At 43.2% G+C, this 108,969-nt stretch overlaps 4 protein-coding genes and 1 long non-coding RNA gene across 16 annotated transcripts; 2 read left to right on the forward strand and 3 right to left on the reverse strand.

Annotated features, from left to right (window-relative positions):
• The first annotated feature begins 5,362 nt into the window (after window positions 1-5,362).
• pth1r (parathyroid hormone 1 receptor) lies at window positions 5,363-58,047 on the forward strand. Of its 2 annotated transcripts, XM_035519674.2 has the most exons (13): window positions 5,363-6,485; window positions 35,197-35,299; window positions 41,834-41,944; window positions 42,765-42,886; window positions 43,928-44,022; window positions 47,456-47,642; window positions 48,664-48,817; window positions 50,608-50,668; window positions 51,175-51,241; window positions 51,431-51,525; window positions 51,983-52,124; window positions 52,243-52,284; window positions 54,731-58,047. In XM_035519674.2, the coding sequence occupies exons 1-13, from the start codon at window positions 6,411-6,413 to the stop codon at window positions 55,064-55,066; spliced, it is 1,590 nt and encodes a 529-aa protein (XP_035375567.1). In that variant the 5' UTR covers window positions 5,363-6,410; the 3' UTR covers window positions 55,067-58,047. The 2 variants fall into 2 exon arrangements, with proteins under 2 accessions (XP_035375567.1, XP_081550574.1); XM_081694448.1 differs by lacking the exons at window positions 5,363-6,485; window positions 35,197-35,299; window positions 41,834-41,944; window positions 42,765-42,886 and adding an exon at window positions 43,399-43,821.
• On the forward strand, window positions 16,787-23,266 carry LOC145660409 (uncharacterized). Of its 4 annotated transcripts, none has more exons than XR_014126766.1 (4): window positions 16,787-20,667; window positions 20,765-20,858; window positions 20,991-21,630; window positions 21,951-23,266. It is a non-coding gene; the product is annotated as an uncharacterized LOC145660409 (long non-coding RNA). The 4 variants fall into 4 exon arrangements; XR_014126767.1 differs by having other exon boundaries at window positions 16,787-20,386; window positions 20,518-20,667; window positions 20,991-23,266; XR_014126765.1 differs by having other exon boundaries at window positions 16,787-18,141; window positions 18,345-20,667; window positions 20,991-23,266.
• Window positions 58,022-80,346, reverse strand: tmie (transmembrane inner ear). Of its 4 annotated transcripts, XM_027019008.3 has the most exons (6): window positions 78,963-80,346; window positions 78,231-78,424; window positions 73,811-74,137; window positions 68,106-68,223; window positions 67,421-67,570; window positions 58,739-60,065 (listed from the first exon to the last, which is right to left on the reverse strand). In XM_027019008.3, the coding sequence occupies exons 2-6, from the start codon at window positions 78,249-78,251 to the stop codon at window positions 59,764-59,766; spliced, it is 918 nt and encodes a 305-aa protein (XP_026874809.2). In that variant the 5' UTR covers window positions 78,252-78,424; window positions 78,963-80,346; the 3' UTR covers window positions 58,739-59,763. The 4 variants fall into 4 exon arrangements, with proteins under 4 accessions (XP_026874810.3, XP_026874809.2, XP_081550575.1 ...); XM_027019009.3 differs by lacking the exons at window positions 58,739-60,065; window positions 78,963-80,346 and adding an exon at window positions 58,022-58,732 and having other exon boundaries at window positions 78,231-78,944; XM_081694449.1 differs by lacking the exon at window positions 78,963-80,346 and having other exon boundaries at window positions 78,231-78,944.
• A 1,900-nt stretch (window positions 80,347-82,246) lies between these two features.
• Window positions 82,247-92,977, reverse strand: ccdc13 (coiled-coil domain containing 13). Of its 4 annotated transcripts, XM_081694446.1 has the most exons (16): window positions 92,805-92,977; window positions 92,290-92,497; window positions 91,954-92,102; window positions 90,274-90,416; window positions 90,075-90,146; window positions 89,760-89,873; window positions 88,671-88,823; window positions 87,970-88,134; window positions 87,454-87,630; window positions 86,911-87,117; window positions 86,388-86,476; window positions 86,219-86,287; window positions 85,948-86,094; window positions 84,796-84,944; window positions 83,443-83,548; window positions 82,247-83,080 (listed from the first exon to the last, which is right to left on the reverse strand). In XM_081694446.1, the coding sequence occupies exons 2-16, from the start codon at window positions 92,493-92,495 to the stop codon at window positions 82,900-82,902; spliced, it is 2,127 nt and encodes a 708-aa protein (XP_081550572.1). In that variant the 5' UTR covers window positions 92,496-92,497; window positions 92,805-92,977; the 3' UTR covers window positions 82,247-82,899. The 4 variants fall into 4 exon arrangements, with proteins under 4 accessions (XP_081550572.1, XP_081550571.1, XP_026874786.2 ...); XM_081694445.1 differs by having other exon boundaries at window positions 92,290-92,977; XM_027018985.3 differs by having other exon boundaries at window positions 88,671-88,775; window positions 92,290-92,976.
• Window positions 92,978-93,143: 166 nt separating this feature from the next.
• higd1a (HIG1 hypoxia inducible domain family, member 1A) lies at window positions 93,144-96,856 on the reverse strand. 2 transcript variants are annotated; one of them, XM_027018998.3, is made up of 4 exons: window positions 96,729-96,856; window positions 95,413-95,498; window positions 95,136-95,270; window positions 93,144-94,762 (listed from the first exon to the last, which is right to left on the reverse strand). In XM_027018998.3, the coding sequence occupies exons 2-4, from the start codon at window positions 95,489-95,491 to the stop codon at window positions 94,674-94,676; spliced, it is 303 nt and encodes a 100-aa protein (XP_026874799.1). In that variant the 5' UTR covers window positions 95,492-95,498; window positions 96,729-96,856; the 3' UTR covers window positions 93,144-94,673. The 2 variants fall into 2 exon arrangements, with proteins under 2 accessions (XP_026874799.1, XP_081551315.1); XM_081695189.1 differs by having other exon boundaries at window positions 96,698-96,741.
• Window positions 96,857-108,969: the final 12,113 nt, after the last annotated feature.

A 108,969-nucleotide genomic window follows, 5' to 3' on the forward strand; every position in this document is an offset into this window, starting at 1 on the left:
TCGTTTAATATCACCATCATTATAGTGACTTATAGTGCACCATTTGTGCATTAAATTTGACACACCTGAACCTCTAGCCAGCTGTGTCTCCAGGGGTCCAACGAAATTGGGTCCAGGAATCATGATCAATCAGAGGAAAAACCTTTGGTTCAATATACAAAACTGGACATCTGGAGGGGGGGAATGTTGGTGACAGCATCTTTCATTCGCAGCCAGTCACCAGCTGCTCATTCCAGGAATGACATTTGAAGTGTCCGAGCAGAATCCCCAGGGACGCAACCCTGTGGACAGAAGTGTGACAGCTCTGCGGTAGTATTCCGGCAGAGCCGGGGCACTTGGAAAGGTGTAGTGTTCCCAGGTTAACCTACGGATCATCCCTCAGCAGTTAGGTAGGTGCACCTGCAGGCCAGCTAGGGCAATATGCTCAAGACCCTGGTCTCCATTTTGTAGTCTGCTAGTCACAGTCTCGGAGTCTCGGCACTGTGGACTTTGCAAAATTACTTTAGGAAGTTGAGAATGTGATTTTTTTCTTGGTAATTTGTAATCCAGTTATGAATGATTACCTTAATTTCAGCTGTGAGGTGCAAATTGATTTAAAGAGCAGCACTGACCAAATGAGCATGCATTCTCTGAATTAGAAGCAAGACAATTGCATCTGTTATCCAACTAGAAATGTTGAGAAAGGCAAGAATTGTATTCACAGGATGGAAATGGCTTTTAGTGAAGAGAGACTATTCCAACACACGGATCGGGAAGTGAAGAGGAACTATTCCCACACACGGATCGAGAGGCATTGAATTGGTACTCAACCTCTCCTTCCTCCCAGTCACCCCCTACTTTTCAAAGTGGGAATGTTGAGAACATTACCTCGTCACCTTGATGATCAGTTCTGATTTTTCTCTCAAATTGAATGCACTGACTTCCATTTGTATTTATAATGAAAAACTACTGCTCCCAACACAAAATAAGTACAATACACACCTACACATATTCATACATGTACATACACACATACAGTACGGTATACAAACATTCATATACATGTACCCCCTCACATACATATACATCAACTCTGTAACATATACATTAAATCTAAAACATATCCACTGATTCTCTGCCTAAACACATGTATTTAGTTCACTAAATCTTTAAGCAACAAGATTACCGCTTTAAGAAAAAAGGCTCTGCAATTCATCTCCATGGTTGGTCACTCTTATAAAAAGCACTATGTCCACTTTTCAGCTATCATTGTAAAAACACTTACTGAAGTCATATCACTTAAACTGATCAAATGGATGTCCTGATTCTTCACTCAGGTTATAAGCCAGAAAAGGAATCTTAACTCCTCAGCTTCTTAGCAAAATGAACAAGAACGTAGTTTCAATTCAGCTGAAATCATGTTAAAGAAATTTCAAATCTGGACGTTGAATTGCACTAAGGCAGCACTTTGCAGTTTCACAGGATTTGAGACTTAATACAGATTTGGGCAGTATGTCTTAGCTCACTTTGGCCTTTTACTTTATGTGCTGTAGAACAGTGGCACAGTGACACAGTGGTAGAGTGCACACATCCTGCTTAAGGCTGTGATTACCATGTCACACTGATGAGCTCTGCAGTACCCTGTGGTGTTCCATAAGGGTTGACTCTGGGCTCTTCATTATTCATTCTATATGTTTATATAATCAATGGATGTGGGTCCTATTTGTTCCTATCTGATCTAAAAATATTTGGGTTTTGTTATTTTTGATAGTGACTAGTTTTAAGAATCATATTAGTGAGGTTTGTACAATGTCACCTCCAAATATCTCTAAAGTCAGTGACAGTCTGCTTCATCCAGAAAACTGGATGATTATTGGACATGCTGCCTTTAGTTACTGTAGCTCCACACTCTAGAATTCTCTACTTGAAACTCTGTGGTCAATTATCAGCCTTAATATTTTCGATCTCAATGACATCATACGTTTTCATTATAATGTTAGAATATTTGTTCTATCATTAAAAAAAATGATTTTACTGCAAAGCATTTTCATGCACTTAGATTCATTTTTCATGTTTGTACTATTCTTTGTAATCGTGTTTTATCATGTAAAATAGTTTGTAATTGTGTTTTGCTTTACTTAATGTGATAAAATCCATCAATGTGATGGTCAAGATTACCTTGAATTCAAAATGCAATGAAAATATGACCCGTGGCCCACAAACAAAGCCTTCAGATTACCTCAGATCTTTTCACTGCTGCAATCTGGTTAATATGAACTTAAACGTCTTAACACAGGCACCGTTTAAAGTGCCCTGTATCACTGTGCCCTGGGTGACCTTAACACTGTCACATGGAATCGGAGACTCTAGCAGAATAAACCTTAATGGAGAAAAGCAAAGTGCTGTGGCGAGTTTACTTTGCGAGAGTCGGTGGGTAAGGAGTGGTTTTATTTTCATTTGGTTGTATTTATTGGTGTTTAACATGGTTCAGAAATGGAGCCTGACTCAGTTTAGGTCATGTTATTGTTGGTATGTCAGTCAGGTGTTTTGCTCTGTTACAGTGTTGGGTCTCCTCAGGAGCAAGGCAGGAGTGAAAGGCGAATGGTTTTTAAAATGCTTGGGAGGGCAAGAGAACAAAGCATGTCCTCAGCATGGCTTACTAAAGCATGGTGAGGCTAATACCAAGCACAGGGACTCACACCTGTGGGGTGAAATATTGAAGGTAATTACTGGAAACAGGTGTGGGCAATGATCAATATTCCGGTGATTAGGAACAGGGAAGCTGTTGGGAGACGTGATTGGAATCTTGGCTGGGTGCTGACCGGGGCATGACAAGTGTCTTCTCACGGGACTGTGTGCAACAGTTAATGACGTTTAGAACCCCAGCGTAATCGCAGATCAAATTAAAGTGTGTGGGGTAGAATTCATAAATAATCTCTGTCACATGCATTATTAGTGCCCTCTGAGAACACGGCTGAGCAGTTGGAGTCATGCGCTTAGGCCAGACTCCTAATGCAGTGGCTTTCACAATCTGGAAGTCAATATAAACGCTTAAAGCAGCAAAGCAGCAGTCTGCCGTGATCTCTGGAAGCTCAGGGCTAGATAAACCAGTAGCCATGACCCTCTTCCCAATTTAAGAAAGCAGTTTTGAGTAAACACAACACCAACCAGTCAAAATAATTCATATTCCATGAAGCCTTAGAGAGCTTTGATGTCAGGGAGCCCTGTGTGTCCTCCAGTGAGCAGGAACTAATGCATGGCTCAGGGATTTGTTAAGAGCTGGATGCATTGAACAGAGGAGTGTCTTCCACGAGTCAATCCCTCCTGCTGGTTCAGAATTTCTATAGAAAGGAAAAAGAAAACAACAGAGAAGAAGACTGTGAGGTATTAAAGAGAGGCTTTCCTCTGTGGCCCAGGATGGAGTATGCTTTATTTCTCAGAGATGTACACTGCAGCACTGCTCACAAACACTCAATTCACCACTAAAGCAAAAGTGACAGCTGATTCATGAGCCCTGCTCAGTGCTAGCAGATCTATCTGAGCTGTAGTGAGCCCTGCTCAGTGCTAGCAGAGCTATCTGAGCTGTAGTGAGCCCTGCTCAGTGCTAGCGGAGCTATCTGAGCTGTAGTGAGCCCTGCTCAGTGCTGACAGAGCTATCTGAGCTGTAGTGAGCCCTGCTCAGTGCTAGCGGATCTATCTGAGCTGTAGTGAGCCCTGCTCAGTTCTGACAGAGCTATCTGAGCTGTAGTGAGCCCTGCTCAGTGCTAGCGGATCTATCTGAGCTGTAGTGAGCCCTGCTCAGTGCTAGCGGAGCTATCTGAGCTGTAGTGAGCCCTGCTCAGTGCTAGCGGATCTATCTGAGCTGTAGTGAGCCCTGCTCAATGCTGACGGAGCTATCTGAGCTGTAGTGACTCCACACCACTCACACGGTCAGTGGTGAAGGACTTTAAAAAAAATGTTTACACCTATTTTGTAAAATGCCAGCTACAATATTTGACTCTGTAGACCTAACTACACTCAAAAATGAATATGTGTACAACCTACCCGTTTCAGACAGGTCAAAGTAAACGTTTCTTTCATTTCGCTTTTTTAAAAATATGTAAAAAGCTGTATTTAAAAAACAGGAATGCTGGAGACTGTGGGTAATAACGAGGAGTGGCAAATGACTTTGATTTAAACAGAAACCTCAGATGCCCACACTGCATGCAGCGGCATCCTTATCTCAAGCTCCTGCCTCTCCAAATGTCAGTCTTGTGCCAGGCTTCAGGTGTCTGTGCGCCTGGAGGAATGACATTTGGAGAGGCAACACTTGATAACCATTATACACGCCAACCGTTCTAACATTTGATAAAGCCAGAATTGCATCAACATTATGCACATGGGTGTGGTTGGTTACACACGCAAGATTATCTTCTGTTGAGAGAGGACAAGGTCCAGCATCTAACAATGCCAGACACATGAAACATTTAGACAGTCTTAGCACATACTACTAGGATATGGATGGAAATCAGATAGTATAGTCTTTTTTTTTAATGAAAGCATCTTTATCGCTGTATCCTAACATATTAAAAATATTAGAATTTCATATAGTATGTCTTTTTAAGGTTTTAAAACACTGTGGTCAGGGGAAGTTTCCATAAGCAGAATTGCAAATTGTTTCTCGTAACCCATAACCGGTATTCTGTCATCACATTTAAGAAGCGAACAAATCCTGCACAGTCTGACTCCGGCGAGTCTCGGTGCACGAGTTATGGCTATTGGTCGCGTGCCAGGATGTTTGGTTGTATTATGATGTAACAGAATGTTGTTTACGTAGAAAAGAAAATCACATCAGATCCAGTTAACACTAAACTGAATCAACACTCCACTCTGCACCCTGAATTTCAATTAGTCCGTGTTGAAACTGGCAGAACATTAAGTGCATATGAACTTATTAGACTCCATGCACATTTATACAAAATTATCAAAAAATTTTCCCTCGACCCTGAAACAAGGAATATTGAGATCTTGAGATGAATTAAAATAAATATCTTCTAAATATTGTGCATGGAAAGTAAGTGAACCTGAGAGCTTTCTACAGTAGTGAAGATGTATAACCGAACATGAAAAGACGCATTTCATAAACTAATGAACATTTGAATGTAAATGTTCCTCAGTATTGTATTTACATAATTTTATTGGTTGCATTGCATGGTGTCGTCGCGGACCGCTAAGAACTACACTTTTTGCCAACATAAAGCGAGCTGTGAATACGCGGCTTGTGCGAAAGGGGTGGACAGACGTGCCGTTTTGGGTCGTGGTTTAATCAAACGCAAGACACTCCAGGCCAATGAAAACCCCTCACGCTTCTCTGGAGTACTCGCCTCTTTCCATCCGCTGTGTGTAGATGTACCCAGAGGTGCTGCTGTGGCCGCACGCAAGGATTCCTTCAAACTTTCACAACTACTTTGAAACGACACTTTCCATTGACGTTTTCTTGTAGCGACAGCGGCTTTCCACGGTTTAGTTTTGAACATGCCCTTAAGCATAGCCAGGTTTGTGTGAAATTGGCGTCGGTTTTCTACGTCTGCGCCCGCAGCAATTCGCAGGGTTTGGGTAGCTGTAGGCTGCGCCATGTGGATACATCATCCGCAGGGCCACCACGAGGTGACGCTTCCGATTCATTTGGCAAGTTCCCACTGTGAAATTCATTCACGCTAAACTTGTGATATTTGTTCATCTTAATCGGTTTGTGTGTTAGAAAGTGACGTTTTCTGAGACGCGACAGCCAGTTTAAACATTACTGGAGACTAGTTGGCGTGGCGGTATTTAAATGAATTTACGACGCTTGAGATTGCAGTGCGCCCTAATGCTATTTCGATCCTGATTTGACAAGGCTTGACAGTGAGAGTAGTAACTGGAAGCTTTGCCTGATGGAACTGTGCGCATATTGTTGCATATGCGGCGTGTTCGCTGTCACTGCGCTTCAGCTGCCTTGAAGGGGAACTTGTGGGCTAAAGCTTACGGGACGTCGCTTTATGATGTCGAGCTTTTTACGTTGGTCTGAGGGGAAATTTCAAAGACCTAAAAATAAAGCCCTGCTTTCTCCACCACAACGAATCATTTGAACTTCCTACCGCAGAAGGACGTAAATAGTTCTGACATGTGGATGTAATTTCAGGGGAAAAAAAGCGGACAGGGGCGAAGAAATAAAGCGCGAGCGAGAGCGGGTCCACACTTTGAATGGAGCACGCAGATTTGTGGCAGCCAGGAGACTGTAGTTCTGATTCCACAAGTCACCCCGACGATGTGATGGGAGGGCAGACGGAGGCGCAATGACGGGCTCTTGGGCGCTGCAGATCTGAACCTCGGCGAAGCCCAGCTCCAGCACCCGGCGGCTCGTGTGAAGTTTCTCCCGCGAACGAGCACAGTAGCGGAGGGTCTGCGCCAGGATGGGAGCGGAGGCCGTGTTCCACAGCACGGGCTTTCTCCTCCTCGGCTCCGTGTTAACTTTATTATACGGTCTGGTAAGTTTGTTCTGTTTTCTAACTTTGGCCGACTTATTTTTTTGTCGGTTGAGCATCCACGCGTCGAGCTGGCTCTGTTTTCTAACTCCCGTCGATTCTATAAGGCACTCTGTACTGTAATTACAGTGCGCATATATATATATATATATATATATATATATATATATATATATATATATATATATATATATATATATATAAAATCTGATGATGTATTTTCAGTACCGAGGCAGTCTGGGGGATTTAAGATGCTCTCGCAGTGTGTTACTTCTATTCCAGGCATCTTCAGTAGCACAGTCTGCAAAGCAAACAAAAACTGCTAAGGGTGTAATCTTATTAACCAGAATTCTTCTCAGTCTGGGAAACGGCATCTTTGCCAGATGCCCCGTTACATCGTGGGAGAACTGGGCCGGAACATTTGGAGTGAACCCAGAACCGGGGCAGCTTCGCTCCCTCCGAGGTCACGCAGAGTGACCGGACCCACGGGGGGGAAGCCTCGGGTTAAATGATGGCCGTTTAACGTAGGCGTCGATAGGGTCATCCTGTCACGTCTTTGTCATTCGTTTGTGTTTGCGCTAGCTGCACTCTGGCTGAACTTTGGCTGAAAGGTCCTACGGGCATGCTCTTGTGCGTAGCTGTCTCACACGCAAAAGTCGACTCCTGTCGCTTTCATTTAAAACGAGGCACGGGCACTTTTCATCACTATAATTCTGTGTATATTTTGATAGTGTGCACGCTGGGTATTATGGGATGCAACAGATTACTCTGAAGTCGAGAGAGACAATCAAAAGGGAAAGAGATGCACCACTCTGAGGATCTGAGGAGTGCTTACATGTCCGCGTGATGGAGTGCGGCCTGGGGATCCGTTTTACTGCAAAAGTCTGTGGAATGAGCAGATATGAACAATATATGAAACAGGGGTGAAGTTCAAGCCGTGACTTAGTTGTCCATCTGCTACTTCTGATATTTCAGTAGCAGACTTGTAGGTAAAGATCATCAAGTCTCACCAAACAACTAAAAGGTGTGAATATTACTGTACGCAGATCAGCCCTTACGGGAGTGAGCATTGTGCGGTTAATTCTAAACTTAGTGTGACCCCAGAATTTGATTGTGGGTTAACTGGTAGAAAAGAAGAAATTCCACTGTAATATCATGAGTTTAACTGTTATGTGACATTCTGTTGACAAATGTGAACAAGATTTGTTTTAAATAAGGTGAACAGGACACAGTATAACTAATGCTGTTGACTTAAACCTTGCTGAACTTGTCCACAAAATATGCAGATGAAAATGAAACACATAACTGTAATGTTTCTTATTTGATTCAAAAATACACCTGGTTGATTTGCTCACACTACCTGTATTTATTAGGTATAGATCTGACTTTGAGTGACACTGAACAAACAATTGTTGAGTCAGTGTTGGTGCTGAATACCTGAGTCCTCTGGTCTTGCCTCAGTGGTAGTCACCACAGAGCTGTCAGTATGAGGTGACCCAAGTGCTATGACATAAGTTGTGGACGTGCAAACTGTGCCATTCTGTGCTGACAGATACCGCAGCTGAGTGCGCACAACCTCTGGAATATAGATTCAGGGGCTCCCACCCCCAGTCTCTGACACAGACTGGCCCCGCCCCCAGATCTCTGACAGTTGGAGCAGTGGTGTGCTTGCTGATGTCTGCAGTTGACGCTGGTCCACAGGCACCTGTCCGTCTGCAGCATGCAATGTTATGGCATCTCCTTGGTGTTGGGTTCAAAGCAGAGCTGCTGCAGTGAGTGACCTCGTAATCACATAATCTGGGGGTGCACTGTGCAGACCCAGTGACTCGTGTTTGCAGTGTTCCTGCATTTATTCAGTGGAAGCAGCTTTTCATGAGCCTCGGCGTGCAAGTAATTTTAACCACATGACTCAGTTGTTGCTTCTGTAATGAACTGCAAAATAGAGGGGTGTGTGTGTGTGTGTGTGTGTGTGTGTGAGACAGGAGACAACACTAAGAAACAGCAGTTCCTCTGCATCTCAGTCAGCTAGAGCTGCTGTGGGAATAAGCACGCAGTGGCTCCTCGGACGTCCACCTTCATGGAGTGATCTGATTGGCTGCTGAGCTAATGTTGTAGTGCAGGATCTGTAGCTGAGATTGTTCAGCCAATCAAAGTACTGTCAGTTTCTGCTCGTCAGCCGGTACCTGAGGTCAGACTGTGTTTGTGCTGTCTTTTGTGTGGTTCTATTAGTCTAACTGAATTTCAGGAACATTAGTACAGTCTGACAGTGTGACCTGTACAACAGATCACATCTTGGCACCATTTCTCGCTGGATTTCTGGTGCTTTGTCATTTAGAAAGTGCTCAGGTCTGCTGGGAGGGGTCTGTGTTCCCTTTGTCCACACACACCTCAGAATTCAGACACACACACACACACACACACACACACACACACACACACACACACACACACCTGGAAAACAATACTTCAAACCTCTGTGTAGTTCTTTACATTATCCGGGCCAAGATCTTTCTCTCTGCTGGACTGGCATAGATAGAGGTTGATGAAGATGGTTACCCGGTACCCGTGTCACCGTGCCAACAGGGAGGAGGAGTGGAGACAGCAGACGATGGCCAGGCAGGCTAGCTTGGCTGGCTTGGGCCCGCGTGTCCGCGGAACAGGTGTGTGGATGACTGGGTGTGGCTGGGCTTCCCACATTAGCAGATGTGATCTCCTGAATTCACCAGTCGCTGATGAGGCTCCAACATTCACAGACGCATGATAGGAAATTAATAGCCATATGCACTTGAGTGCTAAATTGCAAATGTGAACAGGAGTGTAAATTAAACCAAACTTAACATTTTTAGTTGGGAAATGGATCAGCCTTTGAATAAATGTTTGCTTGTTTCTTTTTTGTTTTTTGTTTTTTTCAAAAAACAAAACAACCTCTTTACATGCACATATAAAATTAAACGTGCAGAGATGAGCCCAAAGCAGAGTGGGGCAGTGCGGATCTCGTCTGGACTGGTGTGTGTTTCTCATCTGGTCTCGGTGTCCTTCTGTCTGTCTTTTTCTCTCATACTGATGAGGTGTGAAGAGAAAACAAAACACGCTAACACCTCCACTCCACTCACAGATACGAGTTTGGCGGTTATAAAGAGTGGCTGCCCATGACTTGTTTTCGTACAAGCATGTGCGCGCGTGTGTGTATGCACACATATTCAGCTCGGGCATAGAGGCCTATAGTGTTTTTGACTGGAAGGCATGTAGGTAAATACCCTTCGTTGCCTGTTTCAGATAACATGCAGTTTACCATAAAGAAGGCCAGGTTGTTTTCTCAGATAAATGTATTCCAAGCCCCTCCCCCAGACTGTCCCTAGCTCTGCCCACCTCGCCACGATGTCCCCTTAGCTCCGCCCACCCAACTTCCCCAAACTAAAGTTCCAAAGTTGTTCACTGAGGGCGATTGTTTGAGGTGCAGACGCAGCATGCGGTGTGTCTGAAGCGTCAGGGTCCGCCTCTCTCCTCTCACCTGTACTCTTCCTCGTTACCATGACAGCTCTGACCCTCAGCAAGTGTGTCTCCTGATTGGCCCCTCCATTTGAATGTCTATTTCTAGGACCGAATTGTTATAATTGCAATCAGTCTTTTTTTTTTGGTAAATCAAGCTTTGTGCCATAACCTTGCAGAAACTTGAGGAAGCGAACAAGGCAGCTCCAGTGTGAGGCGGCTGATGGCTAATGCTGTTTACTGCACCACGTGGTTCCAATTGCAACGATTCTCCAGCATCCAGCAGGAAACTGCCAGGCACACACTGGCAGTACAGAGCCAAGTGAGTGGGGAGGCCTGCAGCTGTGTGGCAGAATGAACTTTGAGCGACGATGCACACAACATCGGCATGAATGACACTGGGTCTAAACAATACAGTTCTCGTGAAGCTCTGAGAATGGGGGCTTGTCTCTCCATTTCAACTATGGAAGCACATGTGTATATACACACACACACACACACACACTCTCTGCGTTACAGTGAAGTGAGCACCTCGGCCTGGTCCCGTGTTTCAGTGGGATTCACTGACATCCACATCAGGAATGAAGCATTCAGAGGCAAATTAAGGTGACGGTCAACACATTTTCACACATCGTAACACATTTTAACTTTTTTTTTCTCTGGATTTGTTTGTCAGTATTAATGCTGAACTTCACAGGAAAACAGCAAACATGACTGGACTGGTTTCCTGGTTGTAGGATGGGTTTAGGCTTTATATTAAATGATGTTGGTGAGAGTTTTAAATTGTTCTGAGGGCTGGACTTAGCCTAAAGCCAGTCGATATAGAGGAGAACAGTGCTCCGAAAAAGGAGAATCAAGTTTAGTGCTTACCAGCTTACTGTTTCCCAGTTTAGTGCTGTGTGTAAGTGTTGAGTATGATTGTGTATCGGTTGACTGTATCAGTTGAGTGTATATTTTGTGTGTATATTTGCTGAAGCTTTCAAGGGATCCTGTCACTTCTGATATATTTTATCTTCATTGACAAATCTTGACAAATGCACTGTTGTAAATTTGCAGTGTTTGTAGGTTAAAAAAACAAACAAAAAAAAAAACTTTGTGTAATGTAATACAATGTAGCAGTGTGCATATGCTTCCTCAGAGATTTATTTCTCCAGGCATGTTAGATGGGTCATAAGGATGAGGGTGGGACTCTTCTTCTGGGTGGAGCTTCAGTGGGGTGCTCCATCTGACCTCCTTATGACACCTCATTGCAGCCCCACCCACTCAGGATGTTGGTAAAACCACACCCACAATGGCAAGTGTACAGTCCTTGTGTGAGCCTCACTGGGTCAGTGTCGCCGCCCTGTTGTTCCCTGTAGGACTTGTCCTGGCGTGGCTGCTCCCCTCCCGGCCCGGTGGGCCTGTGCTTGAGCTCTCTGGATCTCGTGGTGTTTCTCTTTGTGCTTGTTGCCGTATGCTGCTTTGACTGCTGATCAGGACTCTTCTCCAGCAGGCGGGTAACTTGGAGTTTCTGATGCAGGGCTAGACTTTCTGTTAAATAGTATCAGATTCCCAGGTTTGGACCTTGGACTGTTTGATGTTCTGGCTTTAAATAAACTGAACCTACACGTGTATCCAACCTCTAGTCATGACACTGAGGGTATGACTTATTTGCAGTAACTAAAGTTCATAGTTAAAACACAGAACTGAACCTGAAGTACAAAGTGAAACTTAAAGTGCATGCATCCAACAAATGAAACTAGTGTCAGTGGGTGTTTCTACCATCGGCTCTCTGAAGTAGGGAGCATCGTTCCCACAGCTGCGTTTTCAGACTCGAGGCCTGGAGGGGGACGGGGGATCTCCTCCACCACGACAACCGCCAGAGGCGGATTATCTATGTCTGGACGACAGGCCCTGACCCTGCTGCTCTGTTTGGCTTCCAGCGCTCGTAACCGTGCAGCACGCACGGTTTGCCTGGCATGGCGAGGCATGGCAGTAGCAGCGTTTGACTCAGGAAAAATCTGTTTACTTGACTTTGCTTGACCTCTGGAAGATTTGTTTTTTCTCGCTGACTTTTTTCCACTGGAAGAATGTTGGCGTGTGGGTAACTCAATGCTACTTTTACATCTAAGTTAAACAGACGACACAGCAAACAGCAGTAGTTCAGCGAAGAACGCTTTTCCTGTCAGGACCTTGGATGGTTGCCAACAGCATGAGAAGACATTTGTAAAACTGCTCGAGCATTTCTTTGATGCTTTATTTCTTCTAAATTTCATTTGTTTATTTACTGATTGAGTTATTTCTAAAGGTGGCACAACTTCCTACTACAAATTTGTGTTTAGTGTCAAATGTGAGCTGAACCTTTCTCAATTAGCTCAACTATGATTATTATTAAACTTTCAATTCTTCTTTAGTCTTTCAGACTTTTTTCCTTTGTAAGGTAATAGATTTACAGAGTAATAGATTTCAGCTCGGTGACAATTGACTTGCTGGCTTATTTTTCTCTCTCCTTCCCTCCCACACAGACACACAGACACAGACACAGCCAAACAACTGGAAAACCTTTAGGAATCAAAGACCGACAGTATTGTGCAGTGGGCCTCAGGGTGCTGTTGGGATGGTGTGTTGAGATATTGCTATAAAAAAACTTTCAAAGCTGACACATTTCAAAAGGACAGTACAGGAAGTGTGTAAGACAATGGCATTTACAGAAAGTGGCACATCATGTCACTGTCTTAAGATGAAAAATCAGAAAATTCCCTCCCACATGTTTTCAGGCTGGTCCTCAAATACATCAGATAACATTTAAATAAGCTTCATGTTTCCTTATAGTCTGATTTATGGGTCATGTTAATTTGTGTGTGTGTGTCTTCATTGAATTGTCTCAGATCTATTAGTCTGTTCCAGTACTCTTCATTAAAATCACAGAGAGGAATTTCACTGACAGTGACCACGTCTTTAGAAGTCCTAACCAAGGGCGTTAAAATTTACACGATAATAAGTAATGCATTCACATGACAAACACCCTTCATTTAAGCATTCATTTATATGATAATGTGGCCTTAACAAGATATTTGGCCATATGTTTCTAGGGGCCTGTGTGTTTCTGGACAACTGCGTTTTGTGGGTAGCTGCGTGTATTTGGACATTGGTGTGTTTTGTGGGGACCTGAGCTGGGTCAGGGCTGATCTCCCCACACGTCTCACTCTCTTCGCAGCCCCAGAGTTCCACAGGCTCCTCTGATGCATTCGCGCTGACATGAGAGAATTCTCAGCACAGTCTGGACCTTCTGCTGACGTTCCCTTGGCAGCTCCTGAGCAGTTCCTCCTGAATCCCCTCTCATGGGCCGTGCCGCTCAGCTCTCCCACACCCCCCGTAGCTAGATTACTTTAAGTCAAAATGAAAAAGTACTTCCTGTGTAGTAAGATAGTTAAATGATTCTTATTACTTCTTACCCAAAGTCAGAAATTTGGGTTGGTTTTTTTTTTTTTTTTTTCTTTTTTTTTTTTTTTTGCTTCTCTGATATTGAAAGATGGCGTCCTGTGGGCTTAGTGTAGGCTGCAGTGATGAATGTAGAAGGCACCAGTCCTGCTGGCCAGCTTCTGTACAAAGGGAGAGTAATCTAATCTAACAGGATATTCTCATCAGTGTTCAGTCTTTCACAGGGATAATGCAGATGTTGCATCAGGAAATCACTCAACTTAGCAGTTCAGTAGCATTCAGATACTCATCTCAGTCTACTTCCTCTTAGACACCTTCAGTACAGTCTGCTTCCTCTTAGACACCGAATGCTGTTTTCCCTGTGATCTGTACCTGGGGGGCTTCACACAGGCAGCACAAATAGAAAGTGTAAAAAGTTCAAGCCAACAATATTTGAGTTGTGAAAAGGCTCTTAAAGTGATCTGTGTGCCAGGACGACGCTCGCCCGCCTTTGGAGAACAATATGATGGACAAACCGAACAACCGCACATAGCTGTTCATGCGTCTTCCAGCTGTCCAAGAAATGAGTGTGAATTTTTGCATCATCTGCAGTAGCCCTGTCCTAGAGATGCCCCTGTTATAGCGCCATCTGCAGTACTGGAGTACTCAGACATGATGAGCAAAACCAAACCATGTGCAGTGTGCAAGTTTGTAATGTTTTGTCTTTGTGAAAACCTTGAAAACTTCATTTTGCTGTAAGTATGAGGAGAATTTACAACTATGGCTGTCATTCTTTGAGAAGCAGAGGACATGAAAAAATGCACTTTATTTTCACTCATTCAGTGGCTGTAAAAATCATCAATTCTCGAAATGTCAAACATTCCTCAACACAATGGCAGAGCGTTTCAAATGTGTGAAAAGCTGCATCTGTCAGTGTTTCTTAGCACTAGGCATGTGCATGTGTGCGTGTGTTGTGATCTGCCATTATGTACCTTTCATGTGGGAAGTTGATCATGTACTTTAAAGAGACTAATGAGGATTCCTGATTTGACAGCCTCTCTGTAAACATTTGTCACTGCTTAAAAGAGCACTAAGGGCGTTTTTAGCACACGTGTGTGTGTGTGTGTGTGTGTGTGTGTGTGTGTGTGTGTGTGTGTGTGTGTGTGTGTGTGAGATTTGAGCACGAGTCCCCACACTCATTCGCCCCCCACGCTCACCGTTGACAGTGCTATCCCTCGTCCTGTCCCAGGCCTCGAGACACAGAACCTGCACGGCTGCCCTCTGCCAGTCTATGAACAGTTTATGCTCCCAGAATGCAACTTGCTGCAGGATATGAAAACAGTTGTGGCGCATATTTTCCTCAGCTCTCACCATCATGCTTATGTGCTCAAAACAACATTTCTTGTGTTTGTGGAAACTAGGATGTTGTTCAAATATGTGAGATGCTGAGTTCTTGATATCTGATTGTTAGCTGTCAGGGTAGCGATGACCTGGCCATCGACGTTTCCTGATTGTGTAATTTGCCTGCATTGTTTTTGGTTGTTTTGAGTTTAATGTCAAATGAGTGTGGTGAGGATCACTTCAGACTCCCACAGTCTGGCTTTGTCTGAATGTACTTTTAATTGGACTAATTAGGTTTAGTAGGGCTGTTCAGTAAACAGGAAGGGCTGCTGGATTTGAAAAGACAACTCTTACTGGAAGCATTGAAGCCTTTCAGTTCAACACCACTACCAGTGACTGACACCCAGAACTCGGTGCAGTGCAAACCCGGCCAACCGATGTGGGACATCACTGAAGTGTGCAGGTAAGGAAGGAGAAATGCACAGTTTCTGTGTTCTGAGTTTCAGCTCTTTCCCCATCTAAACCAAACAGCTTGTCATCATCTCTGGGGGAACCAAGGAGAGAAACAACTGTGGACCCAGCTACTGAAAAACATGTTTTCCCCTGAAGTCAGACCACAGACTCTGATTCACAGTCTAATTTTGCAGGGGCCTGAAGTTACGGTATAGGCAGAAACATCACATGCAAATCCCACGCTACGTAAAGGTGCTAGAGGCAAAGATGGGAGCGAAACCAGTGACCATCTGCAGAGCTTCAGTAGCACCGCAACATGTGTCTTCCTCTCATTACACGCCACCTGCCAATCAACAGACTCTCACCTTTCCTTTCATTGGTTAGTCATCACGGGAACAAAGGCACTCACCCCGGACAACGGCTGTGCAGAGATCAGATTTAAGGTTGCATTTGGGCAGGCAACTGCCTACCTCTGTTTAAAAGACCTTGACCTCGGAAAAGGCTTGCTGGTATGAGCCAGTATTCTCCATCATCATCATCATCATCATCTGCTCTGCCAGCAGAGTGTCTGAAAAGCACTTAAGAATCTGTTTGACCTTCTCATCAGTGTTCATTTACAATAGACCCTTTAACAAGCTCATCAGAATATTCTGGAACAGCCCAGAGAGACACCTCCTAGTAATTAAGCAGCTTCTGATTATCTGCCCTTCTAATGCCCCCTGTGCTGCTGCTCTCATGTTGCCTCGTCCTGTCCCAGTGACCCCTCCTGGGTAGCCCTGTCCAGGAGATGCCCCGTGGCTAACTCTTGGCAGTCGTGGCTTGTAGAAACGGACACCACCACACTCACTAAGGGACACCAGTGTCATTAGTATTTCTGCGAAAGGGTAGTCAGTGTAATTTCAGTTCAGGGTCATTGTTACATACAGTCATACGTTGTCGTTTAATTACACAGTGGCTAAACAGAGCATCTACTACCTCTCTTGAGACATCACATAATGTAGGTTCCACCTTAATGAAACAGGAAACCTCAGCAGCTTGGTTTTTATCAAAGTTGCTCCTCCCATTTGTCTTTCTGACATCTCCATCTGAAACATCTTACACATGAAGAAATGAAATTCTTACTGACCAGAAATGTAAAAAATGTGGGTTTTTTTTAAAATTCTGTTCAGAAAGAATTTAATTTTTACTGACCAGAAAATAAATCTGCACCTTCCAGGTTAAAGTTATGTATGGCGTCTCACTAGCTATGGTGGTTTCTATGAGGAAGAAAAATTGTTTATTTTTTTTTCTAAATTTGTCAGATCTGGCCACAAATTCACAAAAAAAATGTAGAATTCAATCCTTAATCATGACTATTTACCTGCCAGGATGGCCTTGTAGCCTACAGGAGTGCCCAGATCTTCTCTGTTTGTTGTTGCTGTCAAAAAAGCTTTTAATTTCTGAATATTTCAATATTCATTTTGATAACCTACAAGTTCCATAGGGAACAACATGCTTATTCATATTAGACTGGTGTCAGTGATATCATCCCCCAGGTTTAATATCGACCTTTGCGCTATTACTCACATGGCACTTGACTCCATGTCAGTACCATGTGAGCTAACTGTCAGGTTTGACTGTTCAAGTCTTTATGCCTTTACTGAATACCTACTTGTACAGGCTTTCTCAATCAAGCATCCAAAGTGATGTAATAAAGTGCTGAAAAAATGATATAATAAAGTGGTATAAGATAAAACTGCAGAATTTATACACAAAGAGGAAAAAGGATAGAAGAAGATAGAGAAGGATGTTTTACTTTATTAAAATAAAACTAAATAAAGATTTATAGATAAAGAAAAAATAAAATTCTAGAATAAAAGTAACCTTTTTTTCTAGCTGAGTCCTTCTAGTGTAAAGTCCACTTAAACTCATCCTGCTAGGATAACCTCCCTTCTCTGAGCCTCAAAATGTTTTTTAATCAAGAACCCCCTACTACCACCCCAGGTTTCTTCCTCAAGATTAGTTGTTGCTAGTTCCTGTCATGTAGGTCTCTCTGACATGAGCATGGACAGTCTAACATTTGCTACCTCCTTTATGCGTGTGTCCAGCCTGCACATTCATTGCACAAACTGGGACTCGCACACTACAGGACCAGACACATGCCAGTGGTTGTGAAACTGACCAGTATGTTCAGGACCAGACACATGCCAGTGGTTGTGAAACTGTCCTGTTTCCATTTTGGTAGTAGGATGCACCCTCTTAACCATCCATCTTGACTCACTTTTTTGTTCATTTATATTTTAAATTTTAAAGCTTTTTTTTCCCACAAACACACACACACAAAAGGGGCACAAAACTAATAAGCTGTAAATAATGGTATTTTAAATCATACACATACACAACATAGTATATCTATATACAAGCACAAATATCTGCACAAATATCCTCAAGGCCCCAACGCCAGTCGCGGCGCTAACTGTACTAACTCTTTCTGTTAGAGCTGCTAACAGTCGCGGCGTTAACTGTACTAACTCTTCCTGTTAGAGCTGCTAACAGTCTCTATCTGGGTGGAGCTTCCATGTTCTCTGTGTCTGTGTGGGTTTCCTGTGGGGTTTCCTCCCACGGTCCAAAAACATGCAGGTTAGGTAAAAACTGGCTACACTGAAACTTGTCGGTATGTATGTGAGTGTGAAATGGCTGTATGACTGCATGGTCAGTGATGGATGGCGCTCTGCCCTGGATGTTGTCCTCTCTCCCCTCCCTGGGCCTGATACAGTCCCCCAGGGGGCTGTGGTTTCCGGTTGAGAGTACGCAGTAGGCAGTTGGCTGCCACTTCTCACCGGTGTGCTGACTGGTGGTAAAAGCTGTGTCGATTGTAAAGTGTCCTTGGGTTCTAAGAAAGCTGCTATATAAGTGTAACTTCATTCAAAACGTTTAAAACTGCGATGAATTGACTTTATCTGGAACGGTGTGTATGCTTCTACCATGGCAAGGTCAGGTGAGTGTGAATGCAGTATTCATTTATAAAATCTACAGAACCCAGTGACTACTGTAGGTGTGTAGTCATGTACAAAGCAATCCAATTACCTCCCAGTATAATATCTGAGAAGTCCTCTGTTACTTTTTGAAAGACAGAGCATGTATAGTTTTGCAGGAATACTGAATTCCTTTTTGTTTGTACTGTAATGTCTCACCATTCAGGGGTCTGCGGACTACGGCCATGTGGTCTATGACAATGTGGTCTACACCTGTACAGTGTGGTCTAAGGTAAAGTAGGATGACCTGGTCTGGCATGAGGATAATCTAGTCTGGGATTTTAATGATAAAAATGCAAATAATTAGTATAACAACATCTCCACAGCACAAGCCAAACACGCACTACTAGAAGCACAAAACGAAGAGTAAAACAGTCACAACACAATAAACTGGACTACACTCGACTATTGCACTAGGATCTTTGCCAGCGAGTCCAAGATCTGCACAATGAATGATGAGTCGTCCTTCCGTGAGAGAAGCTCTTGGTCGCAGCTTTGTGTTTCTGTTGCATGGCAATGGTGAGAAGTATATGGGTACGGAGCTAAAAATGCCCAATATCACGTTTTGGAATCGGTCCGATACCGGTAAAGAAATCTTTAAGGGAACTGATCCAAAACCATCACAAATTCAACCTGAAAACAGCACAGCAGCGCATGTGATAACAGCTGGACTAATTTGAGCAAACACTGCTGTATAATTTAACTGTAACATTCTCCTCACAATAACGATTCAAACTATTATGTTTAAATATCCATGCACTCAAACACTTGTGATTTCCATTGCCATCATTCTAGTGAGAGCATTTAAATGAGGCACAATAGCGTTTTAGCTCTGTTCACTGCTATATCCTCCTGAGACCCAGTGAAAAAAATGTCTTTCAATTTAGGTTTTTTTTTATTTTATTTTCTGTATTTTAAGAGTAAGACAAAGATCTTACAACTCAGTTTTTCAAAATTAATTTTATTCTTAATTTAACAGCATGTCCACTGTAGAGGATGTGAGGATAATTTTAATGGGGAAAAAAGCTTTTCTGTATTTTTGACATTCCAGCTATACAGGTGATATTAAACAAGGTGCATAGTGAACTTTTTCACATTCTGTATTGACATATTTCAGTTAAACAAAAATCATATTTCATTCTGTTTCTTTAAAATGTAAAATTCTTGGTTCTGCTTGACATTTTGTAAAAGCTCAGCATTCAGTCACACAAGTCCACCACTCCCATGTTTTCATTGTATTGTCTGATGACTGCTGGTCTTCTCACTTGGATGTGTGACTTCCCTTTGTTGGACTATCTTGTGCAGATATCCTCAGGATCTTTTCCATGTATGGTAGAGGCCATTAATACTGGTTTATTGTCATACAATTTTGTAATTGCCAGCTGAGGACTATTTCTGGCCACCATAACTGATGCTCCTCTGGCTTCTTTTTGCAATTGTTTGTCACCAGTTAGCTGACATGGCTTTGGGACCCTGTGTTTCATTAAGGTTCCAGTTGCAGCAAGACCCTTTTCCAGCAATACATCCATCAGGTTCACTGAAGTGAAATATCGGTCAAAGAACAGCTGACTCCTTGGGCAGATTCAACCATACGTAGGTCTGCTACTGCCCCAATGCCTGATGTATGTTTTTTTTGTTTTGTTTTTTTACACTTCAAAGTCTACCATCTGGAGAAACAAAGACAAATAGCTTCAAACCAGTAGGGTACGGCTTGCCTGGAACAAACTGCCTGATTGGACAACGGCCTGTAAAAGGAATGATTTGCTCATCAATGCAGAGCTTTCTTGGTTTGGAAGGCTGAGGCATCCCTGCCTCACTCTGTCAAGGAAAGGTCTTACTTTCCAAAGAATGTCTGTTTTCCTTGTTTCCTCTCTCACATCCAGGTCATCGACTAGTGACCTTCTTGGGTTGAGAGGCACTTTCGTTTTTTGGGACCAAAACATCTTGATTCTTGGGTAACCAAGGCAGGCCATGTGAACTGATATTCCAAAGAACACCTTCATTTCCTGTGGTGTGGTATTCAGAGACACTCCTCTAACTTGCAGTTCCCTTTTGATTTGTGAACGTTGTCATGTTTTTAAAGATGTTGCTATCAATGTACTCAACCAGACTCCAGTTTGCATGGGTTGTAGGATCGTCTTGGTAACCAGATGGCATAGGTAGGACAGGACTGAATCTATAGGGATGAAACAATTCCTACATATGTTGGTAAATAACCCGAGTCATTCTTTTATCTCTAACCACTTTGATCACCACAAAATGTAGTTGTTATTTACCATAAATACATTGCAGCAATTAATAACAACAATGTAGTATATGATTTATTTTACTATGGATAGCATCATGTATGGTTACCCTGGAGACAACGAGAACATACGTGCTAGTCCTTGACCCCAGAGGACGGCGGGTGTCGTGTTCACCTGTGCCTGTTAGCTCGTCTGATGAGCCTCCTGTCTCTTCTTCAGCGCTCTCTACGTCTTCATCAGCAGGTCCAAACTCATCTTCAGCATTTTCCTCATCTGATAAATCTGAATCTGCCTCTATTATTCTGTACAGAATCATCTGCTTCTGTTCTGTCTCCTACAGCAATGTGGAGAAACATTGTGATAAGGAAAGACATCAAGATTATTCCGGCATCCACTATAGAGGACGCTCATAAACTGGCTATTATTTCAACACAGTAATAAGAAAACTACTCATTCCTGACATGTTAATAAACAATACAGTATAACATTATAGCCAAACATCAGTAACTAATCAGTATTTGACTTACTTTTTCTCTTTCCATAACACTTACTTGTTCCTATGGAAGCCAATTTGTGCTGACAGAAAAAAAAAAGTTGGGAACCTCCCACCCAGACAGATGTGGTATCGCTGGAACTCAAACGAGAAGCAAAAACGCAACGTCCACTACAGAGGACACAGCTGAACAGACGGAGTCTCAGGAGGATATCGCTGCCCAGTTTATTCATCCGCTACTAAAAAACCAAACGATGACATTTCCCATTTGACCATGAAGTAAAGAAAATTCAGGGTTGAGGAAAGGAGAAAGTACAGCAGACACCTGACAGAAACGGAAATAATAACCAAAGTAATAAAATTATTGCCTTCTCTAAATTCACAAACTCAGTTCCTCCATTTCTTTAGTATACTCAAACCGTGGCTTTGCATTAACCTGCTGAGTTTTAAGGTAGATTTGCTGTTTTGAACAATAAGAATTTGACTGAAATTTACAAGAACAGTTATAAGGTTATTCTTAAGTTGATGTGGAATTATAGTTGCATTCAGTAATAAGAAAATATGCTACAACAGACAAACTATATTTTCAATTTCAGAAGTGAGGCAGCCATACTGAGCACAGAGAGGGCACACGTGAGTGCAGATGAGCAAGGCAGTAAATATCATCTCTCTAAGAGATGTAAGAAAAAAATGCTTTAGTCTTTTAAACAAAGGTTGGTTTGTTTGTTTTTTAGAATTGAATTTATTTTTTTGACTGTCATATCCATCCATGACATCTGTAAATTAGTATATGTTTTATGACGTCTGTAAAATAGTATAATATGTTTTGACATCTGTAAATTAGTATAATATGTTTTATGACGTCTGTAAAATAGTATAATATATTATGTTTTATGACGTCTGTAAAATAGTATAATATATTATGTTTTATGACGTCTGTAAAATAGTATAATATATTATGTTTTATGACGTCTGTAAAATAGTATAATATATTATATGTTTTATGACGTCTGTAAAATATGTCATTTAAAAGCTTGGAGGGGGTGAGGCTGGGAGATGTCCTGGAGGTGCCAGCCTGATGAAGAGCTCGACATGTTGTGGTTGAAGCTCTGGTGGTGATCTAATGGTATCAGGCTGTTCAACATCTTATCCCATGTACAGCACATCTCACATGGAACAATTCCCCCACGCAACTAACATCCAACTCCACAGTGGTTTTTAATGACCAATACAATGATTTTAATGAACATGCAACACAGTGACATACAAATGCAGGATATCGGTAATAGGGGTCGGTACCAGAAACACAAGAAAAGTGTGTAATGGTGTCACTTTTATAGAGAAGAACAGAAATTCAAATACATCTACTGTAGCTTTCCACTGTAGTACATTTACACTTGCATTATAATGAAAGTAAATAATGTTAGGACACAGTTTTGTTCTGCTTGAGATATAATGCTATATATATTTATCCACCATAATAAAGTGAAAATAAAAGTTGGCATCGTGGATGTTTGCTTTGCTGAGGAATATTGGTGTAATTAAAGTCTTGCGGTGTTACCCAGAAACGCTGGCGCTAGTCATGGAAAGCTTAGTAGAGCCATTGGTTCAGAGCACCGTGCACGCTGTATGGGCCACTCGAGCTCGAGTGCTCCTCTTGCCATCGTTCATTCATGGCCCTCATGCGAGGACATCTTTGTTTGGAGAGCTCCAAGGTTTCCATAAGCCTCTCCATTTCTCCCTCAAGGCAGCCCTTCTGCCTAAAAGCATTCGAAAATGCAGCCAAGTTGTCTCATAAGTAGTTTAAATGTTATGTTCGCCTGTGTGACTTCAACCATCATACTGATGTCATTATGTTGTCCGGGGTCAACCGGAGGAGGACGGGAGCCCCTTACGAGTCTTGGTTTCATCCTCTCAGTCGTGGGGGGGTTTCACGAGGATGTGTAAAGCTCCTTTGTGACAGTGTCTGTTGTAAAAAGTGCTACATAAGCAAAGTTTGAGTGAGATTCTTGAGCATCCACCTCATGCTTTTACCACTTCCTGTTCTTTACACTGAGAACTGAGCTAATGCTGTAACTCAGCACACACTACCCTCTGGTGGGGTTTATATCTAATTCAGTATATAGTTAATAGTACATACTACCCACTGATGTGATTTATATCTAATTATAGATATATATGAGTCTTTTTAAATGTTTTTCTTTTTTTGCTATAGACAGTACTGTTTCCCTTGCATGCAATCCCACGGGTATGATCATACTGCCACAGACCAAAAGTACTAAAGAATATTCTAGACATGTTTGCAGATGTCTTTGATACAGAACACAATCCCCGTGGTAGTAGAGTGTAAAAGTAGCTTGAAGAGACCAGTGTAGTGAAGCCCTTTGGTGGTAAATCTCCTGTTCTGGGGGATCTCATGTGCTGCTCACAAAGAACATGATAATTAGTGAAGCGATTAGTGATAATTAGTGAAAGAGGTGTGTTACAGTAGGGAAACCATAAGGAAAGTGCTCTACCTTTTAAACATGGGTCTTCCAGGTGCCAAATGAGACCAAAGTGAGACAATCTCCTGGTCTGGCCGCTCCAGCTGGCCTCTGACCACCTGAGTGACCGCGGCACACCTCCCTCTCTTTTGGGATGTGTTCATAGTACTCTAGTCCAACCCATACCTTTACCTGGGATTTCATACTCGGAAAGCCTGCAATACAAGTTTTACTCTGGATGTATCCTTGGTGTTTTCTGTCAATGAAGTGGCAGGGTGTATATATTTAAGATTATATACTAAACACTCGCATTCTTCTCCAAATAGACATTTGAGCAACACTTTCAGAGCTACTTAAATATATTTATTAGCAGGAATATAGCACTTTGGAATCTTACTATTAAGCTTGAGGGGAAAACAGTTCAAATGATGGTCCTTTATCACACACCTGGACATTCTGTGATGAATTTGGTGATCTATTAACAAAAATAACGCCCGATTTTGACACATTTCTCTCACTTGTGATTTTAACATCTGCAGATCCTGCTACTTGAGATTTCATCATGCTTTCAAATTCCTGTGACCGCACATAACATGTAATCAGCCAAACATTTAAACGTGACCATACTTTAGACTTAGTTATATCGCTTGGAGTAGAGACCAAGGTTTTAAACATGCTTGATGTAGGACTTGCAAGCAATTACTGGGTTTTCTTCACTTTCTCAGTACTCCCTACAAAAATGGGGACGGAGTAAAACTTGCTGTCCAAAAATCTGCAAACCGAACTCCACACACAGACCAAACCGAACTCAACACGCAGACTAGCACTGTGAGGGTAGTCTGAATTTCTAGCCTGATTTGACAGACACCAAAACAGTCCTACATGTCTCTTTCACTAAAGTTGACAGGCTGGTTAACTCGTCTCAGATCTCATAAGAACGTTCTAATGAGAAGTGTGAGGAATTTGCTGAAATCTTGAAATCTTTAAATAGTTATGTTGGGCTTAAATACTACTTGCTGCCCATCAGTTACTTAAGCAAAGAACATGTCTACAGTGTCTCAAAACAGCTGTTATCTGGCCTCTTCTAAAGAAGTAAATAAATAAATTAGACCCTGCTAACCTCAATAATTATAGACCAATCTTTAATATTTCTTTTTAGGCAAGATTATTCTGAAGGTGGTTTCTCTTCAACTTCAAGAGTATTTAAATGGTAATGAAATTAATGGCTGCCTTTAGATCTCATCAAAGGTCAGAAACCACACCAACCAAAGCTCTTAATGATCCTGGACAAAACTGTAACACCAGCAACCTGTTTATACTGGTTTATACTGGTACTCATTCCAGTCATATCTGAGCAGTCACGAGTAATGTGGCCCACTTGATGAGGGCAGCTTTAAACAACATGCGCTTTCTTGCGGTGTCCCCAAGGCTCAACTTTGAGACAGGCACTCTTTAATCTATATATGCTTCTGTTGACCACAACTGTCAGTAAATGTATTATCTTGTTCCACCAGTATGTAGACGACACAATTACATATGTCCCTAGTCACTGAGCCCGGCATTCCATTGACCTGCTTTTTAATTGTGTAGAAGACCAAACAGAATTCATCGTGGGGAATGGTCGTGAGGACCCTGATGCTGTACCCTGTCCCTGTCTGTTAAGACCCAACACTATATCAAAAACATATGCATTGCAATTGACTAGGACGTTGGCTTTAAACACGACATTAGAAATTTCTCCAGAACAGCATTCTGTCACCTTCATAACAGAAGTATCCTCACAGCAACTGACAGCGAAAAGCTTCCACATGCATGTATTATCACGTCTGAACAAGGGCTGTTCTGTTTTCTGTAAAGCACTTTGTAAACTGTAAGAAGGTGGTATATGAAAAACGTATTACTGTTGTTGTTGTTGTTGTTAATGTTAAAATAGCAATCCAAGTACCAAGAAGTTAAGAAAAAAATGCACAATCTTCTGTATGGGCTGTAAAATGTGTGTGTGTGTGTGTGTGTATATATATAATTATATATTCTTTGGACATGCAGTTTTACAAGTTAAATCAAACAATTGAGTTAATCACTGTAAGTGCTAGGCAGACATGGACAGACATGAACCGCATTCAAAATCACTCTCTCTCACACACACACACACACACACACACAAATAATTTACAGATGTTCGTAGGATAGACACACCCATACTGAGGCATTTATCGTGGCTGGTAAATATATTATGTAGATTTTAACCTATTTTCTAAACATTACGATGTACATGAAAGCACTCTGTACCTTTCTGTCTCAGGAAACCCCATGACTTCATAATGTAGCATGCAGGGAAAATCCAGTGAACACCGCATCCATAGAGTCTGAAAATAGAACCTAAAACAATAGGCTCTGTAATCTAGATGATGTCATGGATCCCACCGTGATACGCTCTTTATGTGGTGAGCTGTGTAATCCTGAAGGCAAAATGTTCGTAGTCATCTAACGCAGTAACCAGAGTTCCTCTTTTCCATAACAGACAAGCAGTATCCCCCGGGGACTGAGGTGTTGATTTGCTTAAATAGCCTTTTTAATTACAAAACGGTATCATGTCGGTAGTTTACATCACATTACACAAGCCATTAGTAGTTACTGAGAGTTTTTTGAAAATTGGAATAATTTAGCTCAGGCAAATTTCTGACATAAAGAGAAAATGGGGGGAAAAAAGCCTATACTGTAAATTAAAAGGTCTTATATAACAGATCAGAGATCTTGTTTTTTAATTAGAGGGAAAAGATGCGTGGAGGGCTCAACCCTGGTTTTGTGGCATGTGCTCGCACAGCCAATGCAAGATGTTTCCATAAGAGGCTGAACTGCTGCTCTTCAGACTGATCTGGCCAATGCAAGGGTGTAATTAGGGACCTGAATGGCTCTCTAAGTCAGAGTGCGGTTTTGCGAGCGATTCCAAGGGACGGCCAGTCTTGTGGTTTGTGGTTTTTGTCGTCAGATACAAATTGCACAGTTGACGAGCAGAGTATGGAGCTGTATGGGGCTCCAGGCTGCGGTTCGGTTCTAAATCTCGGTTCTGCCCTGTGATGGTCCAAACAGGACCTCACTGGAGGTGCATTGTACAGGTTTCCAGGATCACCCACTCCTCCCTTTTGGTGGACAGGAGGGGATGTGGGGGCAACAGGTTGAAAACTAGCCAACAACAAGGAAGGAAATGTTGGGGTTGTGGTGTAACGAGGGGCAAATGACCAAAACAAGTACCAAACTCAAACATGGGCCCCAACTTCCACAATATGTTCTTTCTATGGCAAGATGTATAAATATTAAATCTGCGTTATTTATCGTCCATCTGATGAAGTACGCTGTGCGTCGGAAAGGTTTGCTTCTTTTGCGGTAGTGCAAGCTAATACTAATCTTGTTTTTGCTTTCCATGGCTCTCTGATGCCGCACATCTCCTGAAGGATCATCAGGACAGTCCCTGCGTACAGGAACAGGCCTGCCCTCCTGCTTTGCTGACCACTAATGCAGGGCGAAGCGAAACACACTCTTTACTCAGACAAATCAACCCTGTCCACCTTTTTCCTGCTCTCGGAAAAGAAGTTTTAGAAAAGTGAGCAACACTGCAATTATTTAAGTGTCCTTATAGAGTATTGATCTCCTCCTTAGTTTTTAATTAATGAATATGCTAATTACAGGGTCAGGACTAAAGTTTAAATAATTTCAAGTTTGGTTTATTTGTCACATACATAGTCATACAGTATAACTCGCAGTGAAATGGTTGTACACTCTGCATACATGTGCTTAACTTTTGAATGTAATATTTATTGAAAGATGTTTATGTAACCATGATGATCATATTATTGTTTCCCAAGTTCCTTAGCAAATTATAGCACACTTTGCTTTTTTTTCTCTACATTGTAAACACTACATTTAAACCCCAAATTTACATCACAGAACACTGTTAGGATTTGGTTTCTTCTACCACTGTTTCCACTTCAGAGTAACAAAGCCGCATCTTGCTGCAGACGTCTAAATCTAGATTAGCCAAGACGAATCTGCTCTTCTAAAAAGGCTGACAAACAGACATGTGGCAGTGATGATACAAGCAGCTACGTCCTGTGGAGCACTCAGTCAGGCTTTGCTTTAACGCTAACGCTTAACTAGCCCATAACGCTAGCATCCCTGCGCCATTGCTAACGCTTAGCTAGCCCATAACACTATGTGGAACAGTTTATCCGTGCTCTTGATGTGCCTGGTAAATTATAGTCACCACGGCACTGAAATGTGCCACTGCTCACCTTAGCCAGACAGGCAATGCTGTTGCTGTTCAGTTTAATTATATATTCTTTGGACATGGAGGTTTATGAGTCAAATCAAACATTAATCACGGTAAGTGCTAGGCAGACATGGGGCAGGCATGTACCTCTCTCTCCTCTCTCTCTCTCTCTCTCTCTCACACACACACACACACCATGGGTCGTGTGGTCCTTGCTTATATTTTCTTTCTCTAACTTTAGTGCAGTTTATTGAGGGTTTGTTGTCTGTGTAAATTATTATTTTACCCCATGTCACTGCCCTAATAGTCTATGAAACATGCTCACAAGCAAACTGTGCATAACGATGTGCATTGTGCTAATTAGTAGATGTTCACTCTTATGTATTTCTAACAGCACTAGCTGTTTAATCGAACTGTCCCTTTAACTGAACTGTCCCTTTAGGAAGTGGTTGATGTGTGGTCTGAACATAGGGACACGATATAAAGTGGAGATGCGCATTGGTCTTATACATGTCAGTGGTTCGATTAAAGGGATAGATTGTTAAATGGGTTTATTACTATTGGTGGAGATTAGATTATGGGAAGTGTGACGAGGGCCTTGTTACCCAGGGACGTGTCCTGAATGGGGCAGGGGTCTGCAGGTGACTGGTTTGTCCAGCCATTTCATCTGCACCCCCAAGGCATTTCTAGAAAAGAATCACTTGGAGATCAGGGGCGACATGCAGACCGGCCGGAGCAGAGTCCTGGGACGAGGCAGGATGATTCAGGCCCTTCCTGTTCGTGAAGGAACTCAGTGTGGCGGTGACACGACAGCTTGGCCTCAGAAACCTCTGTCACTTAAACCTAAATGGAGCAAGCTCAATATTGTTGGAGATATTTAGGGATTTACTTTTAAAAAGACTTTCACTTTTGTTTTCTTTTTCTCTCCTTTTTTTGGAAAACAAACAAAGCTGTGCTACATCGTTCGGATAGAGCGTGCTTGGCCCAAAAACTTTGTGGTGTAGAGCAGGGATATTTATGTACTGTGTGTAATTTTCTCATTTACCCCCTGGCTCACTGCCAGCAGAGATTAACAAAAACAAGACTGTGCTTTGAATGAAAAAGTGCAAGTGAGAATAGAACACACTCTCATTCTCCTGGGGGGGGTTTCAAAAATAATTGTGAGGTGAGGAATAATTACCCATGATTCTCCTTTGGGGAAGACTTCATCCAAGGTCACGCTTTGTATCTGTACAGAGCCTGGCTGAGGTTGCCAGGTGTGGCACTTTGGTGTTGGGGGAGTCATTCCCACAGAAGGAGGTCTGTTGGCCAGACGTGTGGTAGGTTTGCAGCTGTCAGTCCACAGAGCCCCGGTTGCGCTCTGCTTCAGGTTAACCGTCCCTCAGTAACAAAGCCAAGCTTGGGAGCGTGCCATCGCGATGCTCGACCGGGGCAGCTGGGATCAGCCCCGTCAGACGCTCTCGGAACATGCTGGAAACGGCTTTCTGCAAACTGAGTTTTCTGTGAGTTTTAACAAGACTTCCTAATTAAATTTAGCCCTTGATGTAAATCATGTGACACTGTAACTAATGCCATCTGTCATACACAAGCTCTTTAACTGTGTCTTTCCTGGTAAGCATGACAGTGTGTCAGAAACTCAACAGAGGTGAGGAATGTCATAGTGACCTTCTCTCTTCTTTTGTTTTGACAAACCCGGCTGTAGTGTGCTGCCTGCCATTTTGGATCTCACTGCATCCTTGTGACCCCAAGTAAAAAAAAAAAGATATGTTTATTACCATGAAGTGGTCAGAGGTCAACAAGCCCCACCCCACAGGTCAGCAGCTGAAGCAATGTTTTCTCCACACACATCTCCAAAAGCCGTCTTAAGCATGTTTATGTTAAACAAGCATTAGGTCTTTCGGCAGCAGGTCCAGGATCAGGCTCTGCACATTGCTCCAGCTCAGTGCCTGTCGGCAACAGGTCCAGGGTCAGTCTCTGCATGCCGCTCCGTGCCTCGCTCCAGCTCGGCACCTGTTGGCAGCAGGTCCAGGGTCAATCTCTGCGCGCCATGCCATGCCTCACTCCAACGCAGCCCCTGTCGGCAGCAGGTCCAGGGTCAGTCTCTGCACGCGGCTCCGTGCCTCTGTCCAGCGCCTGGGCTCAAATAACTTTTTTTCTTCTTTTTTTTAAAATTCTGTCCAAATTCGGCTGTGGTTTCCCGGTTGTCGCTGAACCAGCACCTGCGCAGCGTCACATTGGTTCAGAGCTAATTTTGATGTCATTTATCTTTGCCTCTTTGGCGAGTTTTCTGGAACATTCTATATTGGCCCAAGCAGCACCGTCAAACAAGTTTGTTTCTGTGGCATGTTTGCTCATAGTGAAATGTTGTTCCATTTGTGGTTGTTTGCTGTGAGTAGCCATAAATGTCTTGCCTCTGTGCTCACTTTCCTGGGCCTCGTTTTCAAACTGGGGAGAAAAGAAGCTCCTGACAGGTTGAATGTTCTGATGGCAGATGATGTAGTCTCAGGAAGGCTGGATATTTGAGCTTCAGTTATACGTTTGGAAAAACCGCTTTGGGCACAGAGCCGTAATCCCCGACCCCGCGGTGGTGGGGTGGGGGGGCCAGCGTGGTCCTATGATACTCTGTTTCGTGGCCAGTAATGGAGAGGTTATTTGAAGCAGGCTGTAATTGCCACTAAAGCTGCAGAGGTTTTGGAGACAGCTCTCAGAATAATTATGATCCTTATGAGATTTGATCAGTCTCCTCTGTAGCAGCTGACAAAGTGTGTGGGAATGGCAGAAAAGCTGTTTCAGATGGCTGTCCAAAACACCACAAGTGAAGTGTATAGTGTAGTGTATAATACAGTGTAGTGTATAGGGTAGTGTATAATGTAGTGTATAATACAGTGTAGTGTATAGTGCATTGTGTAGTGTATAATACAGTGTAGTGTATAATGTAGTGTATAATACAGTGTAGTGTATAATAGTGTAGTGTATAGTGCATTGTGTAGTGTATAATATAGTGTAGTGTATAATACAGTGTAGTGTATAGTGCATTGTGTAGTGTATAGCGTAGTGTATAATACAGTGTATAATGTAGTGTATAATGTAGTGTAGTGTATAGGGTAGTGTATAATTTAGTTAGTGTATAGTGCATAGTGTACTGTAAAATATAGTGTAGTGTATAGGGTAGTGTATAATGTAGTGTATAGTGCATTGTGTAGTGTATAATATAGTGTAGTGTATAGTGCATTGTGTAGTGTATAATATAGGGTAGTGTATAGTGCATTGTGTAGTGTATAATATAGGGTAGTGTATAGTGCATTGTGTAGTGTATAATATAGGGTAGTGTATAGTGCATTGTGTAGTGTATAATATAGGGTAGTGTATAGTGCATTGTGTAGCGTATAATATAGGGTAGTGTATAGTGCATTGTGTAGTGTATAATATAGGGTAGTGTATAGTGCATTGTGTAGTGTATAATATAGGGTAGTGTATAGTGCATTGTGTAGTGTATAATATAGGGTAGTGTATAGTGCATTGTGTAGTGTATAATATAGGGTAGTGTATAGTGCATTGTGTAGTGTATAATACAGTGTAGTGTATAGTGCATTGTGTAGTGTATAATGTAGTGTATAATACAGTGTATAATGTAGTGTAGTGTATAGGGTAGGGTATAATTTAGTGCATAGTGTACTGTAAAATATAGTGTAGTGTATAGTGCATTGTGTAGTGTATAATACAATGTAGTGTATAGGGTAGTGTATAATTTAGTGTAGTGTATAGTGTGTATAATATAGTGTAGTGTATAGTGCATTGTGTAGTGTATAATATAGTGTAGTGTATAGTGAGCTAAAATCCATCACAGAATTCCTTGCCTCTTCAAGTCTGAATAAACATACAAACAGAAAGATAGACATATAAACAAGGTTAAAAAAAAGAACAAAAACGCATCCTGGGCAGTTAGTTTTAATCATGGCATTTTTGCCAAAAAAATAATTTTTCTTAATTGGTGTTTTACCAGTTGTGTAAAAAGACTTGAGTTGAGTGAAAATCAGGTTTTCTATCTTTGCCCTGATGTTGTTAGTAGTGGCAGGAGAGGGATCCTGTCACAGGTCCTGCTCTGGTTTACACTGGAGCACAGTTTAGCGTCCGTGTCAGGAGGTGTGTGAGTTTGGCTGTTCGTGAGGGTCGGTGTGTTTTTAGCACTGAGGCTGTGATTCCTCAGGCCAAATGTCCAGCCTGTGTGTTCTCTCGTGTGTTTAGGGAATTTTCAACACACACTTGACTGTTTCCATACACACACAGTAGGATCAGTGCGAGACAGCGCAGGCTTTTCAGTGGAGAATACGTAGCCTCACACCTGCGAACCACAGCTATCAAGGGTGTTAAACTGAATCTAAAGAGTTTTGTGATGACAGATGTGATGATGTGAAGTCATCATTGCGAAACCACAGATCCAGTCTCAGCCAGTCACACTCACTTTACATCAGAAGGGCTTTGTTTATGTTCATGGTGATTTTTTTATTTTATTTTATTTTTTAATTTAATAACGCTTTCATTTTGGACCAGCACATTAACAGCAGGGGGTGTCTTCAGCTCAGACCCCTGATCTTTTCCCACTTGGGATGTTCTCCTGCTAACCAGAGCTGCAGCTCCCAAAAGATTTTAAAAGGCTTTCATCACCCTTTAATCGAAACCCAAAACTCAGGACTATACAGAAATTCCTTCCATAATCTTTTTAATATCATTTTTCCCCACTACAGTGCAGATATTAATAAGGTTTTTGATGTAGTTGGGTTCTGATATAACTATGAGCTTTGAGGTGCTGGATTCTGTAGTTCTGTGCTAACTATGAGCTTTGAGATACTGGGTTCTGTATTATTTCAGCAGTTTAGCACTTCACCAGTCCTTCGTGTCTAGAAACTATATTACGAATTGCAAAAATTCTGCTGTGAAATGCTATTTTAATTTTCATATCCAAACATGGGACGGCAGGAAGTCTCTCAGCCTTTCAGATGTAAAATAAAGGGGGGCTATTCATTATGTTCATTCTGGCTGAGCAAGCCGAGGAAAAGACTGTGTTTTGGATTTCATGAAATGCAGCCTGGCCACCACATGGACCAGAGTGCATTGCACTGACCGACTTGTAAAAAAAACACAAATGGTTTGCAGCTCTCATGCAGTCAATCAATCAACACATCAGTTAAAAAATCACTTAAATACTGATTTTCTGGATTGATTTTTATTTTTTTGTTGTTGTTGATGGCACCTTGCCTGTTGAAGGCATGTTCACACTTCTGAATATGGGAGCGGTTTCCCACTGACAATGATCTGAATAGTTTCTCATTATAAATGTCACTATATAATTAAATTGATACATTTGTTTTTCTTAAAACTACACCATTTACATTACAATTGTCATAAGAATTATACATAATTTCTCTTGCAATGTACAACCTACTTAATAAACTTGTCACATTTTAATCATATTGTGTTCAGTTACTCCTAATTGGGGTATTTATTTAATTGCAATAAAACATATTGCGCAACTGACCTAGCATCAAGCAAAACGTTTCTTGGACTACAAACATTCAGGACTAAGGAGTAGGTCATTTAGACTTAATTTACTGCATTCATAAAACACTGTTAGTTAGGGATCAAAACCTCTGATGGTGCACCATGTTTATGACGACACTCTGTACTCTGCTGTGTGCACTCACTGACACAGACAGGCAGGGGATCACCGAGCATGAATGTGTAATTTCAAGAATTATTTACACATTTATGCATAAACATGCATTTAAATGTATATTTGAGCATAAACGTGTGTTTGTATTTATTGAGTTTTTTTGAGGTGTGTGTGTGTGTGAGGAATGGGTCTCGTAACATAATCGAAGATGAGCGCCCTGTGAATCATCCAGCGTGTTAGTATGTGTTTGTATTTTCCTGACTAGTCTGACAACTCGTACATGTGCCTTGACATTTGACCAATAGGATGACTGAGTGCACATATGTAACCATGGTGATGAGAAGGATGGATGCTGCTGCTGTTGGTGATTTTCTCTTATAGTGATTGTGAAACCACCTGATATTACAAAATATCTTGTATCTTCATTTACCAAAGAGCACAATTCCCCAAAGCCAAACAAAAGCTGTCTGCACACAAAGAACCAGCTAGCTAGCTACATTTATGTAATGCTTTTGATATGTTGTTTGTTATCTCTAGTTCTAAGCACTTGTGTGGCCACAATCACTTATGAACTCTCACAAGGACATGAACCGTGATTGGTCGGCGTCAGACATGTAGTGTTGCCAGTCTCCCAACCAAGACATGGCAGGAAGTTATGTCACTATGGTTGCTCTGACACAGTGATCATCGTGAAAGACAAATTATATCATTCTGTCTGAACCTGGCAGAAGGTTTGTCCTTTATCCAAATCATGTTTGTGTTGATTAGAGCTTAAAGTCCTTTTTCCTGTGTGTCAGTACCAGACCTCTAGTTGGAACCAGACCTCAGTCTGAAATCAATACTGTTTTTACTAAGGAACTCCTTGTGGTCTGTCAGCTTGACTGGCCACAGCTGACAGGACTATAGATGTGAAGAGACAGGAGACTGGGGAGGCACTGGAGTCTTTCTCCTCAACTGTATTAACAGGAGACTCTGCGGGTGCTGATGGAGATAACTATTGGATTCTCTGAATAATTGAGCAGGTGGTGGTCTGCAGATAGCGGAGAAAACCTGCGTCGTTACCAGGGCGATGCGATCACTGCTCGGCACTGGTTTGGTTACTGGGCAGGAGTGTAATAACTACATGGCACTGGTTTGGTTACTGGGTACATCTCAGTCCGGTTGCAGGTGCTCAGGTCCCGGCACAGGTGGTCTGGCTCTGGAAAAAATCCAGAGGGAGCTATGCTCATCTGTGGCAGGACTTTAGGGAATAGATATGGAATTTATGTTCCTGGTGTTATACTGAGCTATTCCTTAACCGTCAGACCTGCTGGTTATGACCTTGATACCCTGTGAGACCGAGATGGACTTGATTAAGTGCAGTTCATATTAAGTCAATATAGTTTTTGGAGGCTTATGAAATGTCACGACTGACAGAGATGAACTGGAGAAATCCTGCAGGGTTGGACGGCAGCGTACACTCAACATCTCTGCTCGTCACTGTATCAGCGTACCAAACCACGAGACATTTCAGACAAACGTGGATTAGTGGTTGGGGTCTAATAATGTCATTGCGAACAACAGTGCTGGTTTATTAGTTCTAATTGACCTTTAGTCATGCCGTCTGGTACAAGTTCCAGTCAGCAGTAGTGTGAAGGCAACACAGTGATGGGGTTAAAGTTATCACATCATGGCCTTAGCCTGAATTGCTGTAGACAAAGGAGTGCAATTATACAGATGTGCTGCCAACATGGTTAAGGCACGGCCATGTGAATGAAGAACAGATGTGTGTTCTGTGATCTGTGTATCTTCCAGGAGGATATTATCTCTGTCAGTGTTATTTTGTTTGTGTTTGATTATCCCCCCCTCTGTCCTTCAGGTTGTGTCTGACGACGTCCTGACCAAAGAGGAGCAGATCTACCTGTTGGTCAATGCCAAGAGGAAATGTGAGAGGACAATCAAGTCCCGACACAAAACATCCGGTGAGTTTTCAGCCTGGAAACACCTCTGGCGTGGCGTCTCATGCACGAATGTTTCATGCACGCACGTCTCGCGCGGCTGGAATGCCGGTGCATTCCTCCGTGACCAGACCATTTGGGATTCTCTGTTGGGACGCGTTAGCTGTGTTCGAGGCGGGCTGCACTGGGCTCAGTCCTCTTACAGCTTCTGGTTCTGAACTTCTGATTCTGAGCCTGTGCAGCGGGTCACGTCTGATCTGTCCGCCGGTGAGAAGAAGCGAGCGTAATGGAGCGTGCACTGCGTGTTCCGCTACCCCTTCAGAGAGCGCCAAAGACAGCAAGATCCATTAGCATCTCGTTTAAGAGAGGGAGTGCGTTATTATACGTGGAAGGCGAGGAAACATCTGCCTGTGGGAGGAAGGGATCAAGGTGCTTTCAGCTCCAGGCCTTTCAGTACAGCCCAGCCTTCGTTCCGTCTCATCACAGAAACTTCCAGAACCTTTCCGGCATCGCTGCTTTCTTTTTGAAGAAAACAGCAGGTTCTAGCATGGCATAATGTCTGGTGCGACCTCAACACTGTTTCTTGTCATTTATTGCATACACATGTCTGAGCTGAGGAGTGTGAGAATGCATGGAAGAATGTGTATTTATTTATTCATTTTAGTTACACAGTTAAAGCAACAAAGTCCCTTTTTTATGTACAGTTTGGGAATCGGTGTGGGCGTTTTTATTTCTTCATACTGCAGACATAAACAATGATGTAGCCAGACGGTGCAGGTCACAAGAAAGTGAGCACCACATCCGTGTGTCTTACTGGGCGTGTGTCAGGCAGGAGTTCACGTTCCGGTAGCCACAGCAAGCTTTCCACCCAGTATATTGGCCATCTTCACAAGGAGACTGGCACTGGGAGACTGGCGCAGCCATGCTGCTGCTGTTTCTACCCCAGCGCTAACCACTTGTTTTCAGTTGTTAAGTGGGCATCTTGGGCAGGATGGAGGGCGCTGTGACCACAGCAGTGAGGCTGGTGGGCTCCTACTCAGGCTTCCTACTCAGGCTCCTGTGGAGACAGGACTGGATCTGCCTGCTTGAGTCACGCTGGGGGTTTCCAGTTGGACGAAGCTCATCTCATCACAGGAAGAAGACTGGGGGCCAGAGGCTGGGCCAAAGGTTGCCAGAGATTTCTAAAATGTGACAATGCAGAGTACTTTAACCATAAAGGTGACACGTCACCGAGACACTTTTGGCACAGTGTTTCTGAACATGGGTATGAACTTAAAGCAGATATGTGCCATATCCATGTCCATCCAGCTATGACACTTCTTCAGGAGTGCCAAACACGTCATACCTAATACACGTCGTCATACCTAATATATATTTACGTTTACATTTATGGCATTTAGCGCACGCTCTTATCCGTTTATTGCCGTTTCATAGAATACATCGTAGTACAGTACAGTAGGTTAGAATCCAACATACCAATGAATTAGAATACTGTAGAAATTCAGGGATCAATGCTGATACCTGGAAGTAAAAATACATAAGGTCTATCTTAGTAGATAAGTGCAATAAACAATAAGTACTAGAGTTTGTTAAACAACATAAACAGAACCCTAGAATAAGTACTAATTTAGTCAGTCAATATGAGAGCAGGGTCAGTTGTCCTTTAAATATTTAAATAACCACATCTGTGAATGCTTATACGTCGTCATGCCTAATGCACTGATTTGCTCAGTCCTTCTCCAATTTGGCAGCAGTAGATCGGAACGCTGCCATCCGTTCAGAGGGCATGGACCGGAATCTGACTGGGAACTCCAGCGCTCTGCAGATATGCTCACATTCTGAAAACACCAGTGCACACGTCTTTTCTCCTGAACTCTGTCAGCTCTAATGCCTTGCGACATCTTTCTGGCAGAGGAGAAACACAGCCCCTCATACCTCTCTCTCTCTCTCTCTCTCTCTCTGTGTGTGCTATCCTTTCCATCATTTATTTCCTTCAGCATTTGGGATTATTATTATTATATATTAGCTAATAAGATTATTTTGAAGTATATCTAATTATAGAATTATATGGGCTATGCAAAATTGTTGATCTGCAAAGACTTTTGTAGGACAATTTGCACTGTGATCCCACAGATTTGGATCTTTATTCACAAAAGCCTACTGTGTTAAACATCTGAAATAACTTTTCAACAGAGGAAATGGATTTTCTGTTATCCTTCTGAAGTGTATGGCAGTGTTTCTAAAACTTTACGAGTCTGTGAATGCCGTAATGCAAGGCTGTGCCATCATCCACTGTGTGGTTGCCACAGAAAGTATTCTTAGATATTCTTCCTCAAGTTATTTTATAGCCTGACCACAACGGGAAACCAAAGCAGTATGGAAAAAGGGGAAAATCTTTTTGTTTTTTATTTATTTTTTATTTTTTGTAAACCAGCCATCAGAAGAAGAAGAACATGGTATATTAAATGCATTTTAAAAAGTGCAAGGGAGTCTCAGTTACTGGAGAACACAGTGTTACAGTGCTGTTTTTATGTAGATTACGTAGGGTGCTGTTTTGAGGATGTATAGGGTTTGGGTGGCAGTGCCGATTTGTGGGATGTGCAGGATAACGGTGCTGATTGGTGGGATGTGCAGGATAACGGTGCTGATTGGTGGGATGTGCAGGGTAACAGTGCTGATTGGTGGGATGTGCAGGGTTTGTGTAACAGTGCTGATTGGTGGGATGTGCAGGGTAACAGTGCTGATTGGTGGGATGTGCAGGGTTTGTGTAACAGTGCTGATTGGTGGGATGTGCAGGGTTTGTGTAACAGTGCTGATTGGTGGGATGTGCAGGGTTTGTGTAACAGTGCTGATTGGTGGGATGTGCAGGATAACGGTGCTGATTGGTGGGATGTGCAGGGTAACAGTGCTGATTGGTGGGATGTGCAGGGTAACAGTGCTGATTGGTGGGATGTGCATGTCAGAGAAGAAAGACCTGTACGGCTGGGTATGATATGTATCACGATACGGTCATTACGATACGGTCATCACAATACGGTAGTACATCAGTCTGTTAGACAAACAATTTTTATTAAGGTAATACTATTATTATTTAATAAGAATAATACATTACTCAAATACTACTACTACTACTACTACTACTATTGTAATTCTTTACCAATAACAATAATAAATAATAACAAGTAAAGACCAATAACGCAACCAATGTGGAGAGCATATATGAAGAGTAATAAAAGTATTCCTGAACACAGCCAATAGCTTCTAACCTCCCACTAGAAGGAACGGATTTAACTCTAAATCTTATTAAAGCTCACAGACGTTGAAACACTTGCAGTTATGATTTCAATTAAATGAACATTTCTCCACCCACTTTACTCCTCTTCAGATTGTAACTGAGCTAGCTACAGCTGCTTTGTCGTGGGAGGAGCCACCTGCTGGACGTGTTAAGTACTGCACTTAAACATGACCATCAGGTTTCACACTGGGTAAAGAATACAAACGTTCTTAAACATCGATATAACCATGACTGTATCGATTTACTCGGTAAGAGTATGTATATCATAATATATCAATATTGAAACTAATTTCTAGTGAACTATATACGCCATACACACTGCACACACACACTGCACAAAGTGCTGTTTGCGTGTCTCTGATAGCCAAAGAGCAAAGCAACTGAGGTCACTCCACTCCAGAAGGAGTCTGTCTTGATGTCACATTTGTGTGATCTGACCATATTCTTGAAAAGGTGTGCATTTTTTTCTGGGACATTGTACTGTAAGCCCCGTGCTGTCTCTTCATGAGTCTGAGGTCACAGGTCACATCCTAGCCAGAGTCCTGAGCAGGCTGAGGAGGGGGACGTGGGTGGGAGGAACATTTGGGTGGGTGGGTGACGCCCCTCTGCTGTGCCTCCATCCCTTGGACACCAATCATGCTTGTCCAATAATGCCCTGCAGCTGACTGAGTGGGTGTGGCTATACTTATCTGGTTAGGGAGGAGGCAGGGCGGGGCGGGGCGGGGCGGGGCGGCCCCTCTTACTCCTCCGTTTGCCTCCAGCATGCGCGCGTGTGTGTTCCTCGTCTCCGTGGCAGAACAGGAACAAGGTCCTCATTGAGAGGGCTCTGGAGGATGCCCGCGTCTGCGGCGAGCCCTCTGCCTCCAGGGCCGAGTGTGAAAATAGCTCCGCGCTCAAATGCTGCGGTCGGCCGGGAAAACAGCACGGTGAGGCGCAAGGAAAAGCTTTCATATAGCAAAAAAAAAAAAAGGGGCCGAAAAACCTGGCCTGTGTGCACACCCTGCTGAAGCCACTGCAGAATTTCCTTTTTTGGGGGGAGAGCAAGAAAAATATTATTTAAAAAACCCAAAATGACTTCATCAATAACCTCAAACTCACCAGATACGATTGTGGAAATATCAGAGCTCTGGAATTCACTGGGGAGGATTGAGTTGAATATGAGATGTGTGGACTGTGCTAGGTGGTTCCATAGTTAACATATTTCCTCAGAGACCCGTCTGGAGACTCACAGTCATTGTTTAAAGGCTGAACACAGAGACGGCACGCGGAGAAACAAACCCGTCTATCCTGCCCACGGGGTCGCCCCGCCCGAGGCAAATTTGGGCCCAGGCTTTGATTTCACCCTTTGAAAATCTTTGATTACAGGAATCAGGAACGTAATGGATCTACAGCAGGGCAAAATGAGTAGTTCTAACCTTAACTAGTTATTTGCGGTGAGTTGGGGGCAGCTGGTTTTAATAACAGTGGCTGGAGGCAAACTGAGAAACATCCCCTGTAGCCAAGAAGCTGTGGGTGAAGGGCAATTGTCTCTCATTATCAAAACCAAGAGAACTACACACAACAGGCATCCAAGAGCGTATAAAAAGTGCAAATGCATCAAAATGAGTTTGCCTCAGTCACTTGGACTGCTGGGATGGACGGCAACAATCAACCCTTTGTCCCTGATGTGTGGTTGGATAATTGTATAGTGTTTTGTCATAAATGTGCAGGCATAGCAGATTCAGTGCACTGTGTATAAGAAGTGTGTGTGTGTGTGTGTGTGGGGAGTAAGGCTGTGTATAATGTATTGGTACAGCATTATATTGTGAATACATTGTGAATACACTGGGGATTCTTTACCCAGTGTGAACGTGATGTTCATGTTTAAGTGCAGTAGTTAACATGTCCAGCAGGTGGCTCCTCCAAAAACACACTCATCTAGAGAACCCACGACAAAGCAGCTGTAGTCAGCCCAGTCGCAATGTAAAGAGGACGTTGGAGTAAAGTGGGTGGAGAAATGTTCATTTAATTGAAATCATAACTGCAAGTGTTTCAACGTCTGTGAGCTTTAATAACATTCAGAGTTAAATCCGTCCCTTCTGGTGGGAGGTTAGAAGCTATTGGCTGTGTTCAGGAATACTTTTATTACTCTTCATGTATGCTCTCCACATTGGTTGTGTTATTGGTCTTTACTTGTTATTATTTTGGTAACATTTCCATTAATAAAAATTGGTTGTGTAACAGCGTATCATATCGTATCATGATGCCAGTATTGTGATGTTATTGGCAATAAGCAGAGGCCTAATGGGGCAGGTGAGAAAGTCCTGCTCACTTCAACATGCTATTCATGGCTGGGGAAGTGGGAGACTAGTGGATTCACTAAAATGAATATCTGTCCCATGTTTAGTAAAGCTGTGTCCTGTGTTGAGGAGTAAATCTCTGCCCTGTGTTCAGTAAAGCCAGGCACTAAAACTGGAATGATGGCTCTATCCATTAACATCAGATTCGCTCATATTTTCAAAGATGGTTGATGATGATAAAACTAGAGCATAATTATATTTACATCTTATCCTAATACTCTGTAATAGGCTACTATGTATTCATTAATGAAGTAGGATTTTTAAAATAATATCTTCGAATAGCGTATGGCTGACCAGTAGAGCAAGACAAAGTAACACAGGTCACAAAGGGAGAGACCAGGCAACACAGCTAATGTAAGAAGAAACCAGACAACAGAGGTTATGAAGGGAGAGACCAGACAACAGAGGTTATGAAGGGAGAGACCAGACAACAGCGGTTATGAAGGGAGAGAGCAGACAACAGAGGTTATGAAGGGAGAGAGCAGACAACAGAGGTTATGAAGGGAGAGACCAGACAACAGCGGTTATGAAGGGAGAGACCAGACAACAGCGGTTATGAAGGGAGAGACCAGACAACAGCGGTTATGAAGGGAGAGACCAGACAACAGCGGTTATGAAGGGAGAGAGCAGACAGCACAGGTTATGAAGGGAGAGAGCAGACAGCACAGGTTATGAAGGGAGAGACCAGACAGCACAGGTTATGAAGGGAGCCGGTGGTGTGTGCTTTGTCATGCTCCCTCTACCTTGCTGTCTGCCTCTCTGATCTTCTCACACTTCTCTGTGCTCTTTGGGTCTTTATGTCGTTGTCTATTTGTCTTTAATTCTCTTTGTTAACTGTTTAGTAAATGTGTGTATGTGCACGCATGCGCGGGGGTGTGAGTGCGTTGGCTGGCTCTAAATGCTACCCTCTCTTTTGTGTCTCAGAGGGATTCTGCCTTCCTGAGTGGGATGGCATCGTGTGCTGGCCTGAGGGAGCTCCTGGAAGAACCATCACTACTACCTGTCCAGAGTACATCTACGACTTTAACCACAAAGGTGTGTGTGCAGAGAGAATCAGTCATACATGCGCGCGCACGCACACACCCAAATACAGGCCTGACCCTTGGGAGTCTTAGCGCAAACTTCATGGGGTTTGAATTTACAAAAGGGCCTCAGTGGGTGTCGTAGTGACTTTATTTCCATACGCGAAGAGGATTCCAGCCAACTGCCGTGTACTGTAATCAAAGTTGTAAACAAAGTAGGCAGAAGGTTTCCAGAGAAACAGGACATTTTGGACCGAGGTCCTCCATCAGCCGTGCAGGAGAACACACCATGCTGCACATCACTTCTCTATCTCACTGACTTTGACACAACTCTTCCCTCTACACTGCCCCCTTGTGTCCGTCCAGCTCAGCGCAGTCTTGACATTCCACGAATGCTTCTCATTCCTCTCCCACTTTGGAGACTGAGAGAAAGGAAACGGTGTGTGAATGCACATGCTTTCACAGTTGCCCTGCACCTCTGTGCCGTCAAGGAGAATAACTGCTGGAATGTGCGTCTGTGCGCGCTGCGCTGCAGAAACGACCCGCACTTTGGCAGGTCAGCGCCGATCCTCAGCACACACGCCAGGCTGATTCATTTACTGCAGGTCAAAGTTTCCATCCGCACGGATGACGAGGAGCCCCGTGGGCCATGTCCGTTACCAGCCCATTAGAGTTAAAGGGTCACTGATAGTTGTGTGACCTAAATCTGGTCAGAATGTGAATCATACTGGGTACTAAACTGTATATTATTACAACAGGGTATTATACATTATAATGTATAATATTATAATTGTGTGTGTGTGGGGGTGTGTGTGGGTGTGTGGTGACTCTAGGGAATGCCTACCGGAGATGTGATGTGAATGGAAGCTGGGAACTAGCAGTGAGCAACAAGACCTGGGCAAACTACAGCGAGTGCGCCACATACCTCAGTCATTACAACCAGAACCAGGAGAGAGTAAGAGCATCACACGCACATTTATTCAGCATGTACACATCCTGTTATGGATTGCAGTCTCTGTTCAGTTATAAATATTGCATGACAAAAATAATTTGCCCACAGAGCATGTTTCTTTCATTGTGGTAGATATGATCAGTAGTCAAAAGACATTTTCCTTAAATTTAAAACACATTTTGTGTGTGTGTGTGTGTGTAAATGTTCAATTCATCACGTCAGTTCAGTTCAGTCCTGTGCAGTGCGGTTCCCATCCATTCTGCTGGGTTCAGTTCATGGTTATAGCAGCCCCTCTGTCTAAGAGGGATACGCCAGTGCGTACACACACACACACACTATGTTCACAGGCAGTTAACAGTTTTGAAGATGGGTGTCTCCATACCTTCCAAACCCCTTTGTTTGTTTAACATATTTTACTTTCAGTTGTTTACTTTGTGTGAAATTCATCTCAGTAAAAATTGCAAGAGCCCCAAAAGGACTCGTTAACATTTAAAAAGAAAAACACTGAAGAACGGGAAGAGCGACAACTAAAAAAGTATTGCTCAAGAAAAGATTCCTGCATTGATTGGGTATCGGCGAACAGTGTGAGAGTATGTGTACAGGGAGTGGTCTGCCGGCCATCAGGAACCTGCCTTGATTTCTGTCTCTGTGTTTTGACCCTCAAACACCAAATTTATGAACCCTACATATGAGACCTTGTGCTGGTGTTACTTCTTTGTCATGCTTTCTTGTACAGGAGAGGAGTGTGTTGTATCATCATAACTCAGTGGCACATGGTCTGTGTGTGCAAGTTTGAATGTGAGAATATGTATGCAAGTGTGCATGTGTTTAAGTGTGTGTGTATGTTTAAATATGTGTGTGTATATGCGATTGTGTGTGCCACACAGGTGAGCCATGCAGGAAAACGGCAAAAGTCATATGAGCATCAAAACCTGCAGGTGTTTTGTTTTGTTTTGTTTTTTGGGGTTTTTTTTGTTTTTTTTGTGTGTGTGTGTAGGGTGGGGGTGTTACAGGTAACCTTGTCTGTGCTGTGGTTACTAACAGGAGGTGTTCGACAGACTGTACCTCATCTATACCATTGGCTACTCCATCTCACTGGGCTCCCTCATGGTGGCTGTGGTCATCTTAGGATACTTTCGGTAAGTTAGGTTTATTCATGGATAGCATCCAAACGCAAATGTATTACATAAAAGTGAAATCTGGAACATCCATTTAAAAATAAAGCTTTCAGAAAGTGTATTTTAACAGATATGGTACCTGTTCATGGTAGGTACAATCGTGTCATTTATCTTGTTTAAGGCTTTCACACTTTGAAAAGAAACCGTGGGCTTGCCAATGATTTTACGTTTGGCGCAGCCGTTAAAAGCCTCCCCAATGGGCCTTGTGTTCTCTCAGATCTGTATAGGCGCTCACGACCTACTTTACTGATTATTTCTGCAGCTTACAAACTTTAGTTAAAACAATCACAGAGTGCTGTTGGTATTTGATTAAGTTACAAATGATGCAAATGAATCTTTTCTCTCTTCACATATTTTTGGGTTATGCTCCACTGAGATATTAATATACTAGATAGAGTATTGATTTAGTTGTAATGGGAGAGTCAGAAGAAAATGACTGTCATTGCTGTGTCAGATGACACCTAACCTTAGCACACTGCCACATACTGACTGGAGCTCAGTGCTTTTTTCATGACATCGGAGAGCATTGGGTGCGTGCTTGGAGCTTGCTAGACCTGAGCCAGCAGAGCTTCTGCACACTGCTACAGGCAATGCACTGGCGTTTCTGTGACGAGGCAACTCGGACTGGCGTATGCATCCAGTTGTGGAGGAAGCAGGTGATGTTAGATGCGTCTCTGGCTACTTGGTTTGCATGGTTGACAGGGCATCCATGTCAGGTGGGCGTGTCAGGTGAGCTGTACATGTATTCCTTAAGAGGCAGCGTGGCTGGTTCTGCCAGGTGTTCCTGTAATCAGATTTTGACAGCAACTACTTTTGGAACATTGACTCAGAGACAAGTTGGGTACAGTTAGCTGAACTGAAGCTGGTCCTTCTTCCTTACCGTACTTGAGCAGAGTCAAGTGGACACAGTGTTGCATGTCACCTTCACTATCAGCATGACAGGTGATGATGTGGGGTGATATTGGGTGACATGCTCAATAGCTCATTTCCATCTCTAACTAATGCCACCTTCATTATTTATCCAATCTGTTGTATTTCAGTGAAAGGTCAGCGTGTCCTCATGTGCACGCCTTCCTGGCCCAGGGTCTGGCGGGGAGCTCTGTGGGGCAGGATGTGGCTGGAGGTCAGCCCACCGCCGGCAGTGCTCCCTCCCGGCACGGTATGCTCCGAGGATCCCTGCCATTACTTGGTGGGGGGGGAAAAAAAACCCACCTTAACGATGAGCCAAAACATCAGGTCAATAGGCTGCAGGGTGGAATGAAAAGCTAAACTGTGTGTTTTGCGATTTTGCCATGTTAAAATGGGCACTCGGCAGCGAGGCTGCCCGTGCTTCGGCGTGAGCCCTCCTAGTTCGGGAGCACAGGGATCAGAGCCTGGGCGCTGCACTCGTACCGGTAACAGAGCGGCTGCGATACTCACCATATGTGCCAGTGTTGACGATCCACACTCACACATGATTGTGTGCTGGTCGTGGTGATTTGGGTGAGGACTCCTTCTGTCCCATCAGGTTGATTATTTCTGTGGCTGCAACATGTGCACACGACTCCTGCTTGCCTCGGCCGGCTGCAGAAAGATTCAGCTCGGAGAGGAAACCACTTTGGATCTGCCCAGCAAGCCAGATCACTGAGCAGGCCCTCCAGTTCCCAGCTCTCGCATTACGAAGCTTCGCTGTAGCCCTTCGTTTTTGCAGCTAGGTTCGTTCAAAAAGTGCTTGCATACAGGGACCAAGTTTCAGCCTGTCACTCAGACTCACTGAGACAACAAAAAATAATATTTTCACTAAAAAAGATAAAAAGAAGAAATTTAGTAAATAATACAAGTACATCAATAAGTCAATACAATTATAAAAACATCCACAGTTCTCTTAGCACTGATCTAAAGCACTGAGCTAAATTGCTCTAAACTGGCTAACAAGTGTAAAAGTCCTGTAATTAGCTGTCATATGAAAAGCACTCGTCCCGAGCGGCGTTGTAATGTGCAGTGTTTTTAGAGTGAAGTCAGACGAAACAGCCTGAGTGTGGAGGCGTGTGACCTACAGAATGCCACGTGTTAGTATTTCTTCATTATCACACAGAATAGAGGCTGGCTGAAAGATTTCTACAGACCTTTAAAGTGAGGAGACACAGGGAAGAATACCTGCCATCCACATAAAAGTGTAAACAAATCAGGACTGTGAATTGAAACTTGCGGAACCCCATTACGCTTTGTCATAGGCAGTCACACGCCGAGCTCTTGCACCGAGTATAACTTTTAAATCAAGCAAAGACTACAAAGTCTACAAAAGAGGCCTTTGTAAAAGTAGTTTATGGTCATGTTTTTGTTACTAGTGGATAAAAAGAGGAAGACAGTATTGATGTCTAATATTGACTGTTTATCTTTTTACAGAATGCAGTATAACTTAATACAGATGAAGTGCTCAGATCCAAAACTAGGCGTTTTAAAAATGAAGAACAGAGCCAAAGATGCCATTTTATCAAGCGGGTCGTGAGACTGAAAACAGGGGGCTTAGCAATCAGCTTCTGATTACATGATCTTGTTCACAACTGCCTTTCATGCTTTAGACATAAAAACTGAGGGAATATTTAGAACAAAAACATGCATAATGGGTTCAACAACTACATGTGCAACAATCCATAATTCAAAACTGGTTCCAAATTCTCTACACCTCTACGGTTCTGTTTGAACACTAATACTACACAAGTCATCCAGACGCAACATCAAAGAACTCAGAACTGAAAAGACATGACTCAGAGGGATTATACAGAACAACTGATGGTATTCCAACAACAGCACCCTTATGAGAGCAATCAGGGCCTGTGGCCTCATATACACTCCCATCTGCTCATACCACACATTTGTTAAAAAAGTGAGAAGAAACTGACAGTTTAAAGGATCCCACGTCATCTCGCAGTCAACTGAGGGGCTAATGTCTGAATGTGAGAGCAAGAAGCTGTGGAGAGTTTTTGCTGTTTAGCTGATGAATGTGTTAAAGTGAGGGCCCAACTGATCAGGTTCTGGTCACCAGACGCACGGCGGTCCTGATTGGTTCTGAATCGGTTTTTTGGACGTCGTGGAGGGAGGTCACTGCACCAGGCAAGCCCGGATTCTGCACCCCTCCAAACTGAATGCGTTGAGATCTCATTAAGCATCGAGGGATGTGGTCATTACACATGACTGAACATGATTTGAATGTTTCGAGAAGATGTCACCATTATGCTGTTCTGTGTAACAAATATTTTTGGACAAATAACTTTAAGTGGAATAATAATACATTTTGTTGCCATTTTATGTTTTTAAAAACACCTGTTTTTAAACATGTCTTTCTCTTTGCTCCTTTCTCTCTCTCTCTCTCTCTCTCTCTCTCTCTCTCTCTCTCTCCACCCCCCCACCTCAGGCGACTCCACTGCACCAGGAACTACATACACATGCATCTGTTCGTGTCCTTCATGTTGAGGGCCATCAGCATCTTTGTGAAGGACGTAGTGTTGTACTCAGGAGCCGCCCTGGAGGAGGCGGAGCGTATCACCGTGGAGGACCTGAAGTCCATCACAGAGGCTCCGCCCACCAACAAGACCCAGTTTGTACGTCTGTATCTTCATACTAAAAACCTTTAAGCCCTGGTTCACACAGTGGATATGAAGACACACACACACACACACACACACACACACACACAATGCTGAGGAGAACTTACTGGTTATTATAAGTCCTCGGTATAAATAATTATTTTTCTATTGAAAGATAATTTTGTAATGATTCTCCACTGTGACGTACCACAAAGCATCTGAATGATGAAGGACACCTGAGAAGGTCAAGTCCCAGTTCTGCACAACTGTTCTTGTGCAGATCCAGAACGAGTTTCTCAAACATCTTCTCTCCATGTCCAACCCAGCTTCACAAACAAGGGGCATGTGACCTTCAGTTAGCTACATTATGGGGATGTGAAGCCTCTGAAGCTCATTTCTGACAGGGCGGGGCACCTCGTTAACTCAGCCTGCCACCAACAACTGTGCTTAATTAGCATATTATGTGGTGATGAATGCTCGCTTTGCTTTGAGTGTGTATGGAGACATCTCGTGATAGACAAATGAACACAATTACAGGATAAAACGCTTCAGAGGGGGAAATGCGGTTAGACTGCATGAGAGTTCATCTAATCCTTCACCACTTAGGGAGTTTAGCGTGAGAATCCATGCTGGATTGTGGGGGAGTCTGTGTTCATCCAAAACCTTTGGAGAGTACACCACATGTTCACCTCGAAATGTATTAATGAAAAATTTAAACCATTACTCAATAAAATAACCTTAGCATCAGACTCGAGTTGGATTTCAACTGATGAGAGAATATCACTTTTCTTTGTTAGTGACGGCATGCTAATTGCAGGCTAAAATCTAAAATCTAATTTCGTAGAACATTAGCTGGCAGGTCAACTGTCTTTCTTGGGCCTTGTTCTTATCACAGAGACAAAGTTTCTGATTTGGTTCCTGACCAGTAACCCTAACCCCGGAGAAGAATTAATGGTTTAAAAGGACAAGCCAAGTTGTATATGGAGTCTGTAATGTTTACCTGCTTTGTACTGAGTTGATTTGTTCTCTTGTAAAGGTGGGCTGTAAGGTTGTGGTCACACTCTTCTTGTATTTCCTGGCCACCAACTACTACTGGATCCTAGTGGAGGGTCTGTACCTCCACAGTCTCATCTTCATGACCTTCTTCTCTGACAGGAAGTACCTTTGGGGCTTCACTATGATTGGATGGGGTAAGTCAGGGCAGATGCTCATTGGAGAAAACCGTGCAGTCTGTGACCTTTGCTAAATTAACCATCATTGGGTAATTTAACATTTTATGGTAATGTCAGAATCAGAGAAAACAGGAGTTTGTAAACAGGAGCCCCGATTTATTAGAGGTTAGGCGACAGAACACTTTCTTCTGACTTCAAAGCAAAAGAGTACTCTTGTCATTTTGTCAGAGTGACTAGAAAATTGTGAACGTATGATGATCCACTCTCACCCAGCACTGCTCCTGACAAGGAGGTCTGGGACTACAGTACAGCACACAATACAGAATTATCACCCAAGACATGGGAAAATGCACTCGGCCTCCTTCCATAAGAAAGAGAGTATCTGGTAATTACTGCGGTTCTCTCTACGAGGGACGGCTTGTGCTTTCACCAATCATGGTGATGTAAGGCAAGTGTGAGGTGTGCCATGGAGCTTCAGAACCTCTCAGGCCCCCACCACACCTGCATTGTACACACTGTGCGAGGAGTGTGTGCACAGCGCATACAATGTGGATGCGGTGGGGGCCGCTCACCTCGGGCCCCACCACTAACAGACACTCCCACACGCAGTCCTGTAGCTGTGCATCTGCGTGTAACGTCAGGAGGCTGGGCAGGATGCGGAGATGAGCCGTGTAGAACACAGTGAGGAAACAAAAGAACCGACAACATCCACGACTAAACGAGAGACTTGTGTGCACTCACAATAACGACACATAACGAGGAGCAGGTGTGATTCACACACACACCCACACACAGATGTCTGGGAGGAGGGGCCGTACTGTGACACTGTGATTGTTTGTGGGGGTTATATATGCCATGTATGTGCTCGTGAGAGAGTGGGACACTAAAAGCAGAGATATACTAAACAAAGCAGTCTACTCATCAAAGTAGAATATGCAATGAAACCGTATATTAATTGAAGCTGAATACTAAAGAAGAGGTGTACTAAACTGTTGGTGCTGTGTTTGGTGCTGTGAGAGTTTGTGCTGTGTTCGGTGCTGTGAGTGTTCTGTGCTGTGTTTGGTGCTATGAGAGTTTGTGCTGTGTTCGGTACTGTGAGTGTTCTGTGCTGTGTTTGGTGCTGTGAGAGTTTGTGCTGTGTTTGGTGCTTTGAGAGTTTGTGCTGTGTTTGGTGCTGTGAGAGTTTGTGCTGTGTTTGGTGCTGTGAGAGTTTGTGCTGTGTTTGGTGCTGTGAGAGTTTGTGCTGTGTTTGGTGCTGTGAGAGTTTGTGCTGTGTTTGGTGCTGTGAGAGTTTGTGCTGTGTTTGGTGCTGTGTTTGGTGCTGTGAGAGTTTGTGCTGTGTTTGGTGCTGTGAGAGTTTGTGCTGTGAGAGTTTGTGCTGTGAGAGTTTGTGCTGTGTTTGGTGCTGTGAGAGTTTGTGCTGTGTTTGGTGCTGTGAGAGTTTGTGCTGTGTTTGGTGCTGTGAGAGTTTGTGCTGTGTTTGGTGCTGTGAGAGTTTGTGCTGTGTTTGGTGCTGTGAGAGTTTGTGCTGTGTTTGGTGCTGTGAGAGTTTGTGCTGTGTTTGGTGCTGTGAGAGTTTGTGCTGTGTTTGGTGCTGTGAGAGTTTGTGCTGTGTTTGGTGCTGTGAGAGTTTGTGCTGTGTTCGGTGCTGTGAGAGTTTGTGCTGTGTTCGGTTCTGTAAGTGTTCTGTGCTGTGTTCGGTGCTGTAAATGTTCTGTGCTGTGTTCGGTGCTGTAAATGTTCTGTGCTGTGTTCGGTGCTGTAAGTGTTCTGTGCTGTGAGTGCTTTTGCTGTGTTCTGAACCACAGGTGTGCCAGCCATGTTCGTGACTGTGTGGGCCTGCGTCCGTGCCACTCTCGCCGACACAGAGTGAGTAACAGCAGGTTGTCATGGCAATACCACACAGACACCAAGCCAGCCCTGCCCATCACATACACACCATCCCCGCCCCGCCCCACCCCCATCATGCAGACAACAACCCAGCCCCACCCATCACATACACACCAGCCCCGCCCCCATCATGCAGGCAACAACCCAGCCCCGCCCATCACATACACACCAGCCCCGCCCCCATCATGCAGGCAACAACCCAGCCCCGCCCATCACATCATCAAACAGGTGTCCCTCAGAAAATGCCCACAGTTTCTTGCGATAACAAAAAGAACCTGTCAAGTCTCCCCAGTACTAATGTGACGTATTGTTTGCATAGTCATGGAACGCAGCTGACTCTGATGGGGAACTCTTGACAAACCTCTAGACTTTTGCTGTGTTTGCAGAGAGCTGAGGCCCGCATGGCAGGTGATTAGTGTGTAAATGTGTGTGTGTGTGTGTGTGTGTGTGTGTGTGTGTGTGTGTGTGTGTGTGTGTGTGTGTAGGTGTTGGGACTTGAGTGCTGGCAGTCTGAAGTGGATCGTCCAGGTCCCCATTCTCACGGCTATTGTGGTGAGTTTATACATCATTCAGTTCAATTGTGGTCTGACGCTGAAATAAACACAATTTCTAAACTTTATTCATTTAAATGGTTAAATTAGATTTTGTACACTTTATGTTTACTGGCAGTATTTTTATTTTACTTGAATTATCTCACAAACTTTGTGTGTGTATGCGCATGTGTGTGTCTTGACTGTGCAGGTCAATTTCTTGTTGTTCTTGAACATAATACGAGTTCTGGCGACTAAGCTAAGGGAGAGTAACGCAGGCCGATGTGATAGCCGACAGCAGTACAGGTAAGCCTCTGTCTCTCTCTGTCTCTGATGGGCACCTGAGAGAGAGAACTGACTGCTCTCAGGGGGCGGGAGGGGTGTCTGTCATTAGTGACCGTGAATGTTTGTGTGTGGATAGGGCTATCCTCTGAGTGTTATATACCCAGTGTAACATGAAAACATGTGGTGATTGGCTGCATGTGACAGCCCTTGCCAACCCTGATTGGCAGCTATTATGTAACGGGAGTGAATTACAGGTGGGAACTGGGTATAACTAAAATAGGGGTATTTGGGGAGGTGAAGCTCTTCTCCACACTACAAACATGATTCCTGCAGGTAGATTCCTGGTTTGTTGCTGTATTCATGCTAAGCTTTCATCTGAAATATCATAAAGACTGAACCGAAAATCATGGCTTAACTGTGGTGCTACAGAGAATGTAATTTATTAAGAAACCGTTTTGTTTCTTGTTTTTGTGTGTAGAAAGCTGTTGAAGTCCACACTGGTGCTAATGCCCTTGTTTGGGGTTCATTACATCGTTTTCATGGCCATGCCATACACTGAGGTGTCGGGGGTGCCGTGGCAAATCCAGATGCACTATGAGATGCTCTTCAACTCTTTCCAGGTGTCACAGCTCACTCCTCAACTACAGTCGTGATGGAGATGAACCTCCCACGGGTGCTTATGGAAGATACTGTGTGTTCCTGTGTCTGCTTGCTGAAGTCTCCTTTTTCCTTTTGCAGGGTTTCTTTGTTGCTATTATATACTGCTTTTGCAATGGAGAGGTAAGATAAGCAAGAGCTTGATATTAAGATGAGCTACAGAGACACACTACTGCCTGTAACTCTGTTACTACAGAGACACACTACTACCTGTAACTGTTACTACAGAGACACACTACTGCCTGTAACTCTGTTACTACAGAGACACACTACTACCTGTAACTCTTACTACAGAGACACACTACTACCTGTAACTCTGTTACTACAGAGACACACTACTGCCTGTAACTCTGTTACTACAGAGACACACTACTGCCTGTAACTCTGTTACTACAGAGACACACTACTGCCTGTAACTCTGTTACTACAGAGACACACTACTACCTGTAACTCTTACTACAGACACACTACTACCTGTAACTCTGTTACTACAGAGACACACTACTGCCTGTAACTCTGTTACTACAGAGACACACTACTGCCTGTAACTGTTACTACAGAGACACACTACTGCCTGTAACTCTGTTACTACAGAGACACACTACTGCCTGTAACTCTGTTACTACAGAGACACACTACTGCCTGTAACTCTGTTACTACAGAGACACACTACTGCCTGTAACTCTGTTACTACAGACACACTACTGCCTGTAACTCTGTTACTACAGAGACACACTACTACCTGTAACTCTATTACTACAGAGACACACTACTGCCTGTAACTCTTACTACAGAGACACACTACTGCCTGTAACTCTGTTACTACAGAGACACACTACTGCCTGTAACTCTGTTACTACAGAGACACACTACTGCCTGTAACTCTGTTACTACAGAGACACACTACTGCCTGTAACTCTGTTACTACAGAGACACACTACTGCCTGTAACTCTGTTACTACAGAGACACACTACTGCCTGTAACTCTGTTACTACAGAGACACACTACTGCCTGTAACTCTGTTACTACAGAGACACACTACTGCCTGTAACTCTGTTACTACAGAGACACACTACTGCCTGTAACTCTGTTACTACAGAGACACACTACTGCCTGTAACTCTGTTACTACAGTGACACACTACTACCTGTAACTCTATTACTACAGAGACACACTACTACCTGTAACTCTATTACTACAGAGACACACTAATACCTGTAACTCTGTTACTACAGTGACACACTACTACCTGTAACTCTGTTACTACAGAGACACACTACTGCCTGTAACTCTTACTACAGAGACACACTACTACCTGTAACTCTTACTACAGAGACACACTACTACCTGTAACTCTGTTACTACAGAGACACACTACTGCCTGTAACTCTGTTACTACAGTGACACACTACTACCTGTAACTCTGTTACTACAGTGACACACTACTACCTGTAACTCTATTACTACAGAGACACACTACTACCTGTAACTCTGTTACTACAGAGACACACTACTGCCTGTAACTCTGTTACTACAGAGACACACTACTGCCTGTAACTCTGTTACTACAGAGACACACTAATACCTGTAACTCTGTTACTACAGTGACACACTACTACCTGTAACTCTGTTACTACAGAGACACACTACTGCCTGTAACTCTGTTACTACAGAGACACACTACTACCTGTAACTCTGTTACTACAGAGACACACTACTGCCTGTAACTCTGTTACTACAGAGACACACTACTACCTGTAACTCTTACTACAGAGACACACTACTGCCTGTAACTCTGTTACTACAGAGACACACTACTGCCTGTAACTCTATTACTACAGTGACACACTACTGCCTGTAACTCTATTACTACAGAGACACACTACTACCTGTAACTCTGTTACTACAGAGACACACTACTACCTGTATACCTGTACCTCTTATTAGCTTAATAACTCTTATCATCTTAATTCTTAGGAATGAGGTTGATAAATGTGACAAACGCACCTACAATCACTGGCCACTGTAGTAGTCACACCTATAGCAGGCACACCTGTAATACACACCTGTAATAAAGAGGTAATTTTATACATACACACGTTTTATTAGGTGTGTATATTTTATAGGTGTACAGGTACAAACGTTAAGCCATCCACCTTCTCCTGTGCTCCTCACCACTCAGTTGCTGGTAGTATGGTGGCAGACCATTCTCAGCACAGTGTTAGCACTGACGTGCTTGTTATTGCATGGAGGTTGGCACGAGTGGACCAGTTGCAGCACTGTTGCTGGACGTCTGCCTCCTAACATTGTAATTGTGAGGTAGAGAGTTCAGAAGTGCTGCTCAGAAGTGTCCAGTAGCAAATCTGTGATCAGAGACTGAATCTTGCTGATTCAGGAGCTGTGTGGATCAGGGAATGGCCCAGTAACATGTGCACCTGCGAGGTGTTGGTAATTCTCTAACAGTCCCATAAATCATTAAAGGTTTTCAAGTATGTTGTTTAAGGAATGTTGATGGAAGTGAGTCAGATAATTACTGTCAACTTTAATGTTTTGTTCATTGCTCTGTAGGTACAAGCAGAGATTAAGAAGTCGTGGAGTAGGCGGAGCCTAGCTCTGGATTTTAAGAGGAAGGCTCGTAGCGGCAGTAACACGTACAGTTATGGACCAATGGTGTCTCACACTAGCGTGACCAATGTGACGGCTCGTGGACACCTCACCACGCGGCTCGGGCCTGTCATTGTTAACGGCCATCGGAACCTTCCGGGCTACGTGAAGAACGGCTCAGTCTCAGAGCAGTCCATGCCATCGTCAGGGCAGGAGCTGCACGGCCAGGAGGAGGATCCATCGAAGAACGAGGACAAAGCCACTCCATTGGTGGAGGAGGAGAGGGAAACGGTCATGTGACCCTGGAAGCCTCAGCCGTGTGATATTGTACAGTGTCTGCTTTGGTGCAACATGAGATTTGCGAGCACGTGAAGAACCGTCATGCCTCAGGTGGTCCTCCCAGAGCTGTAGGGTTGGCTGTCATGGCCATGGAGTGTCCCAACCTGTAGCTGAACTAAATGCTAATGGCTAAAAGTAAAGTTGTGGTTGGTGAGTCCCTGTGTCCTCAGTGGACAGGAAGAGACTCTGGACTCCAGGTCTACGTTAGTAGCAAGAGTGGGAGAATAAACAGACTTTTTGTTTTTCCAAAAATAAAATTTGCTGCAGATGCTTGTAATATAATACATACAATATACTGTGCATTTTTTTAAATATGTGGTGCATTTTGAAGAAAAACCCAGCAGGTACTTGTCTTTTATCTCACATTCGTTGGACATTCTTAGATGCTTCTTAGATGCTTAGTCCAAGTGAGCATGTGTGTATTTGTCATGAACAGTGAGTGAGTTGTGAATGTCGAAGCCACACACAGCGCTCGCCTTGCTGATGCGGGTTTCAGAGTCAAACATTACTCAACCGGCAGCTTGCTCATCCCACCTGAACACAGCCAGATGTTATACTGGCCCATACTGGAGAAGTTATACTACTTCATGCTCCAGGCCACTTTCACAGGGAAGGTGGCCACACATGGGACCGTCTGGATTTTCCAGGTTCACTCCGCTGTGCTGTTCCTTGAGGATTTGGGACAGGGATGAGCGGAGAGACATGCAGGCACTGAGCTCAGCAGCTGCGGAAGCTCCACTCTGTTCCAATCATGCACAGCGGCCCATGTGGGCTCGGTGATTTGCTCCTGTTTGATTGGCTGTCCCATCGCAGTGCCAGAACACTGCCCTCCCACATTCAGAAGTAAAAAGGCTCTGATTGGCTCTGCTCTGATGTCTTTGTTCACAAAGTCTCGCAAAGCTGTCGGCTGCTTCACATGCATGCTGAGAAGTCCGTGTAGGGGAGAGTGTGTTTACCATATAAGAATCTCTATGTCCTTAAGATACCCCACCATCTCCATGGTTTTCCTTTCTCTGTGCAATTTGAAATGTTTATAGATTTTAGGAAAATCATGTCATAAAAAAATACTATCCTCCAAGAAATTTGGGAAATTACCAGAAGAATTATTGGAGTTATATGACTAAATTTGAATTCCATTATAAGATTTCTTTCCAAAGCCTGACCTATGATGTGCTGGTCTAATCATTTCTGTATTTATGCTGTTGGTGTTTTGCTTTAGTCATTTTAAGATATGCATTTCTGCACATTTATTAAACTGATCAAGATGCAGCATCTTGTAATCTGTTCTAATCTATCATGTTTGGCATGTAGTGTCGTAATCTGTTCTAATCTATCATGTTTGGCATGTAGTGTCGTAGTCTGTTCTAATCTATCATGTTTGGCATGTAGTGTCGTAATCTGTTCTAGTCTGTCATGTTTGGCATGTGGTGTTCTTTCTCAAAGGCTTCACTTTGCCTCAATAATGGTTTTAAATTCTCAGTCGCTTTGTCCAATGGATGTCTGCGCTCTGTATCTGAAGGGTTTTCATATGAACTCCACAAATGTATTGTACACACCGGCATATGTATATATGTAAAAGGCTTTCTGTACTGAAAGAGGCATGCAGTTCGCTGGCAATCACTCAGTGCTGCTGCTTCTGGTGTGTCCTTGTAAAGTGTTGTTGTTTTTGTGGAGAGGTATATATGTATAGGTCATAATGTTTACAAAGCAAAAATGCCATTTGAATTACAAGCTAAAGAAACAGCTGTTGTATTGACGTGCTATAATGTGACACCTATAATGAAGGGAACCTGTTTTGAATGCTTGTCAGAGCCGTGGTGCTGTGTGCTTTTAAAAGTAACAGCTTTTAACAGAGTTCAAGTGATTTCAGATATGAGCAGGTCACTGTGCAGTAGTGCCCCTACTCACTCTTCAGGGCCATACACACTGAGTCTACAGTCTTTTGTTTTGATTGGTTTTTGTTTTATTATTATTGTTATTATTCATTTTTTCTGAATCATGTCCTTGGTCTTCATTATAACAAATACGTTACAGATGACGTAAAGGAAGACAGAAGTGTTATAGTTTAAGAATCGTACAAGTGTTTAGTGCTGTTGTCTCTGATGTGTTATTTTTAAGCAGGTATTTTCAAAGGAAAAACAACACTTTTTTCGGGTCTGTCTAAATGGACTTTTCTGTAAATCTTGTGTTTATATTTTTTAATATTTACTGAAGTGTTAGTTTTTTATCTATTCCCGTGCCCCAATTTTTGTGGTTGTGTTGTTTTATATTTAATTAAAATATTTGTAATTATGTTAAATATTTCTAAGTATTAGCACCTTATGTGTCACTGGTACTTTCCAAAATTTGATGTTTATATTTTGTTTGTTGTTGATTTCTCTTCCGTATCAAAGTCCACCTCACTGTGGCAGTGTAAAGGCGCTAAAATGCTCACACTGCTGTGTGCTGATGGCTAAGAACGTGGACAGATCAGGACTTTAAACACGTTACGTTCTGCACAGCAGAAGGAGAAACAGGAGCCACGTTGCTTCAGGACTCAAAGCGAACCGTTTACTGGCGAGATGACAAACAGGCGAATCACGTAGCAGTGAAAAGGTGTCTCAGTTATAACTACCACTATTGTACCCCCGGAGAGTTCTGGTCCAGTTCAGGTTCATGTAACCTCTTTATTCAGATACATCACACAGTTGTTGCTTCTAACCATTTTCTTTTAATAAATTCATGTCTCAGTAAAAAGGCAAAACAGAATTAGGTGTCATTCTCTCACCAGGTAATTGAAGTGTGGAAATCTGTTAAGACCCAATTAGAGGAGTATGGTTTAGCTATGCTATCACCTGTTGTCTGTATGTTACATAATTTGTAGACTTGTTTTTATAAGGAAGTCCATATTGTGTTATTTAGTGCTGACCAATGTATTGTGAATAAAAAAATGTAAATGTAAATTTATATAGTGAGCCATCTGAATTGTTGAATGAACCTGACAGTGTATGTGAGAGATTCTTTGCACAGCTTTTTACGTTTCCATTAAGTTAGACACCTCAAGGGTTTGGTTACTGTAATAGTGGTGGTTTAAAAAAATATATATATATATCAAATTAAATTTGACGATTAAGCCTAGTATCAATTCGAATGATTTTATATAAAATGAATTATTTTAAGTCTAGAAAAATAAATATGAATTGATAAATTAATAGCTCTATTTACACAGAAATGCTCTAAACTCTCCCTGACACACAATGCATAGGTTAATTTACTCTTAAATACTTGGCAAGAGGTTTGCAAGAAACATTTAAATTTATATTTACACTTTAAAATAGAAACATATAAAAAATGTTAAATGATGTTAGCAAAAGTCAACCAATGAATAAATCCTGTTCTTAATAAAAGTTTAGCACAAGTGCTTAAGGTGACCCGGCGATCACTTCTTCGTAGCCTTCTCGGCTCCGCCTCCTCTCTCAGTGGCTTTCTCACTCCTGCCTCCTCCAGCGGCACTTTTTCTGGACGCTCCTTTCTCCTCATGCTCCTCTCCTTTCCTCCTTTCTTTGCCTGTCTTCTTCTCTCCTCTCTCCCCGTCCAGCTTCCCCGAGACTGTGGGCACTTCCTCCTTCTTCTCGTCAGGCTTTGCAGCTGGAAACGGAGAGAGAATAAAGACATCCGCAGCAGACGTTACCCATCAGCCACTGGGTTTGATCAGAGAACCGCAGTGCTGCAACCACTGTGTCCAAACTGACATGCCATGATCCCAAACCAGAGACAGAATGGCAGTTTCAGCAATATAACCATTAGTCCAGCCTGACCCGTTAGTCAGGCAAGTGCGTGTTTCTGAAGCTGCTGTTTCCGTCAGCAGAGGGTGAAGGTTATGGGGTTAGGGGGAGAGGGTTATGGTTAGAAAGAGTCAGTAGTCGAGCTTTGAGACTCTACAAGCACCTGGGCAGGTTCCTGTGAGAGAAAGGGCCGAATCTTTCGTATGTACAAAGGAGAAATCTGCAAGACTGGGTCACATTTGAAACACGAGTTCAGAACAACAACTGGTTATACAAAGTTCTGCTCAGACTACGGGCAGCTTCAGATGGTGATACCAGGGGGTTCTCGAAGGAAACAGTGAGGTCATGGTAAGGGTTGGGAGTTGCTGGGATGTACAGAAGCTCGGTTTTACTGGGGTTGAACTTCAGATGGTGGGCTGTGATCCATAACACAATGTCAGTCAAGCATGCTGAGATACATCTGGAGATCTGCATGTTGGAGGGTGGAAAATAAATAATTGGATGTCATCAGCATAGCAGTGGTAAAAGAAGCCATAAGAAGATATTACATCAGCAAGAGAACGAGTGTATGGAGAGAAGAGAAGAGAAGAGAAGAGAAGAGAAGAGAAGAGAAGAGAAGAGAGCCCAATACTGAGCCCTGGGGGACACCAGTGGAGAGTCTACACGGAATTGATGTAGATCCAAGGACTGAAAGAATTTCCATGCAGAGCCAGTCACACCAAGGCTGGAGAGAACAGAGTGGAGAATCTTGTGGTTTACTGTGTCAAAGGCTGCTGAACGGTCCAGAAGAAGACAGATGACAGTTTAGCAGTTTTAGCAGCATGAGGCTTCTCCATGACTGCTATGAGGGCTGTTTCTGTTGAATGTGCCGGTTTGTAGCCAGACTGATTGAGATCATGCAGCTGGTTCTGGGTGAGGAAAAGAGATGATTGATTGTATACTGCTCATTAAAGGGTTTTTGAAAGGAAATAGAGTCTGTGATTGGTTATGTTGGAGCCATTGAGTGTGGCATTCCTGAGGATTGGTACCACCCTGGAGGTTTTGAATGCAGTTGGCACATGTCCAGAGGATAAGGAGGTGTTGATTATGACAGAGGTGAAAGGAAGGAGATCTCTTGAGATCATCTAGAGTGGAAGGATTGGGATCCAGGGGACATGTATTCGGATTGCTGGAAGTCAGGGATTGATGAATTTCATCTGAGGAGAAAGGAGAAAAAGAAGTCAGAGGGTTGGATGTTGGGGAATGAACACTGGTTGGAAGAGTGGGAACAGAGGAAATGGACTGGAGAGAAGAGTGGGAACAGGAGAAGGACTGGAGGGAAGAGTGGGAACAGGAAAAGGACTGGAGGGAAGAGTGGGAACAGGAGAAGGACTGGAGGGAAGAGTGGGAACAGGAGAAGGACTGGAGGGAAGAGTGGGAACAGGAAAAGGACTGGAGGGAAGAGTGGGAACAGGAGAAGGACTGGAGGACTACTGCAACCTTCTCCTCAAAGAAGTTGATGAAATCCTCAGGAGTAAGAGATGAGGAAGGAGGGGGAGGGTTAAGGAGAGAAGAAAAGATGATGTATATTGCAGTGTGAATGTGTATTGTGGGTATGGAGTGTGCCATGCACTGAGCCATACAGCATGCAATATGGGTATGTAGTATGCAAACTTGTTTTGTGTTGACTAAAAAAGGAGTATACTACAGCAAACATTCCAAGAGTATTTCATACTCTAAAAGAATTCTATTCCAGAACCATTTTCCATTGATTTTTTGACATACTGCATGAGAAATAACCTCACCGATTACTGCATAGATCTTCTAAAACACTGCAAGCAGAGTTGAAGAGGCTGGAGAGGTGGAATTGCTGGTGTTCCGTGACACAGCCTCACTTCAAGTCTCCTGTCTCTCACTCGTTAGCTAACGCACAATTAGCTCTCAGACATGTTTGACACATGAAAATACCATTTTACATTGTCACACTCTTTCACATGTACATAGGCAAATATCTGAATTATGTCTGAAAGATTTCAAGGAACACTTCATCACAGAATCTACCCTTCTGCAGTACATCCATCTCACTACATCCGCAGTCACATTAACATGTATTAGGTAGATAACCTGGACCTTTTTAAAAAAGAGTAAAAATAGCATTATATCATGCTACAGGTCAAGTATACTGGTTTCTCAGCACAGTGGTGTCTGTTTGGGTCTACTTTGGTCTTCCAACAACTATGTTTTCCATGTTTTTTATGCTTGTATTTTCCTCTACCACTGTGCCTAACTAAACTACACCTTACAGATAGATCCTACCTGGTCCTGGTCGTATGTGACAGATTACATCTCCCACTTGTGCATGCAATTTACAGGATGATTACAATATATATGTGCCTGTTACTATTCAGAAGTCCTTGCTCATTAGCATTCATGTGAATAATTAATATTTATTGGTATCATATTTCATGCGGATGCATATTGAGCGTTCCAGTTCTGCTGGAGCTGACATGACTCACTCTGAATTTGTCAACTGGCCTGTGTTTACAGACATTTCTAAAACATGCCACCTTTTATAAACATTACAACAAACAATAAATCTGCATCAGAAAGTGGGATTGCAGTTTTATATTAAATATATTAATATAATACAGATTTATCTGGATTACAAATAACATTTACACAGATTGTTCCAGATGTTTTGTTGTTGTTTTGTTTTTAGCAATCCAATGTACTCTTAAATTGGATTCAGGACAATCCTGCTTTTACCCTTCAAGAACTGGTAGAGCCACTTTTCGCTGCTATAACTTCATATATATTGGGGTAAGTTTTGAGCAGATTTGTGTGATTTTCACCCAGACTTCCTGACAGATTTCCACTAGGATGTTCAGGTTGGTTTGATGTATTTCTGATTTGACTGAGATCTGGACTTTGATGCAGGAGGCCATTGTAGGACATGCTTTGGTGTGTTTTCTTCAGTAATGACTTCTGTCTAGCCACCCTCCCCTACAGTCTAGCTGTAAGGAGGGCTCTTATGTCATGGACTGGTGCGCCTACGGTCTCAACCACTGAACTCTGGAGCTCCTACAGAGCGACTGCTGGCCTCTCTGACCTGCTCTGGAGCAGGGTTTCAAGAAGACAGGCAGTGCCTGGGTGGAGTGATGCAGCGTCCAGTTCCTTACCTGGCACAATCAGGAGTCACTACCTGCTATAAATGTTCCCACTGGAATGTTGAGAGACCCCATCTGAACAGATCAACTCCTAATTATGGGCTTAACGATGTTGCTCCTGAGGTTGTATATACCCCAGAGGAGCGCTGTTGTTATTGGAGTGGGCTGTTTCCATGGGGACCGGGTTCATTTCCCCTCTGAGCTGCGTTCAGCTGCCTCTCTAACGCTCAGCGTCACGGAGCTGATTACTCTGCTGCCCTGTCAACCCTTCTCCACGTTTCAGTCCCTCCCGCTCGGAGCTCGGAGCTCCCAGTGGTCCAACGGTGCTCACTGGTCCAACAGTGCTCACTGGGACATCCAAATACTTGATGTATTCTGTTGCAGTTTACTTTCTTCTGCACATTTATAACTTTAATTTACTTCTGTTATTTGGGTTTTATTTTCACAGCTTACCTTCAGATCCAGTCTGACCTTTGGTACATAAATTAAGGGTCTTTGATCAAGAAGAGGTGAAGGTGCTTTATGATTCACAGATACATATACATATACACTGATTAATATATTCTGTTACAAACTTGAAAGTTCCTAAGCATATGAGATCAAATACTTATGCAAACAGTATTTTGAATACTTTTTTTTTTTTACAAAAACCAAAATAATTTTAAATTGACTAATGTGAATGTTAGCCTTTTAAAATATAATATGACAGCACAAAATATCAAAGTGTTATTTGTAATCCAGATGAATGAAGGGTTTTACCACATTCACACTTTCATATATACACATTAATTTATGTAAAGAAATGTATGCAAATGAACATGGCAGCACCTCAGTACATTTAGGTATGTTCAAACATCAGAATGAGGAAGAAAGGTGATTTAGATGACTTTGAACATGGCATAGTGAATGTGGTGTAGTTGAATGTGGCGTGCTTGAACATGGTGTAGTTGAACGAGGCGTAGTTGAACGGGACCTAGTTAAACATGGTGTACTTGTACATGCTGTAGTTGAAGATGGTGTAGTTGAACATGGCATAGTTGAACTGGACCTAGTTAAACATGGTTTGTACATGCTGTAGTTGAAGATGGTGTAATTGAACGAGGCGTAGTTGAACGGGACCTAGTTAAACATGGTGTACTTGTACATGCTGTAGTTGAAGATGGTGTAGTTGAACATGGCATAGTTGAACTGGACCTAGTTAAACATGGTTTGTACATGCTGTAGTTGAAGATGGTGTAATTGAACGAGGCGTAGTTGAACGGGACCTAGTTAAACATGGTGTACTTGTACATGCTGTAGTTGAACATGGTGTAGTTGAACGAGGCGTAGCAGTTGGCACTAACGGGCTGGTCAGATCTTAAACTACGGATCTATTCGGATTTTAATGCACAACTATCTCTGGAGTTTACAAAGAATGGTCCAAAAAAGAGAAAATATCCAGTGAGCGGCAGTTTTCTGGATGAAAATGCCTTGATGCCAGAGGACAGAGGAGAACGGCCAGAGTATTCTGACAGGCAACAGTAACTCAGACAACCACTCGTTACAACGGAGGTACACAGAAGAGCATCTCTGAACACACAACACGTTGAACCTTCAAGCAGACGAACTACAGCAGCAGCAGAACACACCAGGTGATACACCAGGTGATACTCCTGTCACGTCACGTCACAAAGCTCAAATCATCTCAAACTGGTTTTTTTGAACATGACAATGAGATCACTGCACTAAAGCAGCCTACAGTCACCAGATCTCAGTCACCTTTGGGATGTGGTGGAATGGGAGGTTCACATCATTGATTCATTGATGTGCAGCTGACAAATCTGCAGCATCTGTGTAACAGCATCTCTGTGACATCATCTCTGTGACATCATCTCTGTGACCATGTCAGCATGTTTCTGTACCACAAAGAATTAAGGCACTTCTGAAGGGGATCCATCCTGATAACAAGGTGTACCTTATATAGAGACCAGTGACGGTGAGTGTGTGTGTTTTTGTGTGCGTGCATGTTTGAATTAATTTAGCCCCAGCCACTGTGGAAACCCAGCAGTGTTTGTCCAGCACTCGGCTGAACCAGGAAATGAAACTACATGCACAATGAGCTGGTCTCTGTGTGGCACCATCAGGAGTCATTACCTGCTATAAATGTTCCCACTGGAATGTTTAGAGACCCCATCTGAACAGATTAACTCCTAATTATGGGCTTAACGATGTTGCTCCTGAGGTTGTATATACCCCAGAGGAGCGCTGTTGTTATTGGAGTGGGCTGTTTCCATGGGGACCGGGTTCATTTCCCCTCTGAGCTGCGTTCAGCTGCCTCTCTAACGCTCAGCGTCACGGAGCTGATTACTCTGCTGCCCTGTCAACCCTTCTCCACGTTTCAGACCCTCCCGCTCGCTCGCGCTCTCTCTCTCTATGTGTGTGTGTGTGTGTGTGTGTGTGTGTGTGTGAGTGTGAGAGACACTCGATTACTGCACCTCTCTTCTCTCAGGACGATGTCATTACATGCTGCCCAGTCAAAGGGGACACTTGAATATATTTACAATTTTCAGACAAAAATTTGACTTTTTACTAAGAAAAATCTGCTGCAAAGGTTCTTGTGTACATGTTTTCACTAAACCTTTGGGTGCATAATTCATTCATTCACTCAGTGTTTTCCAATGGTTTAAAGATTTTGCCTGACTAATGACAACAACTTTCTTTTTCAAACTTATTGTTAAAAGCATGAATTACAAATCTTCTAAGCACCTCCAAGCAAAGAAAGCAGGGGCTGTTTTTGAACAAGTATTTCAATAGCTTTAGCATTAGCTTTAGCAATAGCTTTTTAAGTTACTGTCACAAGTATTTTTACATGTGATGTTGTTTTCCTTTAAAATAAGCCTTTTTTATTTGGAAGAAAACATTCTTGTACATTAAACCTTTAGGTGTGTCCAGACTTTGGATGGGAATTGTACACGTACATAACAATACTGAAAGTCGTCTTTAAATTTTTCAGTATAAATTTCAAGCGCTTTCTAAGTTTTAGGTTAGAACATGGAAACTCCTAAGATGTCCAGTGCAGAGGTCGTCTAGGATGGGAACTCATTATGTGTACTGTTCCAGAGACCGACACACACCTCCAACTGTGGTGGACCAATCAAAAACTGCCTCAAAGGTCGTTCGTATGCCAGCTGCCCTTTCCGTCAGCGAATGGAACAGAAGAAGAGAGCTGAAAAGCCACAGGGAACAAAGTTCAAAGTTCAAAGCATGAATAAATTAAACTCTATGCCCCACCCCTTCCTGCCATGTCCTTTAAAGCCATCCCTGATTGGCCCACCATGGCCAGAGGTGTGTTAGATTCTGGGATAATGAGAACACAGAGGTCCAGTCCTTGACAACCTCTGCCCTGCCTCTTCTCTGCCCTAACACATAACCCAGGACTGCTCACTTAAATCATGTACATGTATGTATATATGTATGTGCATGTACATATGTACATTTTTCTACCTATAAATCTCACTGGCTGCAGTCTTGTAATTGTTTGTATATAGGCCACTGTAGGTCCAGAATACTACTGTTGAGGATGTGGTGTTCTGCGTGGGATGCCGAACACACACCGCAGTGACAAACACACTGTATGTTTAGAGTCATGCAGACTAGTCTTAGTCATTCATCAGTACAACACCTAGAGCAGGACTCTCCAGACTTGGAGGCCCATGGCAGCGCAACATTCTCCCTTCTTCAACAGCCCTGATACACCTCACCAACTTATTATGAAGTTGACTTGAGTGTGTTTAGAGCTACAGCGCGGAGACCGTAAACACACGGTGAAATACCCGGAATCATGTTCTATACACCCCACCCAGTGCATAGGGAAGAGAGCGAGTCACACACACACGCACGCACACACACTCTCAGGCGCCTGGCAACGTTACCTACAGTTGTGTATAAACAGAGTGGACAGAAAAGAGCAGACAATGAAGAGAAGAGACATGAGAGAAAGAACCATTTTACTGAAGGAGAAACCCATCAATATACAAGAGACATGAGAGAGACAGCTAACGGACCTGTCCAGGACAAGGGAGGGTGGAAAAAGCCACAGAGCAGGATAAGCCAGGGATGTGTGGGGGATGTGTCTTCTACAGTAACTAGTATAGTGTAATGACAGCAACTTTTTCTAACTAGATTAACAGGAGAACAGGGAGGAGAGACCAGTGAGAGATGAACAGGAGACTGGGAGGAGAGACCAGCGAGCTGAACAGGTGTGAGGTAGAGGTAGAGACAAAGCCCTTTAGCCTGTCTCAGCTGGCGCGCCTTGACTGGTCTGCTCCTCTTCCTCACGGACAGCAGGAGCGTGGGCGGAGTCACGTGCCTGCACCTGCTCTGAAACCGTGTGCACTACTGCAGAGTCCGGATGCCAGGGAGTAAGGAGCACGAGGCGGGAGACGGACAGAATAAAGAAGGAGAAAAGAAAAGGAGAAAACATATGCAGAGTGAGTGAGCAGATGAGAAAACGGTAGAATTCAGTTTAGAAGCCAAGCAGGTCAAGCCCACACTCCTGTTACACTCCTGTTACACTCCTGTCACACTCCTGTTATACTCCTGTTACACTCCTGTCACACTCCTGTCACACTCCTGTCACACTCCTGTCACACTTCTGTCACGTGGTAACACACAGGGCAGTGAGAATAAGGTGTCACCACTGGCATGTTAAAGATGATCCTCCATGTTGTAATTAAATAAATGTACGGGGAGTCTTTGCTCACACATACATATAGAGCTCATCGAGTCTTCAAGGTGACAAGGATGCTCGTGTTTGCATTTTGATTCTATATCAGATCAAAGGCGTCATTTCAAACACCATGTATATGGATGACACCTCTAGTTGAACAGATGCCCAAACTAACAGGTTGGTTAAGGTGGGTTTAAGAGCTTCGCCACTCCTGGATTTAAAGGTGTATTAACACAAAAGGGCAAACACAGCTAATAATAAGCGAAAGTGACCTCTGAGATCATAGAAAATGATCTTATTTCCATCAAGCAAACTGATTCTATCTGTTTGTTATTAGAGTCAGCCTTTAGGTGAGTGAAGTACACCTGCACATTTTCATGGAAATGACATGGAAATCTGTTGACTGTTGCTAAGGCGATGGGACAACATGTTATTGGCCAAAACATAAACAAACCCAGCCCCAGTGGCCTGAACAACAGATTCTCCTGTTTCTCATCCACGAACATCCATGAACCAAACCCATCTGAAGAAGTTAAAGAAAGTTAAAAACACACAATCAATCAAAGAGAATGAGAATGTCTGATGAGCTCAGGCTGGTCTGATGTCTTTTGGTTGGTTGGTTGGTTGTTTTAAGGAGAAGGAGCACAATGAAGGGCCGAGGGGGTGGGAGGGAATGATGTGGATGGGTGGGGCTTACCTCCCGGTATCTCTGTGAGCTCGCCAAGAGGCGGGACTGTCTCCAGTGTGTTGGCATAACTTTTTGCCGCCTGTCTCTGCAGATGTCGGGCCTCGATCTCTTTCCTCGTCCGAGGAATTCGGCATTTAAAGATGCAGCACAGTGTAATGACTGCAGAACAAGGGACAGCAGGAAGAGGCTTTGAAAGATGCCCATAATGATCTCTCTCTCTCTCTCTCTCTCTCTCTCTCTCTCTCTCTCTCTCTCTCTCTCTCTCTCTCCCTCTCTCTCTCCCCTCTCTCTCTCTCTCCCTCCCCCCTCTCTCTCTCTCCCCTCTCTCTCTCTCTCCCTCCCCCCCTCTCTCTCTCTCCCTCCCCCCCTCTCTCTCTCTCTCTCCCCCTGCCCGCCCCTCCCTCTCTCTCTCTCTCTCTCTCCCCCTGCCCGCCCCTCCCTCCCTCTCTCTCTCTCTCTCTCTCTCTCTCTCTCTCTCTCTCTCTCTCTCTCTCTCTCTCTCTCTCTCTCTCTCTCTCTCCACACTGCATCACCGTATTACCATTCACGCTGTGTTGATTCTGATGCTCATTCTCACAGGGTTCATTTACAACATAGCTTCATTTAATAAAATAAAATTATATTATATTATATTGCCTATATGGATCTCTTAAAAAGTATTTCTCAAAAAAATACATAAAATTCCACAACTTACTAATTCCCAGCACAAACATGGAAAAGATTCCCACCACCTGCCAGAGCCGAAGCCCCCAGAACACCACGGTCTCGGAGGTGATGGGGTCGGGCTTCGGCGGGGGGTCAGTGGGCAGGAGCTGATGGGAAAAGAAAAGCTGCGATTGGCCTTCTTCTGCCTCCGTTACTGCACAAGCTGCTAATTCGCTCACATCATTAACAATCTTTTCACATTCCTGCAGCAGACAAAATGAAAACTAAAGAAAGAGTGATTAAAAATATGCCCTTCAGGACAGAATTAATTGGAGATGAAAATACAGAACCAGTTTGAGCTCTCAGGACAGCGTCAATAAAACAAAAAGAACCAGCAATGACTTTGCTAAATTTTTCATTAGATTGAAAAAGATGCAACCCAAAGAAGACATACTTGAAAAACTTATAACTAAATAATAATAAATACACGTATACATAAAAAAAAATCACTTTAAGGTTGCTAAGAAAGAGTTAATAAGACACAGTTAACAGTTTGAGTCTTGATTCAGTCATGTTACATTTCAGAGTGTCTAATAATGATTTGTGGGACTCTGTCAAAGTCCTAAAAATCAGCTTAATATTGTTTAGAAAAAGCCATGATTTGTTAACATCTGGTTGCAGTCAGTTTTCACTGAAAAATCTCCATAACATATCAAGAGAGAGAGAGACAGAAATAGAGTGAGAAAGAGTGGGTGAGAGAGAGAGAGTAGTGGGGACAAGCAGAAAAAAATCCTGAAAGGCAGAAAACTGTTAAAAGTTCAACAGAAGTTTCAATAAATCAGAAAAAAAGTGTGAAGCCCCAAACAGGCGGCAATGGAGAGGGAGTGTGTTTGAACCCAATCACTGTCTGGAAAGACACGAGAACACTTCTGATGTAAAGCCCCACAGTCGCAGGATAAAGCATCCCCTTCCGCAGATACGCGCTAGACACAGGACTGGAGCTCCCTGCACCCTGCTGACGCCTAAGGTCACGTCAGGACAACCAGCACCATGAAACAACCGCATTACGATGACTCCCACTGGCCCTCCGAAACCTCGTCCTGAGGTCAGAGGAAGGTGCCAGCTTTAGGTCTCTCTGGACTGTTAAGTGGGGTGATACAGTGTTATGATTGTCAAATGCAGTTACACCTTTAAAAACATTTGGTTGTGTGTCAAACTCGAATCCATTTTAAATGCATCTTGGGTGTGTTTACATGTACATTTTTACGTAGATAATGCCTTTCCAGATATAATCCTGATACTCACATAAACCACCAAATGTAAACAGTGAAAGGTGAAGAAATATGTTTTCAGTTTCAGTGGTTTGCAGCGAGTGCAGAATACTCAAGTCTAAGAAGGACAAAGTGACCACCGAGCTCATACACCTGTAACACAGGTGCTCAAAAGGTCACAGAGGAGAAACATGACAGGTTCATTTGCATCATAACCAAGATGCACTCTTGATCAGATAGGAACGTTGCCATCTTAATTGGACAGGACTGCAACTGGCTTGATTGAGCAGGAATGCTGCTGCCTTAATTGGACAAACACCGCCAGCTTAATTGGACAGGAATGCCACCATCAGCAGCCTCTGTTGTGGAAGGAGAACAGGGCAGTGATATGTTCCGCATACAAATGTGTGAAGACCCAGAAACAATAGATGAGCCCATGGCAACAACACCTAGGAATTTAAGAAGACTGTGCTGAGCACAGGTCCAGCCTTACACAGGATGTGCTGAGTACAAGTCCAGCATTACACAGGCTGTGCTGAGCACAAGTCCAACTTTAAAAACACAGTTTTTTCATTAGGATATTGATTCAGTAATTATCTCCAACTGGAGCAATATAGAAATTTCTAAAATGCTCTGAATATTATTGAAATGTAAAGTCTAATTTCATGTGTGCACGAAGACAGTGGTTATGTGTAGTCTTAGGATATTCTGTAGCTGTTTGTAGCCTTAGGACACAGATAACACAAGTAAACACAAATTGCAGTTTTTAAATGACGGTTTTTATTATTAAGGGGAAAAAAATCCAAACCTACATGGGCCTGTGTGAAAAAGTGATTTAATGGGGGAGGGGGGTGGGGGTTCAAACATAAATTAACTGTGGTTTATCACATCTTTGGAAAGTTGAGATCAATTTCTCTAGCCACATCCAGGTCTGATTACTGCCACACCTGTTCTCAATCAAAAAATCACTTAAATAGGACCTGCCTGACAAAGTGAAGTATACCAAAAGACCAAAAGCTAGACATAATGCTGCAATCCAAAGAAATCTGGGAACAAATGATACAAAGTAATTGAGACCTATCAGTCTGGTTATAAAGCCAATTCTAAAGCTTTGGGACTCCAGCGAACCACAGTGAGAGACATTATCCACAAATGCCAAAAACATGGAACAGTGGTGAACCTTCCCAGGAGTGGCCGGCTGACCAAAATTACCCCAAGAACACAGCAACGACTCATCCAAGAGGTCCCAAAAGACCCCACAACAACATCCAAAGAACTGCAGGCCTCACTTACTTCAGTTAAGGTCAGTGTTCATGACTCCACTATAAGAAAGAGACTGGGCAAAAATGACCTGCATGGCAGAGTTCCAAGACGAAAACCACTGCTGAGCAAAAAGAACATAAAGGCTCGTGTCAGTTTTGCCAGAAATCATCTTGATGATCCCCAATACTTTTGGGAAAATACTCTGTGGACTGACAAGACAAAAGTTGAACTTTTTGGAAGGTGTATGTTCAAGTTCAAGTTCGGTTTATTTGTCACATACATAGTCATACACAGTATAACTCGCAGTGAAATGGTGGAGAGTGCTCTGTCCAAACTGAGGAAAAGAAAACAGGGGTGCATAGAGGAATATAGATATTCTCTATATGTGAAATATATATATGCAAAGATAAATATATATATTCTATGTATGTACAAAATATATTAACAATGTATGTACAATATATGTATATTATGATTATATACACAATGTACAATGTATATGGTTGTGTATGTACAGATCCATTTTGTATAATAACATATCTACAGTTGTTGTGTTACAAGGTAATTGAATATAAATATTTATATACAGATATACAGTTATGTTACATGGTATGTCCCATTACATCTGGCATAAAAGTAACACAGCATTTCAGAAAAGGAACATCACACTAACAGTAAAATATGGTGTTGGTAGTGTGATGGTCTGGGGCTGTTTTGCTGCTTCAGGACCTGGAAGACTTGCTGTGGTAAATGGAACCATGAATTCTGCTCTCTACCAAAAATCCTGAAGGAGAATATCCGGCCATCTGTTCGTGACCTCAAGCTGAAGCGCACTTGGGTTCTGCAGCAGGACAATGATCCAAAACACGCCAGCAAGTCCACCTCTGAATGGCTTAAGAAAAACAAAATGAAGGCTTTGGAGTGGCCCAGTCAAAGTCCTGACCTGAATCCGATTGAGATGCTGTGGCATGACCTTAAAAAGGCGGTTCATGCTCGAAAACCCTCCAATGTGGCCAAATTACAACAATTCTGCAAAGATGAGTGGGCCAAAATTCCTCTACAGTGCTGTAAAACTCATTGCCACTTATTGCAAACACTTGATTGCAATTGTTTGCTGCTAAGGGCGGCTCTACCAGTTATTAGGCTTAGGGCACAATGACTTTTTCACACAGGGCCAGGTAGGTTAAGATTTTATTTTTCCCTTAATAATAAAAACCTTCATTTAAAAACTGCATTTTGTGTTTACTTGTGTTATCTTTGTCTAATATTTAAATTTGCTTGATGATCTGAAACATTTAAGTGTGACAAACATGCAAAAAATAAGATATCAGGAAGTGGGCAAACACTTTTTCACAACACTGTACATGCATCCCATGTGGAAACCTTGACACCAGCTGAGCTGAGATCTGATCAGGCAGTTTCGATTACTTTAATCACAAAGAGAAGAGCTGTGTAATCCTGCTCACACGTGTGCCTAAACGAGACTGCCAGCTGAGTTCCCTTTGAGAAACTTATTTATAGAACAACAGAGGTTCCCTGCGAGCACTTAAATGGGAGAGGAGACCTAAACCTCCCAGTCAAAGACTGACAGCAGGGTTAATAGACTCTGCTTTAGCTGGTAAACACAAATATCTATTTTGGGAGAGAGATGAGGCGATTGACAGCAATGTCAGGTTTGCGAGTCATGTGATCTCCTTCTGTCTGACCTTTCCAGACATCCATTTCAGTACAACAACAGAAGAGAACCAGAGGACACAGCTGCCAACATATGGATAGATGTCCGTTTAGAGTAGATGTTTATGGATATGTGAAGAGGACCGACCAAAATGTTGAAAACACAGATCTAAACATAGACTTCACTTTCTGTCAAGTCTACCATTTCCATGAAACCACAAGCCTTGCTTCAGAAAAACACCTGAGCTAACTCATGCACCACCCAGACCTAGCTTTAGGTGAGCTGAAGTGCTAACATGACGCCTCTATAGTCACATCAAACCTAATGACATATAATAATACACACTTACACACACACCCATGCACCACCTGCACCTCTCCTAATGAAGGGGTAAAACAAATTACCTCCCAAGAATATTCTGCTTTCACGCTGAATAGCCATTAGGACAAATGAGTGGGTTTGGTGTCAGTTCTCTCCATTTACCAGGGACACTGAGCCTAAGGCCCTGGTACTTGGCTATGCTGTTTAACACAGGAGAGTTGTCTTTAAGGCATCCTGGGTCAATGACACACACCTGCCTCGCACCTGCCACAACTTCCTCCTGCTCGCAGTGGGCCTAGAATGTCATCGCCATTAATCAGGCATGTACCGGGAGACTCACCTGGCTGCGTTAAATATACCCTATATCTTTCTGGGCACGTCTTTACATTTTGAATTTGTTTCCAGACCAACAATATGTTTTTAAGCCCATGTGTGACTATGAAGAATTCATTTAAAAATCTGTGATTTTCTGGGCAGGAGCTCTGGTGTTATAGTACTGAGAATGAAACGGACTCGGTAAACTACAAGAAAAGTAGTAATGTTAGCAGATCTCAAACTGCTCCCGTGTTCCAGCCAACCGTGACATCTTCTCTAGCTGGGGTGCTAATGGTGCAGACTTCAGCTAGTCAACAACCTTGCGCGCCCTGGCAGTCACATCATCCACTCTCCTACTCAGACGGATTTGTAACGCAGTTCATGAATACAGGCCTGCCTACCATAGATGGATATGGTATAGAGCTTCTGTAGGAATGAGACTGAAATCTGAATAGGTGTTACTGGTAAACACTAATATTTATGAAGCATGCACACTTTGATAACGTGCTTCTCTAGCTTAAATCTTTTAAACTTTAAAACAAGTCTACGCTTTCTTATGACCGCTGACATTTTAGCACAGAACTTTATCACGATTCCACAACACTCCATAAAGGTACTTCCACTTGTTTGTACATCCCATGGGTTCGGTGTGGCGATCCTGACTACATATCACTCATTAACATCGTCCCTTTGTCTCTGACAGAGTAAAAACGGCATTTGGCTGGCATGGCCGGTGCGGCAGAGGACAGGAGAAGACTGCACCTCTGCGCTTCCGTCTGCCAGCAGCGTTGGGGTTTAACTGCCAATGCAGCTGCTCCCGTCATTAACACAGCAAGCTGTTTGCATGCAACCTGTCTGTCCATCCTGTCTGTCTGCAGGCTGAGAGGTAAGCAGAGGGGCTGCTCTTACCGCAGGGTCGGGGATCTGCGCCATCACATTGATGATATAGTGGGAAACCAGCACGGCCCCGGCGCTGACCAAAACAGGTACCAGCGTGGGAGGAAGATGGGTAGGCCGCTGACTCGCCATTCTCTCCCGCTCTGCTTCTGCCTCGGCTAGTTTCGCCCCTCCCTCTCTACGCTGGGCAGGATCACGGCTATCAGGTTGATTGATAGTCAGACAGGACAAAGCTACGCCCTCTTTTCTCGTCTCGTCTCTTCTCTTCTCATCTCGTCTCTTCTTCTGCAGGGGTGCACAATGTTCGTTCTCCTCCACTGAGTAGTCAAGTCCAGCCCCCTGGTAAACAGTCATTAATTAATTAATGGCTCTGGTGTCGTTTACAGCCTGAACCGCTAGGAACTGTGGGACTTTTATCGTAGCCAGGGGGCTGGGGTGGGTGGTTGCATGGAGACCTTCTGGCCTCTAGAGAAATTGCTAGATGGTAAGTGCCTTTTTTTTCTGGGCAATATAGATCTGACTGCACTAAAATGACACCATCATACATCACGATTTCTGTTATAATGCTAAACCCCTTTTTGGGACTATACACGGTTTAGATTGATATTCTGTGTTGAGACTATTGATTACTCAAAGACTATAACAAGAAACAAAATCATTTTAGGGCCACACAAAACGAGCAAGTATAAACGGTGCAATCGTTCCTCTGCTTTAGGAGCGTGTACCAGCAGACAGGCCAGTTGCTCTGATCCAGTCTGAACTACTGTGTGTGTAATGTATTGTTTTACATCTGCCTACACAAGCTGTTCATTTAGCATGCCAAAGTGCGAAAGCTCCACAAGCAACATGATCACTCTGTGTGTGTGCGCACGTGTGCAAGGCATGTATCAGTGTTCCAGTCTGTCAGTCTGAACATGAGGCAATATGCACCTCCTAGCTGGGCTCCTCCCCTAGCTGGGCTCCTCCCCTAGCTGGGCTCCTCCCCTAGCTGGGCTCCTCCCCTAGCTGGGCTCCTGCACCTTCAGCACTGCCTTTTACGCTTCCCTCCAGGAAGCACAAAGTTTGATAAAAACCTCTGATAAATGTTTCATTCTAGGAGTATGAGAGTTTAAAACATTTTCATAAAATGAATATTCTTTCTTTATCATCACAAATGTCCATTCTGCCTTGTGATTGGTTTGCGAAGTCACATGATGTAAGAGAAAGTCAATGAAAGCGTGAGGCTGGAGATATAAAAACACCTGCTAGGGAATCATGTCTGTCTGCTTCTTCCTTTTGAAGTGTGATCCATCCACGTTATATCAAACCCCACACTTCCACATACCATTACGCAGCATGTAGGTGTTATGTAATGAGATAGTTACAGATAAAAAGGCTAATTACTAATACACAGTAAAAATGCAGTGATTAGATTACAGTTTATCAAGGATCTCCCACTCCCTCCTCCTTTAGGGTTCTGATCTGTGCTTTTGGGTCCGTTATTTAAATCCGAGTCTGACCTAAAATCCTGCCTTTCTGTGATACTCTAACTCATATTTTTTCGGATTTTGTGTTATGTATAATGTATTTTTGATTAAATAATTTTTTGTGTTTAGTCGACAATAAAACAACACATTGCAACCAGTCATTGATGCCATGTTTTTCTCATGTTATATCCTGCAATTGTTATCAACTTGCAGTCACTCAAGAGTTTCTTCTAAATGGTTCACAATTTTTTTAAAAAAACTGTGTCTATATGAATGATTCCAGTGTTTATGTAGAAGAACGATTCAGCTTTGGCACAGAGACACCACTGCTGAAACTCTCCTGTGTCCTGCCTCAGCATATTTCCACAATCTGCTTTTAATCACCCAAAAAGTGTAAACTGGGCAAAAATAAGTATACACTTGGTGCAAAATTTAAAGTTGTGACTGTAACCATAATGATGTTAAATGCACTACTATTAGAAACACAAATTAGGTACGATATGCTACTGCCAATGTGCTACATAATCTAACATATTACATGAGTTTATAGACAGATGGTATAATAATGAGAAAGAGTGATTGTGCTGCATTTCATAAAAGCAAAGTAACTGAGTCCTGAGATCTACCCTTAACCACAGACAAACAAAAGACTTCAGTCTTCTAAAACTCCACCAAGTCCACAGCTGTCAGCCGCTGTCACTGAGGGAGGCCCACTGTCACAGTGCTGATAGGAGATACCACTGCAGCCTAAGGGTGCATAAGGAGATACCACTGCAGCCTAAGGGTGCATAAGGAGGGTGTTACTCAAATCCCCTCACTTGGTTGGAGACCTCAGTTATGTCTGTTTCTCGGGATGTGACATTTGTGAGCCAAGCTCCTCTAGATGTACGAGGGGCCACCTCTCTCCTGCTCATGGGACCCCAGAGGAGAAGCTCGTGCCTGGAGCAGACCTGCCTTTCTCTCACTTGCAGGAATCTATAATGTGCTCCATCTCCATGCTGCCATAGATATGCCTCTCAAACCTTCCTGCCAGACTCTTCAAATACTCATAAATATTCTGTGAAATGTCACTTTAATTGGATGATCTAGGAATGACACCCGTGTTGCCAACAAGCTAACCAATGCTGACTTTATGGAAAGCGTGTGGAGAAATGTACATCTGTGAAGGTTTTCACTAAGCCAGGACATTAAATTGTCAAACCAACTGGACTTGCATCATCAACTTCTGTCCTTGGTGACAGACATGGTGATAGCAGGCTGAGAAGATCAGCCCTGACTTTTCTATTCTTGCTGACAGATTCCAGTTCCGCCTGAGGGACACCCAGACACTCCCAGTTCATCTGAAAGATATAATCCCTCCAGAAGCTCCTGGCTCTGCCTCTGGGCCTCCTTCCAGTGGGTCGTGCCTGGAACAGACTGGAATGTGCCCCTCAGACCTGTTCACCAAGGGTGACCCTACAGTAAGTATTTATCCCAATGAAATTGTAATCCTGAAGACATTTCATCACTTATCCCCCCTGTATTGGTCATATGGTTTGTCATAACGATCACAAACCAAACAGGAACATCTGAGTCTTCAGAGTGCTCAAACCATTCAACCGGAACATCTGAGACCCATCGGTGCTCAAACTATTAAACAAGAACATCTGAGTCTTCAGCGCTCAAATCATTCAACAGGAACATCTGAGAGCCTTCAGAGTGCTCAAACCATCCAACAGGAACATCTGAGACTCATCAGTATGCTCAAGGCCCATATTACCCGATACTATTTTCATTTCAAGCAATGCAAATTTGTACTTGCTCATGAACAGCATCAATTAGAAAAGTCTATTTACAATTACAGGTGAATGACAGTTGCCTTCTGACAATATCGCTTAGCAGTACTGTGATTTTGACTGATCTGACTCATAGATCTGCCTGTGCAAGTAAAGGCCGCATTTCTCCCTCCCAGCCCCAGGAAGCACATGTTCAGTGCTCCCCTGCTGCAGTCCACCTGAGCCAGGAGAAGACTCATTATTTTTATTACCGGAGAGCTGGAGTGCGAAAGGCCTTGCAGGTCTGCTCTCAGGCAGGGAGGTGCCACTCTGATCGCTGTTGCTGATGGACTCCAATTCTCCAGATGTCTTGTGTGGCCCTCATCCTCCATCATTTCTTGTGGGCTGCCAGCCAGAAGAACTCTGGGGAAAACCCGATCCACTCCCACAACTGGTATTGCCATAATCGGTCCAGCTGCTTTATTCTGCACAGTATGTTTTTCCAGGCAGTGATGCAGTCAGCTGTGACTTTACCTCATTTCTGTCACTCAGGTTTGTTGGCTGGGAGTGGTGGAGGGCTGATGTTCCAAGGAACCCTCTTGTCTGTGTTACCTTCTGACTGCCCTTTTAGCTGTGCTGCCATGGCTAGATCTGCCCGAGTCCCCCCTTACACATGATATACTCCCGTTTCACACTCTGTAATACTGCGCCATGCCCAGCACACCATCCTCTCCTTCTGCTGGGGTACATCAGCTCCTGATCTTATATTGTTGCTGTGTCTTGATCCATCTCAGCTGTTGTAGCTCCTCCCACCCCAGACCGCATCCCTTGCTGTGGCTCCTCCCACCACCCGGGTTCCCTCCCCTTCCAGTACATCGAGAAGGCTCTAGGCAGCCCGTTTCTTCCTGTGCCAGATGTGTTCCGCAAATATTTGCACCCATCAAACCCAGACTGGGTTTCAAGAACTCAGTATAGACTTTTATTGCTTATTTTGTTCCTGTTGTGGTATCTGGTGTCAAGCAGAGGATGATGGGATCCTCCTTTGAGTTTTGGTTCCTCTCAAGGGTTATTCCTCACACCCTTAGGGTATCTTTCCTTGACACCATTGCCTTTGGCTTGTTCAGTGGGGGCTTGGATACAGACATTTGTAAAGATGCATTGTGACGATGGCTATTGTACATTTTTTAATTTTTTTAAATGACTTTAACTCACCAATCTGCTCTCCTCAGTCATGACATGGATGTCCACCTGAATAAGCAGGGCTGCTGATGGATTCTGTTTGCGACAGTTGTTTATATTTTCCCACTGCACACACACACACCTATCCAACACAAATCCCCTTTGGGAGGCAGATATGCGAAGTGAAGTGGGGGGGGAGGGGTGTTTGATTGCAATTCCGTGTAAACCTGCACAGTACAAAGGACACATTTTTCCTAATATAGCCAATCATTCCTAGTGCAATTAAGATGGTGACCTATAAATTAAATTACTCTGAACTTCACCGAGATGTAGAGGAGCTAACAGCATGCACATGCACGTTTCATGCTCACACGCTCCCCATCTAAAACGGTCAAAGTGAAAATGCTTGTGGAGAAGCACAGTGCCACATTTCCCACTCATTCGCATTCTCCGCCAGCGTCGCTGTGTTCCTATTGGCTCCCCTCGTTACCCAATGACCCCCCAATCACATCACAACTGCCACATATGCACAGGTTTATGCCTTAAAACGCCCTTTTTATACTGATATTCTTTACTGCCCAACAGACAGACAGACAGAAACAGAAACAGAGAGACGGACATCACGAATCAAACCAGAGCTTTTCAAGTCTACCTGAGATGTGGCAGTAAAACAAACACCGTCCAAGTGTGATGGCTGAGATGTAACACTCAGGTTCAAAAAAATAAACGTCCTGTTGCGATTGTCACCACTTACTAATTACTTACTGAACGTGCAGTATCCTCCTCTGGACGTGCTGTGAATCCAACACCACAGAAAGATAACAGACTTCAAGAGCTTAAGCAGATAAAGACTCAAGAGCTAAGCAGAACCCTCCTGTGCTCCTGGAGTTACGAAACTGCTGCGGTTCGTTAATTTCAATGTGCGCGCATGCACTGCCACCCAAAAGGCCTCTCGTAAAACAGACGAGCCAAACACGCACGCGGCCATGTTATGACTGCACTAGTCACACACATGCACGTGGCAGTTTTTAGTGGCCAGGTCTTCTTAAAGCAGAGCGCACGCGTTAATTTCTGCAGCCTTATATCTTAGTGCACCTATTTTTTTAGTACAGGAAATCAAAGCGTGGTTGTGGATAACACGCAGGTTGCCGTACGGAGCCGTTTGAGCTTCTTCTATACACTTCCTGTTACTTATCCACACATTATCCGCGTAGGCTACACTGATTATTTAATCAGACTTGAAGTGCAGATCGAATCTACACGGAATGCAAACAAGCAAACGCATGAGAAAATGACTTGCTGAAACTGATTTCCTCTGGGCATGAAAAGCATCAATTAATTCCATATTAATCAAGACGGAACCCTACGGTGAGCGCTGAGAGGTCACGTGGGCTCGTGCACGGCACAGGCGTACCACTGTCATCTAGTCACGTACTAGACTGCCGTCTAGCGGTCACCATGGTTACAAACAGGGAACCTGCAGAGTTGTAGCTCGCAATCGTAGGTCAGGATTTTCTAATAAAACAGGATAAATATTCATACACGCACTCATGTTTACTCATGGTCATCAGACAGAGAACTGATCCAGGTTCAGGTTCTGTAAAGGTCCGTTTTTTCAGGTGTAAAAAAACATCCAACCTCTGATAAATGTGCAAAACTAAAAAATATTAACAGCCGAGCTCCCTTTGGTTCAGGTGTGTGACAAGCGTCTCGACAGATAAAGCTCACTTAACCAGCGCCTGGGTCTGGTGGAGAATCGCTGCAACTCTACGACTTCCTAGCAGCCCATGTTAACTGTGCAGTCTACGGCACCCATCAGCTACACCAGGAGAATAAAATAATCTGAAAAGTCATTTACTCGGTTGATTCAAAGATAAATAATTAAGAACTTTTCCAGTGTAGTTCAGTTTAATATACGCCGACTTTCCTGTCATCTTCCTTCGCGAAACAGCTCCTTGACCAAACCATAAACAACCACGTGCACAAAAACCTTCAACGAAGCGCGCGTGTATTTTTTCCCCATTGCATGCAAATGCGAGCAATTCTCTAACGGAATGAATGCGGACATTCACAGCCGCGAGACACATTTTCACAACGCCGTCAAAGCTGGCCCGGGGCGCTTTAACCCCGACTGGCACAGCAGGGCCCTATTTACCCAGGTTTCTGCGCGCAGTCAATGGTGTGGAGGAAGCAGTGATCCGGAGCAGGATGGAGAAAGGTTCCATTCAAAGCTGGAATGACAAATAGGTGAGGCTGTTTACATACATGTTGTTGACACAAGTACACATTTGGCTCGCTGGGTTATTGCTGGGTATTCGAGAATAAATCTGAGTAGCCGGGGGCCTCCCGAAACAATGCTAATCTGTTTGGGCAAAAAGTGATTTATTTCAAAGCGATGGTTTCGCTAATGGGTCGCTTATTCACTCACTCATCCCAGCACAGACTGGCTTTGTAACCTCCCCAAGAGCTTCACCTCTAATAAAGCGTAAGCGCTGTCCTCAGCGTGCGTGACCCACAGCGCTCCCCTACAGGCACGCGTGGCCTCAGTACCTCGCGAACCTGCGCGAGACTTGCAGGCGAAGCGCCTACTGGCGGCTAACGCGAACACGCTCGCGTTACCCGCATTTCTTCCCTCCATCAGAAGAGGCGCCTAGGATGAGAGGGAACGTGGTCTCGTTCTCTGCACGCAGTCCACTCGAGAACAAACCATTTCACTGCGAGTTGTACTGTGTATGACTATGCATGTGACAAATAAACCAAACTTGAAACTTGAAGTGATGATAAACCCCAGCCCTGAACCTTCTGTCCTTCAGCATCTATGAGTGATCGAGTGTGGCTGTATTATCCATAGTCAGTTATGTCGTGGCAAGGTCAGTGCAGACATACAGGTTACTGATTGAGTCAACATGACCATGCGTGTGTGCACACATGTACATGGTCACTGCGTGTTTGTGACCCAGTTCATGTAGGTGTACGAGTGTGTGGCTTGTCTCCAGAGCACTGCCTTTAACAGACATGATGGGGTCATTCTCCAGGGAGAAAGCAGGGCCTCCAAGAATCTTTCAGTGTTGATGGGAATCTCCCGGCTGTTTGTGGATGAGCTGCAGAGTTTTTTGATGAATGATGCATTTCCTGTTCTTTTCCCCAGTTTCCAGATGTAGTACATATCCTGTTTTTTTCCTCCCAGTCCTCCATTGTGATGCAAAATGTGTAGAGGAACTGGCTTCACTTCCAGTGATGTGTTTTTGATCTCAACTCTTGGACTTTGTTTGAAAGAAAAATAAAATGAAATCTCTTCACAGACTGCATGCAGTCACCCGACGCTGACGTTTCCACCACGTCCGCCTCATCCGGGTGTCGCCGGTCAGGCAGACGCTGATTAGAAGCGACACCTGAGTTCGCTAGGAAACGAACATCCTTGTAAAGTCGCTGAGAGTGTGCCAGGCTAGGAGCCACGGCCTGTCAGGCGGCCTGCGCTCCACGCCTCCAGGCTCGCACAGGCGGCTCTCTGTGGCGTTCCGAGCCCAGAGAGGCCCCTCTTTATTCCGGGCATGCGGGCCAGGCTGGCTGTAGCCCCGGGCCTCGCCGCTGTCCCTCTGGGTTCCGGGAAGTCGGAATACTGTGCTGCTTGACGCTGAGCACATAGCTCCAGCCGCAAGCTTAAATTAGGCGTAGTGAGGTGGTGGGGGGGAGGGGTGGTAGCTCAGCGCCTAGCAAGCGTGCCCCGCAAGGGAACAACTGCTGGGGTGTTCAGCTGGAGGACAGACTGTTGATCCCAACACTCCCTGGAGAGTGAGGAGTGTTAACCCCACTCTGGGTGCATCATCTCCCGCCTGTGTCTCTGCACCCCTGGACAATGACTGCAGGGAGTCCAATGTTTCATCTCCAGCGGGAAGCCGGAGTATTCGGGGGGTTTGTTTTTGCACTCTGGTTTCACACTGCCTGCAAGCCAAACACTGATGATGTGCAACTTGCGTCAGAAAAGGGATTGAAAAATTTGTTTCCATTTTAAAATGCCAGAAGAAAAAAATGTTTAATTTCTCTGGATGGATTCTTGCATATTTACTTTATTTTGATTCTGTCAAGTTTGATCAACTGTGGAACCTCAGTCCTTTAATACCACAGTATTACACTATATTGATGCCTTTAATATAACCATCTTATTTCATGTAGCAGTTACATGTATGAAATATAAGACGAGAGATTAAAAACTTGAATCCTGCTCTGCTAACGTCAGTGACAGTGATGCATTACTTTAAGATGACAACCATTTGCCTACAGCTAATTACAGCAGTAAAGGACGACGCTCACTGCTCCTTTTCCCGCTCAGATCACAGATACTGGCCACATCAAAGAATGCATAAACACAGCCGTTATCTTCTTTGGCTGTGCAGGCTTCATAATTCTGGCCAAACTGATGTGTTTTGTCTGCCTGGCCCGTATGAGAGCTGGCGGCTGGCTAATTCATTTTCCTCTGAATAACAGAAACCAGGGCCGCACATGGCCAGCGGGATCATGTACTAGGGATAACAATTTTCATACAGAAGGCCTGTTGTCAGGTGTAAATGGTAGACATGAACAGCTCTGAAGAACGCAGGAGTCTGGTGAACGGAGATAAGGGCCCCAAAGCTGGAGGAAGATGCGCAGAGCCTCTGGGTTCTGGAGTGTCCAGGTTCTGGAGTGTCCTGGTTCTGGAGGAGGGTTAGGTGTCCTGTTGTGTGTCCTGCTGTGCTCCCTGTCTGTGCTGTCTGAGGGCCTGGAGGAAGACTTGCTTGACTTGGCTCATCATGGTGCTGTATAGCTGCAGATCTTCTTCTTTGGCCTGCAGTGTGTTTTTTAAAGATGCCCTCAAAGCGTCCAGCTCCTTCTGCTGGATGGCAACCCTGGAGGGACATGAGGAATTTGGTTTAGCAGATGCCGTAGCTATTCTCTAATTATTTTACCCGGTGGAGAAGAGCAGAGCTCACTGCAGCAAGATACTAAATTTAATTCGAGCCCCAAGGTCCATTGGCATGGTGTGCAGGTATGAAAAGTGTCAAAGTTCTTTAGAAACCATTTTCTCTAACCAGTAGCCACAGAACGTCAGCAGACAGCTCGGGTGAGGTCGAGGAGTCAGTCAGTGTTAAATTGTGTCTGGGTGCTAGACTGGCCGATCCAGTCAGAACACTAATGTGCCAGATAAGTTCCCAGACAGCCAGTGGGGACCCACAGTGCAGTGTAAGGGGTGTAAAGGGAGTGGCCTCACTGTATGCTGAGTTCACCGAGCTGTGTGTCTCGCGCTGGCTCTGAGCCTCGTCTCGGAGACAGGCCCTCCTGTTTGTCAGGCAAACTCAGACCGCTGAATGATGTGCCTGTAGGAAATGTGCCATGAACAAGCCTTACGTGAGACACAGTCGTGTGAAAAACGACCCTCTTTGAATTCTACGGTTTTACATATCAGGGCTTGAGCCTTGATTCTTTCTGTTGTAGATTTGCTGGTGTGCTTGGGATCACAGTCCTGTTGCATGACACAATTTCAGCCAAGCTTTAGCTGTCAGATAGATGGCCTCACATTTGACTCTAGAATACTTTGGTATACAGATGAGTTCATGGTTGATACAATAACTGCAATGTGCCCAGGACCTGTGACAGCCATATAAGCCCAAATCATCACCCCTCCAACACTGTGTTTGACAGTTGGTATGAGGCGTTTGTGCTGGCATGCCGTTTGGTTTTTGCCGGACGTGGCATTGTGAATTATGGCCAAACTTCTCCACTTTGGTCTCATGTATCCAAAGGACATTGTTCAAGAAGTCTTGTGATTTGTTCATTTGCAACATGGCAAACTTAAGCCATACTGCCATGTTGTTTTTAGAAAGAAGAGTCTTTCTCCTGGCAGCCCTTCCAAACAAGATGTACTTGTCCAGGCTTTTCTAGTTGTACTGTACTGTCATGAACTTGAATATTTAACATGCTAACTGGGGCCTGTAGAGTCAGATATAGAACTTGGTATTTGTGCAAATGCTCTGAGCATTGCACAGTCTGACCTTGGGGTGAATTTGCTGGCATGTCCACTCCTGTCTGGAAATGGCCTTATAACCCTTCCCAGGTTGATGGGCAGGATAGTTTGCTTTTCTAATGTCATTGCTGACATCTAACCTCCTTGGCAGCAAACTGCCAAAACGTCTGCTTTTATAGAGGTGCTAACACCTCAGTTAATCAGGGGCATTTGCTTAGCTGCACCTGGATGCTATGTAATACCTATGGAAACATTAAGAGTCTACTTAATTTTTCACACACTGCTTCTGCATTTTTGGCCTAGTTTTTGTTAAATATATGACAGTGTCATTTGTGGGGTTTTTTATGTCTGAGGTTATATTTACTTAATTTTTTGAGCATTTTTGTTAATGTCCTGATACACCCTCTTCGAATTCTATGGTTTTATGTATTTCACATGACTGTAGACACCATGAATGAGCCTCTGATCTGTGAGCACCATGAACGAGCCTGTCCTGCAGCAGTGCTACACCTGTCCTGCGGTGAGATCACACCTGTCCCGCAGCAGTGCCTGTCCCTGTCCTGCGGTGAGATCACACCTGTCCTGCAGCAGTGTCCATACCTGTCCTGCTTCGGTTAGCCCTGTGACCTCCTGCTTTCTCTGTGTCCAGTTTGGCCCTCTCCAGCTGCTGCTCGAGGACAACTGTGCGACGCCTCTCGTCGCAGAGCTTCTGCTCGGCCTCCACACGCCTCTGCTGCGCGTCCTCCTCCCTGTCAGAGAGATTCCTGTCATACATACCTCACACATAGCTGGGTTTTTTGTTTTATTTCTTTTGGGGTTTTTTGTTTTTTGTTTTTTTTGCAAGAGCATACTTCCAGTAACCTGCATGGGCGGGGCTGGGGTGGCACCGGCCCCCACAAAAATTTGATTGGCTGCCCGTGATGCCCCACTAACTGAAGCAGGCAACTGCTATGCCACTAGGATGTCAGTCTAGGAGCTGAATATTATGTTGAAGTTTTATGAAAATATGATAATGACCTTGACCATGTGCATTTCTTTCTAGTGTCAGTTTAAAGGAACTCAAAAACAACAGGATCTGTAGCTCTTTACTGAGTGTTACTGCCAAACGACTGCATGCAAGTAAAAGAGGTCCATGCTTGATGTAAGCTCCAAATAAATTCCATGGACAAGCATCAAAGTTCTGTGTTTACTCTAGAAAGGCCAAATAAGCGCCATGCTATCAGTTATCTTACTGTGAAACAAGCAGAAATTATGTTTAACAGCTAAGTGGATTTTTTTTTACCGTGTTTTGACCCGAGTTGAAGGACTAGCTGTGGTCACTGATATTAATTCACACAAAATCCTAATTTTATTGGCTGCTGATACGCCCAGCACAGCACTCTGTGCCGGTCTTGCCCCTCACCCCATACTGACATGTCAGAGGTTACATCTAGTAAAGAATCAGAGTTGTATTGCTTCAAGAGGTTTCAAAAGGAAAAGAAATGCAAACAAAAACAGAGCAGACTTCCTGTTGAAATTTCCAGCTGTACTTTCCATGTACTCTGTCACATAAGAACAGGGAGAATGACCTAGTCCACACTCGGTATAAAAAAACAAACAAACAAAAATCTCTTCATTTTAAAGATTAAAGATTGCCAGAATAGATTGAAAGTTTTGGCTACAGTGGCTGCAGGGATAAGCGGGTGGTGGAGTAGAGTGTGTGTTCCTGAGGGGCAGGTATGGGGGGCGTTGATTACAGAGCCCAGGTCGTACCTCCTCTGCTGCACCTTGGCCAGTTCCAGCAGCCGGTCTCTCTCCACGTTAGCAGCCTGGTACAGAGCCTGGAGCTCCACGCTCTGGGTCTGCAGAGCAGCCATCTTATCAGCACACGCAGGGCAGGATGCGACCTCCGAGTGCTTGCTGACATTACAGACGGTGTCATATAAACACAGACAAGACGAGACGCGTCATGTAAACACACAGTATGGTGACTCAGGTATGCAGGGCCTGCTTGAGTGAAAGGTGCTCAGCTGTAACAGGTCACCTGGAGTCCAAAGCGATTCCAGCTGTCAGAGCTGACGCGACGACTTTATGTCCCAGTTTGGAGATTGACCTGTAAAAAGGCAAGATGACCAATCCCAGTCCAACCAGTTTTCAGGTGTACTGAAGCAGAGTTGGACCAGTAAAGCCATGCCTAGGATGGTGGGCGATACCTGGCAGACGTAGACTTCCTGCCTCCATCCTCCTTCGCCATCAGAGGGGTGGAGCTACTCGTGTTCTTCTCTCCTCCACCCTCCTGTTTCTATAGGGAGACGTAGTTTCTTGAGTAAAGAAAAAGCTATTTGCAGAACATGTGTTTCCCTATTGGTTTGACATGGAAGGACTTTTGGAAAAAAGTTGAGAACAACAAAAACCAGTGATAATTGGTTGGTTGATTCATCATAAGTACACGAGCACAAAATTTTGTTAATATCTCTAGCTGCTACATAAAAAAGTATTCCTAAATCTTACATCATCAAAACCCTTAAGGTTTACTCAACACCAATTACACATGGGAGGGGGAAGGACTCTGATCACTTCAAAGACGGGACTTTATATCTAAAAAGTTGGGTGACCATAAGACCACGTGTGTGGTCCTGTGTGTGTGTGTGTGTGTGTGTGTGTGTGAGTTAAATATTGCCTTAATTAGGAAGAAAAGAACCCTTTAGGTCCCCTGGAGCGTGACGTGTGTTTTACCCTCAGGGCAAGCTGCTGGACCTCCTGTTCTAGCTCTTGGACCTTGGCCTCCCTCTCCGACACCATCTGCTTGAGCTGCTGGACCAGGGAGCTGTGACGCTGGGCCTCGGCGTGCAGCTGCGTGCTCAGGCCTTGCTGGGCCTCTTGACGAAGCACCTCCTTCTGGCCCAGTTTGCCCAGCATGGTCTGTAGCTGCTCCTGCTGCTTCTGCGGGTGGCCGGAGGGGGGAGATGCTTAGCTCTGTGAGGAGGCCCCACACTGAATGTCCTCGACTGTTTAATCAGGACTGTGGAACCACAGCAAGTGCTGTCTGTGCTAGCAGCCTGTCACACGACTGAAAGCAGTCGCGTTGTTCCGGTCCTGACTAGCCTCTGACTCCGACTTTTTCATCCTCCTTTTTTTCTCAAACTAAGCAAACTTGAAAGTCGACATAAACTTTTAACAAATACACCATTATCAATTATGACTGCATCCGCGCAGACTGAGCAGACTGAATGAAAATCTTTTTTGGCAGACATCCGTCTGCCACGTGTGGCGTCTCACCAACAGCGCGTGGACAAGTTCATCGTCGTGCTTGGCCTTGTCCAGCAGAGTGGTGATCTGGGCCTTCAGGGCCTTGAGCTCGGTGGAGAGGACGCGGTTCCTGGCACGGCTGCCCTCCAGCTTCTTCTTCACGTCGGTGTGCTCACTGAGCAGGAGCTCGTAGTCTGCACTGAGCTTCTGTGCGCGCACACACACACACACACAGAGACACACAGGATGAGCTAAGTCTAACCTTGGTTACTTTGTGGCTTTACTAAGGGAAAACTAAATAAATATGATTTGAAAAACTGCCCACAGCTTTTAATGTAAATATTTGTATGATGTGGTTTCTAATGAAAAAATTACTTTAAACTTGAAACCAACACAAATATCCATGTTTGGAAACATCACTTTAGGAAGCTAAAAAGCCAGGATCAGCATATCACTACCCGCATAGTTCTTAAACAGGAATAACGCCACTCTCGTTGTGAAAGGATGGGCTGAGGACAAACGTTCGCCTCTCTGCACCGTTCACACCTCCAGGGTCTCCTTCCTGTCTCTCTCCATGGAGCGGATGTAGTTGTGGTTCCTGTCCTGGTTCCTCTGGTGGACTCCACTTCCCAGCATGTCCTGCTCTGGGCCGAGGTCACCTGACTGCCTCCTGCTGGAGGCCACGCTCAGCTGCTGTTCCAGATCTCGCACCTGCATCACCATCACCACCATCATCATCACCACCACCACCATCGCTATCATCATCATCACCATCACCACCATCGCCATCATCATCATCACCATCACCACCATCGCCATCATCATTATCACCATCACCACCATCGCCATCATCATCATCACCACCATCACCATCACCACCATCACCATCATTCTTTCCCTCCCTCCTAAGACACAGTGCTCCCTGCTCTCTGCTCCCAGTAAACTAACACAGTGACCTTTTGAGAATTATGCAGGCCTGAGTGAGTCATGTGAACACTTAGTGTAGATATGACGGTCATACTGTACTCATCATACTGAACTTGTCACATTTACACACATTTTTTTTCAAGGCCTTCTGAACAGTAAGAGACTTTCTAATCTGTGTGTCAAATAAAATGCATTGTATTAAAATGTGTTGTGATGCCTTTCCAAGAGGTCACAGCTCTGTCTGCGTGCGGGTATGTGTGTGTGTGTGTGTGTGTGTGTGTGTGTGTGCGGCTCCATACGAGCAGGCTGACCACACTCACTCTGTTTTGTAGGGCCAGTATCTGCTGGGCACGTCCTCTCCAGCTCCCAGGGGTGCTCAAGAGCTGCTGCACACACACATCCTCCCCCACCTCAGTGCTCAGAACCTGACAAACACAAACACAAACATCCTCTCCTACCTCAGTGCTCAGAACCTGCAAGAGCACCACACCATGCCTTACACACACACACACACACACAGGTGTTGTATTTGATACTGTAATTTACTTGAAGAAACACAGGTGCTGTATCCGATACTGTAATATGCCTGAAGAAACACAGGTGCTGTATCCGATACTGTAATGTGCCTGTAGAAACACAGGTGCTGTATCCGATACTGTAATGTGTTTGTAGAAACACAGGTGCTGTATCCGATACTGTAATATGCCTGAAGAAACACAGGTGCTGTATCCGATACTGTAATGTGCCTGTAGAAACACAGGTGCTGTATCCGATACTGTAATATGCCTGAAGAAACACAGGTGCTGTATCCGATACTGTAATGTGCCTGTAGAAACACAGGTGCTGTATCCGATACTGTAATGTGCCTGTAGAAACACAGGTGCTGTATCCGATACTGTAATGTGCCTGAAGAAACACAGGTGCTGTATCCGATACTGTAATGTGCCTGTAGAAACACAGGTGCTGTATCCGATACTGTAATGTGCCTGTAGAAACACAGGTGCTGTATCCGATACTGTAATGTGCCTAAAGAAACACAGGTGCTGTATCCGATACTGTAATGTGCCTGTAGAAACACAGGTGCTGTATCCGATACTGTAATGTGCCTGTAGAAACACAGGTGCTGTATCCGATACTGTAATGTGCCTAAAGAAACACAGGTGCTGTATCCGATACTGTAATGTGCCTGTAGAAACACAGGTGCTGTATCCGATACTGTAATGTGCCTGTAGAAACACAGGTGCTGTATCCGATACTGTAATGTGCCTAAAGAAACACAGGTGCTGTATCCGATACTGTAATGTGCCTGTAGAAACACAGGTGCTGTAGCTGATACTGTAATGTGCCTAAAGAAACACAGGTGTTGTATCTGACACTGACGTACCAGGAGTGATGAATGGGACACTAACCTTGTGGGCTATCTTTAGTTCCTGCTTGACAGCTTGTATCTGGTTTCGGTATTCAGTCATTTTGAACTGGGCTGTGAATAACTTCTCCTGGAGGGACTTCACCAGTGGACTTGTCTATACATATAATGAAAAACATTGTCAGGCTGTATTACAGCAGTTAAAAATATTTCAGAGGATGGTCTGTAATGTTAAGGTACATGACTGGTAAATATTTCAGAGGATGGTCTGTAATGTTAAGGTATAAGGCTGGTATATATTTTAGAGGATGGTCTTTAACGTTAAGGTATGAGACTGGTAAATATTTCAGTGGAGTACCTCCTCCTCCTCTAAGATCTTCTTCTTGTGGTCTGCATTTGCCCCAGGGCTGTGTATGACGACATCCTGCAGCTGCACAGAGAGCACCTGCCTGTGATACTCTGCAGGACTCTGCAGGACTTGGCATGGCACACACTACACGTTTTTAACTATTTTAACTCCTATCTTCAGCCCAATGTCGTTAATGTAAATGTTTTACCTCTTTCTCTAGTTCTTTCACTCTGTTGCTCATTTGTTTGGTTCGAGCCTTCTCTCGTTCCACTTCGGCAGCTAACTCGCGGTTCTTCTTCGACAGCTCCACTATCTTGGTGGCTGCTGCATCCCCTGCCAGACCTGCTGTGCCTTAACAGAGCAGATTCAGATTAAAACACATTTAAAACACGAGCAAAACCCTACACAACAAGTATGACATTTCAGTCACTATTCTTACTGATTATATATATAAACTCACAAACCACTTTATCAGAAACATCTTCTAGCTGTAATGTGTAACACGGTTTTAGTACAGTGACTAGTGAATGTAGGTATAATGTAATGATTTAATAAAGTGGGCAGTGAGTGTCTCCTACAGCAATGAATATGCCAAATGTGATGAAAGCCAGAAGCCAGAAACTGGAATAACCTCCAAAGGAAAAGCAGCTGTTAGTTTAGCACAACCGTCTCATTAGCCGAGAACAGTTTAGTCAGTTTAGCTTGCTAGTTCTTGTACATTTAATCAGCTAGCTAGCTGTGTAATGTTAAACTAAATTTGTTATTAATTAATTTTAACTTGTTCCACAGCGGAGATAGTTAAGCAGCGAGTTTAAACTCGCCAGCTCTGTCAGTAGGTTAACTCCCCCAGCTGTCACTCATTCTCTTTAAGCTACAAACTTTAGCACCTCAGCCTATCAGATGCGGGAATTACGTATGTCACAGTAGGTATGAGTCCTTAATGGACTGGATCATTACGTATGATGTTACAATAGGCGTGAGTCCTTGATGGACTGGATCATTAGGTATGATGTTACAATAGGCATGAGTCCTTGATGGACTGGATCATTACGTATGATGTCACAGTAGGTATGAGTCCTTAATGGACTGGATCATTACGTATGATGTTACAATAGGCGTGAGTCCTTGATGGACTGGATCATTAGGTATGATGTTACAATAGGCATGAGTCCTTGATGGACTGGATCATTACGTATGATGTCACAGTAGGTATGAGTCCTTAATGGACTGGATCATTACGTATGATGTTACAATAGGCATGAGTCCTTGATGGACTGGATCATTACGTATGATGTTACAATAGGCATGAGTCCTTGATGGACTGGATCATTACGTATGATGTCACAGTAGGCATGAGTCCTTAATGGACTGGATCATTACGTATGATGTCACAGTAGGCATGAGTCCTTAATGGACTGGATCATTACGTATGTCATAGTAGGCATGAGTCCTTAATGGACTGGATCATTACGTATGATGTCACAGTAGGCATGAGTCCTTAATGGACTGGATCATTTGGTGCCAGCTGAGGTCATTTGAATATTGCTGCTTCCAAGGATGCAACCTACCTAGCAATGGTCCTTTAATTGAGTTGCACCCTGTGTGTGTGTGTGGTGTGTGAGTGAAAGAGAGAGAGAGAGTGAGAGAGTCTTTCTCTGGCTGTCTCACTCTCAAAAAAATTTCCAGGATATTGTCTGTAATTTGTAGGCATTGGGGAGTCCCTATTAAAATGAGGCAGACTCCCAGAACTTCCAGGAGACGTGGTCTGTCTGCTACTCCAAGACCACCTTTCTTGAAGAACCCATTTTTACATTGTTTATAAAACTTTACATATTCTTAACAAGTCGGTCAGGCGTAGAATGGCCACTGCTCTATCACGTGCCCTTACCCACTAATGCCAGTCTGTCCTCCTCCCTCTTCTTCTTCAGATGTTTGATCTCAAAGTCTTTCTCGCTCAGAAGTTTATGGAGTCTGCCGTTCTCGTCTTCGAGCTCTCTCACGCGCTCCTGCAGCCGCTCGTTCTCGTCCTGTAGCAGCCTGAAGGAGACAGCACGCCCTCGCTGAACACAGGCACATTGGGGAGTGTTGTATCAAATGTTATGCGTGCTTCCAGCCTGCAATGCGTTTGCCAATTAATAATTCGCGTTTGTGTTCTGACTGTGCAGCGGTTTACCGACACCCACACTCGTAAATTACTTCCCACCCATCGTTCAGCAGGTGTCACCTTGCACTGGACCGCTGCACCAACATGACGTTGTCCTCGGACAGATTAAGACTGTCCTGGCTTGCGTCTTCTCTGTCGAGTTCAAACCATGTCTGTTTCTTCTTCTCCAGTCTCTTCTGGAGACGCTGCTCCTGCTTTTCCTGCAGGGTTTGAAACTGTCGCCTCAGGTTCTCCTTTAAGTTGGCGTTATCGGCGTCACCCTCCATCACTGCCAGATCAAAGACCAGCGCACATGATTCAAGAGTCCTTGAGCACAGGACCAGATAACGCTATAGTTAGCTAATCAGTCTTCCCGCCCACTAAAAAGAAAAGCCTTAAAAAATAAATAAATTGATTTGCTAAGTAAATCTGGGAGGTTTCTAGGTAAATATTAGATAACTGGCATGAGCATCGGTGACGTTGCGCTCCCAACCTCTCACTTGATCAAGACTCCAGAGCTACGGCTAATGTTAGCTAGATTAGGTCTCCGGCGACATCCCAGATATGTATACGTCCCAGATTACTGTCAAACGTACCGTTCAGTTAGTGCGTCTCCTTCACGAGTAACAACTAGAACTAAGAAAAGACGACGAATGCGGCTTTGTTAGAATAAACAGACTAAAGTTAGACAGCTAGCTAGCCTAGCTAACGAACGTTTCCTTCTAACCGTAGGACGCCAGTGTTTCCCTGGCAACGAATCTCCAGGAAGTGGGCGGGCGCCTCTATGGCGCCCTCAGGCCTGCGTCAGCCTCGAGAGTGGGACACGAGGTGCTGCGCGCTCGGAGCACGCCTCGCAAACCCTGCAACCACCTGCACTAACTTAGCTTAGGGTGTTGGCATCGCGTGAAGCTCTGAGTAATGCTCAAAAATGCAGATTATTTCTACTCTTATTTTATTTGGCATAGATGCATACAATGTGTAATGGAGCCCCAAAATACCATTTATAGTTTTAATAAAATAAAACAATTTTATTTTATTAAAAAACAAAAAAACGTGCAAATACATTGCAAGTAGGTATCAAAGTGCCTGGCTAATGTCTACAGGATGTACGACATTTACCCACAAACAGAAATGTACAAAGAGAAAAATAATGACGTAGTTCTCCTAATGACGGTGCTATTTTTATGAGCTATTTGACTAAATAGCTCAATGGGTGTTTAATAACAAAATCTGACTGCACCATTAACAGTAGAGGCTATTGTTATAAATATTTAGAAGGCGTTGTGTTATGCAACCATACACTTCGTTGATAAAATTAAATATTATCAGGCATGTCTATCGTAGTGTCACAGTACAGTACAACACTACCTACTGTAATTATGGTTTTAGTTTTGGTGTCCCACATAGATAATATTACAATCTTACAGGCTAAAAAAAGAAGAAGCCATTTTCAATAACAGTCTCATACAAATGATTAATCTCTTCCTCCCCAAAATGCTGCCATTTGCAGATACTAGATGTCCTGACAGCGAAACAATTGTGTTCTACAGCTCACCGATGCCTCATTCTTTATGTCAGCTGTATATAATAATTACCTGTTAATAATATTCAAAAATACCATCATTTTTCAGCCATATCATGAGTCTATTTAAACTTTACCCATTACACTATTCAAACAGGACAACAGGGCAAGACTTTGAACAAAACACAACTCAGGCATACTCAAGTCACACTTTACTTTGAAGTCCAGGTTCTATTAGTTACTTGCTTAATTTAAGACAAAAACAAAATCTTAACTATAACCCATTGAAATAGGAACCCACTCTATGGCATTTCACCCTCACACCACAGATGTGCAAACATATTAGATGTAGTATTACTTTACAACTGCATCACTGCTGCCTTGTGAGACCAGGGTTCTTTAAAACTGTGGTTGAGTCATGCTCATTTTCCCTGCACATAACCAGTTTTCTGATGAAATTGTAAAATACACAAATATTTCCAAAATGTGCAGAATGAAAGAACAGTTTAAATTGAAGTCCTATTAAACAACATTCCTATGTGCACAAGTTAAATTGGTCTTTTCTACCCATAGTACTGTGTGGTAATACCTTTGCTTTGGAATGGTTTTGCACACATGAATGATGAAGGCACCTCATAAGACCCTAAGAACATCTATTTTCTCCCAGTGTGAGAGATGACTGACACTCACATGGGCACAACATATCAGTCTAATCATATAGGAGCTGCTCTGAATAAGTCAGACAACATTTTACAACCTGTGAAGAAACTTCAATACTCTGATGCATCATAAAATAATTACATCTAATATCTAAAGCATAAATATATAGTTAAATATTAATATGTACCAATACATGTTGGAATTATGTACTAAGAAGATATCAGAGCCCCAAATTAAACTACACTAAAATAAAACAACTATAAAACACCAGTGCTTCTGCTGTTCACTTATGCTCCAAGGCTTTGTGCTCCAGTGCTTTCTGAGCCTCTGCTGGCTTCAGAACGTAATCTTTGTACATGGAGTAGATCACCCCTGCAAGAGACAAAACATTCAAGTTCAGTACCTTTCATGATGTATGTGTACAAGCTTAACCGTCTGTTCAAAGTCAATTAAAGAAGTTGATGTTTTTGAATTTTTCACTTCATCTAACTGCTCCCTTATCCAATGTTTGCAGTTCAGAAACCATGTTTAAAAATATACAAGTCTACACTGAATACTGAAACCACATATAAGCAAGTACTACACTACTACAATGTAATACACAGCATGACGTTTCTTGCAGATCACGGTGTTCAGTGATCCTTCAGGACAGATTACAGCTGATACCTTAGAGGAAGTCTCCCATGGGATCTCCCTGTTATGATGGAATTTTAACTACATATGCTGAAGAAAAGCTGGGTCATACCCATGGTCATGGCCCCCACCACGAAGCCCTGCGCTGCCACACGCATGTGGATCAGATGGACAGACATCTTTGTATCACCCCTTTGTTTCAGCTTCATGAGTCTGTATGCCACAATCGCAAAGAATCCCGCCATTCCTGCCGTGAGGGGGGGAAAGGCAACATCCTTCCTCACTCTACCGTATTTAAGACTTCAGCGACACAGAACCAGCTCATTGGACTGCACTGTTAAGTCTGCAAGCCAACTGAAAAGTAAGTTGTTCATCAGTTCTGAGCTTACCAACAGGGACGAACGGATTCTCCTTGGCTTTCTTGAGGAACTTGGACTCCTCATTGTCGTCATATTCTACAGCTGACATGGCTTATCTGAAAAGATAATCATAAATCAAATAAGAGTTAAACTCCCTCGTCATGCTCTCTAAAACAGTCTACAGCTTACTACCAAAATTGCTTTATTTATTTAAGAAAAGTTTCAAATCACCACACAAATTGCCAAACTGTCTAGTGTGTTAGTCAGCTTCAGAGAAACATTCCTGACAGAGGTGCACGCTACATGGCATCACAGGTTCAACTAACTGGAGCAAAATAAAACCAAAACCAAATGAATCAGCAGTTATAGGTGAAGCTCTGAGAAATTACAGCACTTTTTCTGAAGTATTTAGGGCGAGGTGGGAGATAATATCTGTTTAACTCAAAGTTAATCGCTGGACGTCGCATTCACAAACAAGAGGGCTAGCTCAGGGACTACAGTACACATGAGCCTAGGCACCTGTGAAGTGTCCGTTTATGGGAACACTGAAATTAGTTAAACAAGTGTATTTCGGATTCAGAGCAAGACTAACCAGTAAACGTGTTGAAGCAACAACTAGCTACATAGGTTAGCTAGCTAATGCTACCTATCTTAGTCAAGAAGACGACGCATGTCGTTGGCGAATGTACTGGAAGGGTAGCACTGTCCTTTCGCCATCCAAGAGAGGGTCATTCTTCCAGCCCTTACCACATCTCTACAACTAGAACAACCAGATGTCCAACAAACGAGTAAACTAGGCTAGATAACCTAACACAGACTGATGCCATGGAGTAGGAAAGACGTAGCGGGTAGGTTATTTCAGACTCTATATGCCATGCTGGTATTTTATGATTGACACAACGAAAACGCACTGAAGAGTAAAAACTGAAACGAACAGACACTTGTGAGCTACTTGGTGACTTAGTTAACAGTTAGTGGTGAAGGTCAGTGGTCCAAGCGCTCTGTCATGTGCGTGGTCCAGCAAAACCAGCTAGCTTAGCTAACCGCCAACTAGAGACTGTATAAGCAATAGTGGCCAGAAAAGTAGCTTACTTGGTCAAAAAGATTAGCTAGATAAACGAATCGTGGCAAATATGAATACACAGTTCCAGCTAGCTGTAGCTTAACTAGCCAGGACTGCCTTTGGCTCAGCGCTACAACTAGCTAGTGTTAGCTAACCTAACTACATTTCCCCAACATGTCAATAAGATTTACCAGCTGTTTACGCTATTTCGCTTATTGAATTTAGATATATATAGAATCGACTGAAACATACTTAAAATATTTGAAACGATAAAGAAGCCTACCGGCTTTTCTGAGTTGCCCGCACGGACCGACAGGAACCTCCGACCTTCTGCTTAGTAACGGGAACTAAGCACTTCACGAGGCACCTCCGTCACAGCGCTGACGCAACCGAGACGCGTTCAAGCGCTCTCTGAAAGTGTGTGACAGGGTTCAACTTTCTGAATAAAAAACCATCACATTCATCATTATGTTTTCCCAAGGGTGTAAAAGCGGTCGTTTTAGATGGCACAGTAACATCATTGTGTTATTTTATCTGTAACTAGACTACTATAGCTTACTTTTTAGAAATGTGTCATATGTTAAAAACTGACTCGTATCTTTGCTACAGGTATTGCTTATTGTTGTACTTCGTTTTTAAAGGTCGTTAAATACTTCGTATTTAATATAATTTTATCGTTATATACTAATAAATATAGTTTGTAAAATTCCAAAAACGTGCTCTTGAAGGAACCATAATACGGAGGGTGTAACGGAAACATTTTTTGCCCTGCGGCTGTCTCAAGGGGTAAGACAGAAATACTCTGCTCTTCTTCTACGCGCATTTCAACGATGCAACGATGATTCAGCAAGATTCGTGCAGGGATGTTGAGATATACCTAATCCCACAGCATACTCGCTTTACTTCGTTCACATAATGCAGAATTGGTGCTAAACTAAGATGAAATCTGGTGATCGCAAAGGACATCGTATGTGATGTAAATATATGACTTATTTTCATCGTCATCAAACAATTTAGTGACTCTTCGTGTCCTGTAGCTCATCAGGATATAAACCTTTGTTGTTCCTAAATCCCCAATTTGCTAGTTTTAAAGTTGTACATTAAAATAGAAAATAAAGATGCAGACATGAGAATTATTTGAATATAATAGCTGGTCTCATCCTTTATAGTAAGTTAAAGATAACATGCATTTGAGGCCTCTGGAGAATGTCTGAGGGCTACACATGAGTTACATTTTTCTACACTTTTTTCAAGCGTGATCATGTAATAGCCCCTCCTTTTTTTGAAGTTTCCACCATTATGTCCAACTTATACATTATTTCCCATAATGCAAATTGATAGTCAACACCTATACCAGTTGGAGTTTGGTACCATTACAATCCAAGAGAAGACATCATCTTACATAAGGTCGTTTTTCTGTACCATCATGTACCTGGTGGAGGGATGATGTGCCTGCTGAGACTTACCCAGAATCCTTTGCAGAAGCCTGCAGAGACCTCTGCTCTGTACACAGATCATTTTATAAGGACACAGAACCTCTATGATCCTTTATGTTTTACATTATTAATATTTATAATTCAGTGTTTAAACTTCTTTTTTCCTGTAAAGACTCTTTTGATTACTTCACCTTCCACATGATAAAGTTGATCAGAATAACTTTACATTGATAAGCACTAGACACCTGCACTGTAAGTGCCAAGCATTCATACGTGTTTTGTTCTCCTGGTGTATGGCACCCGCCCACTTGTTGAGAACATGTTGAAGGTGTCATAATAGAGGTTGCAGCGAACACATTTCAGCCCTGCAATGATGATTCAGCAAGGTAAGACACGTCACGTGTTTTTGTTGTCTACGTGCAGAGACGGAAAACCTGATGGCAACAGACGTTCAGATCAAATCTAACCAATAAGAACCCAGACACGGTTCTCCTTAAAGGAAAATTATGGAGGATATAAAACAGACTAAACAGAACACATTTCTAAATTATTTTTTTTAAATGTACCTCTTAATGCCAGAGATCTGTAATGTTACATATATGTTGCATTGGGTGTTTATGGTAAGTTTATGCCTTATCAGAATCACTATTTTTCTTTTTATTTGTAATTTCACAACAATGCTATTTAAAACTAACAACCCTTATTTTTCATATTTATTTTACATAAAAATGTGCAAACTGTCAAAACAAAACTACCTCAACATGCTGCTGTTGCTGTACAAAAGTGAGAAACACTTATGTAGTGAAGCATCAATGAGGTCTGTTCCCCCCATGGTTGTGTTGTATTGATTCACAGTGTGTGGCCTGTTGGCCTCCAGAAATACGTTGTCTGATTTGCTCCAGTGTCACACTTGAGGCTCAACTTCACAGAAGGATGAGATCAGGGTAACAGGTTTGCTGTCATACCACCTGACAATGATGTTGTTTTCTTCTTTCTCCACCCTGGAATCGACAGATCCTCTGCCTTTCTTGGCAAGACTCTTCTCATCTTCAAGCTGACAAAATAGAGCTGATCAATTTTGTGTTTCCACAAAACAGATCTGCCACTGAAGAAGCCTGTGCACCAGTGGTGCTGGAGAAAAAGAAAATGTCAGCAAATACTTTGTCTATTTGGTATGATGGGAGTGTTTCATATAGTTTGACCACACCATCACCTCCCATGCCAAGTAAGATTTTCTTCCCAGTGCCAACTAGTGGGGCTTCCCGTCAAATAAGGGCAATTATTGGGTTGTGTGTCCCTCTGAAGGACACCGTTGGTTCAGCTATAAAGTTGTGCTCCTCTGGGATGGTATCTAAGCATTGTTTGTGAAGCCATGGGGTGGATCTTCCAACACTTTTCCTCTTCTTGCCGATTCCACAGATCAGTGGTTAGTGAAATGTAGACACAGCAGCAGCGTCTGAAAACGTTTGCATGATGTTGTTGTCAACTACCATGGGACACCTAGCATGATTTTAACAGTACAGGTGATTTCCTGGCAATTGGCAAAGGCCTGTGCACAGGTAAAGGCCAATCCATATCTCCAGTTCTTTAACTGTGGTGTTAACATTGCTGTGGCATTCAGATTTTTGTACACTGTGCAAATTTGTTTGTTTGTTTGTTTTTTTGATGGTTATATTTTGCTGTCTTTGCTTCATGTTGGGTTGCAGTACATCATCTAAATTGTCTGATTCACTACTATCTGAATCATCAGACCTACATGACTCATCACTCTCCATGTCTTTGCTGCTGCAAGTGTAATCAGGATCTTTAGGTTCTTTATCTGAGCTTCTGAGATATCTTCACATCCCTCAAACTCACTGTCATCTCCAGTGATAATAGAGTGCATCCTTAGGACTGTATTGGTTCTTGGTATTCATACGACAAGCAATTAAATGCTACTGAAATAGGCTCAACAAAACAGAGTAAAATTCTGGTTTGTTTTATTTACCAAGTGAAGAGTGATTTTAGTACAGACATGTTAAAACACATTTTACTGGTTGATTTGACATTACATTTATGTTTACATTTGTTTAAATACGCTTTGAATTGAATATCAGAACACATTTTGATTCAAAACAGAATTAATTGAGCAGCTCATTAGCATTTTTCTTATTGTGACAAGGAGGTCACATGACATCTTTTGAAGCCATTTGAAGTTTAAAACCCCGATGTAACACGTGTCACAGGAATCATTTCGTAATTTGTATTTAATCATTTTGCTCTAGAAATTGGATCCGAAGCATTCCTATGTAATATGAGACATGTTAGTAAAGCATTATAATTGTTAAATGGGTTGGAACATACCCATACATTTAAAATGAGCTCGTTTTGTCTCGCGCTAACCAAACACACCACCATTTTGGGAAATGCGATCACAAGTATTTATCACATCACTGCATCCAGGAGGTTTAGGATGTGCCACGTAGGGACAAGTTAGAATGAAGGTCTCTATAGCATAATGTCTTTACTTTATTCACTTAATACAAAATGAACTTGACTTACATAATAACCCATATTAAGCTTTAGAAGTAAAATAATTGTGTTGTCTGCAGTTAAATCATATATCAAATGCCTTTTTTTGGAATCTGGTCCACCTACACACGCACACAAAAATTAAATACTATCATATGTGTATAAAGTTTCGCAGACTTCTATACAGAAAAGCTTTGTAGAGGACAATTTTCGTATCAACCACTAGATGGCGCTAACTGCAGAGAGATATGCATGGCTCTACTGATTTCTTAAATGTATGTCTGTCTTTGCAGTGCTGTGTATACTGTAACCGCACTATAATTAGGATTACAGAAAGGGATTCGTGTCCTCAGGTTTGTGGATGAATTCGCCTGTTTCCTGTGACTGGTGATGTAATGAAGATGTTTCTCTGCTCAAACAACTGTCCAATTTTACTTAATTATCAAAATTAAAATGTAAAGGTCAAGAGGTTTTTTTTTTTTCTTCAATTTACCCATACTTATTCACATTGTATGAATTTACCAACCTTACAAGTGGTTAGACAAATATAATGGTAGATTAACAGTCCCCAAAAAGTGTAAAACACCAAGTAAAAAATTATACAATGGTAGAACAATTACTCTGCATCCCTGGCTCCTGATTATTGTCTCTCATTGTCTCTCATTCTCTTTCTTAGCAGCCAAAAACTCGATATTAAGACATTCTTTCAAACCAGTCTGGCTTTTCCTCTCAGCTATATTCACAAAAATAACATTTTATTCTTTCAGCTAAGAGTTTACATCTGCAACTAAGCACAGTAAATACCTACCTATTTAAACACCTCCATTTAATTAAGTAATCTCCTGCTAAATGCAGTGTGTTGCTGTGATTCTGAATATCGGCCTTTCAACAAAGCTAATGTTTAAGCTAACTAATGTAAATGCAACACATCTGGTTCTTCTAGCCCCCAGCAAACAAGATAGCTTGCCTCAACAAGCCGGTACAAACTCTGACCAGTTTACTGCTCCTTCCTCAAAACGTTTTCCAGTAATGTTTTACATCATACTAAATAAGCAGGGCAAACATAGTCAGACTCAAAGGTCCAGAATGCACTGCAGCTACATGCCACTGTTTGTTTATGTCAATGTATGAGGTTTGTGTGTGTTTCGCCTTTGGACTTCTCTTTGTGTAGTTTGGGTCTCTGCGGGACTCTTCTCTGGTGTGTTGTACATGTGTGATCCTGTTGTTGGCTGCTACCGGTGACTGCTATGTTCAGGGTAGCATGTCACTGATTGCTATGCACAACTCGCTTTACATATGCCCAGTAGTGTGTACTGTACTAAATTGCACGGTCTACTCATTTTGTATTTTGTATTTGTCCTGTCTTTATTATTGTTTATTTAATGACATTTTGCACTATATTGGACTGTTTGCACTTGTGTGGCATGTTGTCTGTTGCACTGTTTTGTTTTTTTTTGTTGCACCATGGTCCTGGAGGAACATTGTCTCGTTTTTGTTGTGTACTTGTATATAGCTGAAATGACAATAAAACCACTTGAACTTGAACTTGTTTACACTGGCAGTGCTCTAAGCCTGATGTTTGGGTTGTTTTTGTACTGTTGGTGAATCACCAATGCCTGCTAAGGAATCATTCTAACCTACCTGGGGTTGCATTTTTTACATTTAGGATCCATGTTTGTATGTATATGAAATGAATAACTGTTGTTAGGAATTCCGCAGTGACAAGTCAGGACTTAGCAGTCTAATATTAGTCAGTCTAACCACACGGGGGAGATCCCAGGCTCGGGTGGAGGGGCAGACGAGGGAACAGGTGTGTGTGGCCTCAGAGAATGATATTACCCATTCATCGTGGTGCGTTCTGCTAGGTTTACATTGCACTGTCGCGGAGAACATAATTAGAGGCATTCAAAAATAACTATAGAAGTAATTATCATAAACGTTATCAGGTGTAACTCGGGTGTAAATCTGTCAAACGTAAATCTATCAAACATGGTGCAAATTCACTGTGTTAATCTGTAAAATGATAACACAATCAGAGACAATCATGGAGGAATATAAGCGTACAGCATGGGCATCTGAATTCATTCAATGTAGACCAACAACTTGACGCGGCACAACTGACATTTCGTGAATTAAAACACGCGTTTATTTCAATCAAAATAAATAGAAAATAACCGTACTTCCAGTATATTTTGAAACAAAGTGCACCGACAGGCTTGACAAGCTCGGCCATAAAACCTTTCGTAAACCTCGTCCCGTGAACACGCCTGTCCGAGAACTTGAATTAGGGAATGCGAATTTGAGGGACAACTGAATACAAGGTGAATGGCCATTCACTCAAGACCAGTATAATTATTACCATATGTGAGCCACAAAGTCAGACAGGTAGTCAGAAACATAAACCCAAATTATTATTATTACTGGGTATAATTAAATGACAGGGATATATAATAATGGGGTGGGGGGTTGTTTCTGAGTGTAGCTGGGCGTGTAGCACAGCATTTATCTAAGTAGGTAAATGAAGCAATCTGTCCTATTTGTCTTAAAAAACGGGGCAGAATGTGGGGGTTGCAATACAAAGAGTGTTGCAGCAGTTATACAGAACCATTTAAAGTGGTAGTACTGGAGAAGTCAGTACAGTAGACAGTTATCAGATGATGATACAGGATTAATATCACACATTAGAGAGAGTTGGACAGTCTGTAGTTGCTCCGTGACCGAGGCTACCCTCTGCTGCTCGGTGTCTGAGGCTAACTTCTGTTGTTCAGTGACCAAAGTTACCCTCTGCACTGTAGCTTAACATTGCACACATTCCATTTAGTGATCATTGCAAATTTTTAATTGCTCTGTGTAAAAACAGGGTTGCCTACAGAACACACCCCATTCTTCTTTGATGCTCTCAGAAACTATAAATCATCCATACTGAGAACTACCTGTGGCCAGACAAAGCAAAGCACAGTTTCTTGGTTGATACTGCATGGGGCCCCCTTTTCTTCTCTTAGCAGGACACAGTATGAGACCCTAGAGGACACAGCCATGTATCTCTGGAATATCAGTTAAGTTTCAAGTTTCAAGTTTCAGTTAGTTCTGTGGGAGTTAGTGTGGTGCCTATTTTGTGTCCGTAAACGTTTCTTCTGTCTGTTATTTGCGTCAGTGTTCCCAGTATATGCTTTCAGCATGTTTGTGATGATTCTTAACTCACCATTTAACCTCTTAGGATGTGACATCATGTCTAAACTGGGTTTTAAGGGGGAAAAATGACTATAGCAAATGCAAATTTCACAGCAACCTCTGGATCATGTCATGAGCTCTCTGTTTGTGATTCTGCACCAACTGCAATCAGTCCTGCGATCTGTGGGATTGAGCGGGTCTGTTCTCATGCGAACCATATAGGACTCAGCTGGACAATCCCCAGATCACGTAGGCAAAATCCACTCCCAGCTGAAACAGAGGCTGGAGTAGCCAGCATGTGGGGTTCTGCAATACTCCAATCAATCTAGTCCACAAACCACGGGGGGAGGGGTTGGCACTTACACAAGATTTGAGGAAGGTCAACAACCTAGATATTATGACTGAACATGACTTGAGCAATTGAGGGTTAAGGGTCTTGTTCAGGGGCCCAACAGTAGCAACTTGGTAGTGATGGGGCTTGAACCAGCAACCTTCTGATTACAAGTTGAGTATCTTAACCACTGAGACACCACTGCCACTGTACACTTCACCTTGGTTGATCTGTGCTCTTTAGTATTCCTGTGCATGCAGACACACAACCAATTTTTGCTTTTACATCCAGTAATAAACAATTATTAATTAATTACCCTTCCACTGTTCGTGACTCCCTTGCCGAGCTCCCTTGCTGGAGGGTGTGTTGTCCTACAGTAACCTGCTCCTATCGGCTGCTGACCACAGCACCTGTGAGCAGGGCTCTCTGGCTCTGCTTTCACACCTGGCCAAGTATGGTTCCAAGGCCTCTTTGGAGAAACTCCAGTACTGTCGCACAAAGGTGAAATACCTGGGTTTTCATCTTCACAGCAGGTGAACACATGCTGGCTGGTGACCATGTAGACGTTATCAGAATTTTTAAGCCTTCTCATCGAAGAAAGATATGATGGGCTTCTTGGGACTGGTGAACTATTGCAGGTCCTGGGTTCCCGGTTGTTCCTATTATGATAAGACCCTCCTATCTCTTTTCTACTCCCTCATTAGGCCTGCTGAACTACAGTCTTGCTTTTCATTTCTACATACGTGAGCATGACAGGCTCGCGGGCAGGGTATTGGCCCAGGAGCCTGGTGGCGGTTAACGACCTGTGGCCTCTCTGAAACTTTAGAAAACTTTATATATTGTGACACAAGCTCTCCCCGCACGTTTGCCTCTCAGTGGCGGCTGCTGCTGCTTTGGTACGGGACACTGAAAATACTACTTTCATATAATTTAACCCTGCGTACTAGTCACCAGGTCACCACAGTGTTAAATACATCTACCACAAAGCACATTACCTAGTGGCTATGAAAATGCTTTGATGTGCACTAGGCAGTGTGATATGCAGTGTGCACACTGCTGAATGATCCTTGAAGCCCACTCTCTCCCGTGTTCCTAAGCCCAGGCAGCCCAGCTGGATTCCTGCATGTACTTTGTTCAAGGTTAAACCTGTCACTGTTTACACAGGCAGTCAATACGTGTTTGGCATCACCCATGACTTCAGACAAACTTGGTCACAGAGGGGGTTTAATTCATCTGACATAGACCCATGTGTTGGCCGTTCAAATGTGTTGGTAATTATTCACCAATTTTCTAAATGGCCTGAAGCATTTCCATGAGCTAAAGAAAATGCAAAAACAGCAGTAAGAATCCGGCAAAACAGATATGAAATAGCAACTTCAGTTAACAGTGACAAAGGCCCAGACTTCATGTCAAAAGTAACTCAGCAACTATGCGAATACCTGAATATTGACCTTCCACATTCCATATCACCCTCAATCACACGATAAAAGCAGATCAAGAAATAAGAAAGAAATGGGCTTGTCTGTGAAATACCCACGACATTCCTGTGAAACCATAAAAATGCCAGCATTTGAAGTTTTGATGGGAAAACCGTTTCCGTCAAATTAGATGGATCCATGCTGTCAGATTAATGTTAGATTTGGAGCCCCCTGTATAGGTAGTTTGTCAGATTGTATATATTGTTCTCTCCCTCTCATTTTTAAAAATAATGCAGCTGTAGGGTGATCCTTGTTTTTGGGAGGTGATACCACTGCATCCCTGAACAACATCAGTGGTTTAGCCTGGCAGGTCCTGAAGTAAGCTAATGACACCTCTAATTCAGTGTCATTGTTGAACAAAGAACTTCCAGTCGTTCGTACTACTGTTGTTCAACACAGGCCGCCCCTTTGACCTTTTATTAGCTAAAGGTGTGTGCCATGCACTTTTCTGACTTTACATTCCTGATCATTATGCCAGTGTCACTAATATTATTGAGAGTATGAGAAACTCTAGCCTGTGGTTTGGTTGGGATCATTGGCTGGTTTCTCTGATGCTGCCTGTTGTTATGTTGCTTCTCCTTCAGTGTTGTCTACCCGTTATGATTTCAGCTGTGAAGTCCATGATGACAGGGATTTGATTGCCTATCTGCCTATCTAGCCTATCTGGTCCTGCTGGTAGCACCAGAGGAAAATGATGATAACCCTCCTGCTGGAAACATGTCTTTTTTGTTCTACAATAATCACATGCGCCCTTGTGCATTTGATCTATGTCCCATGTCTGCTCTAATCTTTTCTGTCCTTCTGCAGTGCTCAAATCAGTTGGCTAACCTCAAAATGCTCCCAAACAACTCTTCTTATCTCCCTTCTAACCTTACATTTACATTTTCGGCATTTAGCAGACGCTCTTGTTCACTTTATTGACTTTAAAAAGTGCTTTGTCATCTACTCGTAGAATGTATCCCAGCCAGTACAGTAGGTTAGAGTGCAAGATACCAATGAACTAGAATACTGTTGAAACACAGGGATCAATGCTGATACCTAGAAGTGCAAAACAAGCATGATCTCTATCAGACAGTGATAAATGCAATAACAAACAACAACAAACTATACATTCTATAGTTTGTTACCTAACAGTAGTATGAATTTCATGGCTACAGAATCAATGGTCATTTAACTATTCCACAAATAGATAAGTCTTCATCCTGTGTTTGAACACTGCAAGGGACTCTGCTGTCCAGATAGCCAGAAGTTTATTCCACGCTGGGACATGTGTTGGAGTTCAGGAGAGACACAGCAAAGTTTCTGGAGAGGATGAAACACAAGCGTGGGGATATTTTCACAGTGCAGCTGGGAGGATTTTATTACACATTCAAAGAGGCACGAGCAAAACTAGACTTCAATAAGTTTGCAAGACATCTGGTTCAGCGCGTTTGGCTACCATGCCACAGAAGAAGAACACAAGTTAATTCAGGCATCCAGCTGGTGCTGTGTGTGTGTGTCCAGTGATGGTTGGTGCTCTGTGTGTGTGTCCGTCCAGTGATGGACTGTGTGTGTGTCCAGTGATGGTTGGTGCTGTGTGTGTGTGTGTGTGTGTGTGTGTGTGTGTCCAGTGATGCTTGGTGCTGTGTGTGTGTGTCCAGTGATGGTTGGTGCTGTGTGTGTGTGTGTCCAGTGATGGTTGGTGCTGTGTGTGTGTGTGTCCAGTGATGGTTGGTGCTGTGTGTGTGTGTCCAGTGATGGTTGGTGCTGTGTCCTGGCCTTAACCTCCTCCCCTTGCCCTGCAGTCATTGCAGCCCCTCCCCCAGTGTGCTCTGTCCAATAGAGTACACTGTGCAAATTGGCTGCTGCTTCTCATTGTTGCGTGAGTGTTTGTAAAAGCTAGTATCTGTCTGTAAAGTGTCCTTGAGTCTGAGAAAGGTGCTATATAAATGTAAATAATAGTAATAAAATATAAAGCAAATAAACACCTAATTCATTAAAAAAGAACAATGCATGATTTAATGTCAACTGTTTTTAACATACATACATGCTTTCAATCATCCTTTTGTTGCACTTAAAGTACCAGGTTTGAATGAAACCCTTCATTCTTCTAACACATTTCCAAAACCTTTATTCTGCTTACCTTATTCATACAATATCTGAATATAATTATGCATCTTAAGCACTTCTAAGACAAAAAGTAACAAAATTTATCTCAAGCCCTTCAAGGGCTGTTCACTTTAGGAACTTGAAGTACCTCTGAACTCCATTAAAATGACAGGACACGGAGGGGAGGAACCTAATTTTTGATAAAGACCGCCTGGGGACCCGTGTTCATTATTGTTCAGTGGTTACATTTACATTTACGGCATTTAGCAGACGCTCTTATCCAGAGCGACTTACAAAAGTGCTTTGTCATTTACTCATAGAATATATCCTAGAACAGTACAGTAGGTTAGAGTCCAACATACCAATGAACTAGAATACTGTAGAATACAGGGATGAATGCTGATGCCTAGAAGTACAAAATACATAAGGTCTATCTTAAACAATGATAAGTGCTATAAACAAGTAAACAAGTGCTAGAGTTTGTTAAAAAACATAAACAGTGCCCTACAATAAATACTAAATTAGTCAGTCAATAAGGGAGTAGTGTCAGTTGTCCTTTAAATATTCTGCAAAAAGAGATGGGTCTTCAGTCTGCGTTTGAAGACTGCAAGGGACTCTGCTGTCCCGACAGCAAGCGGGAGTTCATTCCACCATCTTGGAGCCAGGACAGAAAATAGTCTCGATGTTTGTCGTCCATGAGACCTGAAGCGAGGTATTTCAAGCCAAGCCGTACTTGAGGTTCAAATTACATGAGGTAGGAATCAGGCTTTGACCTTTGACAATGTATGGAGGGGCTGGTCCATTTTTGGCTTTGTAGGCAAGCATTATCAGTTATGCCCAGGCTATGAGCAGCTTCAGATGGCGATACCAGGGAGTTCTCGAAGGAAACTGTGAGGTCATGGTGAGGACTAGGAGTTCTTGGGATGTACAGAAGCTTGGTCTTGCTGGGGTGGAGCTTTAAGCGGTGGGCTGTCATCCATGACGCAATGTCAGTGCAACATGCTAATATGTCTGGAAAGCGAGAGTCAGAAAGTGGGAAGAAAAGAATTAAATGGGTGTTGTCAGCAGTGATAGAATCTTCTCATGGCTTCCCCTATGTTATCAACATTATTATATCAACATGTGACCGACATGATATATTTTCACTGAATCATTGTCTGTAATTTACTCTAGGCCTATGATCAACTGTGTCTGGGAAACCACACCATTGGATCACAGATGTTTTAATCTGACAGAAACTCAGAGAAATAGAAAGTTTCTATGACAACTACTATGTTTGCTTACAACAAATGAATGGTGTGTTCTGTTGGAACAATGGATGTGCTATTCAGTTCAATCCTGAGTGAAACTAACTCTGCCACATGCTGTCCTTCCTGCTGTCTTACCTTACATGCTGCACTTTGCCTTTGGCATGGGACGCTATTTCAGTGCTAGCCATGTAAAAAACAAAAGAACATCAGAAATAATAATTATTATTTTAATTTTTCAGAGTGTTGCCTTAGTAACTGG

Source organism: Electrophorus electricus, chromosome 13, assembly GCF_041902795.1.
Source record: "Electrophorus electricus isolate QZ-2024a chromosome 13, ASM4190279v1, whole genome shotgun sequence".
NCBI lineage: Eukaryota > Metazoa > Chordata > Actinopteri > Gymnotiformes > Gymnotidae > Electrophorus > Electrophorus electricus.

What these genes read in the sequence shown, in the direction of transcription:
- pth1r (XM_035519674.2), top strand. Translation starts at nt 6,411, where the DNA reads ATGGGAGCGGAGGCCGTGTTCCACAGCACGGGCTTTCTCCTCCTCGGC. An exon ending in CCACCAACAAGACCCAGTTT is followed by an intron (nt 47,643 to 48,663) that starts GTACGTCTGTAT and finishes TCTCTTGTAAAG; the next exon opens with GTGGGCTGTAAGGTTGTGGT. An exon ending in ACTGCTTTTGCAATGGAGAG is followed by an intron (nt 52,285 to 54,730) that starts GTAAGATAAGCA and finishes ATTGCTCTGTAG; the next exon opens with GTACAAGCAGAGATTAAGAA.
- tmie (XM_081694449.1), bottom strand. Translation starts at nt 78,446, where the DNA reads ATGTGTCCTTTGTACTGTGCAGGTTTACACGGAATTGCAATCAAACAC. An exon ending in TGACTGAGGAGAGCAGATTG is followed by an intron (nt 74,138 to 78,230) that starts GTGAGTTAAAGT and finishes ACTGTTTACCAG; the next exon opens with GGGGCTGGACTTGACTACTC. An exon ending in CGCAGATCCCCGACCCTGCG is followed by an intron (nt 68,224 to 73,810) that starts GTAAGAGCAGCC and finishes TTTTCCCATCAG; the next exon opens with CTCCTGCCCACTGACCCCCC.
- ccdc13 (XM_081694446.1), bottom strand. Translation starts at nt 92,495, where the DNA reads ATGGAGGGTGACGCCGATAACGCCAACTTAAAGGAGAACCTGAGGCGA. An exon ending in GGACAGACTGGCATTAGTGG is followed by an intron (nt 90,417 to 91,953) that starts GTAAGGGCACGT and finishes TGCTCTGTTAAG; the next exon opens with GCACAGCAGGTCTGGCAGGG. An exon ending in ACAGGAAGGAGACCCTGGAG is followed by an intron (nt 87,631 to 87,969) that starts GTGTGAACGGTG and finishes GTGCGCGCACAG; the next exon opens with AAGCTCAGTGCAGACTACGA.
- higd1a (XM_027018998.3), bottom strand. Translation starts at nt 95,491, where the DNA reads ATGTCAGCTGTAGAATATGACGACAATGAGGAGTCCAAGTTCCTCAAG. An exon ending in GAATCCGTTCGTCCCTGTTG is followed by an intron (nt 95,271 to 95,412) that starts GTAAGCTCAGAA and finishes CCCTCACGGCAG; the next exon opens with GAATGGCGGGATTCTTTGCG. An exon ending in GGTGGGGGCCATGACCATGG is followed by an intron (nt 94,763 to 95,135) that starts GTATGACCCAGC and finishes TGTCTCTTGCAG; the next exon opens with GGGTGATCTACTCCATGTAC.